Source organism: Pinus tabuliformis, chromosome 2_1 (genome assembly GCF_031772625.1).
Source record: "Pinus tabuliformis cultivar Carrire ecotype Pingquan chromosome 2_1, CPIR1, whole genome shotgun sequence".
Taxonomy (NCBI): domain Eukaryota; kingdom Viridiplantae; phylum Streptophyta; class Pinopsida; order Pinales; family Pinaceae; genus Pinus; species Pinus tabuliformis.
Genome location: NC_142299.1, coordinates 525329670 through 525473848, shown reverse-complemented (window position 1 = coordinate 525473848; position 144179 = coordinate 525329670). Strand labels below are relative to the sequence as shown.

The following is a 144179-nucleotide window of genomic DNA, read 5'->3' as shown; positions in this document are numbered from 1 at the left end:
CTGTGCATAGCCACTGTCCACCTCATCCAACTGTTTTCTTGTTGCTGTGAATAAAATTTTTAGACCAAAATTTTAAACTTGATTTAAAGCAAAGTTTTAATCATATTCGTCCACCACTCTTCAGTGGGCATTTGATGTCTCTACATCTTGATTAAGGTCTCATCTGCCTCTGTATACTTATAAAAATTAGGGGGCACTTCAAAAAGGTGCTTAATTTCATGTTCAATGAAGAATAAATTCTCTAATTTATCATAAATCTCTTGCCCTGATGGTGGCCCAACTCCTTCTGGACTGCTTGCTGTAGCTGTCAACTGATTGGCTGCATAATTGTTGACCCTTTTAGCATACTGCTCATGGGACAACAGTCTTCCTGCACTGGTCACTAGGCTGGGAAGCCCTCTGCCATGCAATGCTGTGATTTTGGTGGCAAAAGCATTGACCTCTACTTGAATATCCTGGCACTTTCTTTCTAATGTCTGCACATAGTTCCTGAGGGTAAGCACCCTTTTGATTAACAAAATTGTATCAGTCCTATCCCTGATACCCATTGTTGCCAATTGAAGGCCAGTTCTATTATTCAGGACATTGATCATCCTGGTAGCAATATCAGGCATACTTCCCAGAGAGGCTCTGGCCCTTTGATTTTCAGCATGAGCCCTGTTCAGCAGATCCATTTGCTCATGAATTGTCTCTATGTATTGCCACTGATCTGTGATTGACTGGCCAATCTTAGCCCATAGGATCTTCTTGACCTCAGTTATGACCCTGCTCATGGTCAGCTCCTTTTCAAGCTCTTTGATCCTTCTTTCTAGTGCCCTAACTTCCCTGGTCCTTTCTGCCACTTGCTGCTTAGATTTGTCATATTTCTCCTCCAGCTGGGTCAGTTTTTCTTTAGCATCCTTCAGCTCAATCATCTGTGTTTCAAGAGCCTACAGCTCCTTCATCATATCTTGCATGCTAAGGCCAGGCACTTGTTCTGCTGCAGTTTCTTTTTCTGCGGCCTGAGGTTCAACAATTGAGGCACTTGCTTCTGCTGTTTGTACCAGGGGAGGACTTATAATTTGAGGAGGCTCCTCAAGATTTATTACTGGCTGAGAGGGCTGAGGGATCTGCTCTCCTTCTTTTTGTTTCAGGGCTGCCTCTAATGCACCCTCTGTTTCTACCAATCGTTTGTGTAAGGTCAACAACATGGCCACTACATCTTGATCCTTTCTCTGCTGAGCAACACCTTCTGTTTGGGGATGAAGGGTTGCTGGAAGTTTGACCATCTTCCTCAAAGCTGATATATCTTCATCTTTTTTCTTCATTAGCGCCTGCACAGCTTTGGGATCACTTGGGTCATGCCCAAGCTCTATGATGATATCTTCCAAAGACTTAATCCTGTTGTCTTTGGCTTGAGAAGAAGCTTTCTCCAATTCTAGTTGGGCAGTAGTATTATGGAGAGAATTCTGCAGTTTGTGTGCTAGAAGTGTTTTATCTGCAAGAGTAGAGTAGACCATCTCACCCGTTTGCTTATGTAGCTCTATTTGATCCATTGGGTGGATGTCTTTTGCAAACACTTCTAGGTTGGTTCTGATGTAATCTGCAGCTGACTGTGGCTGCAACATGGTAGGCATGAAATGGCTCATAGTCATCTTCCCCTCTGTAATGTCATATGCTGACATGAGCCTCTGTTGATTGGTGGGAGCCATTTTGAGCAAATGATTGTAAAGCTGGAATCTGACTGGCACATTCCTAGCTTTTATATCCATAAATTGCTTTTTGATTCCAGACTCTGCCTTCTTTTGCTGGCTTGAGGAGCTGATCTCTCCTCCAAGTGGTCTCTCTTGTTCCTGCTAGAAAGAACTGGCTGATGCTTCAGTACTAGGGGGGCCCATACCCATGGATGGTCCAATAGGCATCTCTTCTTCAGAGAAAGGGTTTAGCCTTTGCCTTTTCTCCCCTTGTTGACTTGTTGATGTAGTAAGGGGAGTTTCTTGCTGTCTGTCCCTCTTCCTGGCTCTCTCTTCATTTATCGGGGTTTGGAGCACTGAGGTCTCCACTGCTGTTTCCTGCCTTGAAGGCACACTTTCTTGAACCTGTTGCTCTGTGGGTGCAGGGACCTCAGCCATTTCTTCTTGTTGTTCTATTTGTTCTTTCTGCTGTTCTGCTGTTGGGAGTGTCTGCTCCTGCTCTATTTCTTTCCCCTTATCTGTGCTAGCTGCTAGAGTAGTGGTTTGAGCTGCTTGCTGGGGAGCTGTAGAAGATGAGGCAGCTGCTCCAACTTGAGTATGAGGAAGAGAAAAAACCTGTCCACAATATTCCAAGTCAGCTTCCTTCTCAAGTTTCTTTGCTGCTTTTTGTGCTATTTCCTCTTTAGAATTTGCCTCTTCTAGGGTGCCCTCTTTCCATTCTAATTGATTGGCATATTTTTCAATATGTGGTAACCTGAGATGATCATAGCTAGCCAATCTATATTTGACCCTTCTAAGACTAATGAAGTGATTGGGGTCATAGGGTAACCAGAGGAAACTGGTTTGCAACTCGAGGCACTTCAGGATCTTATCTGCTTCTTGCCATGCCTCTTCCCTTTTATTATAAATAAATGGGCCTAGCTGGTTTTTGACTTTGAGCTGTGCCTTTTTATTTTTGCTGTGGAAATGGATCATGTCTGCATTTCCAAACTGTCTGAAATATTCTAAGGCAAAAAGTCTCATAGGGACATATCTTGGTAGCCTGTATGGGGCTAACTCACAACCATATATCCTGATCACTGTATGGTGTTGGTAGAAGTACCAATCCCCAATGCTGTAGGCCTTTGAGAGCTGGAGGATTCTTTGCATCTCATCTGTCAATCTCGGAGGAGGAGAACTCAACAGCAAGGACATGGCTGGATGGATGAAAAGGTCTATGAATTCACAGTAGCTATATGGTGAAAAAGATGTGTTATGAAAGATTGAAGACCAAAATACCACAGACCTTTGGTTCCCCTGGGCATCAAACTTCTTGAGAGTAACAGGGAAGCTGTCGGGCTGATTAAATAGGAACAAGTGATAGATGTAAGAAGTGTATCTAAACACCCTTTCCCTCTCTAAATTCATCAATTGCTCGTGAATTTTGTTGGCAATGAATGTAGCATAATCATAGTGAACCGAAAGAGGCTTTCCAGGGGAGAAAACAGACATCATAACCAGAATGGTTTCATCAACATACTCAGTTGAATTGTAACCCAGGATATAACTGATCATATCCACAAGAATCCTGCCCAACTCATTGAGATATACATGTGAGATAGGAGGAGACCTCTCAGTTTGAGAGCCTGATTGAATGAATAGTTGATTAATCTTTGTGATTTGAGCATTGGACAGTTTGCCTCCTTGGTCTATCAAGTGCATCATGGATAGAGGAGTCAATGGCTTTGCAGTATGGAAGTGCAACATTTGATTTATAGCCTCAGGGGTGACATAGAACAAGACTGAGCCTGAGGGACTGAGGACAGCTCTCTGATTTGGATTGTAGTTGGCACTGCATTGATGGATTAAATCTGGGAGGACATTGACTTGAGGAAGTTTGAAAATGGGCAAATAGGAGTCCCAAATCCCTAGAATATCAGTTCCATTGAGATGTCTGGCCTTTAGCTCATTGATTAGATGAATATGGTATCTACTGTGAGCTGGGACTACCTCTGTCATCTGGTAGTCTCTATCGGCCAGGGGCAGCCATTCTAGCTCTCTGTGTGGGGCATTTAAAGGTGCAACGCTTAGAGCTACTGGTGCCTCCATTTTTTTGGTGCTCTTCAAGCAAAATTTCACTTAGGAGTGTAGGCAAATGCGACCTTGCGCGACGAATTGAGGTAAACAGGATTTACAGCAAAAACAGGGAAGTTCTGGCATAAAAGAGGCACAATTGGTCACTCTTGGAAGAAATTGAGTCACTTGTAGGACAGGGAAGCTTGATTTTCAGGAGAAAATGGCAGTTTCGGGCATTTTTTACAGTGAAGAACAAACTGAACCAGGCGCAGGAAGAATTGGTAAATACCTGGTCACGGCGCGATGGGTGGAGGCTTTTCCAAGCTGAATTCTGGGCGGCCACGGCTCGGAAATCAATCTCTGCAAGTTGGCGGCGAGAACGTCGTAAATTTTCATGCAGGAGGCACAGTAGTTTTTTGGTGAAAAATGCGAAAAAACGTGATTTTGGGCAAAAATATGGAAAATTTGGCCTTTGGCGCCTTTTGTCGGATGACGTCAGCATGACGTCATAGGTGGGGTCAGGTACGGAATGATGACGTGGCGGCCTGTGAGTGGTCCACGTGGACTGGTGACGTGGCAGACAGCTCGGAGCAATGGCGGGTCGGGCGCTGATGTGGTGTTGACTCGGCAATGACGTGGAGGTGACGTAGGGGCGACTTGGCGGGCGGTAAACAGAAGGTGGTAAGTGGTAATATCGGACCGCTTAAGGTACGGGCGTGGTTTTGGCAGGAGGCCGCCCGATACAATCAAATTGAGACGCGTGTCCAGCGCCCTACGTCATCATTCTGACATTTTCGGGCGCTAAAGTACCGGCATCGGAGGCAGCCCGATATCGCAGGGAGCCGTCGGATGGGGGGGCCCAGATCCGACGGTCGACGGGGAGCAGACGTGATCGGGCAATACGGCGGGGTGTGGGCATAAACAATTAATTTTTATGGAAAGGCGCGCCCGAGCGGGACTTTGGATATGAACAAAATTTGGGTTTTTCAATGATTTATAAGCCAAATGGGTTAATTGATATTTATTCGCAAAATAGGGTTAGGGCTGTTAAACCAAGCAGATCTTGATTTAATCCCGAGACTTTGCTTTTGGCGCTATTTTGCCTATTGCGCTTAAATCTCTTAGCGCTCCGACCTTTTGGAACTATAAGGCTATATTGCCTAGGGAAGGGGGAGTATACATATTTTTGGGTTTTTTCCTTTTTAAAAGCAATATATTAATAGGGAAAAGGGGAGCATAGGGAATTAAGTAATAATAGAGTTAGTAGTTAGTATTGGATGGGAGATATGGAAGAGAGGAAGCAAACACTAAGTTTTTTAGGGAACAAACTTAGTTATGAGAGTAGATCAAAATGAAAAGATTTTTGCACAAGAAGTGTAGCTCTTCTATATAACAAGAATCAACAAATGAGTTTGATTTCTGTTATGAACAAAGGTGATAGTGGGATGTTAGAAAGAAGTTTGATAGGGAATGATTGGGAAATTAGACATGCTTCACTTTGCTGCCACAAAAATGCTGAATAGGAAGATCTGCACTGGCCACCATGTGTTTCCTTTGCTTAGGCCAGTGATATGAGAGAAATCATGCTTCTGCAACCCCACTACCTACCCATCTTATTTCCTAGCATTTTTTATTACTTCAGGGAGGGTGCACTTAAACTAGCAAACCCTCAATTTCTTTTTTCTTTTCTTCCCTTTTGCATTTTCTTTTGATTTCCTATCTAGAACTATCCTTATTACTTCCAAGGCCCCAGATTAAGCAGTTGGGAACCTTTATTCTCTACCTAACTACTAATCTGCCAAGATTGAACAGTTTGGACAGATTTCTTTCTCTAATCTATAACAAAAATTGAAATATGGCATGACCCAGCTTAGACTGTTGGATCACCCATTCAGAAGTAGGACAACATCCAACTATAGATCGGTGTTTTCCACAAAAATATGAGATCTTTGCATCACCAAAGTAGAGCATATTTGGAACTTTCCTGCCAATCATGAAAGATGAAACCTATTGGCATAGGTAGCTAACAGTGGCTCCACTTGGGGATGGTTTTTCCACTTGAAAGACCAAGAACAGCAGGTCAGAATGCCTTGGCTTTTGACTTATTATCCAACTTGAAGGTTTGCTTCTTGAATTTCAAAACTGGGATCTTCCACCATTTGGGAATTTCTGAATTAAAAGCCTTTTCCTGCTTATTTACAAACTTGTGAAGCTGAACTATCTATATGCTAAAAAAAAAAACTATGAACAGCTGATAATGTACAGGGCAAAGTCATGTTATATACATGGGAAGTAGTCAAAATAATGCTTTAGCATCCGGCCATTCACAGGGCCCTCTTCTACTTCAGTATCATCCAAATTCTTCAAGAAATAAGTGTTATTTCCTTGTACTGCTTGAATTACAAAGGGTCCCCTCCAAAGGGAGTCAAATTTGCCATGCTTTCCCTTGTCTTCCCTTCTTGAATCCCATTTAAGCACTTTATCACCAATGAAAAAATCTTCAGCCTTTGTTCTTCTATCAAAGGCTTTCTTCAGCTTCTCTTGTAGGATTTGAACTCTGTTGTACACTTGATCTCTGGTTTGCTGTAAACAAATTATTTGGTTGATTCTTCTTTGCATGTCATTTGGTTCAGCTTGACTTTCTTGAAGCAGCTTCATGACAGGAACCCCCAATGATGAAGGGAACTTGGCTTCCATTCCATAAACCAACTCATAGGGGCTGACCCCAATAGATCTTTTGGTTGTTAGCCTATCTGCCCATAAGGCATTCATAAGCTTCTTATGCCAATTTTTCTTATTCTCTTCCAATATCTTCTTAATGATGTTGATAAGACTTTTATTAGATGATTCAGCTAAACCATTGCCTTGAGGGTAGTATGCAGTGGAATGACCCAAAGTGATATGGAATTTGTGACAAAAGTTCACCATCTTCTTGGATCTGAAAGCAGCAGCATTGTCTGTGATAATCTTGTCAGGACAACCAAATCTGGAAAGAATATTAGTTTCAAGGAACTGAATGATAGTAGAATCATTTGCTTGTCTACATGGAACAGCCTCAATCCATTTAGTGAAATAATCTGTGGCTGTTAGGATCCATTTATGTTGGCCTGAAGATGAAGGATGAATCTCCCCAATGAAATCCAAGCCCCATTGCTGAAAGGGCCTTTCTGTTGCAATAGGCTTTAAGGGAAGTGGCAGTAACTTTCTTTTTCCCTCAAACATTTGACACTTGTGACATGAAGTGGTAAAATTTTTAACATCAGAGAACATAGTGGGCCAATAGTAACCTGCCCTTAATATCTTATCCACCATGGACTTCTAATACAAATGTCCACCACAATCACCTGCATGAAATTCTTTCATAACATTGTTAGTCTCATTCATATTCAAACAATTCAGCAATATACCTTCATGATTTCTCCATAGTAAATTACCATCTATAACACAAAATCTCGAAGCTTTCATTTTTAAAAATCTACATTTGGTTCTGGACAATCCTGGGGGAGCACACAGGTTTTGCAATACATAACAGATATCAGAATACCAAAGGGATTGTTCAAAGGCTACATTGATCTTTGGAGTCGCCAGCTCCGGTTCATTGTCCAGTTGGTTGATGTCCAAGGCTTGGAAGTTTGCTTCAGACATCAGTTTAGCCAAACCTTGCCCTTTTATCAGTTTTTTAGGTCTTATTTCAATGTCAAATTCTAAAATGTTAGCAATCCATTTTCCTCTTCTGCCCTCTAAGCTTTCTTGAGTCAATATGTCTTTCACAATGGCATTTGGTACATAAGCAATAACATGAGAGTATAGGATGTAAATCCTAAAGTCTTTGATGGCCTTAACCAAAGCATAAGCTTGCTTTTCCATGATCTGATATTTCAGAGGTGCATCTCTAAGGGCTCTACTAAAGAACGCAATAGGTTTTTCATTCCCTTGATCATCTTTCTGCAATAAGACAGCAGCAATGGTATGCTGGGAAGCAAAAGAGAAAATGATAAATTCTCTGTCAAATTGAGGATTTGTTAAGACTGGGGTTTGGGTAAGGGCCAATTTAATACCTTCAAAAGCCTGATTTGCTTCTACTGTCCACTTCACCTTAGAATCCTTTTTTAGCATGTTGTTTAGTAATCTGATCAATTCTGCTAAGTTTGGGATAAATCTCCTTAAAAAGTTGATCTTTCCCAAGAAGGCTTGTAATTCTTTAATATTTCTTGGATGGGGCATTTGCAAGATGGCCTGTATTCTGTCTGGATCAATTCTAATGCCATCCTTTGAAATGATATGACCCAATAGCTTACCCTCTTCCAAACCAAATAGAGACTTCTTGGGATTTAAGGAAATTCCATATTTCCTACATGTTATGAATATTTGTCTCAAGTGTTTCAGATGTTCTTGGTCAGACTTTGAAAAAGGTGTGAGGTCATCTAAGTAAATAACAAGGAAATCATGAATTTCTTTAGCAAAAGCAATATCCATTGCTCTCTGAAATGTAGCTCCTGCATTTTTCAACCCAAAAGGCATTTTGACATATTTGAAAGTTCCCCATGGGGTTGTGAATGTTGTCTTATCCTGATCATCAGGGTGGACTAGGATCTGATTAAAGCTTGAAAATCCATCAAGTAATGAGATTCTTGAAGCCCCCACCACTCTTTGGAGAATGTGATCCATTTTGGGTAAGGGATAATTGTCTTTGAGGGACACTTGATTCAAATTCCTTAGATCAACACAAAGCCTAATCTCACCAGTTTTCTTTCTTGTGGGGACCAAATTTGAAATCCAGTCTGAAAACCTGATTGGTGCTATGATACCGGCTTTAAACATTTTTTGTACCTCTTTCTCAATTGAAGGGAGAAGCATAGGATTGATTCTCCTTAATTTTTGCTTGAATGGCTTTTGATTAGGCTTAAGAGGGATGGTGTGTTGAATGACAGAGGTGTCATAGGATTTCAAATCCTCATAACTCCATGCAAACACATCTTGGAACTCTTTAAAGAGATCAACGTATTTGGGCTTCTGGTCGGGAGGTAAAGATGTAGACAATTTTATTATCTTGGGTTTTTCAGTAGTTCCAATGTTGCATTCTTCAATGGCAGCATTAAGGGGTTGCATTTTTGGTTTCCTAGGAACATCATTTGAGTCAAAAATGTCCTCCAAAGGAGTCAGGCCTGTTGGTAGAAAATTGTCTTTTAGTTGTATGACTTCAGCCTCTGCGCCAACTATTTCATCAAAATGTAATTGTTTGAGTTCTTGTATATTTTCCTTGTCAAAGGTTGTCGGACGAAGTATTTGATTTGTTGTTTTGGCGGATATAGTTGTTTGGTCCTGTTCACTTAGTGGTTGTGTGTCTTTCATAGAATCAACATCAATGTTTAAACCTGAGAATTCATGCTGCAAAGTCAAGAAACTATTTATCTGTGTGTCATCCTCAAATATTTGCTAATCCTTTGTTTGTGATAGAAGGTCTGTGTTTTATCTCAGCTGTAAAACAATGGTTGGGTTCAAAAGGCAATTTGCACGTACTGGCAAATGTAGCTAAACTATGTGCATGAAGGTTGTGGGTTCTAGATATTTTGGTCATTTGAAATTCAGTGAAGGCATTGAGTATTTCAATAGTAGCAGACCTGTATGATCTTAGTCTTTTGTCATTGGTGACAAAATTGCCTTTCACTTGTTGAATAATGAGGTCTGAATCTCCCATGATTGAAACTTTTGTGGCCTGTAAGGATTTTACCAGTTTGAGGCCTAGCAAAAGAGCTTCATACTCTGCCACATTATTAGTACATCTGAAATTAAGCCTATAAGCTCGACCTTCTGCATGATTGCTTTGTTTGTTATGAATCCATACTCCAGCTCCTGCCCCTAATTTGTTGACTGATCCATCAAACTCAAGAAACCAAAGGATTTCTTGATTTAGGGGAGGTTTAACAGCCTCTCTATGACTTGGAATTAAAAGCTGGAGGTCTTGTTTTTCATCTGGTTTGTCTTCTAGAACGGTCTCATCAATTGATTGCTTAACCTCGATTTCTTGGGAATTTGATTGCTCATTCATATGCAGATCTTGTTCAACTATGATAGATTTGTCATCACATATTGGACTTATATCATCATTGAACAGAATGAAGGAATCCATGTCAGAATGGACTGCATAAATAGGGAAATTTTGAGGTTTTTCTTCACTGCTCACCATGTATTTCATGAGTGTTTCTCTGTATAGCCTCTTTGGTTGCCCAAAGACAGAGATGGTGGCATATGACATGTCCAATTGTAGGGAACCTTGGAGTTTAGCTCCCCATGATCTTGATAACAACATTCCATATTTAGGTGGGATATCAGCAACCACAACATCCATTAAAATTGTTTTATTTGGGTACTGGACAAGGGAAACACATAGATCTTTTATCAAGCCTAAACACTTAACTTGGCTGGAGTCAAATGAAAATAGGTCCTTATATGGTCTTGTGATGTCTAGATTCAATCTCTCCATCACTGACTTAGGCATAAGGTTATGAGAGGCGCCTGAATCAAACATTGCATTGTGTAATATCTTATCATGAATATGTAAGCTGACATAAAAGGGTAAGATTCCAGTACTTCCTGTCTTTCCATCAACTTCTGGACCGAAAAGCAATTCTGGGGTATCATCCAACACATTGACATCATCCTTATTGTGGGTCAGTTGAAGGGACTTCTTGATTTGTTGTTTGTAAATGTTATGTTTAGCTAGCTCTGAAAGAGGAATGGCTATCTTTAGTTTACCAATTTCAGCTTCTAAGTCAAAAGGTTTTTCAGATTGGATCTTGGTGTTCTGGTTAACAACTTTTTCTTTGTCAATTGACTTTTTAGAGGTTTCCTCTTGGCTTTCTATCTGATCTTGAGGTTTATCTTTTTTGCTCAACTTTTGAGAAGTGTTACTTGGATTGTGTTGTAAAGGAGGTGTGGCCAATGGCTGTTGATTTGAGGGATATGCTTGGGTTACATCTTCAACTGTTACTTCATTTGTGATTGAATCAATTTTGTCAATTGGCTCTGTGATAATAACCTTCTTGGGCTGCTGGCTATCTTTTGTTTTCTCAGGCTGTGTCACGTTTATAGTTCTGCTTCTCAATTTGTATTGTTTATGAACTTCAAAAACAGCTGTGTCATAGCCTTGTTTGAAGTCAAATGATTCACCTGATTTAGTTTGGAACTGATTAATGTCATCATCCTTGTGATCTTCTTGACTCAGAAAAACTTGTTGTTCATCGTTCAGACCCATCAAATTAATGTGGGTATCATCTATTTGCTCAGTAGAAGTGGATGCTTCAACATAGTTTTCTTGGAAAGGAGGTCTAATATCTGGTTCAGGGCTGGGCTTGCCAGCATTGGAATTTTGATTTCTTCTATAATTGGGATTCCTGATAGGATTATTCTGTGGTGCCTCCCATGATGATTTCCTCTCAACTGATTCTACTCTGTCACCTAATCTGTGCATACCAGTGATTATTGCATCTAATTTCTGATCCAAGCCTGAAGGCTCTTCTTTGAAGGTAGTCTTTCTTTCAGTTCTGGTCCTATTTCTCTTAGCTATCAGGTTGGCCTCTACACTAACTGCTATATCTTGCATCTCAGCTAAAGTTCGGGGAGCTCTTTCTCTCAATTGGTATGCCATATCTGAATCAAACCCATTAGGAAAGGTGTATAGGGCCAGATCAGGTGGGGGTCTCAGATTTTGGGGAATAGCATTGTACACATTGTTGAATCGAGCACAATAGTCCAAGATAGTTTCTTGGGGACCTCTTTTGATAGCATTGTATTCAGATAAAATATGGAGTGGATCCTTTTTCTTCTCCCATCTATTGATAAAGGTTTGATACAAGGCTTCGGGATCACCTATGGAGTTTGCTGGGAGTGACTTGAACCATGATCTTACATCTCCGGTTAGACTTTGCACACAAATTTTCATTCTAACGCCATCATCATTTATCTCATAATTTTCAAAATAATCTTGCATTTTCTTAGTATGTTGAAGGGCTGAATAAGAGCCAGTACCATCAAAGTATGATATCTTGGTTTGATAATCTTGAGGCATAGGTCCTAGATTGGCAGGTAACTGCAGTGGAGCATATCTATTAGCCATGTTTGGTGGGACAATAGGGATAACAGGAACGAAGGGGACAAGTGGAGGAAAGGGGATGAGAGGGGTATGTGCAGTTAATGGAGGGGTTGAAAAAACACTTTGTGAAGTGGATGAAGAACTAGGAGAGTGTGGAATGGTAGTATGAGGATGTAAAGAAACCTTAGCAGGGGTTGGAATATTAGTTTGAAATCCTGCCTCAGAACTTGAATCTGATAAAGTCTCTTCTGCTTCTTGTTTCTTAAGGATTCTTGGAATCAGGTTTGGATTTTGGAACTCAGGTGATGGATTTGGATCTGGATTAGATCTTGTATAACGGGTTTTCTTCTTAGGAGCCAGCTTCTATGATTTTCTTTGGGAGAATTTTCTAAGAAATATTAATCTTTGAAAAGGACTGATCAAGTATAGAACAACTGTATGGAACTTAAGACTGAATAAAGATTGACTGAGGCAGCTTTTATATACTCCTGCAAATGCAAAGCAGAGGCAGTTTCTAAGGCTGTCTGGCTGTCACTCAGGCTTTATCTACAGTATTAAGAATCAGACAGGGGTTTATGAATTGGGTGTTCCCCAGTGGAGTCGCCATTTATGTTAACACCCAGGTTGTTCCCTTTGACTCCAGAGGGAATACGGCCGGGGTAACCACTAACCAAGCTTTGGATTACAGGTTCTAGCCTACCTGTAATCAGAGAGGGCTCTCTCTTTTTAGATTTAACTTTGTTTTTTGAAGATTTTAGGCTAGTTATGAGGTGAGAGTTTTGTTTGAATTTTTGGTCGTCAGCTATTGTTCAAAGAAGGGCATGCAAGTATTAAAGAGAGTTCAGTCCATTGGGCATGTGGAGTCCAGAAATGAATAGCACTTGAAATCTGTGATAAAGAGAGGTTCACTGCAAGGCTAGATGGGTATTCGTGATACAAACTTTGATTTTTAGAAAAGAAACAGTATAGATTACACCAGTAAAGGCAGTCAAGAGTTCTTTCACAGTGCAACAGAGAATAAGGGACAAATCCTAATCAGCAGCAAGAGAGAATTACTGAATAAAGACTTATCATGTAATTAGAGCAAATAGGAGCATTTAAGAATTCCATAGTTTGCAGCTAATCCTGGAGAAAACATATTTAGTAGTAAAGATTGAGTTTAGGGTGTTTTTTAATTAACAAATCCTGAACTATTCTTTTTCTTTTCTACCAAGATTAATCACCATACATCACAGATAGATTATGCAAGAAATGAAACACAAATACAGTTAGAAAACACTTATTGTATCACGCCATAACACGAGAATCCTGCAGCAGTCAATAGTTTCATCACAGCACGTCCAAGCCAAACCGATTTTTTGGAAACCAACAGCTCTTTTGCATTATATCTCTCAGAGGATATACAGCCGAGTTCTCTTGAACAAGTAAGCAACAACAACCCCCAATAAGCTATGCGGGGGTGCATATATACAAAATATCACAAAAATATCTCAAAAATGAGTTATTGCACAATAACTGCTCTTACCAACTTTCTAAGATATTTGTTACAATATTAAAGCTACTTAAATAAATATACAACAGTTGTTTGTTGTTTGTCAGAAAATCTTGACTTTTGGGCTTATGGGCCAGCTGAGCTCCTTTGCGGTGATTCCGATTGTCTTTGCCTTTATGCTGCCACGTCAGGGCACTGCTGTATTCGGACAACTCATCTGTGATGCTCAAGCTGTGCATAGCCACTGTCCACCTCATCCAACTGTTTTCTTGTTGCTGTGAATAAACTTTTTAGACCAAAATTTTAAACTTGATTTAAAGCAAAGTTTTAATCATATTCGTCCACCACTCTTCAGTGGGCATTTGATGTCTCTACATCTTGATTAAGGTCTCATCTGCCTCTGTATACTTATAAAAATTAGGGGGAACTTCAAAAAGGTGCTTAATTTCATGTTCAATGAAGAATAAATTCTCTAATTTATCATAAATCTCTTGCCCTGATGGTGGCCCAGCTCCTTCTGGACTGCTTGCTGTAGCTGTCAACTGATTGGTTGCATAATTGTTGACCCTTTTAGCATACTGCTCATGGGACAACAGTCTTCCTGCACTGGTCACTAGGCTGGGAAGCCCTCTGCCATGCAATGCTGTGATTTTGGTGGCAAAAGCATTGACCTCTACTTGAATATCCTGGCACTTTATTTCTAATGTCTGCACATAGTTCCTGAGGGTAAGCATCCTTTTGATTAACAAAATTGTATCAGTCCTATCCCTGATACCCATTGTTGCCAATTGAAGGCCAGTTCTATTATTCAAGACATTGATCATCCTGGTAGAAATATCAGGCATACTTCCCAGAGAGGCTCTGGCCCTTTGATTTTCAGCATGAGCCCTGTTTAGCAGATCCATTTGCTCATGAATTGTCTCTATGTATTGCCACTAATCTGTGATTGACTGGCCAATCTTAGCCCATAGGATCTTCTTGACCTCAGTTATGACCCTGCTCATGGTCAGCTCCTTTTCCAGCTCTTTGATCCTTCTTTCTAGTGCCCTAACTTCCCTGGTCCTTTTTGCCACTTGCTGCTTAGATTTGTCATATTTCTCCTCCAGCTGGGTCAGTTTTCCTTTAGCATCCTTCAGCTCAATCATCTGTGTTTCAAGAGCCTGCAGCTCCTTCATCATATCTTGCATGCTAAGGCCAGGCACTTGTTCTACTGCAGTTTCTTTTTCTGCGGCCTGAGGTTCAGCAATTGAGGCACTTGCTTCTGCTGTTTGTACCAGGGGAGGACTTATAATTTGAGGAGGCTCCTCAAGATTTATTACTGGCTGAGAGGGCTGAGGGATCTGCTCTCCTTCTTTTTGTTTCAGGGCTGCCTCTAATGCACCCCCTGTTTCTACCAATCGTTTGTGTAAGGTCAACAACATGGCCACTACATCTTGATCCTTTCTCTGCTGAGCAACACCTTCTGTTTGGGGATGAAGGGTTGCTGGAAGTTTGATCATCTTCATCAAAGTTGATATATCTTCATCTTTTTTCTTCATTAGCGCCTGCAAAGCTTTGGGATCACTTGGGTCATGCCCAAGCTCTATGATGATACCTTCCAAAGACTTAATCCTGTTGTCTTTGGCTTGAGAAGAAGCTTTCTCCAATTCTAGTTGGGCAGTAGTATTATGGAGAGAATTCTGCAGTTTGTGTGCTAGAAGTGTTTTATCTGCAAGAGTAGAGTAGACCATATCACCCATTTGCTTATGTAGCTCTATTTGATCCATTGGGTGGATGTCTTTTGCAAACACTTCTAGGTTGGTTCTGATGTAATCTGCAGCTGACTGTGGCTGCAGCATGGTAGGCATGAAATGGCTCATAGTCATCTTCCCCTCTGTAATGTCATATGCTGACATGAGCCTCTGTTGATTGGTGGGAGCCATTTTGAGCAAATGATTGTAAAGCTGGAATCTGACTGGCACATTCCTAGCTTTTATATCCATAAATTGCTTTTTGATTCCAGACTCTGCCTTCTTTTGCTGGCTTGAGGAGCTGACCTCTCCTCCAAGTGGTCTCTCTTGTTCCTGCTGGAAAGAACTGGCTGATGCTTCAGTACTAGGGGGGCCCATACCCATGGATGGTCCAATAGGCATCTCTTCTTCAGAGAAAGGGTTTAGCCTTTGCCTTTTCTCCCCTTGTTGACTTGTTGATGTAGTAAGGGGAGTTTCTTGCTGTCTGTCCCTCTTCCTGGCTCTCTCTTCATTTATCGGGGTTTGGAGCACTGAGGTCTCCACTGCTGTTTCCTGCCTTGAAGGCACACTTTCTTAAACCTGTTGCTCTGTAGGTGCAGGGACCTCAGCCATTTCTTCTTGCTATTCTATTTGTTCTTTCTGCTGTTGGGAGTGTCTGCTCCTGCTCTATTTCTCTCCCCTTATCTGTGCTAGCTGCTAGAGTAGTGGTTTGAGCTGGTTGCTGGGGAGCTGTAGAAGATGAGGCAGTTGCTCCAACTTGAGTATGGGGAAGAGAAAAAACCTGTCCACAATATTCCAAGTCAGCTTCCTTCTCAAGTTTCTTTGCTGCTTTTGTGCTATTTCCTCTTTAGAATTTGCCTCTTCTAGGGTGCCCTCTTTCCATTCTAATTGATTGGCATATTTTTCAATATGTGGTAACCTGAGATGATCATAGCTAGCCAATCTATATTTGACCCTTCTAAGACAAATGAAGTGATTGGGGTCATAGGGTAACCAGAGGAAGCTGGTTTGCAACTCGAGGCACTTCAGGATCTTATCTGCTTCTTGCCATGCCTCTTCCCTTTTATTATAAATAAATGGGCCTAGCTGGTTTTTGACTTTGAGCTGTGCCTTTTTATTTTTGCTGTGGAAATGGATCATGTCTGCATTTCCAAACTGTCTGAAATATTCTAAGGCAAAAAGTCTCATAGGGACATATCTTGGTAGCCTGTATGGGGCTAACTCACAACCATATATTCTGATCACTGTATGGTGTTGGTAGAAGTACCAATCCCCAATGTTGTAGGCCTTTGAGAGCTGGAGGATTCTTTGCATCTCATCTGTCAATCTCGGAGGAGGAGAACTCAACAACAAGGACATGGTTGGATGGATGAAAAGGTCTATGAATTCACAGTAGCTATATGGTGAAAAAGATGTGTTATGAAAGATTGAAGACCAAAATACCACAGACCTTTGGTTCCCCTGGGCATCAAACTTCTTGAGAGTAACAGGGAAGCTGTCGGGCTGATTAAATAGGAACAAGTGATAAATGTAAGAAGTGTATTTAAACACCCTTTCCCTCTATAAATTCATCAATTTCTCGTGAATTTTGTTGGCAATGAATGTAGCATAATCATAGTGAACCGAAAGAGGCTTTCCAAGGGAGAAAACATACATCATAACCAGAATGGTTTCATCAACATACTCAGTTGAATTGTAACCCAGGATATAACTGATCATATCCACAAGAATCCTGCCCAACTCATTGAGATATACATGTGAGATAGGAGGAGACCTCTCAGTTTGAGAGCCTGATTGAATGAATAGTTGATTAATCTTTGTGATTTGGGCACTGGACAGTTTGCCTCCTTGGTCTATCAAGTGCATCATGGATAGAGGAGTCAATGGCTTTGCAGTATGGAAGTGCAGCATTTGATTTATAGCCTCAGGGGTGACATAGAACAAGACTGAGCCTGAGGGACTGAGGACAACTCTCTGATTTGGATCGTAGTTGGCACTGCATTGATGGATTAAATCTGGGAGGACATTGACTTGAGGAAGTTTGAAAATGGGCAAATAGGAGTCCCAAATCCCTAGAATATCAGTTCCATTGAGATGTCTGGCTTTTAGCTCATTGATTAGATGAATATGGTATCTGCTGTGAGCTGGGATTACCTCTGTCATCTGGTAGTCTCTATCAGCCAGGGGCAGCCATTCTAGCTCTCTGTGTGGGGCATTTAAAGGTGCAACGCTTAGAGCTACTGGTGTCTCCATGTCTTTGGTGCTCTTCAAGCAGAATTTCACTTAGGAGTGTAAGCAGATGCGACCTTGCGCGGCGAATTGAGGTAAAAAGGATTTATAGTAAAAACAGGGCAGTTCTGGTGTAAAAGGGGCACAATTGGTCACTCTTGGAAGAAATTGAGTCACTTGCAGGACGAGGAAGCTTGATTTTCAGGAGAAAATGGCAGTTCCGGGCGTTTTTTACAGTGAAGAACAAACTGAACCAGGCGCAGGAAGAATTGGTAAATACCTGGTCACGGCGCGATGGGTGGAGGCTTTTCCAAGCTGAATTCTGGGCGGCCACGGCTCGGAAATCAATCTCTGCAAGTTGGCGGCGAGAACGTCGTAAATTTTCATGCAGGAGGCACAGTAGTTTTTTGGTGAAAAATGCGAAAAAACGTGATTTTGGGCAAAAATATGGAAAATTTGGCCTTTGGCGGATGACGTCAGCATGACGTCATAGGTGGGGTCAGGTACGGAATGATGACGTGGCGGCCTGTGAGTGGTCCACGTGGACTGGTGACATGGCAGACAGCTCGGAGCAATGGCAGGTCGGGCGCTGATGTGGTGTTGACTCGGCAATGACGTGGAGGTGACGTAGGGGCGACTTGGCGGGCGGTAAACAGAAGGTGGTAAGCGGTAATATCAGACCGCTTAAGGTACGGGCGTGGTTTTGGCAGGAGGCCGCCCGATACAATCAAATTGAGACGCGTGTCCAGCGCCCTACGTCATCATTCTGACATTTTCGGGCGCTAAAGTACGGCATCGGAGGCAGCCCGATATCGCAGGGAGCCGTCGGATGGGGGGGCCCAGATCCGACGGTCGACGGGGAGCAGATGTGATCGGGCAATACGGCGGGGCGTGGGCATAAACAATTAATTTTTATGGAAAGGCGCGCCCGGGCGGGACTTTGGATATCAACGAAATTTGGGTTTTGCGATGATTTATAAGCCAAATGGGTTAATTGATATTTATTCGCAAAATAGGGTTAGGGCTGTTAAACCAAGCAGATCTTGATTTAATCCCGAGACTTTGGTTTTGGCGCTATTTTTCCTATTGCGCTTAAATCTCTTAGCGCTCCGACCTTTTGGAACTATAAGGCTATATTGCCTAGGGAAGGGGGAGTATACATATTTTTGGGTTTTTTCCTTTTTAAAAGCAATATATTAATAGGGAAAAGGGGAGCATAGGGAATTAAGTAATAATAGAGTTAGTAGTTAGTATTGGATGGGAGATATGGAAGAGAGGAAGCAAACACTAAGTTTTTTAGGGAACAAACTTAGTTATGAGAATAGATCAAAATGAAAAGATTTTTTGCACAAGAAGTGTAGCTCTTCTATATAGCAAGAATGAACAAATGAGTTTGATTTCTGTTATGAACAAAGGTGATAGTGGGATGTTAGAAATAAGTTTGATAGGGAATGATTGGGAAATTAGACATGCTTCACTTTGCTGCCACAAAAATGCTGAATAGGAAGATCTGTACTGGCCACCATGTGTTTCCTTTGCTTAGGCCAGTGATATGAGAGAAATCATGCTTCTGCAACCCCACTACCTACCCATCTTATTGCCTAGCATTTTTTATTACTTCAGGGAGGGTGCACTTAAACTAGCAAACCCTCAATTTCTTTTTTCTTTTCTTCCCTTTTGCATTTTCTTTTGATTTCCTATCTAGAACTATCCTTATTACTTCCAAGGCCCCAGATTAAGCAGTTGGGAACCTTTATTATCTACCTAACTACTAATCTGCCAAGATTGAATAGTTTGGACATATTTCTTTCTCTAATCTATAACAAAAATTGAAATATGGCATGACCCAGCTTAGACTGTTGGATCACCCATTCAGAAGTAGGACAGCATCCAACTATGGATCGGTGTTTTCCACAAAAATATGAGATCTTTGCATCACCAAAGTAGAGCATATTTGGAACTTTCCTACCAATCATGAAAGATGAAACCTATTGGCATAGGTAGCTAACAAAACCAGCTCAAGAAAAGATAGAAAAGATAGATCAACTCCTTAGAATTCAGCCTCTTCGAGGGGGCAACCTCCTTTACATTACATAAATGAACAATTATTCGATGATACAAATGAAAAGACCTCCTTTCTATATATAGGAGTCTAAGGGGTCATAACATAATCAGAGCCGACATAACAATAATAATGTAAGGGCACAATAATAACAATAGTGGGCTTCTATGGGGCACAATAGTAACAATATGGGCACTACATGGGTACATCAATATAATAAGTGGGTTATACTAATAACAATAAGGGGTTACACTAGTAGTATAGGGGCCTAACATGCCCCTCTCCTTCAAAAAGCGTTGTCCTCAACGCTTGAGTAGTTCTTGATGCTTCTGTATAAAATTCTTGTCCTCCCATGTGGAATATTCAGCGGGTAAGTTCTTCCACTTGATGAGATACTCTGAAATTGATCGATTTCGTAGCTGTCGAGTTCTTGTTTCTGTGACTGCTCCAGGTTCCAATATGATTTTTCCTTCCTCTTTAATTTCTGGCAATATTGTTTGAATTGGGATCTTTTGCAACTTTTGAATAAGTGGCCATACTTCTTCATCCTTCTTCCATTCATCCCTTGCTTTGTTTATCCAATCTGGTTGGATAATATAAATAGCACAAAACAATGCTTCCACATCCTCATCCTTGAAGAGTCTTCCCATTCGGTAAGGTCACCATTTTTTAAGTGCTGTTTCGTTTGATTTTGCACCGAAGTGGCGTTATCCTTTAAAAGTTGGAGAACTTGTTGTTGATGCTCGATGTGATCTTTCACTGCTTGAACCTTTTTCTTCTTGATATTTCCTTCTATCTCTAGAGTTTGAGGAGTGGTAATTTCTTCCAATCTTTTACAAGATATGATCGGATTTATTTCTTGATGCTCGGTGTGATCTTTCACTTCTTGAACATTTTTCTTCTTTATATGTCCTTCTATCTTGATAGTTTGAGGAGTGGTAATTTCGAACAATGAATTACAATATATGGTTGGATTCATTTCTTCTTTCTCGATGTGATCTTTCACTTCTTGCACCTTTTTCTTCTTGATATGTCCTTCTATCTTGAGAGTTTGAGGAGTGGTAATTCTTGCCAATGCATTACAAGATATGGTCGGATTTATTTGTTCTTCATATAGACTTTGTTCCTGGAGTATATCCTCTTCTTTTGACCTTTCTTGCTCCTTTTCTTCTTCCTCTTCACAATCTATATAGAATAATTTCTTCTCAGCACACTTATGACCTTTAGTGTACTTGCTATCACAATTGTAACAAAGCCCTTTTGCTCTTTTTTCTTCCAATTGTTGTGGTGTCAACCTTATAGGTTGTGGAAGACTAGGGGCAACAACACTTCCATCTTTATAGTTGTGAGTGGTATGCTTCCTGGTTTCCATAATTTTGCTTTCCATTTTTCTTGCTAACCTGAATGCCTTCTCTAATGAATCCAGTTCCCAAAGGTGAACATCATGTTGGATATTATCCTTTAAAGACCCTATGAACACATCAATCCTATGCTCCTCTAGAATATCTTTTACCCTTATGTTCAATTTTTGGAACTCCTCAATGTGCTCCATTATTGAACCCTTTTGTTTGAGACTTATCAGTTGGCTAAAAAAAGCGTTGCTTTTTGTATCCTCATAATGTGCTATCAATTCTTCCATAAAAATTGCCCAAGTGATAAATTGTTTACGAGAGCAAAGCCATTGATACCATACGAACTGATTTGGTTCCAAATATAAAGTTTCCATACGTACCTTTTGTGTGTTTTGCACATTATTGAGATCGAAGAATTGCTCCATCTGTAATATCCATGTGGCGGGGTCCTTGCCATCAAACTTCCTCATATCGATTTTTGGAACATGGTGAATCTTCGATCCAACATTAGAGTCTATGGAATCATGATTAACATTTCTTTTGTTCTCATCATGAGTTTCCTTTAGTACCCTTTCACCCTTAGTGACCATTTCTTGTAGCAACTTATTCATATTTATCTTCAATTCTTCCATCTTATCATCCATGCCATTCACCTTAGCTTCCATGCCATCCATCTTAGCTTCTACGCCTTTCTTTAAACAGTCCATCTTAGCTTCTACACCTTTCTTTAAACCATCCATCTTAGCTTCTACATCTTTCTTTAAACCATCCATCTTAGATTCTGTTCCTTTTTGTGCAAGGGACAGTTGCTGCACTTGGTCTTGTAATTTTGATATATCATGTTGCATTTCTTCCTCTTCTTCATGAGTCATGCTAGAGCTTTCAGGTTCCTTACGAGGTGTTTGCATTTTCTTCCCTTGGGGCATCAGTTACCGATAATAATGCTCCACTATTCCCTTTGAAATCCTTCAAAATAAATTTTCAAACCAAGCTTAAGCAAAAATTTAAGAAAATCTACACACCTCTTTTCACTTTGTAGGAGCTTGATATTGCCTCTGATGTATCTCTGTACTTTCCAATCATCTAGTGCTGAATTTTTGAGCTGTAGTAGCCCTCTGTGTCCTCTTTCCAGTGCCACAAGTCTAACCCAAATTGGATTCTCCAAGGAAGAGTTATGTGAAATCTCCCACAGTGACTTGCTTATAGACTAGTTCAGTAGTGTGAACTTGTACGACGTGCCAGGAGTCACTGTTTCGACCTTTGGATTTGAAACATGCATACAAGAAACTATAGTCCGTCCTCTTTCTGTACCTTCTTACGAAATTTCAATCCGATCCCCAGAGAGAAAGTTATGACGATTTTCCCTAGGTCACCTGTTTTGAATGTAATTCAGGAGTCTGCAAAAAGACCAACTTCCTCAGAGCATATCTCCGCAAATATCGCGCTAAAAGATCTGAAATTCGGACCCAAGGTTCAGCGCGATTTTTTCTCAAATGGGTTTTTTTTTGCGACTTCTAAAACGTCACAGAAAAAAATTATAGCGAAAATGCCACGATGACCTGTTTGGAGCAGCGAAACCCTAGAATCCAAAGCTCTGATACCAAATGTTATGGAACCAGCTCAAGAAAAGATAGAAAAGATAGATCAACGCCTTAGAATTCAGCCTCTTCGAGGGGGCAACCTCCTTTACATTACATAAATGAAAAATTATTCGATGATACAAATGAAAAGACCTCCTTTCTATATATAGAAGTCTAAGGGGTCATAACATAATCAGAGCCGACATAACAATAATAATGTAAGGGCACAATAATAACAATAGTGGGCTTCTATGGGGCACAATAGTAACAATATGGGCACTAAATGGGTACATCAATATAATAAGTGGGTTATACTAATAACAATAAGGGGTTACACTAGTAGTATAGGGGCCTAACACTGAGGGTGGTAAGGTTTGGCTTTAGATCTCCCACTTCGCCAGTGGAGATATGCTGTTCCTGCCATAATAACTACCATTACAGTTTCCCATCTCCTGCTCATGATGCCAATTCAGAGCCTTAACTCTGCTAAGCTTGAGGCTATTGGTTGAGAGCCATGTGTCCTCCCTTGCGTCTTACTGATGGCGCCAATCATATTTTTTGTTGATTGTCCTCCCCGTTCGGTGAACTATGTCCTTTTTGATGATTTCCCACCCTTCCCCAGGTACTCCATGGGCCTCTCGCCCGTTGTACCTTCGTTTGGTGTGAAGTGAGTTGTTAATTCTCATAAGTAACTAATAAGTCGTAACCCACAACCCTTCTTCCACTCTTGATGTTCCGATAAGATCTTGCCTCAAGATGAGAGTGCACTGATCTTGAAGCTCGTTTCCTGTGACGCCTTGCCAATAAGTGTCAGTGATCTCCATCGGATGATCGACCATGTGGTTGGCAAGGCAATCTGCTAAGCCATTTGCTTTCTGCCTGACTGCTTGTGGAACAGTGCTGCTGAGGGAGGATAGATGTTTCACGATGAGCGCTGTTACCATGGCCAATCTTCAGTGCTTTGTGACTTTCTCCGGCCGAGTTCCATTTTGCAACCTCTTCACTGTAGTGATGGCCAAGAGGAAGTTGCTTTCCACTATAACAAAACCTTTACCTATCCAGATGAGGATTTGCAGCCCCTGTTCCAGGGCTATGAATTCTGCTTCATTGTTGGTAGCTTCCCCAAGCGTTCTGCAGTAAATGTGGAGGATTTCACCTTTGTCATTTCGGAGGACGCCTCCAAGCCCTATAGGGCCAGGTTTGCCCCTGGAGGACTCGTCGAAATTTAATTTGCAGAATCCCGAGGTGGGGGGTAGCCAGGCCAAAGGAGCGGGAGCAGGTCGAAGGTGGTTATCTTGAGCCTTGTGACTTGTCAGACCATTCATGCCAAACAACAACAGGATGCAAGAGTCATTGGGAGTAAGCGTCTTGTCCTGTTCCACTTTGCAGGTGGTAAGGGCAGTTTCTTTTAAACTGTTCATAATGATTGTTTTGATGGTTTCAAGCTGCTTGAATTCTTTTTGTAAGATTCTTCTGTTCCACTCTTTCCAAGTATTCCAGACTATAAAATCGAGGCAGAGCCTCCAAAGGGTGTTAACCGTATTGCAGCTAGAGTAATTGTGCGCCAATTTGCAATGGAGTCTTGAATGGAGTCTCTGTGTCTGTCTGTTTGTTTGAAAATTCCTTTCATCCATTCCCACAGATTATTGGTCCAGTTACAGTCATTAAGGAGATGGTTCATCATTTCCTCATCCTTTTCACAGAGGGGGCATCAGGAAGGCCCAAGAAAACCTCTTTTTACTAAATTCTCCCAGGTAAGGATTTTGTGATGCGTGATAAGCCAAAGAAAAGATTTTATCTTTGGCCAGAGAGCACTGTTCCAGACATTTGGGTACCAAGCTACTTTGTCTTCGAGGTGCTGGTTCTCAAGATAAATTCTGGCTTCCTTGAGGTTGAAAGTTCCTTCGTCAAGTTTTCCCCACCTGAGTTGGTCCTCCTCCTGATTGGAATGGATCATTCTCTTATTCAGATCAGAGTTTAGGTTGCTGAGGAGGACTATCATGTCTTCCTCCGGGGGAGAGGCTCTAGGTTCCATTTCCTCCAATGCTGGTTCTCGTTGATATCAGACCAATATTGATGGACTTGTATCTTTCCCATTGCTTGAAACCATCTCTGAAGGGCATGATAGTTGGGGTTTTCTAGTTTAGGTATTTGTTGCCATGCATCCTCCTAGAATAAAGCCTTGTTTCCATTTCGAATTTCCCAGAAGCAATGATTCTGAATGAGGTGGCTGTTGGCTCTGGCCAGATTCCAAATATGGGAACCTTCAGGGGCATCTGTCATTCTGATTAGGTCCTCTGATCTCCACGTTTCGGCATATTTGGCTTTCCATAATTTTGTCCAAGGTGTATGGGGTTCCTTGAGCCATCGCCACCAAAGCTTGGCTCCATAAGCTTTTTTAATAGTATTCGGGTCTTGTAGACCTACGTCCCCCAGAACTTTGGGCTTTCATAATTTAGTCCAGGCTACAAGTGCCCACTTATGCTTATCTGCTTTGCCCGACCAAATAAAGGCTCTTTGAATATTCCTAATTTTATGTATAACCAATTTTGGAGCTGGGAGGATAGAGAGCATGTAGAGAGGAATGGCTTGTAGAACCGCCTTAGGCATTACAAGTCTTCCTGTAAAATTTAAAACTCTATTGGTCCAGTAATTCCCCTTGTCCTCTAGCTTGGAGAGCAAATGCTCCCAGTGGAGTTTTTGCCAAGGCTTGCCAGTGAGAGGAATGCCAAGATATTTAGAAGGAAGGTTGCGCCTCTTGAAACCAAGGATATTAGTGAGGTGCTTTTGGACTACCAAGTGTGTATGGAAGAAAAAACAGAAGATTTATCCAAGTTAAGATCCATACCAGAAGCTTGGCTGAACAGGTTCAAAATGGCTTTGAAACCTTGGGCCTCCTTAACTGTAGGGGCGCCATGCAGCATAGTATCATCCACGAATTGCTGATGGGTAGTTGTAGGAGCGTGAATCAGGGGCTGAAGACCTTTGATGATATTCCTGTCCTTAGCCGATTTGATGATGCGACTAAGTCCTTCCATTAAGATAACAAAAAGGAAGGGGGAGATGGGATCTCCTTGACAAATGCCTCTGGAAGGGAAGAAAGGGTCTGAAGGGGCTCCATTGACTAAAATAGAGAAGCTGGGAGATTTTACCATGGCTAAAATCCAACTGATCCAATGCTGGGCAAACCTAAAAGCTTTCAAAATTGCCTCAAGATAAGTCCAACTAACCTTATCATATGCTTTTGAGAGGTCCAGTTGAATGATCATTCCAGCCTTTTTCTGAGACTGAAGGGTGTGGATCATTTCCTGTGCTAATAAAACATTGTCCATGATTTGCCTCCCTTCCACATATCCCGACTGCTCTTCTGAGATGATCAAAGGGAGAATAGGCTTTAACCTGTTGGCCATGACTTTGGAGATGATCTTGTACAACACATTACAGAGGGCTATAGGTCAAAATTTAGAAGGTGTGTAGGCAACCTCTTCTTTGGGGATGAGGGCAATAAAGGTGGAGTTTATGGATTTGAGAATGGAGGAGGATCTTCTAGAGTCTTCGACCACCGCCCAAATGTCCTGCTTCACTATGTCCCAACAATATTTGAAGAAATCAATGGTGAATCCATCTGGTCCCAGGGCTTTTCCATTGGCCATATCTTTGACTGCCTCTTCTACCTCCAGGAGGGTGACCGGGCGGTCTAGAGATCTGTTCTGTTCCTCTGTGATTAGCTTGGGAATAGAGGTAATGACTGTATTGATTGCCTCTTGTCTGTTGATGTCCGATTCTGTGGCAATAAGACTAATTTGGTTCCTGTGGATAGAGGAAATCTCCTAATGAGATTGAAAGGAGGTTCCCTGTTCATCCTTAAGCTTGGTTATTTTATTAGTGCCTCTGTAATCCATGGTTGAATGATGGAAAAATTTGGTATTTTTCTCCCCTTCATTCAACCATTGAATACAGGATTTTTGTCTCCATAAAGTCTCTTCCTGATTGCGTCTATCATTCCATTTTTGCATGAGTTCACGCATCGTGTTAATGGAGATTTGAGATATGTCCCCCTTGATCCAGTTGTTGTGTATTAGAGTCATCTGATCCTCCATGTCTTGCTTATCCTCAAATAAGTTGCCAAAAACCTCTTGGTTCCAAATACGCAACTTAGCTCTAATGTGCCTCAATCTAGCTTGGAGCCGAAACATTTTGGTTCCTCTAATGTCCAGATGCTCGTTCCACCAAAGTTGGATGTTGGTGGTGAAAGTTGGATGACTGAGCTAGAATTTTTCAAAACAAAAGGATCTATTTTTTGGTGTGCCCAGAATGGTTGCCTGTAAAGGGATGGGCCAATGATCCGATCCTCCAGATGGAATAATCTCAGATTCCATTGTGATTCCTTCAAGGAGAATGGTATCCGAGATTAGAAACTGATCAAGCCTAGATGCGATCAGCCTGTCTCCTCCTCTCTTATTATTCCAAGTGAAAATGCCATTTTTTGGTTGGATGTCCACCAGGTTAGCCATTCTTATGAAAGATATGAAAGCCTCTGCATCTTTGTTTAGGGTCAGAAGTCCTCGCTTCTTTTCCCCCAGAGAGGTAATCATGTTGAAATCTCCTCCATAGATGGCCTTAACATGATAGTGCCTTTATTGCATCTTGGATAGGTTGTCCAGTAGCTGTAGTTTATCCTCCAGCCTTTGAAGGCTGTAGACATTTGTGAATAAGTAGGTGCCAGCTTCTCCAAGGATTTGCATTTCAATGGAAATGTATGATCTGGAGGCTTCGACGTTAAGGAGGAGTAGGGAGTGGGGGTTCCAGAAGATGGATAAGCCCCCTTCTAGACCATTACCCTCTACGTCCAAATGCTCCATTCTCTTTCTCGGTCTTCTGCCTATTCCTTCCAGCTTTAGACTAGAGCATTTGGTTTCCTGCAAGAAAACAATGTCCAGATTTTCCTGAGTGACTTTCTTTTTCAATAATCGTTGTTTGGTTTGGCTGTTGAGCCCTCTTGCATTCCATGAGAGTATCTTCATAGTTAAACTATAATTATGAGGAGAGAGGGAAAGCCTCCAGGACTTTCATCTTGCCCGAGTTGATGAGCATTTGGCCGAGCTCATGTAGTGCCTCATTGTTTGTTCTTCTGCCCCGTTTCTTTTTGTGTTTTTCATTAGAATAGGTTTGGTGTAGGTTTTGTGCCTTGATGCCCAGTCCTTTTGTTGCGCCTAGACCCCTTTTCTGCCCTCTCAGGGCAGCATCCTACCTTGATAGAAAGAGGAAGTTGACTCTGTCAATCTATTCCTTTGGAATGTGCTCCACCCCTTTTTGTTTCCACTGCTCAACTATGGTATTAAGGTCCATTCCTTCTTGTTCTAGAGTATCATTGAGGTCTTGATCCTCTATGGCCACTTCACTTAGTGTCATTTCCTCATCCCCTTCTGCATATTTTTTTAATCCTGGTTCTCAGAGAAAATCATCAGTCGAGATTGAAGTTGGCATTTGGTTGTTCTGATCATTCTTTTCCAGGATGTTCTGCCCTACTGTTGGTGTTTGGGTATCCTCCTCTGCTCCAGTTTCTTCTCCAAGCACCTCAAAGGCATTTATGGACCTTTTGTTGATGTTTCCTATCTTCGGTTGGTTTCTTTTGTTATTGTGGTGTCTGCTTGTTGGTCGGACGAAACCATCTTGATTTTTGCTTGGGGGATCCTTGGCCTTCTCTACAGGTTTGTGCATGGGACATTCCTGGATCAGGTGGCCATGTTAATGGCATTTTCTGCATCTGAAAGGTATTTTTTCATAATCTATGGCTTGAAAGAAGACTTCATCTCTGTATTCCAATCATAGAACCTCATGGAGAGCCCCTGAAACATCCATTTCAATACAGATTCTAGCACAAGATGTGTACCTTTTTTGGAGGGTCGCTTCCGACGCTTGAATGAAGGTGCCCAGTTTATTGCCGATTTGCTCCAAAGCCACCGGTCTCCAGTAGTCGATAGGGAGGGAAAACAAGCAGATCCACATAGGAACATGCTTGAACGTTTCCTGCTTTGGTGTGAAATTTGGTTTCCAGGGCCTCATGTAGAGGCCTGCCAAGGCATAGAAGGGGCCTACATCAAAAATGAGTCTCTGTCTTCAAGGTTTTCAAATACCACCGTAAAGAAACCTTTGGCCCCCAGGTGGAGTGTGACATCTCCTCTCGGCTTCCAGGTTTGCTTGATCCATTGGCATAAGGTTTTTTGTGTGGGCCAAAAGCCCATGAACTTGCATATCATTGCATGAATAGCCATGTGATCCCTATAGGCTTGCAGTTCGGGGTCTGTGATGATAACCTTCAGGCTTTCTATAGTATTTAGTTTACATCTCCCCTGGTCTTTTTGTTGCCTATTTTCCACGGCCAGTTCTTCAGGGTCTGGGCCTTTCAAGGGGGAGGTTTCCGCATCCTCCACTTCTTTGTTGTTCTTTCCCGCTCCTTGAGTGGGATCTGGTTTGTCCTTTCCTTCAAGAATTTTTGTGCCTTTTGTCCCATGTGGAAACTGGGTTTCCTTCGTATTGCCATCCATTTTTGTCTTCTTTCTGGGCTCATTTTTCCCTGTGGTGTTTGAGCCCGTGATCTGCACTCCTTCTAAAGTACTTTTACCTTTATCCATCATTATTTGTTTGTAAGAAGGGGTCCCATTGGCCCCCGCTTGCGTCATTCATGGGGCTAGGGCAAGCCCCCGCTGTCTTAGATCCGTGAATAGGGCACTGCCCCCTGCCAGAGTGTGTAACAGAGCGCAGACTACAAGCGAAACCCTAGGTCAGATAGTTGCAGAGCTTACGATAAAGATTCATCCGAGAGTGATTCTCATTAATTCTTTATTTATTATCAACGTTGAAAAAATTGACAAAACATATTTTTAGTAACATGGACAAAAAAATTGTGGCAAAAATTAAAAAATGAAATATATATATATATATATATATATATATATATATATATATATATATATATATATATATATATATTGTTGAAAATAGCAACAAGAAATGCTAAAAATAGCATTTCAGGATATACTCCACCTCTGTTGGAAATAGCAAAAAATAGAAATGCTAAAAATTACATTGCTATAAATAGCATTTCGGGATAGATTCCAATTTTAATTAGTCACTGAATTAAAATTGACAATTAAAATTCGAATTGAGTCTCACCAACTGTTTGAAAAATAATTAATTAATTCATCTTGAGTTAATTAGTTGGAGAAAATCAAACATGAATTATATGTGAAGGCATGCAATGTTGAGTGTGGAGCATGATTGTTCAGAGGTCTTTGTTTCATCAAGATGTATACCCCAGGAAGTTTGTACACCCCTCCACGCGGGGGGTGTGGGGGGGACTTGCCCCCCCTGCAGGGGTTCGGGGAGGCCGATCACCCCCAGTTGGGGGGGTCCCGGGGCCAGCGCCCCTGAAGTTAAGAACAGATGTAAAATTGCCTTGTAAAAGTATAGTAATTTCTAGTCAATCTGGGACATTCATTAGGCATATGATCTGATGGTAGAACTTATGTTTAGTTTAGGGTTTTTTTCCCTAGAAGGCAACCCCTCTCTTTGTATGAGGGCATTGTATTTGAGGCTGTGTAATAGATGTGTATTCTCCGAGCGAGAAGCAGAGAGGTGAGACTATGAGAGAAAACAGAGGATATTACAACGGATCTACTGTAGGTTGTGTCTCTTCATTTTGCTGGATAATAGAAAGGAAGGACTGGCTGTTCGGGGTGGACATAGCCCAAACTGGGTGAACCACGTATATCTGTGTCTCTCTTGTTTTATGCGTTTTCTGTGTTTATATTTCTGCAATATTTTATGTGTTCCATTGCTCCGTAATATATAATTTTCTCACAACTGGTATCAGAGCCGAAGGTCTATTTGGTTGATAAATTGGCAGGAAAGAAGGGTTCCTCGTTCGAGTGGGAGCAATGGTGGAAGATGGTAAGTTTAGGGTCGAGAAATTTAACGGCCAAAACTTCTTGTTGTGGAAGATGCAGATGGAAGATTATCTGTATCAGAAAGATCTATACCTACCATTGGGTGGAAAAACAAAGATGTCGACGGGTATGACAGATGAAGAATGGAACCTTCTTGATAGAAAGGCACTCGGAACAGTATGGTTGTGCCTTGTAGCGTCAGTTTCCTTCAACATTTCAAAGGAAACAATGACAGAGGGTTTGATTAAGGCATTGGAGAAACTATATGAAAAACCCTCGGCCTCAAACAAGGTATTTCTTATGAAACGGTTATTTAATATGAAGATGTCGGAAGGTGGATCTGTTGCAGACCATTTAAATGATTTTAATACTGTTACAAGTCAGTTATGTTCTGTAGGGGTAAACTTTGATGATGAAGTTAGAGCTCTGTTATTCTTGTGCTCATTACCAGAAAGTTGGAATGGTTTAGTAATGGCCATTAGTAACTCTGTTTCTGGATCTAGTACTTTAAAGTTTGATGATGTTGTCGGTGCTATCCTTAGTGAGGAAATGCGACGGAAAAGCTCCGGTGAGACATCGAGTAATGCTTTGAGTGCAGAGTCTAGGGGAAGAAAAATGGAAAGAGGAAAGAGCTCAGGATATCGTAGTAAATAAAGGAAAGACAGATCCAAGTCCAGATCGGGGATAGTGTGCTGGAAATGCGGAAAGAAAGGACACATAAAGAAATACTGTAGATCTTGGAAGGGAAAAGAAGGAGATGCACAACAAGAAAATGATCATGAAGCAAATTTGAAAAGTGAGGTGTTACAAGATGCTTTGATTCTTTCTTTCGAAAATATTATTGATTCCTGGGTGGTAGATTCAGGGGCCTCATTCCATGCCACACCTGATAAGAAATACTTTCATGACTATGTTCAAGGAGATTTTGGACAAGTTCGTTTGGGTGATGATAAACCCTGTAAAATTGTTGGAATGGGTAAGGCTCTTGTAAAACAGCAGAATGGAAACCAATGGCTACTAAAGGAGGTAAGGCATGTTCCAGATCTAAAGAAAAATCTGATTTCAACAAAGCAGTTAGGTGGTGAAGGTTGTGTGACAAATTTCACAGATAAAGCTTGGAAGGTCACCAAAGGAGCCTTGGTAATATCAAAAGGCGAAAAGGTTGGTACATTGTATTTATGCAATGGTATTTCTAACTCTGTTAATGCTTTAACTTCCAAAGGAGCAGATGCAGCATTATGGCATCATAGGCTCGGACACATGAATGAAAAGGGGATGAAGATTCTTCACTCAAGGAATTTGTTGCCGGGTTTGAAGAATGTTGATTTGGACTTCCCTGAGAATTGCATTTATGAAAAACAGAAGAGAGTCAGATTTCTCAGATTTGGGAAAGAAAAGAAGAGCGAAAAATTAGAGCTTGTGCATATAGATGTATGGGGACCTGCTCAGGTATCATCTCTCGGTGGCTCTCGTTATTATGTTACTTTTATTGACGATGCAACTAGAAAAATTTGGATTTATTGTATTAAGAATAAATCTGATGTATTTGATACTTTCAAGAAATGGAAAGCTTTGGTTGAGATTGAGACAGGAAAGAAATTGAAGTGTCTCAGATCAGACAATGGAGGTGAATATTGCAGCAAAGAGTTTGATAGGTACTATTCAGAGCATGGAATTCACAGAGAGAAGACAGTTCCAAGCACACCACAAGAAAATGGTGTGTCAGAAAGGATGAACAGAACAATCATGGAGCGTGCAAGGTGCATGAGATTGCATGCAGGATTGCCTTTACAGTTTTGGGCAGATGTTGTAGATACTACTGTTTATCTAATAAACAGAGGGCCTTCAAGTTCCTTGGATGGTGGTGTTCCAGAGGAAGCATGGACAGGTAAAAAGGTAAACTACTCTTTTTCAAATCCTTTTGGTTGTGAGGCCTTTGTCCATATTGATAAAGAAAATAGAACAAAGCTTGAGGCAAAGTCAAAGAAATGTACCTTTATTGGATATGGTGTTAATGATTTTGGTTATCGCTTATATGATTACGAAAATCACAAAATCATTAGGAGCAGAGATGTAATATTCAATGAAAATGTCTTGTATAAGAATCAGTTGCAAGAAAAGAAACAAGAAAAAGAAAACAGGGAATACACAGTTCTTGATGAAATCACTGAAAAAGTAAAGATGCCTGAAAATAATAATAATCAACAACCACAACAACAACAACCACCACAATAGCAACAGGCATCCCAAACACCTGAAAGTGGTGTTAGAAGATCTACTAGGATAAGTAGACCCCCTGAACGATACTCTCCTTCATTATATTATTTATTGTTGACTGATCATGGTGAACCCGAATGTTATGAAGAAGCAATGCAAGTTGAAAGCAGGAAGAAGTGGGATGTAGCCATGGAAGAAGAGATGGACTCCTTAATGCATAACCAGATTTGGGACTTAGTCAGGTTTCCTACGGGAAAAACTACATTGAAGAGTAAATGGGTTTACAGGTTGAAGGAAGAAGATGGAGGAAAACAGAGGTACAGTGCTAGACTTGTGGCGAAGGGGTTTGCACAAAAGAAAGGTATTGATTTTGATGAAATATTTTCTCCTGTTGTTAAAATGACTTCAATCATAACTATTTTAAGTCTAGTAGCAGTTGAAGATTTACATCTTGAGCAGTTAGATGTAAAGACAACCTTTCTCCATGGGGATATGGAGGAAGAGATATATATGTAGCAGCCACAAGGATATGAAGTGAAAGGGAAGGAGAAACTAGTGTGCAGGTTGAATAAGAGATTGTATGGCTTAAAACAGGCTCCAAGGCAGTGGTATCTAAAATTTGACAAGTTTATGTCTGAACAAGGTTATACTAGATGTCACTCTGATCATTGTGTTTATCTGAAAAAGCAAAATGATGGCAGCTATATTATATTTTTATTGTATGTAGATGACATGCTTGTTGCAGGGTCTAACATGCAGGAAATAAATGTTCTCAAAAGAAAATTGGCAAATTCATTTGCAATGAAGGATTTGGGCGCTGCAAAACAAATCCTTGGTGTGAGAATAACTAGAGACAAGAAAAATCGTAAATTAACATTGTCTCAGAATGAGTACATACAAAAGGTGTTGAAAAGATTTAATATGCACAATGCAAAACTAGTTAGTACACCTTTTGCTAGCCATTTCAAACTTAGTAAGCAAATGTGCCCAAAGACGCAAGAAGACATGGATTATATGTCTAAAGTTCCATATGCATCAGCAATTGGAAGCTTAATGTATGCAATGGTCTGCACAAGGCCTGATATTTCACATTCAGTGGGAGTTGTAAGAAGGTACATGAACAATCCAGGAAAGGAAAATTGGATGGCAGTGAAATGGATTCTTAGATATTTGAAAGGTACCACAAATAAAGCATTATGCTTTGGTGGTTCAAACATTTCTCTACAGGGACATGTTGATGCAGATATGGCAGGTGACAGAGATAATAGGAGGAGCACTACAGGATATGTATTTACTTTTGGTGGAACAACTGTCAGTTGGGTTTCAAAAATCCAAACTGTTGTTCACTTTCAACAACAGAATCAAAGTATGTTGCTGCTACAAAGGCTAGTAGAGAAATGATTTGGTTACAAAGGTTTATGGGTGAATTGGGTAAGGAGCATGATATGGGCACGTTATACAGTGATAGCCAAAGTGCCATTCATATTGCAAAGAACTCATGATTTCATTCTAGGACTAAACAAATACAGGTCAAGTACCATTTCATATGATGAGTGTTGGAAGATGGAGAGTTGAAGCTGGAAAAGATACACACTAGCCAGAATCCTGCAGATATGCTAACAAAAGTTGTAACCAGGGAGAAACTGAGAATATGCTCAGTTTCAATTGGTCTTCAAGGATGACGATGAAGATGAGAAACAACCAGGTCCAAAGAGGAGTCATTGTCCAGCAAATGAAGCAGCGATGGAGTTGCTACAATCATTCTCCAAGTGGGAGATTGTTGAGTGTGGGGCATGATTGTTCAGAGGTCTTTATTTCAGCCGGATGTATACCCCAAGAAGTTTGTATACCCCTCCACGTGGGGGGGTTCGGGGGGGCCGATCACCCCCAGCTGAGGGGGTCCGGGGGCCAACGGTCCTCTGGTGGGGGTTTCAGGGGTAGCGCCCCCGAAGCTAAAAACAGATGTAAAATTGCCTTGTAAAAGTATAGTAATTTCTAGTCAATCTGGACCGTTCATTAGGCGGATGATCTGATGGTAGAACTTATGTTTAGTTTAGGGTTTTTTTGCCTTAGAAGGCAACCCCTCTCTTTATATGAGGGCATTGTAGTTGAGGCTGTGTAATAGATGTGTATTCTCCGAGCGAGAAGCAGAGAGGTGAGACTGTGAGAGAAAACAGAGGATATTACAGTGGATCTACTGTAGGTTGTGTCTCTTCATTTTGCTGGATAAGAGAAAGGAAGAACTGGCTGTTCAGGGTGGACGTAGCCCAAACTGGGTGAACCACGTATATCTGTGCCTCTCTTGTTGTGTTTATATTTCTGCAATATTTTATGTGTTCCACTGCTTCGCAATATATAATTTTCTAACATGCAACAATTATCCCTTTGATTGAGGAAGTTATCCCTTAATTAAGGAGATAAGGATGAGTTGTATTTGAGTTGTAATTAGTTAGTTCAGTTAACTGAGTTAAGTCTAGTTAAATTAGTTCCAAATAGTTGGAGGAGCCAATTGTGAGTACAGTCAGTTAATGCATGCATGCATGCAACTAGTGTACTTCAGATAATTGAATATTCTCTCATAAATAACTCATATATGTCAGTTTAGACAGAGACCCAGTTGAGATTAAAGGAAGGGACAATGTACTATCAGTTGGAGGAATTTTCCTATATAGGAAACTCATCCATGCAGAAGGAATTATCTCCTTCAGGATTGCACAGTTATTTTAGAGGTCAGAGCAGTGTGTGAGGTGAGAATCACACAAGATACAACTAGAGGACCCAGGAGAAACTGCGCAAGGAAATAGGAGGCTTGGAGGACTGAAGGAAGGCATATGTGTTGTCTATCTCATCTGTGAGCAGTAGTGAGGGATTGTACTGAGAGCTGGATAGCTTGTGAGCTAAAGCTTTGTGTAATCCTGAGATATTTCCACTTGTATGATAATACAGATAGCGAGGTTTTTTAGCTGAGGCTTTCCCCAGAGTATTCTTCTGTGTTTCATGTGTATGATTTCTTCTTCTCTGTTATATGTGTTCCGATTGATCTTGCTCAAATTGATTAAGCTTCCACAAAGTTTGATAGTAGAAGTAGATAAAGTATTTTTCTTTAATATATTGCATTATCAGGTGATCTACGGTGATTATATATATATATATATATTATTTTTAATGTTTTTATTTTTTTTTCAGATTTTTAAACATGTAAAGCAACAACGACATGAAATAAACACATTGGAACATAAATATGGAGAAAGCATTGATATATATGATGTAGTGGATGTCAAATAAAATTGATACATCAAAAGCGATAGTAAATATTAGCGATCCATAATAATTGTCCAATCAAGGACTCGAATGTGGAGAACCAATACAAAATAGCATCACATATATAAATGTATCTCATCATCATGATTTATATGTACAATGGAAAAACAAACAAAACTAACAACTAGCTATCTTAGATTAGTGCCCTCTCCCCCTTTTACGGGAAAAGTTGTTGGGTTGTTTTCTAAGCCCACCCCTAGTAGTAGTAGGCCTTAGCCCTGCACTTAATGTCAAGTAATGACTACAGAGTATGGAACTATGCTCTCCTATATCTGTAGAATATAGTGTTGGTGCTACCACATTCTCCTCCTCCTCCCCCTGCTCCTGCTTCTGCTCCTCCTCCTCCTCCTCCTCCTCCTCCTCTTGTTTCCGTTGTACTACTAATGGTTTCTCCTCTAACCATTTAGGTTACTCCTCCATAATGGGAACCTCAAACTCCACCCTCCACTTAGACAATACATCAATATTGTCTAAGGAAATGGCATCTGCATCCAGTGGTTTCTCTATTTGGAGTCACTCATAGTCGATGATTGTATTGGACATACACCAAGTCATTAGGGCATGAGAACTTCAACCTGCAAGAGTGTCATTAAAAAAATAATGAATCTTGACACTTGAGGGTCATAAATTACAATAAGTGTAATTTCTCAGTTGAAGTTCAAAGCATAACGCGTTACACTTCTTTGAGTTTATTTTCTCAAATACACTCCAATTGTGTTCACACCTCGAAGCACTACAAGTTTGACTAACGATTATGATGGCCAATTTCTGCAAATTTGGTGCCCTTGCACCATAGCTTCACCACTAAACATCTACAACAAAATAAAGAAAAGTTAAAACATAATTAAACTTTCAAATAAAAAATAATTGAATTTAAAAAATCTAGAATTCTAAATTAGTAAATTCTAATGAGTCATGACTTGTCAGTTATGTGGCATCAAGATGGTCCTTTCATGAATAACATCCTCAAAACCAAATAATCCAATACCATCTTGATACATCTCTATCTTGCGAGTAATTTTTTTGTGAAGCTCGAGATCATGTACCATCCTGTGAATACAAGTATGGAGCCCTTCCATCACCTCACAATAAAAATGAAAGTTGCATTTGTAGAAAAATTCAGGATTGAGGAAAAGTATGTTGCATTAATGGGTTGATGAACCATTCTTGTCCATAGACTATCAATCACATCCCATAACATTATGTCTATTAAACCGAGTAGAACCCTTGTTCACATAGTAAGCATGGATATTCTCTTTGGCCCTATCCATGGCCTCATAAAAATAAGTCAGTGTAGGCTAAATATCGCTACATACCAATCTTAGAACCTTTACTATAGGTTCACTAACTGAGAACACTTCTCATTGCCAAAAGGAGTCAGCGTGCACCAATTTTGCAATGGCTCTCCCATCCTGTCTCTTGTTGTGTCTACAATCACGCGACTCATCAGAAACATTTGTTGCAACTTAAATCGAGATTGAAGTAAATACTAAATAGTAATGAAGTTGGTGGCAAAAAATGTGATTGCAGGATGCTACAACTCCCTATTTCTTGTGGATCTCCACACGAGGATGAGAATAAAAGCATGGTTATATATGAACTTGGGGATGCTCCTAGCCCTATCAATTTACTCCTTGATGAAGAAGAGTTTCCCCATATCTCAAGCGTCAAATTGATACAATGTGTTGCACATGGAGTCCAGAATAATGAATGTTGCATATCCATAATCATCTTACCAACAACCACATAATTAGTTGCATTATTTTTTATGACTTGCACCACATTCTGTACACCAATCTCCTAGACAAACTCGTCTAACAACTCACATATCAATGCTACATTTTATATGTGTTGATGCATCCATTGATTTAATAAACATGGTACCTTTAGGATAATGTACAACGAAATTTAGAAGGGTCCTACCCTTCCCATCTATCGAGCCATCAAACATCACTGTGAATTCAAAGACATCCCATGATTGCTTCAACTCTACCAATCTAGAGTTGATGTCCTTCTTTTCTTCTTAAAGGATTCACCCCTGCAACTCCTCATATGTAGCACTTTTGTACCTTGGGCCCATAATAGAAATAGAAAAATTGATTGTTTTCGGTGACGTTGAGAGGTAAGTCACTCTAGTAAAGACAACTCCATATAACTTTGTTTTTTTCTTGCTTCTCCTTTTTTTTAATCACTGACTTTATTGAAGGTTGTGCTCCACGTTCGGTTCATCGAAAAAAAAATGATGGCATCCTAGTAACATCAGTAGGTGAAGTTGTGGAGCCCTTCCTACTACCCTCACACTAAATCTCGAAAGTAAATATCCCTAAATATTTTCTTGCACACTCGACCTTGTTTGTAGTTGCCTCTTCTTTTTTTTTGTCTTTTGCCTAACTTGCTTCATATGTATCTCTGATAAGCTTTGGGCTAGATTTATTACAAAGCCAACCACCATGTCTGGGGATTCTGACCATATGGTATTTCAATCAGGAAACCCCTCATATCATATTAGCCCCACACAATTTTCAACTTAGTATTTGCCAATTTGTCCCACCATTAGTTTCCCCATAATGTCGAATTTGGTCCAAGGGTTGTGGCATATTTATAGTGAAGTTTTTAATGGAAAACTTCAAAATTAAGTCCTACAACACCAAAAAGAAAAAAAATTGGCATTACACCCCCACTACATAAAAGATAACAACCTCCTCATTTTAAAAAATCATTTTTTTACAAATTTAAATTGCATTATTTGCAATGAAAAATGGAAATAAGAGGGTGCATAGGAAAGTTAAAAACAAAAATAAAGATTGTTGTCCAAATATGGAGAAAACCCTTCCATTGGTTCATGGGTATGAAAATCATAGCAAATAACAAAAAAAAGAAGGAAAATTTTGCTAGGCAAAGAGGCAAGCAAGCATATGCCTAAATCTATGGAAAAAATCATTAACATGGGGGTATTTAAGAACATCCCCATGAATGTAAGAAACGAAGTTTGTCTGAATGATTTGGAAAATGATATTGAAACTTTGATCCACAATTTTTTTTTAATGGGTGATGATAATGGTTATTTGACCCTCAATCACTCCTTAAAAATCACCACAAAGCTCTTCCCCTTCCTTCTCCAATAGCAACAAAGAAAAATGACCCAAAAAAAGAAAAAACCAAAATCTCTTTTGAAATCTCGTGGACTCGCGCACCCGATGATTTTTTGGGTTGTGGCATAAATTTTCAATGTTTTTTTCAAAAAGTCCCGATTTTTTAAAAATGCAAAAAATCGCAATTTTTCTAAGCGATTTTTTGGTAGCTAGAAAAAATCACAATATTGACAATTTTTCGTTGATGTTTTCAACACTTTATATATATACACACACACACACACATATATACATACACACACACACACACACACACACACACATATATACATACACACACACACACACACACACACACACACACACACACACACACATATATATATATATCTACACACACACACACACACATGTGTGTGTGTGTGTGTGTGTGTGTGTGGATATATGACATTAAATTATTTATTTAAAGTAAAAATTAAGATCTCAAATGGGTGGTTTCACATGTGAGAGGGTAGGGGGTTGGTTGGCATCGTCCCATCTCATCAATCGATTGGAGGAATTGGTAGCATGCCCTCTTGGTTTTTCATTCAAGCACATCCTCTTCGGCACGTGAAACAACATGCTACTACAATTAGGCACCATGAAACTAAAACACCACCTCGACACTCTAAACCTCTATTAAATCAACTTCACCTAGAAAACTATATTATTATTTTAAATTTTGATCTCCTCACCTCGTGCAACTGAACAAACTTTGTAGCCACCAAGTATGGCATTCAATGCCACAATACTTGTGATTCATTGCACCACTACTGCTGGCAAACCTGGCAAGAAGGATGTCATGCGAGATAGGGAAAATCATAAAACAAATTCAAATGCTCTTAAAGTTCAACTTTCTCCAAATCAAGGAAGCTTAGATTTTGACAAATAAATTATATTGGCTCACTCTTCTGATTCATGCTTGCAACGTTCTGACACTCCTAACTTTCTAAGAGAAATTTAGGGAAGGGAGTGCTAGCTCATTAACGATCTTTACTCCACGAAGTTGGCACTTCCCTCCTTAATTTTGACTGGCAACCCAAATCTCTGCAATAGATTTTATTGTATAGTGGCCTCTCTAGTGTCTTATATTTGACTTGAGAGTCCTATAGCAATGGACATGTATTCCAACAACTAGGAAAATTTTCCTCTGGATAGGTTAGTACTTTTCTCCTCTTGCTTTTTTCTTGTGTCCTCTTTCATTGGTGTTCTTGCCTTGACCTTCACTCCTAGTAGGACCTTGACCTCCTACTTTTATCTATTAGTTGTTAATTTCTTACACTTATATGGATACTTTGAAATAAAAAGAGCTTCTACAGTGCAACAAGATATTATTCCAAAAGTGGCCATACACCTATTTTAGCTTTAATATGTAAGAGATTAAAAAAGTGTAGCATGTTAGGTCTATAACATATTTTACCTACATGGAAGGAAATTAAATATAGAGGACATGCCACAAACTCAACTAGTAGAAGGTTGTGTAGAACATAATATTGAAGATTACAAAATAAGGTTGATAGAAACAAACACAAAGTTTCAATTGTGAATCAAGATATAAAAACAAAAACAAAAAAACAAAAATCTTAGGACATCAACAAAAAACAATAAAAAATAAAAAATAAAAAATAAATAAATGAGATATTAGAACCCATCTAGAGAAACAATTTAAAACTTTTAGCAAACTTGGTAACTAGGGGAAAACCCTAATTTGGGAAGGATTACTTAGAGGAATGGAAAGGCTCCCTATGCTGCTAAAATTACAAAATATCAAAATACGAGTATGATGCAAATTTCCACATTGACAGTTTCTTCTAGCTCTATAGATATACTACTTAGAAGTGCAAAATGTCATAAACAACTCTAAATAACATTGTATAATGAAAAGAAACACCTATAGAGCATAGTAAAGGAATGTAAGCATAAGAAGGAAACTAATTTACTAGTGTTAGAAACAAATTAGATACTTTATCTAGAATTGTAACTCATGAGAAAATCATTGAGTTGAAAATGAAGTTCAACTCCATCAAACAGGTTCATGTGAAGTCCCCACATAGTTGGAATATTCTGCCAAGAAGCACTCCCTCAAGTTGTCTTGAACAAGGTCAATGGAAACCAACAATCATAACAATCAATAGTATGTTAGCAAGTTTCACCTTTGATATTTCAGTCTCTAAATAGATAGAAATTACTACATTCAGTTTCCTACATAATGAAGAACGTTAAGCAATGACAAGTTGTCTCTTAATGAGATTTTTATTTTTCAAAGGATCAAGCAGCAATTCACATGCATTGTGTTTGATATTGGTCCCATTTAAAATCATGACAAAAATATGTCATTTTCAAAGTACTTATATTTGGGTTAGAGGAATTCTTTATAAATTTTTGGAAGGATTCTTAATATAAATAGGTATATTTGAAGATGTGAATATTCAAAATAGAGGAAAACAATTGGTGTTGTTCTTTCATCAATAGTGTAGATTGGAAAAATGTTTGCGCTAACATAACTAGTCATGTAAAAACTATTGGTATGACCCTGATCCCATAATTTGAAGGTGGAAATATTGATGTATGTGAAAATGGCAATTATGCAATCTCAAATCTCAACTAATAAGATCTCAAAAGTAGATTTATATTATATTTGAACATCCACAACACTAGATTGTTGTCATTTTAATGTTATTGAAGAGAAATCATAATTCATAAACTGGATGAGCTTAGCACAATAGGAATGGGAAAATATTGCGTACCTTGCATGTTTCCGCACAATTTATAATAATGTGAAGGATCAAAAGGGTTTTTGTAAAAGACAACAAGAAAGCAAGTTTTCCATTATGATTAACTAATTTGTCTTCCAACCATGATAGGATTTTTATCTCTATCGGGTTATACAATTTGAGACAAAAATGCTATAGTTTCCCTAAGATCCTCTACAAATAATTAATAGAGATGAGGCTTCAAATACCCCCGCTTGCTTACTTAGTTTATTCATCTCAAACTCAATAATGTCTTTTGAATCCATCAAATACAAGTTTATTTTTTTCTATATAAGAAGAATTGAATACTTCTATTGTTTATTTAAAATTTGCAACATTGTAGTCAAAGGACAATATCTTGAGTGGTAACTAATGGGTTTAATTCCTCTTCCACCCAGGTTATGTTATCCAAAGACATGTTAGCCTGTGAGGCAAAACTTTGAACAAGATTGTTATGGTTATTTGTATAGATTATTCAAGTTATTGTTCATTTTTTCAATGCTTAATAGGTGATTTGCTAATCATGAAAAGGACCATCTTATACATTTAATATATGAACAACTCCATTTGTAAAGGATTAGAAACTAATGGAATGGTAAAAAAGTGACAATATTCAATCTATGATTGAGATTCTTAACACAATAGAATTGATGAGCCTCGATATTGCAACAAGAATGCTGCAACTCCCAATACTACCGACTTTAATTATCAACCTGGTGTTCTTACAAACTTAAGAGGTGTCGGCACTATATGTGCGACATACCATGTGTCATTCCTTTGTTGTCATGATGTAATGGAGTGCAAGTACTAAAGCCAATTCCTAAACTAATTGCAGAAAATGAAATGTTTGAAATGGAACCTTAACCTATTGGAAGAAAGAATGTACAAAGAAAGAGACGGAAATTCAATGCTAAATCACACAATTTCCTAATTAACTGCCAAGAAACTATGCTTTGCAATTGTGCTAAATTATCATGAACCAAATGTTACTATCTAAGCATGGAAGTAAGAAGCATCAAACATCACTAATGTGCAAGTAAAGGGACCAAAATTAATCTGTTTTTGTCTTTTTGTCTTTTCATGCAAAATCAAGTATGTAAACTAATCTCCTTTGGTGATGTGGCAGGTGAATTAAGGATGTTGGAGGTTGGATGGAAAGGTTAGGAGATGGTTGGATGGTTTGGGAGACCTTGGGGGGATTTTGGTGACTTCCTAGAGGTTTTCTATCAATTTCGGCCTCAAAACAAGCCATTTCAGGAAAACCTACAGGATGTACTAGAAACCTACAAGATGATCCTATAGGAATTACAGTGAACCTACATGATACAAACGAGAGAAAAATGTGAGGTGTTGGAAGTGATGGAAGGCTTAGGTAAGGTGGTATATGGGTGGAATGGAGTTATAAAATGCCTAGGATCACTCAGAACTTAAAACCAAAGCTGGGAGATGGATGGATTTACTCAAAAAGCTTGGAGAAGTTTCCTTGTGAAATGATGAAATTGACGAGGGTTTAATGACCAAGAAAATCAAATCTAAATTGGATGGGAAAAATTTTGTTATTAACTAGGGTGTCTTAGGTCCCTATTCCAAATGGAATCACTCAAAAAGACTTCTGCTAACCCATGCAAAAAAAAAAACATTACTAGTCGAAAATCTAGAAATTCGAGAACTAGTGAGCTAATAAATCTAAAAAATGCCTAACCAAATCAAGTGAAAACGAAATGGGGTGATTTTTTTTATGAACTAGAATTTTTGTTGTGATCTAATGCAAGTGGAATCAATTCGATTGAAGCTCGTTAGCATGCTCTAAAAAATAACAGAAATTTTATGTTCTTTGCTAAAAAGGAGGTCCAACAATCTAGATTTGAGAATAAGAAGACAAATCCAAGCAACTCAATGATTCCTATGAACTTCCAAAGCTTTTCCAAGGATGAAATAATGCTTGTGATCCTGAAAAAGAACTTACATCAACCATTTAACTCAATCCTACAACAAGAAATCAATAATTCTAACTGCAGAAATAGAAAGAAATAAAAACAAGAGATGCATGAGAATAAGCAATGAAAAGAGGGAAAGAAAATGATACAAAAGGGCTATGAGGTTCCTGGGATGGCCAAGCCCAAGGAAACTCAAAGACCTATGGAGGATAACAAGATTTAGAAGCTGAACATGACACCAATCTTCACTATTTTCATCAATAGACTTACATCCCTGTAAGAAAATACAATGGAGCTACAAGAATACAAGCCCTCTCCACAATAACACTAATGAAAAATGTCCTTATAGAGGAAAATTCGACTTGGTAATTATACGAAATGATTAGGAATCATTCCCCATGAATGGAGGAAGCTTTCCCCATGAAAATCCCTCGATTAGTGGATCTAGTCCCCAATATTAGGAATTTGCATTTTATGGCAGGGAACACATTCCTAGATTTTCTCAATCATTCCCTAGAGGCAAATTTGACTTGGTACTTATACAAAATTATTAAGAATCATTCCACATGGATGGAGGAAGCTTTCCCCACTGAAATCCCTTGATTAGTGGATCTGCTCCCTTGATTGGTGGATCTTCTCCCTTGATTAGTGGAACACATTCCTAGATTTTCTCAATCATTGGAGTTCCACAATTTGTGCCATTATTCCATAATATCCTGTTGACTTATTATTTATTATTGATCCTCTAGTAGTAGGGAACAAGTCCCTAAATTATCTCCTCCTCCAACTCTTCATAATATTCCCATTATTCTCATAACATTCCACAAATAAATAATATTAGGCACAAATATTCAATTATTCATAAACCTTCATATTAAAGTTAAAAATAAATTATCTAATGCAAAAAGAGAGGTTTAATGTGCTGAAGGATGGCCATAGGCCTTAATTTATGTTTTCAATCAGAGGCATGGGCCTTAATTTATGTCTAATTTAGAGGCCCATCATACCCCCTTGCTGAAAGTGTTGCTCATCCTCTGAGAAACTTAGTGACCTCAATGTGCCTCATCCATGGCCCTGGTGGCCTCTCTCTTGTGCATTATGAATCTTGGCTGTAAGCTTTGCAAGGACCAGCCCAAAAACATATTTGTTCAAAGAAAAATCATTGTTTCTTGAGACCATTAGCTTGCTTTCTTGCCCTTATTCCAGATGAGTTCTTGAATACTTTTTTTTTGTTTGGCAAGGTCTTCCACACCCTTATCAACCATCTGATACCTTGTTCCGCCATTTAGACACCTCCTATATGATTTTTGGGTCACTGTAATTCCTATAGGATCATCTTGTAGAAAACACAATCCCTTTGTAAACTAAAGTAAAGGAGTGGAAAAAATGATAGAAATGGTGGAGGAATGAATGGTAATGAGTGGTAAAAAAAAATGTGAGTGACAGGGGTCTCTTTGTGATCCTCCTTTCCTCTTTGACCACCCTTTTTGTTGACCTGCAAATGGAAATTTCATGAAAATGGAGAGGATGCTCTCTTTTTTTTTTTCTTTTCAAGAATGAAATGGGATGGATGAATGATGAATAGATATTGAATATGAAGTGGATGGAGGGCTTGGAGTGCTGTGGTGACCTTGGCCTTTGCAAAAATGTATCCTTTTAACTGCTATCCTCATTCATTGAGATCATCAGCCTTCATAATTTGAATTTTCAACATTACATGAGTGAAGTAGTGAGCTGCAATCAATTAGTTGAAGATGGCTGAGACTATTGATTCATCCTTAGTTTATAAAACCTCATCTCTCATGCATTGACAACAAATTTCTAACTATAATATGCTCAAGAGAAGAGGTCAAGAATATTGCATACTTGTACCTACCTGATGGTTGTTGGAGAGACATGCATGCTGTTGCTGAGTTGATGTTGATGTGCAAGTGTTGGATGGTGATGATGGTGATCCTAATGCTGTTGCTAAGCTCTGGAAGAGCTTCTTTTACCTCTGAATCTCCTTTAAAACCGATCACTGTCAATCCTGTAGGTGTTGTTCTGTATCATGTAGGTTTACAGGACATCGACTTGTTTTGTCCATATCTCCCAAACGATAGACTGGATTGAGCTGAAACATTTTGAGCATGTTTCCATGATCATTATGCACCTCCCCATAGAAAAATTTTGTTCAATGGATGCACAAATATCGAGAAAAACTAAAAATGGCTGAAGGTGATGGAGGCCTCTTTCTTGGAAACCGTGCACTAGAATTTGTTGAAATTGCTTGAGAATGTTCCCATCATCCATATGAATCTCCCCATGAAACATTTTTTTAAATGGATGCACAGATATTGAGAAAGGCTGAAGGTGATGGAGGCCAATTTCTTGGAAAATGTGCACTAGAATTTGCTGAAATTTCTTGAGCATATTACCATCATCCATATGCATCCCCCCCAATACAACTTGGCAAATGGATGCATGGTTTTCAAGCTATGGCAAAAACAAATTTCTGCTCTATGTATTTTTGTATCTTGTAGTAAAATAGAGCATCTTGTAGTTTTTTAGGACAACAAGGAAAATGAGTGGTAGAAGCTTGAGAATGATGGGTGGATGGTGAAAATAGATGAGGTTGATGGATTGGCATGACCTTGGCCTTGTTGGAGCATTTGAGCGAAGTAGGAGAAAGCCAAAATTTGACTTCTTGTGACTAGGCTTGACCAATTTTCCTTTTGGTGCCAACTTTGTTATTGTTGCTTGCAGATGTTGGAGAGTACATGCATGCATGGAGCAAGGATTATTCTATTTTTTTTTCTCTTTTTTCTCTTCTAGGCCTATTGGCTGCCTCAATGAGGTTTTCAACTAGTAGGTCTGCCTAGGCGCCTTAAATGAGGTTTTCACTTAGGATCTTCTTTTTTCCTCTTTTCTCTTTTTTCCCCAACCCATTGACTGCCTCATGGAGGTTTTTAATCAATGAGCCAATCTAAGGCGCCTCCAAGGAGGTTTTCACCTTAGAATTATTATTATTATTATTATTATTATTTGCTTCTACCTTACCCTACTTGAAAAACAAAATCACTTTCAAGTATAAGAATACTTCCAATGGAGCCATGTGCACATCAAGATGACAGATAAAATGATGTGGAGGCTTGAAATGCATGCTTTGACATGTACCTGGATTTCAGAGACCAAATGATTTGACTTTGAAAGGATCAAGCATAGTTGAGGAAGAGAGTGATGTTGCAACTTAGTGACTGTCTAGAACCATATTTCAATATAGTTGTGATGTCCTTGGTCCTTTTGCTGATCTGGATCATTCTTTGTGTCCTCTTCTACCATGACCTTCAAATCTTCATATTTTTGCTGATTGTTCTCTTGAATACATGGAGGATTTGATGGTAACCATGAGGGAGTTCTCTTGATCTCTGATTTTGATGTCTGCTCTTCATCAATCGCAACCCATGGTTCTATGGTCTTCTTATTTGAATCTTCTTCTTCTGGATGTGGTCCTTCAATGATATCAAGATAATATCTTTTTTGCAGTACTCTTCCTGAGCTACGATGAATACCATTGATCTCAAGAGGAGATGTTTGGAAGTGTTGTACCTTAGCATTGTAAGTGGGCTGAGCTACTTCAATGTGTGGGTTTAGAAATGGTGGTATAGGTAGTTGAGTGGGAGTGGATATTTGAGATGGATGTGGTTGGGGTTGTGGTTGTGGTGGAGGTGAATGGTAGGGATAACATGGAGTTGGGTATGGAAGATATTGAGGAAAATATTGAGGATATTGTGGATGGCTCCCATAAGTTCCTTGCCAACCTTGTTTCCAAGATTGGTTTTGGGATTGAGATGGCCAATGTTGCCAAGGAAAATGTGTGTTCTAATTACTTTGAGGTGGATATGCATAACCTTGAAATTGTGAATTATGCTCTTGCATCATATCCGGTTGAATAGGCTGCCATGGTTCTCTTGGAGCTACATAACATAACTGCATTGACAATTGAATTGCTCCATTGTCCTCTTGGTAAACTTCCTTCAACCTTGGTAATGATTGACAATGTTTAACCTCGTGTGATTTTGCAAAACAAATATTAGTATTTTCTTTTCCTTCATCTTGCATGCTTAACATTTCTACTTGTTTTGTTAGATTGCTAAGAATTTTTGTTTTTAATTCATCAAACAAATGTCCAAGTTTAGCTTGACTTACCGATCTTGATGTTGATTTACCTACTCTTGCTTTTCCTCTTGATATGTGTTTCCATGTTTCACAAATTTCCTCAAATGATAATTGATATACATCACCTCTACTCATGAGATTAAGGAGATCAATCAACTCATCCCTTATTGTTCTAAGAGGATTTTTAGTGTGTCAGATCCTAAATGATGTAGTTTTCCCCTCTTAAGATTATACATGAACCTCTATATTAGATCCTCTATACTCTCATCTTCTCTTTGATTCATTCTAAAGATTTCTTCTTTAAGATCATGATCTTTATATTTTTCTATAAACATATTTTTCATATCATTCCATGATCTTATTGAATTAGTCCTTAAACTCATGAACCATTTAAGAGCTCTATCCTTCAAAGTTGCCAGAAACAATCTCAGTTTTTGAGTTTCTAATAAGTAACCATAAGATCTACAAACAATCTCAAATTCAAAGAGAAAGGCTTCCAGATTCTCTAACCTTAGACCATGAAATTTTGGAAGAAAAGAGGGAGGGATGTTCTTCATGTGCACATTACCATTAGTATCTTGAATGGGAAATCCGAGAGGATCTTCCTCATTGTCATCATCTCCATCCATTTCTTTTACGTTCTTTGTCATCTTCTTTTTCTACCTTCAAAAGTGAATGGTGATGTGGTTGTTACTGCACTACGTGATCAATTGGGGGGGTGGGTTTGTTTTGGAGATTTTTTTGTTTTTGTTACGATTGAATGAAAACACTAATGCAATGCACTTTTCTATTTTTGAAATGAAATATGCCTAATGCAATTATTTTGTTTTTGCAAAAAGTCAAAAGACATGAATCAAATAGGGAAGAAAACAATGCATACTTTGACACCTCCCCGACAACGACACCAAAAGGTGATGAGCCTCGGTATTGCAACAAGAATGATGCAACTCCCAAGGCTACTGACTTTAATTATCAACCCAGGGTTCGTACAAACTTAAGAGGTGTCGACACTATATGTGTGGCATACCATGTGTCCTTCCTTTTCTATCATGATGTAATGGAGTGCATGTACTGAAGTCAAATCCTAAATTAATTGCAGAAAATGAAATGTTCGAAATGAAACCTTAACCTATTGCAAGAAAGAAAGTACAAGGAAAGAAACGGAAATTCAATGCTAAATCACACCATTTCCCAATTAATGGCCAAGAAAATATGATTTGCAATAATGCTAAATTATCATGAACCAAATGCTACTATCTAAGCATGGAAGTAAGAAGCATCAAACATCACTAATGCAAGTAAAGGGACCGAAATGAATCTGTTTTTGTCTTTTTGTCTTTTCATGCAAAATCAATTATGTAAACTAATTTCCTTTGGTGATGTGGCAGGTGAATTAACAATGTTGGAGGTTGGATGGAAGGATTAGGAGATGGCTGGATGGTTTGGGAGACCCTTGGGAGGCTTTTGGTGACTTCCTAGAGGTTTTCTCTCAATTCGTCCTCAAAACAAGCCATTTTAGGAAAACCTACAGGATGTACTAGAAACCTACAGGATGATCCTGTACGAATTACAGTGAACCTACAGGATACAATCGAGAGAAAAATGTGAGGTATTGGAGGTGATGGAAGGCAATAGACAATGCAAAATGAACAAAAAATATGTCTAATGTAAAGCTCCTAGCAACCACTGGAGTTCTTGAATAATTCAGGTTAATTTCATGGATTGAACCATATGAATAAGGAAGTCCAAATGGCAAGGAAAGAGACATACATAGTTTTGCTTTGTTTCAAATAGAGATCAATTACGGAGGTTGTTCAGAATAACTTTGACTAAACCCCATTAAGCTCCCTGAAAATTTCTAAAATGTATGTAAACTTGTTATAGAATAATTTATCTTGACAAGTTTAAATATCAACCTGTGTAAAATGAAGCTACTGAACACAACAAGATTCAATAAACTCAATAAGCCTATGAAGCCTATGCTCAGGATTGCTTACTCAGAAATGAGATCTGTAAAACACATCCTTGATAAAATATCTGGCTGAAATTCTGATTAAACTCATTTTTCAATACGGACCAAGTAGATCTCAAAGGGCATTATAAATTAAACATAAAACGTTAACACGATCCAAAGAATCCTACAAAAGCATTGAGAAATATGCAAACTCTTGAAGCAATGAATCTGTAATAAACAAAATAAGCAGAAATACCTAGAGATCTTGGATGTAATATTTATGAGTACTTGACTGTTTGATTGATAAATAATAAACAAAACACTTCCAAAATCATGATCTCGAGCCAAAGATTTTGAAATATAAAACATTAAATTTCATTGCATGAAACAAGGACCTGTATATAAGTGGCCATAACAAATAGCATTCTGGAGTCTAGACTACAAAATTGTGATTACAGCAAGGCTGTAGAGCCCTTCTAAAGTTGGATGCCATGTAAAAATCCAGTGAGAGTTGAAGGCATTCACTCAGCTTTCTGCATCTTTGAGTCATCAGTCCCCTCTTGTTCTCCAGATTGATCATTTTTCTTTCCTTGATTTTCTGCATCTTTATCCTTCCCAATTGCATTCTCTTTCTGTTGATTCCTTTGACATTGGCATCTATCAGCAGACGTCAAATAATCCTCATGGAGTTGAGTCTTCTTAGGAGTCTCTAGAGCTCTCTTTTCTTGCTCCTCATCCTCAACCGGGTTTGGGTTTGGGTTTTCTTCCCTTGCCCAAGATACACGAGGCTTGTCCTTTGCAGCCTTGAATGTTTCAAGCAACTCTTCCAATGCCCAGGTGGCATTCAAACAATATTTCAGGAGGATTTCGCTAACATCTGTAGGCGTCATCCAGCCATCTTTAGTAACCTGCTCCAGTTATGGAAACAGTTGTTGTTTCTCGATACCTAGATAGTTTTTCACCAAAATTTTCAAGGTAGGGAATGTGAAGAATGACATGAAAATGTGCATGTCCATCCTTCCTGATCTCAACAGTGCAGGATCAAGTTTCTCTACATGATTGGTAGTGAAAACAAAGATTCTCTCACTACCACAGCATGACCAAAGCCCAACTGTGAAGTTAAGCAAGCCAGATAGGATAACTGAATTGTTGTTCTCATTAGGCCGTTGCATTGGAGATCCTGCCATAACAGAGTCCACTCTGGCTGCTGATTTTTTTGCATGGCTTGAGAGATTCAATGAGCAATCAATATCCTCAATAACAATAATAGACTTGTTGGTGGTCTTTATTAGCAGTTTCCTCATCTCTCCATTTGTATGGACATCAGTGAGCTCCAGATCATAGACATCATAGCCCAAATGATTGGCCATAGCTGCAATCATGCTAGATTTACCTATTCCTGGAGGCCCATAAAGAAAATAGCGTCTCTTCCAGGCTCTTCCTATATTCTGATAGAACTCTTTCCCTTTGGCAAAGGCCTCAAGATCTTCTATGATTTCTGCTTTCCTAGCAGGGTCTAGAGACAAAGTATCAAATGTGCTCTGATGTTTGAAGGGCACTGATTCCCATGGCTGAGTCCTTGAATCCATACCTCCTCCTTTAGAATTTGTGTACAGCAAGCGCTCTTGATTCTTTCTTCTGATCTCCAAGGCATGCTCCATTATATGCTCCAGATATGAATTCAGGATCCGCTCCTTGTCGTTCTTGTGTATACACAGAACGAATCCTCTCTTCTCTTCTGGGAGAGGCCTCCATGAAAATGACTGATTCTGCCTCTGGGTTACATGATGCTCCCACCATATGCTCACTCCTTTGTATTTGTCAACAAGCTTATCATTGTTGGCAAGAATGAATGTGAAAGAGCTCGAGTTTTTAGCTCTACTGAGATTAACTCTTCATCCGAAATGGATGGAGAGTTGCTAAGATGAAGTTGCGCAACATTGTAAAGATCGTTGGTATTCTGGTGAGCTTCAGGCACCGAGTCAAGCCTGGGAGTGAGTGAGTTGCAGGGGTGAAGTAGAGTTGGTTAGGGGAGCAGCTCGCGGTTTGCAAAATTTCTAATTGGAACGTGCATTAACTCTTCGCAGCGCTGATTCTGTCAGACCAACTTCGATCCGATCAAATCAGGAATTTAATGTGGAATGGTGGCGGAGCTCACGGAGGGCGGCGGAGGCCAGAGGAATCGCTGACGACTGGCGCCAGACGTTTTTCCGGGCGGCGACGGAAACCAAGCAATTCCTCCGCCTAGTTAGACTACTCCTGAGCAGGAGAGTACGATGATCACATCAGTTTAGTTGAAAAACATGGCATTGTTATATGTTTTAAGTTGGAATTCTGTGGATGTCTGGGATACTAAGATTGTGCAGAGTTTACAACTCAAATTTATAATTTCAATAGACCTCTATCAGATTCTAGACAAATTAAACAGAGAAATACACAGATTTTTTTTAAAAATAAACAAATAGATTACAATTCCTAGATAGGAGTAAAAATTACATTAATTACATCTAATTAAAATGTATACGAGCAAAAATTATGTACAGTAAGGTTGTAAAGTGGAGCATCAATCATAATAAATGATTTGAGGAGATGAGCAAGAAAAAGTGTAGTCAAGAAAAGAATATGATTCCTTGTAGATGAGCATAATAGGGGATCCATCACATAGATTTCGTGGAATTAGCAAGAAAACATTAATTAGTAATAATAATTTTTTACTCAATTTTTTTAAGTTCATTTTATGGAAATTAACTAAAGATAAAAATAATTTTTGTTTCTTCATTTCCACAAGATGATGTGATTTATCAGCGTTTTTTATCGGTTTTTTTTTTCATTTTCCTTATAATCAATTAGTATTATTAATATTTTAAGGTAAATGAATAAGCGTGTGATGTTTAATATTTGCTTTAAAATATTAATAGTATGAAATGATTCTAAAAAGATGAGAAAACACATGGTCAAAACAAAAAAATATGATTTCCTGCTATGAACAGAGAAGACCATAATCAATGATAACACTTTCGTGGAAATGGAAAACAGACCATGATCAATGATAACACTTTCGTGGAAATGGAAAACAAAAATGCATATAATTTCTGGCTCTCGCTCATTTCCAAGAAATGAACCAAAATAAACAACAACAAAAAATTAATGTACTCCTCATCATATTTTCTTGCCCATTCAGGAATTATAATCCATGCTTGACTAAGCTCTTTCTTGCTGGAATCATCATTCTCCACTATAACGACACTATTGACTGTATAAAGAGAGGTGATCATGGTACTTTGATGCTCATTTCCACGAAACCCAGGTGATTCTTGCCCATTTCCACCCAGGTGATTCTTGCACATTTTCCTCATCATATTTTCTTGCACATTTCCACCCAACCGAGGGATGTGATTGATGATAGCAGCCCTCTTCTGCTCATTTGCCAGGAATCATAATCATAATCCATGCTTGACTAAGCTCTTTCTTGCTGGAATCATTTAATACGCCACTCATTCTCCACTATAACGACACTCTTGACTGTACTTTGATGCTCATTTCCACCAGCATTGCTCTCCAGCTCATGTCCAATGACTCATGGTCCTTTTTAAACCATATCCCTGGAATCATTTAATACGACTCTATTACTTTAAAGGTGTTGTTTCTATTCATACAGTCCGATTGACTCGCAATTCAAGCCTTATATTCAATGTCTATAAAAAAGACCCCCTCAAAGAGTGAAGTAGTGACAAGAAGAAACTAAAGGTGTTTAAAGATTTTATCATGTGAATTAGTTGCATTATTATGAGAGGATTTTTTTTTTAATTTTTATACTTATCTTATATTTAATTAAATTATTCAAAAATTAAAATAAATTGAAAGTTTTTCACATATAAAATTTTGTATGGTGAAGGAATTTGATTCATTTTCTTCCATTATAAATGTAATGTAAAGTAGAATTAAATATATGTATCCGAGAATGATATTAAAAAATAATTTAAATTTTTTGAAATAAAATATTTAGGTATGTATATATAGAATAACAGTTCTAAATAATGAGTCTTGACATTCAAGGGTCATAAATTACAAAAAGTGTAATTTCTTAGTAGAAGTTTAAAAAATAACTTGGTGCACTACTTTGAGTGTAGTTTCTCAAATACACTCCAATTGCACTCACATCTCGAAGCACCACAAGTACTGAGGATTTTGATGTTCAATTTCCGTAAATTTTGTGCCTTTGCACCATAGCTTCACCCCTAAACAACTACAACAAAATAAATAAAAGTTAAAACATAATTAAAATTCATATAAAAATAATTGAATTTAAAAAATCTAGAATTCTAAACTAGTAAATTCTAATGAGTCATGACTTGTCACTTATGTGGCATCAAGATGGTCCTTTCACGAATAACATCATCAAAACCAAATATTCCAATACTATCTTGATACAACTCTATCTCGCGATTAATTTTGTTGTGAAGCTTGAGATCATGTACCATCCTATGAACACAGGTATGGATCCCTTCCATCGCCTCGCAATCAAAATCAAAGTTGCATTTGTAGGAAAGTGTGGTATTGAGGAAAACCATGATGCACTAATGGGTTGATGAATCACCCTGGTCCAATGACTATCAATCACATCCCATAACATTATCTGTCTATCAGACCCAGTGGAACCCTTGTCCGCATAATAAGCATGAATAGTCTCTTTGGCCCTATCCATGGCCTCATACAAATAAGTCACTGTAGGCTAATTATCGCCAACTACCAATCTCATAACCTTTACTACATGTTCACTAAATGAGAACACTTCTTTTACTCATTGTCAAAAGGAGTCAACATGCACCAGTTTTGCAATGGCTCTATCTACAATCATGTGACTCATCAAAAACAAACATTTGCTTCAACTTAAATTAACATTGAAGCAAAGAATGAATAATAATGAAGTTGGTGGCAAAACATGTGATTGCAGGATGTCGCAACTCCCTATTTCCAGTGAATCTCCTCATGAGGCTGAGAACAAAAGCATGGTTATATATGAACTTGGGGATGTTACTAACCCTATCAATCACCTCCTTAATGAAGGAGAGTTTCCCCATATCTCAAGCATAAAATCGATACAATATGTTGCACATGGAGTGTAGCACATTGAGTGGTACCTATCCATCAACATCCTATCAACCACCACACAATTAGTTGCATTATTTGTTATGACTTGCACCACATTCTGTACACCAATATCCTAGATGAACTCATCTAACAACTCACATATCAATGTTACATATGTGTTGATGCATCCATGAATTTAATAAATATGGTACCTTTATGACAATGTACCAAGAAATTTAGTAGGGTCCTACACTTTGTATCTATCCAGCCATCAAACATCATTGTGCATTCAAAGACCTTCCATCACTGCTTCAACTTCGCCAATCTAGAGTTGATCTCCTTCTTTTCTTCTTAAATTATTGGCCCCTGCAACTCCTCATATGTAGCACTTTTGTACCCTGGGCCCACAATAGAAATAGAAAATTTGATTACTTTTGGTGATGTTGAGAGGTAAGTCACTCCAGTAAAGGCACCTCCACATAACTTTGTATGTTTCTTGCTTCTCCTTTTTTTTAATTACTGATTTTATTGAAGGTTGTGCTCCACGTCTAGTTTGTGGAACAAAAACTGATGGCATCCTAGTAACATTAGTAGGTGAAGTTGTGGAGCCCTTCACACTACCTTCACGCTCAATCTTGAAAGTAGATAGCCCTAAATATTTTATTGCACGCTCAACCTTGTTTGTAGTTGCCTCTTCTTTATTTCTGTATTTTGCCTCACTTGCTTCATATGTAGCTCTAATAATCTCTTAACTAGATTTATTACAAAGCCTAACATAATGTACATGGATTCTGGCCATATGGTACTTCAATCGGGAAACCCCTCATATCATATTAGCCCCACACAATTTGCAATTGAGCATTTTCCAATTTGTCCCACCATCAAGTTCCCCATACTTCCTGATCCGAACTTATGCAGCAAAACAACAAAATATAGATATAAACATAAACACAATGATGCAGCAGAATTAAATCTTCATTTCATTAATAACAAAGAACTGAAATATGCTTAGAGAATGGAAACAAACTAGCCCGAGTGACACAGCTTATCTCTGAGAAGAGAAGTGGTGGCTACATGCCTCTGAACTATGTTACAATGAGGCTCAAAGGCCTTTTTATTATTGAACAACAAAGGGAAACCCTAAACAACCAAAAACTAACCCTAGGAGATGGAGCACTAAGATTTTGTGGGCCCTGTTGGGGTTAGTTGGGCAGTTAAGTTCGCAGGGTCGTAACTTGGTCATATGATATTTGTTTGGTGCGTATGATACCTCGTTAGAAATATCTCTCTGAGTAATACAAGATTTGTAGTAGGCTCCTGCCTATGGCTATGGTTTTACTACAGACATCAAAAAAATTCCATTTAGGGGGTCAACACAGCGCCAGAAATTCAGGACCTGAAAAACTACTAAAAATAGTAAATCATGCTATAATCAAGGAAATTGATGAATTTGACTAGAGTTCCAGGTGGAATAGGTGGGTGGCCACCGATGTGCACCTGGATCAGTCCTCCACCCTTAGGAAGCAATTTTCCCCATTGTGTGCAGAGCCTCCATGAGGTGAGGAAATTTCTATTGAACCTGGTCCCTAGTGAGCCACTTGCCTTGGTGAAGGAATTGGTTGGCATTGACAACTCAATATATCTAGATCCTTTGTTGGAGAGTGTTCTTGATATGCATGTCCATGATCCTATCAATTGTGGCCTATTCAATGCAGCTTGCGTTGAGCTCTATTGGTGTCAATTTCTTAGCAATGTGTGATGTGTCTAGCAATGGGGGAAAGTATGGTCGTAGTCGTCCACATTGAATACTGGGTGTAGGCTAAGGAATGGGGGAATGTTGAGGTTGAAATAATTGTCCCCTATATCCTTACTGATGGTGTAATGCCCATATCGGAGCAGGTGAAGCTTGCGGTAGGCCCCAATGAGGTGCTTCTTCTTCAAGTGTAACCAAACTTTGTCACCCACATGGAACTTGTATGGCACCCAATGTTGGTCATGGCACTATTTGTACTTAGAATTTGCTCTATCCAATATTTCATGGACCTGCTGGAGGATGTGTTGAATGCACTCAATGAAGTTGTTATCTTTGACGACTTCAGACTGGACATGAGCTGAATCTTCCTAAGTAGCTGCAAGTGGTATGGAAACATCAATGGGACATAGTGGTTGGAACCCTAGTCCCACCTAAAAGGGCTTGTGGCTAGTTGAGTTGTGGAGATCTTTGTTGTAGCTGTATTGGACATAGAAGAGGATTTCATCTCATGTGCGTGGATACTTTGATTTTTACATGCGCAGGATATGCACAATCATCATGTTGACGACCTCTGTTTGGCCATCAATTTGGGGGTGGAAAGTCGTGCACTTAGTGAGCTTGGTGTCTAACAACGACCAAAGGCTTGACAAGAATGCACTTAGGAGCTTGTTGTCCCAATCTAAGATAATAGATTTTGGGATCCAAAGTGTACCCATACTCATTCAAAGAAGAGTTTGGAAGTGGATTCTGTTGCGATAGTCTTCTTGCAGGTCGCGATAATAGCCATCTTAGAGAATTTGTCGACAACCACGAAAACACAATCGTTGTCATGCTTGGTGGAAGGAATGCCTGACATGTAATCCATGGAGATGTATTCCCGGGGAAGGTTAGGAGTAGGAAGAAGAGTATACAAGCCTTGTTTTTTTATTGTAGGTTTAACGATGGCACAGACAGTGTAGGATTTGATGTACTTCCCAACATTTTATCAAAGGTTTGGACAATAAAAATACTTATGTATCACTGCCACTGTCTTTTCTACCCCAAAATGTCCAACAAATCGACTATAGTGCTCCTCCAAAATAATCTTAGCACTCTCACTTGAAGGAACAAAGAGGTGTCACAGGTGGCATAATAGCACATCCCATAGGTGAAAGTCAGGAACTTGCTTACCGAATTCTGGATCACTCTTGTAAAGATGTGGCCATTTCGAAGCCTCGTGTCCACAAAAGTCGAGCATAGTGGTCAATTCCATGACGATCAGATAGTTGAGGTAGTCTGTAACATTATTGGTGTTTCCTTTCTTGTACTTAATGTTCAAATGGAACTCTTGCAAGTATGTGGACCATTTATGATGGCGATCATTATGCAACTTTTCTTGTGTCTGTATGAACTGCGGGGGTTGGTGATTAGCGTGGATTATCATTTTATTCCCTAGAATGTAATGCTTCCATTGTCGGCAAGCCTACACAATGGAATACATATCTTTGTCATAGGTGGGATACTTTATAACTATTTCTGAAAGTGTCTCACTGTGATATTCCTATGAATGCCCTTGTTGAGTAATAACTACACCAATAGCATAGTCGGAGGCATTTGTCTCAATCTCAAATGGTTGTTGCAGTTCTGGTAATGTGAGCACTGGTGCAGAGAAAAGGTGATGCTTCAACTCGGAAAACGCCTTCTATTGGGATTCAAACCAAAAGAAATTTTCTTTCACTTTTCCATTGGTGACTTGACTCAAAGGCCAAGTGATATGAGAGAAACCCAACACAAACCTGCGGTAGAAATTAGCGAGACCCAAAAAGCTACGGTGCTTTGATAGAGTGATTACGGTTAGCCAATCATAAATATCTTGTATCTTGGATGGGTCCACATGCACAACCTGATCATCAACGATGTACCCCAGATATTGAGCTTGGATCATACCAAAAGTACATTTCTCCAAATTGACACACAATTTTTGTTGTCAAAGGGTTTGAGGACCGGTCAAATATGGTGTAGGTGCTCTTCCCAACTCTAACTGAAGATCAAGATTCGTCCAAATACACTACCACAATTGAGTTGGTGAAGGGTTGCAAGATGTCGTTTATCAGTGTCATGAAGGTTTCGAGGGCATCCATCAACCCAAAAGGCATGACCATCCATTTGAAAAGGCCCTCCTTGGATTTGAAGGAATTCTTCCACACATCGGAGGGTTGGATTGGTACCTGGTGATAACGAGACTTCAAGTCAATCTTGTTGAAATGCTTGACCCCCTTGAGCTGGTCCAGAAGGTCATCAATCAGTGGGATTGGATACCTATTCCAGAAAATGATCTTATTTAGCGCTCGATAGTCAATATAGATCCTCTAGGTTCAATCCTTCATCTGTACCAACATAACTAGACTCCCATAGGGTGATGAACTTGGCCTGATGTGCCCTTTCTATAACATATCTAGAATCTACCTCTTATTTCATCCTTCTCTAGAACAGAGTGTATGTAGATCAATCCATTGGGTAGTAGCACATATGGGGTCAGATCGATGGAGTGCTTGGCATGACAGTGTAGAGGTACCCATGTGAGTGAGGTGAAGATGTCCATGCACTCCTCCATGACTGTATCCATCTTTTGTTGTCATGCGAAGGAGCCCTGTCTAGAGGTCGTGGATGTGACCACAATATTCTTCTTGCTCTGAGGGTGAATCATAAGGAAAAAAAATTTCCTGGTCTGGGAAATGATCTTACTGCATTGCTTTGCAATGATCAAAGAGATGGTGGTAGGTGGTGCTACCCCTAGTATCATGTATAACTTATTTCCCAAAGTAATAATCACATTTCGAGGCCTAGACTCATACATAGCATGATGCTTCCACAAGTATGGTTGGCCTAATAATACATTACAAACTTCAAGAGGAGAAACATCACACAATATCTCGTTTGTGAAGGGATTAATGCTATAGGGAAAGCAACACTGATGGTTGACATAAAGATCTCGTCCTTGGTGAAGCCACCCAATGGTGTACGGCTGCAGGCGTGGTGTGATCGGTAGGCCCAACCCCTTCACTACCTCTATTGAAATGAGGTTCTTTTGGCTCCCACTTTCGACAATGAACTACAGTGGAGAACCCTTCACCCACATCTGTGACTAGAAGAGATGCTCCCCCTCCTTTGGATTTTCATGCTCAATATTCTGGATCTTGGTGGTGGCAATGGTGACACTAGGGGCCACATCAATAATTTACTTCCCTTTGTCATTCCCCTTATCGGGTTCTGACTCAAAGTCAAAAAATGCATCTGACTCTGAAGCCTTCAACTTGGCCACCAGTGTCTGCTTGGTTCGACACTCACTTATGTTGTGAGTGGGGCTCTTATGGAACTTGCACCATTTTCTTATGTCTTTCTTTATCTTCTTGGAGTTTTTCTTTCCTTGTGGCTTCGATGGGTTTTCCTGGGTCAATCCACCTTGGATTTGTCCTTTGTTTTGCGATTCATGGGAACCTTTCCCTTACTTCAGATTCACAGGTCCAAAGTCTCACTTCTTCTATTTAAATTTCTTCTTGATCTTGACAGTGTATCGATAAGCAGTGCCAAGAACGATGTCCAGGAACTCCTTCTCATCTTGGATGTACTTGTGCATACAAACATTATACTTTAATACCAAATGCCACTCATAATCCTTGACACCCAACTTTGTGTAAAAGGCATGAAAAATATTTGTGAGCTTCGGCACGTCTTGGTCCCTTCCCTTCCGAAACGTGGTCCATTTTATGTATTTATCTTCATAGCTCCCAATAGAGTAATACTTCTCATGATGGCATCTTAGAAAGAATTCCAAGTGGGTGCAACTGAAAATAGTGAGGGTTCCCTCTCTTCATTCTTCTCACAGTAGGTTTCCCACCAATCCTTAACATGGGGGATAACTTTGAGGAGTGAAAAAGTAATATTTTCCCTATTTGAAAAATCATGAACTGAAAAATATCCTTCCAATAGTTTTAACTATCTATCTACTGCATTTGCATCTATCTAGCCTTCAAATATGGGGATGTCAAAATTGAATTATACCTTAAAGGGAGTGGCACCTCTAGAGTGGTTGCTAGATGAAGATGTGTTGCATGTGGGCAGCCATCAAAGGATCTAGGAAAAGTTGTCAATCATCGTGTTCCTTTGTCGCTTGATTGCTTCTTAGAGTAATATTTTGAAAGGATCGCCTGCCCCCTCATATTTCTTTTCTTCCGCAATGGGAGGCCATCAGGGATTGTGAGGCTAGTCATGCAAAGGTCCAACCAGTTTGATCCCTAACTCCTTATATCCCGACCTCGTTGGGGACATGCAAAGAGAGATAGAGAAAGAGAAGGCCGCTCTGATACCACTGATCCAAACTTATGTAGGAATGCAATAGAGTACAAATATAAACATAAACACAATAATGCAACAAAATCAAATCTTTATTTCATTAATATCAAAGAATTGAAAGATGTTTATATACATAATGGAAACAAACTAGCTCAGGCGATGGTAGCTTATCTCTGAGAAGATATGTGGTGGCTACATGCCTTTGAACTGTGTTACAACGAGGCTCAAGGGCGTTTTTATTATTGAAGAACAAAGGGAAACCCTAAACAACCAAAAACCTAACCCTAGGAGATGGAACACCAAGATTTTGTGGGCTCCGTTGGGGTTAGTTGGGAAGCCAACTTCCCAGGGTCGTAACTTGGTGATATCATCTTTGTTTGGCACATACGATACCGGTTATAAATATCTCTTCGATTACTACAAGATTTGTGGTAAGCCCCTTCCTATGGTTATGGGCTTGTTGTAGACCTCAAAAAAATGTCATTTAGGGGGTCAAAACAACTTCGGAAGTTCAGGACTTGAAAAATTGCTAAAAATAGTAAATCATGCTATAATCAAGGAAAATGATGAAACCAACTAGAGTTTCAGGAGGAATAGGAGGGTGGCCACCGATATCCAACTGGATCAATGCCAAAATGGGTCCAAGGGTTGTGGCATATTTGTAGTCAAAGTTTTTAATGGAAAAATTCAAAATTCAGTCCTACAACCCCAAAAAGAAAAAAATATGGCATTAAACCCCTACTACATAAAAAATAACAACCTCCTCAGTCAAAAAATTCAATTTTTTACAAACTTAAACTACATTATTTGCAACAAAAAAATGGAAATAAGAGGGTACATAAGAAAGTTAAAAACAAAAAACAAGCTTGTTGTCCAAATATGGAGAAAACCCTTACATTGGTTCATTGGTAAGAAAATCATAAAAAATGACAAAAATAAACAAAAGGGAAATGTTGGTAGGCAAAGAGGCAAGCAAGCATATGCCTAAATCTATGGAAAAAATCATTAACATGGGGTTATTTAAGAACATACCTGTGAATGAAAGAAACGAAGTCTGCCTGACTAATTTGGAAAATGATCTTGAAACTTTGATCCACAATTTTTTTTTTGTGGTTTATGATAATGGTTGTTTGATTTGCAATCCATCCTTGAAAATCACCACAAATCTCTTCCCCTTCCTTCTCCAATAGCAACAAATCAAAATGACCAAAAAAAACCCAAAATCTCTTTTGAAACCCCGCGGATCCATGTGTCTGACGATTTTTAGGGTCATAACGCTAATTTTCGGTGATTTTTAAAACAGTCATGATTTTTTGGCAGCTAGAAAAAATCACAATGTTGACAATTTGTTGTCGATGTTTTCAACACGTTATATGTGTGTGAGCGTGTGGGACATACAATTATTTATTTAATGTAGAGATTAAGATCCCAAATGGGGGTTTCACATGTGAGAGTGTAGGGGGTTGATTGACGTCATCCCACCTGGCCAATCGATTGGAGGAATTGGTAGCATGCCCTCTTAGTTGTTCATTCAAGCACATCATATTCAGCACAAGGAACAACATATTGTTGCAATTAGCCACCATGCAACTAAAGCACCACCCCAACCCTATGTACCTCTATCACATTAGCTTCACCTAGAAAATTATATTATTATCTAAACGCCTGATCTCCTCACTTTGTGAAATTGAACGAAATTTGTCGCCACCAAGTATTGCATTCAATTTTCTTAAAGTTCAATTATCTCCAAATCAAGGAAGCTTAGCTTTTGACAAATAAATTATATTGGCTTATTCCTCTGATTCATGCTTGCAACGTTCCGACACTCCTAACTTTCTAAGAGAAAATTAGGGAAGGGAGTGCTAACTCATTAACAAGCTTTACTCTATGAATTTGGCACTTCCCTCCTTAATTTTGATTGGAAACCCAACTCACTCTATAATAGATTTTACTGTATAGTGTCCTATCTAGTGTCTCAATACCGACTTGAGAGTCCTATAGCGGTGAGCAAGTATTCCAACAAGTAGGTGAATTTTCTCCTGGGTAGGTTAGTACTTTTCTCCTCGTGGTTTTTCTTGCATCCTCTTTCAATGGTGTTCTTGCCTTGACCTTCACTCCTAGCAGGAGCTTGACCTCCTACTATTATCTATTATTTGTTATTCTCTCACACTTCTATGGATACTTCAAATAAATAGATTCTATAGTGCAACAAGATTGTTATTCCAAGGTGGCCATACACCTATTTTAGCTTTAGGATATAAGAGATTAAAAAAGTGTAGAATAAAATCGTTAGATCTATAACATATTTTACCTACATGGAAGAAAAATATAGAGGACATGCAACAAACTCAACTAGTAGAGGGTTATGTAGAACATAATATTGAAGAGTACAAAATAAGGTTGATAGAAAAAGATGAAATTTGATGTACCACAAACAAAATTTTTAAATTGTGAATCAAGTTATAAAAAAAAAAACAAAAACAAAAACAAAAAACTTAGGACATCAGATAACAAAAAGAAAATTTTAAAAAATTGAGATATTAGAACCCATCTAGAGAAATACTGTAAAACTTTGAGAAAACTTGGTTACTAGGGACAAACTCTAATTTGGGAAGGATTACCCAGAGGAATGGAAAGGCTCCCTATGTTGTTAAAATTAGAAAATATCAAAATATGATAATGATGCAAATTTCCACATTGTTAGTTTCTTCTAGCTCTGTAGATATACTACTTAGAAGTGCAAATGTAAAAAACAACTCTACATAAGAATGTCTAATGAAAAGAAACACCTAGAGAGCATAGTTAAGGAATGGAAGCATAAGAAAGAAACTAATTTACTAGTGTTAGAAACAAATCAAATATTTTATCTAGAATTGGAGTTCATGAGAAAATCACTAAGTTGAAAATGAAGTTCAACTCCATCAAGCGGGTTCATGTGAAGTTACTCCATAGTTCGAATATTTTGCGGAGAATCACTCCCTCAAGTTGTCTCGAACAAGGTCACTAGAAACCTTACTTGTGTAAAATCCAACAATCATAACCATCAATATTAAGTTAGCAAGTTTCACATTTATATTTCAGTCTCTAAATAGATAGAAATTACTACATTCAATTTCCTACATAATGAATAAATTTAGGCAATGACAAGTCATAACAATCAATATTAAGTTAGCAAGTTTCACATTTATATTTCAGTCTCTAAATAGATAGAAATTACTACATTCAATTTCCTACATAATGAATAAATTCAGGCAATGACAAGTTGTCATCTAATGAGGTTTGTTTGTTTGTTTGTTCGTTTGTTATTTTTTTATTTTTATTTTTTTATTGAGAGGGCCAGGTAAGAATTCACATGCATTGTGTTTGATATTGGTGTTGGGTACGGTTTCCCTAGGTCAATTTTTTGTAAATACCCCACATTTTGAGGAGCAGAGCATGTTTCGCGAGTGTTTTAGGAGTCATAGGGCTTTAGGGCAGGTCAAAGCCCTTTATTTTGTAAAAGGATGGGTTTAATTTGTATGTTTTGAGTTCCACCCATGGTTTGCGGACCATGGTATTGTAAGAGAAAAAGATATATAAAGGGTTGTCTTAGTAAGTGAAAGGTAATATTCCTTCATGGATATGTTTTGATGTTTTTTCTGTAATTGTCATATCTTTCTATGTTAGAGCGAAGCGGAAGGCTCCTGCAGCTATGTGCGTAGAGATCTTGGTAAGTCTGAAGCTATGTGCATAGAACCCTGAAGCTGTGTGCGCAGGCCCCTGCAACTATGTGCGCAGGGTAAGAAGGATTGTAATTGTGAAAATCTGAAGATAATAAAGAATATTTTGAAGGCAGATCTGTGTACTTACATTTGTAATTTACTTTACACAATTACTGTTTACTTTTAGTGTTGCGCAATAAAAGATAAGATCAAAATTCATATCTGAATGCAATTATTGTTAAATTACAATTAAGATCCATTTATTTATGCACAATAGATAGAGTTTTAGATTTGCGAGTAGCATTTTTGTATGAATAAATCAGGTTTAGTCTAATATTAAGTAAAATTGCGTAGCGCGGTAATAGATCTGTAAGTAACTTAGACTAAGTCAAGAGCCACACTCCATACCCTTCTAGATGCAAAAAACTGGTTCCACCATCCCCCAATATCGCCTTGGGTGAGAATGTGGTTTCCCCGAGCAGATCGTTGCTAAAAGGGTCGGTGGTATAGGTTTTTGTTGGTTAGCGCAGCTAACTCCAAACCTAGCTCTGAGCCCCTCAAGCCAATAAATGGTTCCGTTGTCGGGACTAGGATCTATCTAAGGGATATGTGATGTGCCATCTGACGAAAAAAGAGATTCAAGATTAGGTCGGTCTGAAGTTGCGCGAATTTGCAGCACAAGAGAATAGAAATTCGCGCCTGTCAACAGAAAGGTAGTTGGAGAAGTATATATTTACAAAGCAACATGAGATATTTTTTGCATCGTTCGCTAACAAGATGCACGAGTGGATTTCAAAACTAGCTGAAAGTAAGACCTATTGGAAGCACAACGAGCCTACTACGTGGACTCCACAGTTGATTAAGTGGCTCAAGGGGATTGAAAATAAGATCACAAGATTTATTGATTACTGGATCAATAGTGTTCCTAAAGGCTTTATTACTAAATTCGCAATTGACACATCGATATCGTATAGTGAAGATGAGTTTCGTTTTTCAAGGGTCTGCGAGGTAAGTATTTGAATTGTTTAAAGCTCTAGATTAAGATGTTCTTATGAGAAGGTTGTACTGAGAATGCAAGTGGATTGATGTTCAAAGGAAGTAAGATTGGATCTACGTAGAGCATAAAGAGATTCAAAATAGACTACGATAATTTCACTGAAGCTATTTACAGTCTGTTATTGGGTGAATCAGAAAGTAAAGAAGAAAGAAGCAACCCTAGCACGCCTAGAGGTGTGTCACAGTCAAATAATCAAGGAAATTCTAGGATTCCCCTTCTGGCCTCTCCATCTCTGCCTCCACCTCCACCTCATACACCTACACCTCCACCTCCCCCATTTAATATGGCTACCATAATAAATATCCTTGTTTTTAAGGGTAAGGGATTAGAGGATCCTGAGCAATTTTGGTTTGTTGCAAAAGATATATGGAAAGCACAACAAATCAATGATGAAGATATGAAGAAAGCTCAACTTGTCACATCGTTGCAGGATAGAGAGTTGTTATGGTATATTAAGTATAGTACAACAAACCCAACTGCTTCACTAGCTAAGACAAAGAAAGCCCTGAACGCAGCGTTCAAGAAACCAAAGTCACAGTTGTAGTGCATTACAAAGATAAAAGAGATGAGAAAGCAGTCAAAGAGACCATCTGGGAATTAGATCAGAGATTAAAATGTTTGTTGGGATAATTCAACTTTCATATCTTTGATGAACAACACAAAGAGTGTATATTGTTGAAAATGGCAACAAGAAATGCTAAAAATAGCATTCCTATAAATAGAATTTTAGGATATACTCCAACTCAATTGGAAATAGCAAAAAATAGAAATTCTAAAAATACAATTGCTATAAATAGCATTTCAAGATAGACTCCAATTTTAATTTTTCCTTGAATTAAAATTGAGAATTAAAATTCAAATTTAGTCTCATTAGCTGTTTGAAAAATAATTAATTAATTCTTCTTGAGTTAATTAGTTAGAGAAAATCAAATATGAAGTCTATGTTAAGACATGCAACAGTTATCCCTTTGATTAAGGAAGTTATCCCTTAATTAAGGAGATACGGATGAGTTGTATTTGAGTTGTAATTAGTCAGCTCAGTTAACTGAGTTAAGTCCAGTTAAATTAGTTCCAAACAGTTGGAGGAACTAATTGTGAGTTCAGTCAGTTAATGCATGCATTCATGCAACTAGTGTTCTCTAGATAAATGAATATTCTCTCATAAATAACTCATGCATATCAGTTCAGAGAAAGACACAATTGAGATTAAAGGAAGGGACAATGTACTATCAGTTGGAGGAATTTTCCTATAAAGGAAACTCATCCATGCAGAAGGAATTATCTCCTTCAGGATTGTGTAGTTATTTCTGAGTTTGGTGAGTTGTGTGAGAGGTGAATTCACACAGGTGGCAGCCAGAGGACCCAGGAGAAACTGTGCAAGGAAATAGGAGGCTTGGAGGACTGAAGGAATGCATATGTTGTGTCTATTCTGTCTATGAGCAGCATTGAGGGATTGTACTGAGAGCTGGATAGCTTGTGAGCTAAAGCTTTGTGTAATCCAGAGATATTTCCACTTGTATGATAATACAAATAGTGGGGTTTTTAGCTGAGGCATTCCCCAGAGTATTCTTCTGTGTTTCATGTGCATTGATTCTTCTTGTTATATGTGTTCAACTTGATCTTGCTCAATCTTTAAGATTCCACAAGTTTGATTGTAGAAGTTGATTAAGTATTTTGCTTTAGTACATTACATAATCAATTTAATCTACATTGAGAATTTCTACATGGTATCAGAGCTAGCTAATCGATAGAGAAATTTCTACATGGTATCAAAGCCAAGTTGATAAAAGTTGTGAATAGTGTACTGAGAAGAGAATTCGAAGTTTGAAGTTCAGGGTTGCAGGTGCAAATCAAATTCAAGGACAAGCTTCGAAGAATCAAGATGGAGAAGGCCTTAGCAAGTAAGGCAAGGAAAGGGAAGGGGAAGGCATCCCATTCCGAATCGAACTCTTCTCATGGAGGGAAGAAGGTTGACAAGTATAAAGTGAGATGCTTTAATTGTCATGAGGTTGGCCATTATGCAACTAATTGTCCATTGGATAAATCCAAGAAGGGATCCTTAGAAGGATCTGAAGGTGAGGCATTGGCCTCTCAGTTCGAATTGGATTTTACCCTCATCGCATGCATGGTTTCATTGATGATGGGTTGTGGTTGGTTTCTTGACAGTGGAGCCTCATTCCACATGACCGACTATAAGAGTTTGTTCAGTACCTTGGAAGAGAAAGACCTCAAGTTACTCATAGAGATGGGTAATGATGAAAAGTATAGTGTTTCAGGAGTGGGCATGGTTTCTTTTCAGAGGGAGCATGGAGCTCACATTACCTTGACAGATGTGAAGTATGTGCCAGGACTAAAGAATAATTTGGTATCGATCGCGATGCTAGAGGAAAAAGGCTATGATGTAGTCTTTAGTAAGGGAAAGGTTTTCCTTAGACACATCACCACGAGACAGGTGAAGCAGATCGGTTCACAAGTCAAGAACTTGTATGCTATTGAGGTTCAAGATGCATGCAAAGCCTTGAGGACTCAAGGAAACTATTGGAGACTTGGTGGTTGAGAGGGAGAGTACACTACCTCTCAACATGCAGTGCTAGAAGAAGTCTCAGACAATTGTGGAGGAGCCACAATTGGTGAAGCAACTTCAAGAGGTTGTGGAGCAGCCACAACTGGAGAAGTCGAGAGGAGATCGAGTGGAGCCATCCACTCATGGAGAGACCTCCAGTAGGGGGAAATTTCGAGCCAAGTCAGCAGAAGGATCACATGCAGCCATACCTCCAGGTGTGAGGTGGGGCGATGTGAAGTGATAGTCCCAAGAAGGTTGAAATAGGGGCAGGATCCTTGAGGTACACAACCTCTTAGATTATACCTTGCTACAGAAGCCCTGAGGAGGAGTAGCAGGACTGGCTGAGTGGGTAGAGATAGATGAAGATGGAGCAGCAGAGAGAGCTATAGTTGAGGAGTCCCAAGACAGCGCAGAGCTAGCAGGCTGCAACAATGCGAGAGGCACAGGAGTGTTGCACCAGTGCAGGATGGCATAGAGAGGTGTGCTACAGTGTGAGATGCAGGGAGTTGTTGCAACAACACAAAGGTCAGAGAGGGAGCACTTGTCAGTGGCAGAGGGAGCTTCAGCATGAGAGGGTGTTTCTAACCCAACAGGGAGGTCAATTGGGAGATCAGTTACTTACTTCTGAGTAACTGAGTTGCAGTGCAGCAGTGGGCAGTACGATGCAACATGATGAGAGGAGGTGAAGTGCAGATGCGTGCTGGGAGATAGGACCAACAACATCATGGATGCAGCAGGAGGAATCAGTGTGATCAATGCATATTTTTCAGTCGATAGAGGCAATAGCAATCAGAGACTTTGATGACAGAGGCATCATTCTGATTCAGGTTGGATATTTTTTGTTTCTGGAGTTGCTGGAGCAACAACACTTGGGAGAAGTGTTGCATGCAGAACATCCCAAAGGTTAATGATCGGGTTCAAGTTGAATTCCTTTCTTGTTGAGAGGGAGTGTTGAAAATGGCAACAAGAAATGCTAAAAATAGCATTTCAGGATATACTCCAACTTAGTTGGAAATAGCAAAAAATAGAAATGCTAAAAATAGAATTGCTATAAATAGCATTTCAAGATAGATTCCAATTTTAATTTGTCCTTGAATTAAAATTGAGAATTAAAATTCGAATTTAGTCTCACTAGCTATTTGAAAAATAAATAATTAATTCATCTTGAGTTAATTAGTTAGAGAAAATCAAACATGAAGTCTATGTGAAGACATGCAACAATTATCCCTTTGATTGAGGAAGTTATCCCTTAATTAAGGAGATAAGGATGAGTTGTAATTAGTTAGCTCAGTTAACTAAGTTAAGTCCAGTTAAATTAGTTCCAAACAGTTGGAGGAACTAATTGTGAGTTCAGTCAGTTAATGCATGCATGCATGCAACTAGAGTTCTCCAGATAACTGAATATTCTCTCATAAATAACTCACGCATGTCAGTTCAGAGAAACACCCAGTTGAGATTAAAGGAAGGGACAATGTACTATCAGTTGGAGGAATTTTCCTATAAAGGAAACTCATCCATGCAGAAGGAATTATCTCCTTCAGGATTGCACAGTTATTTCTAAGTTTGGTGAGTTGTGTGAGAGGTGAATTCACACAGGTGGCAGCCAGAGGACCCAGGAGAAACTGCTCAAGGAAATAGGAGGCTTGGAGGACTGAATGAAGGCATATGTTGTGTCTATTTCGGTCTATGAGCAGCATTGAGGGATTGTACTAAGAGCTAGATAGCTTGTGAGCTAAAGCTTTGTGTAATCCAGAGATATTTCCACTTGTATGATAATACAAATAGCGGGGTTTTTAGCTGAGACTTTCCCCAGAGTATTCTTCTGTGTTTCATGTGCATTGATTCTTCTTCTGGTTATATGTGTTCAACTTGATCTTGCTCAATCTTTAAGCTTCCACAAGTTTGATTGTAGAAGTAGATTAAGTATTTTGCTTTAGTACATTGCATAATCAGTTTAATCTGCAATGAGAAAGTGCAACAGATCAATGATGAAGATATGAAGAAAGCTCAACTTGTCATGTCACTGTAGGATAGAGCGTTGTTATGGTATATTAAGTATAGTACAACAAACCCAACTGCTTCACTAGCTGAGACAAAGAAAGCACTGAACGCAGAGTTTAAGAAACCAAAGTCACAGTTGCAGTGCATTACGAAGATAAAAGAGATTAAGAAAACAGTCAACAAGACTGTCTGGGAATTAGATCAGAGATTAAAATGTTTGTTGGGATAATTCAACTTTCATATCTTCGATGAACAACACAAAGAGTGTATATCGTTGTGATATTACCGCATCTTAGGTTACTGTTATCGCAACAAAAGATCACATCACAAGCTAAGACCTTAGAAATTGCGATGAAGCTAGAAGATTTATTGTTACAAGATACTCACATAGGATTTCAGCAGATATAGACCCATTTAGCAAGCTTACATATGGAGCTACAAGAATTGAGGAAGGGAAAATAATTTCAGCCTGATATGCGATTAGACATTTGGTGCATAAAGTGTAAAGCGGAAGGTCAGTATAAGGACCAATGTCCTGTATATTGTGATTATTTGGCTGTTGGAGGTCCTAATCCTTTGAAGTTGAAACCTAGTGTTGGAACAAGTACTGGATCGAGTGTCTGGTGTAGTATTTAACGAATTGCAAGCCAACACTTGATTGACCACTGTTATTTGTTACAAAAGTATGTGCAGTTTCCAAAGTAGTTATTTTGTAACTTATGCTGGTCAGTAGGACATGACGAAAGAAATTGTCACAGATATGATTTGACGATAGAGAAAAATGAGGCGTACAAAATGCAAGTTGAAGGTCTCGCGCAAGAATATCACGGTTCACTTGTAGCCTGCGGAGGATTTTAGGGCCGAGGATGCAGTCGAGGAGGGGGTGTTGGATGAGGTCGGGATCAAATTATATGTTATAACTGCGGCAAAGCTAGACATTTTGCGTGGGATCATCAAAACCATACTACCCCTTCCTGTAAGTATTGTAGACAGTTCGACCATGTAATAGAGGATTGTCCTGTTTTGATGGCTAAAATGCAGGAAAATAAGAATCAACAGCCTGTGCAGAACTTGCAAATGATGAGGGCTGAACCACGTGAATATGATCCAAGTGTTAACATAGTGACACGAAGTGGCGTAGCTACAGGAGAAGATAAAACAGAGGGAAAAACTCCAATGCTGGATACATTGGTCAGGAAGGTTGGAGAAAAGATTATTGGGTTCAATATGCAGAGGGAGAAACAAACCTTCATGGAAGTGAAGAAGAGTTTCATGGACCCAGGAGCTTCGACATCAAAGACGTAGATGTAACTAGTACCCCAGAAGAATAATCCTGAAGTGGTTACTACGACAGAGAACCCTGATCTGACCATTCTGAAGTCCTTTCTGCAAACATGTATGAAGTTTCTAAGGGATCAAAAAGCAGTGGAAGGATTACAAGAACTAATCGACAACTGTGCTAGTAAAGAGAAGCCACAGCCTGAACAACCTGTAGTAAACAAAGTATATAGAAATAAGAAAATAATTGGTCGAGAGATGCGATTAACTGCTCAGATTGGCGAATTCGAAATGGATCATGTAATTCTTGAGTTGGGATTGGATGCAAATGTATTACTGAAGCAAACATGGGAGCCAATGGGGAAACAAAAGCTACAATGGTCATCAATTCAGCTACGCATGGACAATCAGTAGAAAATCATCCTGATGGGTCAATTGCAGGGTGTTGTTGTGGACATTGAAGGAGCAAGCATGGTGGCGGACTTTGAAGTCATTGAGATTGTGGATGACAGCAATCTATATCTGGCTTTACTTGGAATCAATTGGGCTTTTGATATGGACGCTATAATCAATCTGAAAAGAAGAAGTATGGTATTTGAGAAGAATGGTACCAGGGTCGTTGTTCCTTTGGACCCCTCTAAAGGAGCATGGTATACAAAACATGTATGTGATGAATATGACGATGAAGATATTGAAAATATCTATAAGTTAACTTCGTAGGACGAGGATTGGATCAACCCCACCGCATATGGGAGGATACAATGGGAAAATGATAGTTCATGTCTCTCAGACTTTAATGAGTAATTTGAGAATTAGAAGAACGAGTTGCACAAAGTTTCTACTCTATGCTGTAACAGACTTACAAAATCTCTTCGTTGCATCTCCAAAGAGGTACATAATTTACCTTACTATGATGGGATAAGTGATGTTAGTTTATTTCTTGATGAGTTTTAAAGGGATGTACCAGAAGAAAAGAAATTCTAGGCCTTAGATATAGCTTTGAGGTCTACACCTGCACGATGGTGGGGCACACATAAAGACAATATAGGAGATTGGAAGGAGTATCGTTGATTGATGAGGCTCAAGTTCGGTCATGCAAACACAAGGCTCACAGAGAAGTATAATGGTAAGGATGATCCCCGAGAAAATTTGTCTCATTAGACTATGGCATGGGGCAAAGAACCTCAACCAGAATGGGTACACACATTGTCCACACTTTGGATGTAATACCAATGAATTGGTATCTCGAAATGGAGCTGCACCATGGCACCATCGACTGGTACGGTTTGAAGGAACTCTTCATATTGGCCTTTAACTTCGAAGATGGTTTTCAGTGAATCGATGATTCCCTTCAGGAAATTAGAGCAACAACTTTTTGGACATCAGATGAGCCAACGACTTGGGTACAACCCATTGGAATGCACAGTTGCAGCACGCAATAGAATGCTATAATATGACTGCGGAAGAGGGCGAGGAAGATCTGCGCAACATTAACATCCTTGAATCAGAAGGACAATGCGAGCTTTCAAGACAAAAAGTTGAGATACCTTACATAACACAACCTGTTAAGATGAAGCAATTCAATATAGGGTTAGAGGCGGAGCCCAAATTCGTGCGCATCAGAGATTATTGGGATGAGGAAATGGGAGATAAGGTCACTGAATTACTGCATGAGTACCAGGAGTTGTTTTCGACAAAATTCACTGAGTTAAAAAGCATTGTAAGCGATCTGGGTGTAATGAAGGTCACTTTGAAGCTGGATGAAAAACTCATAAAACAACAACCATATAGGCTAAACCCAAAATACAAAGAGAAGGTTAAGGAGGAGCTTGAAAGGATGGTCACAACTAGAATAGTTGAACCTGTGGAAGAATCCGAATGGGTGAGCCCAATGGTAGTGTAGGAGAAAAAGACTACGGGAGAAATAAGGATTTGTGTCGATTTAAGAAAGTTGAACGACGCATGTGTACATGACCTATTCCCAACACCATTCACTGATGAAGCTTTGGATAATGTGGGAGGATAGGAAGCCTACTCCTTTACAGATGTTTTTTCAGGCTACCATTAGATTAAGATCGTGCTGGAAGATAGGAGTAAGACCACTTTTGATGTTGAATGGGAATCATTTTAATATACAGTCATGTTGTTTGGGTTGAAGAATGCACCTGCGATATTCTCTAGAGTTGTCGTCGCAGTGTTTAAATAATACATCCACAAATTTTTGGAGGTTTACTTTAATGACTGGACAGTCTTTAGACTGTTAAAGAAGCATGTTTCAAGCCTGCGTTTGATGTTGGATACCTACAGGAACTATCAAATATCGTTGAACCTGAAAAAGTGTACTTTTGTGTACCATATGGAATATTAATGGGAAATTTTGTTTGCAAGTATGGGCTGATGGTGGACCCTGCCAAAATTGTTGTTATTATCAATTTGGATCCGCCGAAGAACATGAAGCAACTACGTGTGACTCTAGGGCATACTAGTTATTATTGGAAATTCATAAAGGCCTATGCGGAGATCACTGCGCCAATGGAAAAATTACTGAAGAAAGATGTCACCTTTTGTTGGACAATGAATGTCAAAAGAATATCAACACTTTAAAGGAAAAAATGGTCACTGCACTGATCCTGGTGTTTCTAGATTGGAAGGAGTTCCATGTTCATGTAGATGTGTCATGCATAGCTTTGGATGGTATCTTAGCGCAACCATGAGAAGGGGATCTCGATCCCCCCATCACATTTGTGAGTCGAAAATTATCTAAGGTAGAAAGGAATTGTTCCACAATGGAACAAGAGGGCTTGGATATGGTGTACGTGCTGCAAAAATTCGAGAATTACTTATTCGGCGCACACTTCAATATTTTTACGAACCATTTTGTGTTGAAGTACTTGGTGAAAAAACCTGTGTTGGGGGGGGGATCTGCAGATGGTTATTGTTGTTCCAAGAGTACGATTTTGAAGTAATAGTCAAGCCAGGAAGATTGAACGCTTGCCAAATCATTTGTCCAGAATTGAGACTGGTGGGGAACTAACTAACATTGAAGAAGGATTGCCCAATGCGCAGCTCTTTGCAGTAAGGGTTGCTAATGATCATTTCACTGATATCATCTACTTTTTGTCTACCAGAGTAGCCCCTGTGGAGTATACGACTTAACAAAAGAAAGAACTCGTAGTCAGAGTTGCAGATTTTTCTCTGGTTGCTAGACATTTGTATAGAATGGGCCCCGATAAGATATTGCATAGATATTTCCTTGAGCATGAAAGACATAGTATTTTGGCAGAAGCACATGGTGGTGTTGCGGGAGGAAACCGTGCAGGACTATGGTGGCCCACAGTGCACAAGGATTCCAAAGAATATTGTAGTGCTTGCGATGTCTACCAGAGGACCGAAAGACCATCGAGAAGGGACAAATTGTTGTTGAATCCACAAGTCACCTTGAAGGCTTTTGATAAGTGGGCGATTGACTTTGTTGGGCCAATGAATCCACCATGAAAGAAGACTAGTGTGTGATACATTATTACTACGACAGATTATCTGACCAGGTGGACTGAAGCACAACTAGTAAAGGATTGCAACATAGACACTGTTGCGCAATTCATATTTGAATATATTTTTTCGAGAATTGGGTGTCCAAAGATTTTGATGAGTGACCGAGGATTGCACTTCCTACACAACATTATTGAAGCACTGACGGAATAATTTTAGGTACATCATTAGAAGAGCACGCCTTATCATCCTCAAGTGAATGACACATTTGAGGCCTTCAACAAAATTTTGGAAAACACTCTAACTAAAATATGCAACGTAAAAAAAAAATGATTTGGATGTGCACATACCAACAGTTTTATGGGCATACAGGACTACCTGCAAGAAGTTGACAGGACAAACTACATTTAGATTGGTTTATGGACAGGAAGCCATAATGATTATGGAATACATAGTACCGAGTCTTATAATTGTTGCAGTCACAGACATGGCGGACAACAACATTATGGAGGAGAGATTGGAACAACTGCTCGCACTCGAGGAAGATCACTTTATTACAGGATTTCACCAACAAGTGCAAAAAGCTAGGGAAAAGGCCTAGCACGACTGACATAATAAGTAGAAATATTAGGACCATACATTGTCCAAAAATTCAAAATGAATTGGTTAGGACCATACATTGTCAAGGATATCTTAGATGGTAGCGCAATTTAGCTCGCGAAGCTGAATGGAGAATTCTTTCATGGGTGAGTAAATGGTATTAGGTTGAAAATCTACAGGGACATTCTGTCCCTGGGACTGCGTAATGACTATATGAATGAAGACAAGTCTTAGTGCTATAGGAAGTTGGAAGGAAGCATGAGACTTTAAACTACTCTTCCAAAGAAGGAATTTATTGTGGAGGAAGTGTTGTGCAATATTCAGGAGGATAGCATAGAGGGAGGAAGTTGCGATGAAGAAGGAGTAATTGCATTGTAGGGAAGGGTCTGACGCAGTTCATCCAGAATATGACCGTTGGGATTGCTACAAATGATTTGACAGGGAAATTGTCATTATAAGGAGCAGGAGGTATGCATTTAATGGGCAAATCTACCACCAAATTCGCTATTATGAGGTGGATCTGAAGGAGATCGTGGAGTTTGAAATTCCAAAAGGTTATAAATATGGCAACCCACTCCACTTTCGAACACTTTGCTCACTAAGATTTCAAATGGTGATTTTCCATTGAAGTGTGAGCCAAGCATTCTGTTGCATGAATTGGGAGGAGATTGAAGAATAATTTCTTAGATGCAGACTGGGATTCCTCATGGCTATTACACCGCCAATGCATGTCATCGGGCTGAGGTCCCCAAGGAAGAAAACTACCGGCACAAGTGCACAGAAGAAGAAACAACCTCCAATTAGGCAATCACCAAGAAAAATCACTTAGGAATAGAGAACTAAGGAGAGATTAGACAACCGAAAAAAAACCAATGGAGCCCTGAGATTCATATGTGGAAGAAGTGGTTGGCGAAGTAGAAGATATCGATGCAGAAGATGTGGAACCGATATCCATTTTTCCACCCTATGTTCCACCATGGAAGCTGACCTCAAAGGTTACTAGGGACCTAGATGCTATCAAATTCAAAGTCTTTACACCCTTGTTACTGGATGAGGTGCTGATTGAGAGAGAGTTGTTGGCAAGGGCGTCACAACTGCACATGGAAGAATGGGATCTTAAAGATTGAAGCAAGTATCCCTAGTTCGAGCCCACCAAGTACCTGAAATTAGTTTACTATGAAGAAGCTAGAGTAACAAGGGTCGAACTGCTGCCATGGGTAGCAAGAATTCTTCGAACTGGGTTGCTGAATATGATATATATTCCACACTTCGGGCACAAAATATCAACACAATCTGTGTGTGCCCGCTGTTGCCATTGGTGCATGATGTATGTTTGTGGTTGGGGATGAGAATTCCCATTGATGATATGTTTATTAGAAGAATAATTGCGCTTCCCTACCGAGGAGCAAACCCTGCCGACGCTTTTATAAGAAAATATCAACAGAAAATGTTGGCTGAGATGTTGAAGAAGGAGTATGATCTGATCAAGAAGTCTCAGGGATTTCTCATCAGCTCCATTAATGATCAGGCTGTTCACTTTTTCGCACACATTTTCGCCGGGAAAATATTGAGGAAGTGTCAGGCGGACGAGGTACCCTCACCGGTCATATCATTGGTTGCGCAGTGTAGAAATGGTGTCTAGTTTAACTGGGCAAGATATTTGTGCCAAGAATTTTTGTATGAGTTCGGAAGGCACAAGAAGAGGGAAAGAAATTCCACTAGACGTGGTTATTACTCTTGATAGCATTGGCAACATGGAGAACACCAGAGGAGTCACAGTTCCCTACTGTGGACCCTGACATCTGTGAGGCTGTGAGGTATGCCTCGCTCTGGGCTTCTAAGGAGTCGACCCGTGTTATAGAGAGAAAATTTTCTGGGTATTCTTTGAAATGGATTTGTGCACCATGATCAGCCAGAAGTCGAGGCTATCACTAGTTTTATTTTAACAATACAAAGAAATTGCAGACTTTTAGGCCGACTTTCACCATGTACACATTCACGCCAAGAAGGACCTAAAGGAGGTATGGTACGAGCTACCATTCTTGGTCACTAATGACGACAACGCGCAAGTGGTGAGAAACTGGCCAAGTGATTACCTAGCTCCACCAATGGAAGGAGCAGATAAAGAACAAGGAGGCAACAGTCAAGCAATGACAGATATTTTAGGTGCGTGGACCGAGAAGCAGCCACCCAAGAAGGGCAACAAGAAGGAGGCTAAGAAAGTCACAATTGAGCTAGAGAAGGGCACTCGTTGGAGACAGAGCGTGAAGTCGAGTTGGATGAATAGGCCACTAGAGGCAGCGATTAGGGTGTGAAGACCCTTTTATTGACACTGAGAAGGTAGATTCTCCATTTATAGTTAAAAGGTGAAAATCAAGTACTAGAGGTGCGCGAAAGAAGAAAAAATCGGGCAGATCCGTTGGCGCAAAACTGATGGTCCTCACTTAGGGGGACATCGATGAGATTGGAGACATAGTTCGAGCTGTGACAGAGGACTTAGGGGGGGGACATTGAAGACCAATATAAAGCAGTTTTGACAGAGGTCCAACGGGGCCTTAAGAAGTTGGAGGTTCAGGCAAGTGCAGTTCAAGCGAGCGTGGTTCAAGTGAGCGCAGTACCATCAAGAACAACTACAAGTAGCCCACAGACAATAGTAATCACATCTATGCTCCGAGCAGTGCAACTAGCACGCGACGCTCTACATTTTGAGACTGTCGAAGATTAGGAGTGCGCGCAGCACTGGAAAAATCTGAATCTCAATCTTGTTGTGCTCCCCATTCAGACCTTGCACGATTTACATTAGGGAGTCACCGATGAGCCAAAGATACGGGAGAAATGAGCTCTATTGGTCATTAAAGAAGTCAAAAACGACAACCGACAGATGTTCGAGGATGATAATTGTTGGAAATAATACTGAGAGGGGGGGGGTGAATCAGTATTATCACATCAATAAAACTTTTTCATTTTCATATTCAGATTCATATATGCTACTTCCACAACTTCTTATGATTCAGTTAGTTGATCCTTAATGAGTGCATTAGAACATTATCAACCATATTAACAGTAAACAGGTGCAGTAAAATAGAACAGATCATCACACATAAGCCACACACATGAACACCATGATATAAGGTGGAAACCCAATGTGAGAGAAAACCACCTGCTGCAAGTCATCTCAATATTCTTCTTAATAAGAAAATCCTTTTACAATATTTATGTACTGGTGCAGTCTTATACCAGTACGCAGGCTTCTACCTGCAGAGAGCTACAACCCTCTCTCATTCTCCAGTCTCTCCTAGAAGGGAGCTACAACCCCCATAGTTCTTGTACTAGCCGATCCATTTACTAGTACGCAGGCTGCTACCTGCTACAATGCTCCAAAGTTTTCAACTGCTACTGGAAGGGAGCTACCACCCCCTTAGTTCTTGTACTAGATAAGATACTAGTACGTAGGCGCCGGCCTACAATCTTCTCTCCTCCAGGTACCACGTTTCATACATTTTCAGACTGGATACTCATGAAGCACAACACATAATCTGAAAGGCCACGTTTCATCCAATTTTCATACTGGACCCATTAATATCATTGAAGCACATAATCAATCAATCTTTTGAATCACCCAAACACCAGATCAATACATATACAAGGATAATATATGTGTTAGCACCCATATCTAGTCCATCAGATCACATAAATATGAGTCATTATGATCCTGATCCAATATTAGTTCTCATCCATCAATACTGAAGCTAAACACAATCAACCAAACAGGATATGAATAATACTAACACCTTTAAACTGTCATCAGAACCCATCAAAAACCAGAACCACCTGTGACTTCAAATATCATAGCTCAAATTGTATACGCTACTATAATGAACCAAACCTACATATATACTCGCTTACACCAAAGCCAACCCACGTATAGATCTATAAATATTCAAACATGACTTGCAGCGATTTCAAACTTAAGTTATACCCAGTTCAGATTATTTTTCAATATACAGATCTAGAATAAGCATAATCAAATATATAGAGATAGTTCATTTCAAACCATTTGATCCCGATCTATCCTTAGATCTTGTTCTCCATCAACCGGTGAGATCCCTCTTTAGCTCAGATCCAGATCTGCACCATAACCCAATCACAGTATTCCAGATCTAGCACTTTATCAGATATTCAATAATTCAGATAATACTTTTCCAAATGATCTCCTTCCTCTTTTATAGCCTTAGTCCTTTCTCAATACCACGGTCCAAAACCATAGGATCAAAAAAACTGTTGGACTAATACCATGAACCAACCATGAAAGTGCGTGAGATCAACCCTTTTGGATGCAATACCACGGGCCAAAACCATAGGATCAAAAACTGTCTAACTAATACCATGAACCAACCATGAAAGTGCGTGAGATCAACACTTTTGACGAGGTACCATGGTCCAAAGGTAAGTTCTCCAACATATACGCGCTTTTCCTTGCATGAAAGTGCGTGAACTTTTTCTCTACATGAAATAAACGTTTCTCTGTATAAAAGTGCGTGAACTTTTCTCTACATGAAATAAACTTTTCTCTGCATAAAAGTGCGTGAAATTTTCTCTACATGGAATAAACTTTTCTCTGCATAAAAGTGCGTGAACTTTTCTCTACATGGAATAAACGTTTCTCTACATAAAAGTGCGTGAACTTTTCTCTACATGAAGGAAACTTTGTTGCACTATAATTTATCAAATAGATTTGTTGCACTATAATTTATCATTTGTGTGATTTGCCATCAAGGACAACACTTGTCTCATAATGCCAATAATCTCCCCCTTTGGACTTGTCATACTGAGAATTGTCATCTGATATATCTTCCGTAGATTCATCTAGATATATATAAGTGAGTTGATCTTCTATGAGTTGTTTGCCATCAAGTACAACACATGCATCATAATGCCAACAATCTCCCCCTTTGGATTTGATGGCAACAATACCAAATCACTCTCCCCCTTTGACATCAAGGGCAAAGGGCGAACCAAGATATTCTCTTTCCTAGAAAGGCATTCCACTGTTCATACTCCCCCTGAGTACCTGTTGAAATCTCTGAATGAGCTCCCCCTTTGTATATGCCAAGGTGTACCAATCTGTTCATGCTACATGTTGAAAGCTCTGCTCTTGCTGAATTTTGTTGTTCATGCTCCCCCTGTATGTAAGCAAGGTCTGCAAAAAGGTGCTCTACAAGAACATGAATCTATACATCATACGTGACCTTCTTAGCACCAAATACTCATACATACATCCATCTCCCAACCAAGTGGGGATATACCAGTAAATGACAACCAAGTACATTACATCATTCATCCCAGGCATAGTGGGGAAACCAACATAGGCCGTTACATGACCTTGATATGACTGAAATATTTCATCAAATGACTACAATAGATAGAGACACACTATTACATCATGAGTCTTGATATGACCTTTACATCGAATGATATACATGACATTTATAACAGAGACCAAACACCTAAATAAGATCATGATAAACATCAGCAACGACACTGAATGATCTGCTCCATAGCATCTGTCACCAGCAACTTGTATTAGTGCATGAATCATCAAGGTATGTCCGTATCTACTCATCCTTTTGAACAGAATTCTGTATATACAGAATCATTCTATCATATGTGAGAAACACCATAGCCATCCAGATCTGCATGGACCAAGTATCATCAATTGGGAATATCAATCAACATATGTATGAAACAACCTATCATCATATAGGTAAGAACTCATCATCATCATGTCTCCAACAATGCAAATTTGAATAATCATCCATGTATCCAGCCAACAATCCTCATCCATATATGTGCCAAGAACAATAGGAATCCTGTAATATATGATCTTTATGCATATGACGACAACAGCATATGAGTGACTCATCATCAAGTAAAGAAGATGTGAATTCAAGCTATGTACTTCTCCTTAACCTTATGAAGATCATCATGTAAGCACGATTAGAGGATCAACCACAAATCTAATCTAAATATCAACTATGTAACCCCAAGAATCATCTGAACAAATCATAACCATATCATAGCAAGATGAATCATTTATCCATATAAGCATCATCACCAAGGACTATTAACCATAATGCCAACAATGCATTAAAAGCATATGCTCCCCCTAAACCTGTGCCATGTTGTTTACTGTCAGATCTGATCATTCAAGTCATTTCCACACATCATTAGCAAATTGTAACCATTATAAAATAGCGCAAATAATAAACCGAATCATGACTGATCCTTTTCCTGAACCTGTCCCTACTGCCTTTCCTCAAACAATCATATACGCTACTATGCCATAACCAACTCACGTATATATGTAACTTCTCTTTAAGAAACTTGCGTATGAGATTTAGGACACTGAAGTTTTACACTTCCAGCTCCCTCTAATTCTGTTATGTCTGTATGTTGTGATGTGCCGCCTCTTTCTGACTGTACTTCTTTCTTCTTCCACATCTTCAAGTGTGATGATGATGTTTTCTCCTTTTGGTATGGTGCCCATACTTTGTTCCTGCATTCCTTAGCTATATGTCCAAGCTTGTTACATGTGTAACATCTTACATGTCTCATATTTCTTTTATAGCAATCAACAGCTCTATGACCAAACATATTGCAAGCAAAGCAATATCCATTAAAGTACCTTGAATGTGATGATCTTTCTACATGATGGTCTTGAACCCTTCTTCTTCTACATCTGGCTGCAACATGTCCAAGATTATGACATACATAACATTCAACATTATTCATAGGAGGAGTAAAAGGTTTTCTTTGAATAATTTCTTTCCTTGGTTGATGATGAGATTGACCTTTCATATCCTTATTGAGCATTTCAGATTTTGCAGTAGAGTCCCTTGTCTTACTTTGTGAACTAGATTCACCTTCAATAGATTCATGAAAACCAAGACCAGTTTTGATAGCAGGAGACCTTTGACTATTAAGAATATCATCCAAGACTTTAGTACTATCTTGAAATCGTAACATTTTATCCTTTTCTTCTAATTTATCTTTTAGAATATTTACCTCAACTTGATGTTGCTCTTCCTTTTCAAGATACTGCTTCTTCATGTCTTCTTCAGCTTTCCTTTCTTCTTCCAACTAATGCTTTAGCTTGAGAATCTCCTTTTCTTGTTCTTCATTCAGATCCTGTTGCATTTGATGACTTCTGAAGGCACATTCCAGTTGAGATTTTAAGCTGATATCTTCGTTTACCTGTTTTTCAATAGCTTGGAGTAGATCTTTATTCTGCTTCTTTGATTCTTCAAGATCTTCCTTTAGCGAGCGGATTGTGGCTTCAAGAATTTCATAGTAACTGGATCTATCTCTGAGTTTCTTGATGGTTGTGCTTCTTTCATTGACTTCATCTCTTAATGATGTCACTTCACCCTGCAACTTTTGAGATTGATTTTCCTTGTCCTTGAGTAACTTTCTTACCTTGCTTCCTTCCTCTGATTGAGCTTTTAGTTTGGTAACTTCTTCTTTGAAAGCACATTCCCTTTTGTTCAATAGATCTTGTTGATCTTTAATTTTGTCTGTAAGCCTTCTAAATACTTCCTCTATTTGATACTTTTCTTGCTCACCCATAAAAGCAAATTCAGTTGCTTCACTATCACTTTCATCTTTTCCAAATGGATAGATAGCTGGAACATCAGAGGATAGAAAATTCATACCTGATAGTTCATCTTCATTCTGAAATGATTCTGAATCTGATTCTGAATCTGAAGAGCTTCTTATACCTAATCCCCAATCGATTCTCCCACTGTCATAGTTCTTCTGAGATGTCTTCTTCTTCTTAGGTGCTTTCTTCTTAAGCTTCTTTCCCATAGTTCCACAGATCTCCTTCAAGCGATCAAGCTTCTACCAAAGGACCTGCTCTGATACCAATTGTTGGAAATAATACTGAGAGGGGGGGGGGTGAATCAGTATTATCACATCAATAAAACTTTTTCATTTCCATATTCAGATTCATATATGCTACTTCCACAACTTCTTATGATTCAGTTAGTTGATCCTTAATGAGTGCATTAGAACATTATCAACCATATTAACAGTAAACAGGTGCAGTAAAATAGAACAGATCATCACACATAAGCCACACACATGAACACCATGATATAAGGTGGAAACCCAATGTGGGAGAAAACCACCTGCTGCAAGTCATCTCAATATTCTTCTTAATAAGAAAATCCTTTTACAATATTTATGTACTGGTGCAGTCTTATACCAGTACGCAGGCTTCTACCTGCAGAGAGCTACAACCCTCTCTCATTCTCCAGTCTCTCCTGGAAGGGAGCTACAACCCCCATAGTTCTTGTACTAGCCGATCCATTTACTAGTACGCAGGCTGCTACCTGCTACAATGCTCCAAAGTTTTCAACTGCTACTGGAAGGGAGCTACCACCCCCTTAGCTCTTGTACTAGCTAAGATACTAGTACGTAGGCACCGGCCTACAATCTTCTCTCCTCCAGGTACCACGTTTCATACATTTTCAGACTGGATACTCCTGAAGCACAACACATAATCTGAAAGGCCACGTTTCATCCAATTTTCATACTGGACCCATTAATATCATTGAAGCACATAATGATTCAATCTTCTGAATCACCCAAACACCAAATCAATACATATACAAGGATAATATATGTGTTAGCACCCAGATCTAGTCCATCAGATCACATAAATATGAGTCATTATGATCCTGATCCAATATTAGTTCTCATCCATCAATACTGAAGCTAAACACAATCAACCAAACAGGATATGCAGAATACTAACACCTTTAAACTGTCATCAGAACCCATCAACAACCAGAACCACCCGTGACTTCAAATATCATAGCTCAAATTGTATACGCTACTACAATGAACCAAACCTGCATATATACGCGCTTACACCAAAGCCAACCCACGTACAGATCTATAAATATTCAAACATGACTTGCAGCGATTTCAAACTTAAGTTATACCCAGTTCAGATCATTTTTCAATATACAGATCTAGAATAAGCATAATCAAATATATAGAGATAGTTCATTTCAAACCATTTGATCCCGATCTATCCTTAGATCTTGTTCTCCATAAACTGGTGAGATCCCTCTTTAGCTCAGATCCAGATCTGCACCATAACCCAATCACAGTATTCCAGATCTAGCACTTTATCAGATATTCAATAATTCTGATAATTCAGATAATACTTTTCCAAATGATCTCCTTCCTCTTTTATAGCCTTAGTCCTTTCTCAATACCACAGTCCAAAACCATAGGATCAAAAAAACTATTGGACTAATACCATGAACCAACCATGAAAGTGCGTGAGATCAACCCTTTTGGATGCAATACCACGGGCCAAAACCATAGGATCAAAAATTGTCGAACTAATACCATGAACCAACCATGAAAGTGCGTGAGATCAACACTTTTGACGAGGTATCATGGTCCAAAGGTAAGTTCTCCAACATATATGTGCTTTTCCTTGCATGAAAGTGCGTGAACTTTTTCTCTACATGAAATAAACTTTTCTCTGCATAAAAGTGCGTGAACTTTTCTCTACATGAAATAAACTTTTCTCTGCATAAAAGTGCGTGAACTTTTCTCTACATGGAATAAACTTTTCTCTGCATAAAAGTGCGTGAAATTTTCTCTACATGGAATAAACTTTTCTCTACATTAAAGTGCGTGAACTTTTCTCTACATGAAGGAAACTTTGTTGCACTATAATTTATCAAATAGATTTGCTGCACTATAATTTATCATTTGTGTGATTTTCCATCAAGGACAACACTTGTCTCATAATGCCAACAATCTCCCCCTTTGGACTTGTCATACTGAGAATTGTCATCTGATATCTCTTCCGTAGATTCATCTAGATATATATATATATAAGTGAGTTGATCTTCTATGAGTTGTTTGCCATCAAGTACAACACATGCATCATAATGCCAACAATAATTAGGCCATCAAGGAGCGAGATGAGGCACTTTCACATAGACAATAGATAGAAGAGGCCACCAACAAAGCTTGTAGCAAGCTACCAGAGCTCCAGATCCAGACAGACGCAACACTCGAAGAGAAGTTGCAGAATCTTGCGGCAGCTATGAAAGAATCAAAGGCGGAAGTCCACAAAGTCAAATTTGAGTTGGAAATATAGATAGCAGAATTACAGATGAGGCTGCAGCCAACAACTCCACTAGAGGTTCACGAGCAACGTGAAGAAAATATCAAGGCTGCTATGGAGAATATAGCCACTACAGTCAAGGACTGTAGCCAGATCTTCAAAGACACTATGGAGATATGGGTCTTGCTGCAGGAGGACCCACATGTACAAAAGATACAGGCAAAGATCTATGACAAGCAGTAGCAGTTTGATGAAATATAAGTGACGGTGTGGACCCTAGCACCTGCACAACAGATTGCCCATCTCTAGGAGGGAAAGATTTTGCAGGGATAGATTGATGAGTTGCGTAGAAAAGAGAAAATCATTTTAGCATGGACGTAACCATGGGTCGATGAAGCCATTCAACTCTCATATATAGTGGAGAGCAAGCTGAAGATCATAAGGAAAACACAATGAACCATTAGTCTGGCGATAATAGGGTCGATGACAAAAAATATGGTAGAGGAAGTACGATAGGCTGCCACATAATGCGCAGAGACACTTCAGCCTTTGAAAGAGGCATACAACAGTCTCAAAGAAAATATTCAGGGCATACCAACTGAGTGACTCGGGACAATTCACACCTTTGTGTTGGGGGCATGTTGGGTAGGATCCCCCTAGGTCAAAATTTTGTCAAAGTTTTGTAAAGAGCATGCATTTTGAGGAGTGAAGCATGTTTTTCACAGTGTTTTAGGAGTCATAGGGGCTTTAAGGTGGGTTAAAGCCCCTTACTTCGTAAAAGGATGGGATTAATTTGTATGTTTTGAGTTCCGCCCATGGTTCGTGGACCCTGGTATTGTCAGAGAAAAATATATATAAAGGGTTGTCTTAGTAAGTGAAAGGTAATATTCCTTCATGGATATGTTTTTGATGTTTTGTCTATAATTTTCATATATTTCTATGTTAGAGTGAAGGAGATGGCTCCTGCAGGTATATGCACGGAGACATTGGTAAGTTTACAATTGTGTGCGCGGAGACCTTGGTAATTTTGCAGCGGTGTGCGCGGAGACCTTGGTAAGTTTGTATCTATGTGTGTGGACACCTTGGTAAGTCTACAACTGTGTGAACAGCCCCCTGCAGTTATGTATGCAGGGTAAGAAGGATTGTAATTGTGAAGATCTGAAGATAATAAATAATATTTTGAAGGTAGATCTGTGTACTTAAATTTGTACTTTACTTTATGCAATCATTGTTTACTTTTGGTGTCGCACGATAAAAGATAAGATCAAAATTAATATCCAAATTCAATTACTATTAATTATAGTTAAGATCCATTGATTTATGCACAATAGATAGAGTTTTAGATCTGCGAGTAGTCTTTTTATGAATATACCGGGTTTGGTCTAATATTAAATAAAATTGTGTAGCGCAGTAATAGATCTATAAGTAAGTCAGACCAAGTCAAGAGCCACACTCCATACCCTTCTGGATGCGGAAACCTGGCTCCAACATCCCCCAATATTGCCTCGGGTGAGACTGCGGTCTGTGCGAGAAAATTGTTGCATAAAGGGTCGGTGGTATAGGTTTTGTTGGTTGGCGCAACTAACTATGAACCTGGGTCTGAGTCTATCAAGCCAACAATTGGTACCATTTAAAATCATGACAAAAGTATGTCATTTTCAAAGTACTTCTAGTTGGGTTAGAGGAATTCTTAATAAAATTTTGGAAGGATCCTTAATATAAATAGGTATACCTGAAGATATAAATATTCAAATTAGAGGAAAGAAATTGGTGTTTCTCTTTTATCAATAGTGTAGATTAGCCAAATGATTTCACTAACATAACTAGTCATGTAAATATTATGGGTATGACCCTGAACATGGAATTTGAAGGTGAACATATTGATGTATGTGAAAATGCCAATTATGAAATCTCAAATCCCAACTAATAAGATCTCAAAAGAAGCTTTATACTATATTTGAACATCTGCAACACTAGATTGTTGCCATTTTATTGTTATTAAAGAGAAAGAGAAATCATAATTCACAAACTGGATTAGCTTAGCACAATAGGAATGGGAAAATATTGTGTACCTTGAATGTTTCCGTACAGTTTTTAATAATGTGAAGGACCAAAAGGGTTTCTGTAAAAGACAACAAGAATATGATTGACTAATTTGTCTCCCAACCATGATAGGATTGCTATCTCTATGGGGTTGTAAAATTTGAGGCAAAAATTCTATAGTTACCCTAAGATCCTCTACACATAATTAATAGAGATGAAGCTTCAAATACCCCCACTCACTTATCTAGTTTATTCATCTCAAACTCAATAATGTCTTTTGACTCCATCAAATAAAACTTTAATTTTGTTCTATATAAGAAGAATTTAACACATATATTTTTTATTTAAAATTTGCAACATTATAGTCAAAGGACAATAGCTTGAGTGGTAACTAATGGTTTAATTCCTCTTCCATCCAGGTTTTGTTCTCCAGAGACATGTTAGCCTGTGTGGAAAAACTTTGAACAACACTCTTATGGTTATTCATATAAATTATTCAAGTTATAGTTCATTTTGTTCAATGCTTAATAGGTGATTTTATAATCATGAAAAAGACCATCTTGTACATTTAATATAGGAACAACTCCATTTGTAAAGGGTTAGAAACTAATGGAATGGTACAAAAGTGACCATATTCAATATTTGATTGAGATTATTAACACAATAGAATCAACATTTCCCCACAATGAAATGAAACGAGAATATCCAATCTTTGACTGAGAACAAAATAGAATCAACATTTCCCCACATATAAATGATATGAGAATGTTCATCGTGACATGTCCATGGACGATGTAAGGTGCAGAATCAACTTTCATTGTGTAAAATTGTAATGGTTAATATTTATTGATATTAGCCAGTATTTTCCATTATAACAAATTGTTGCTTGCATCTCCCTTCATTAGCTTTGATGCCTCTCCAATTTCCTGTGATAGTAAACTAATTACTTTGCACAAACTAATCTGCTAGATTCTTGCCACTAAAAATATCTCATGCAATGTACCCATAAAATTGGTTGAAACCAAAATTGACTATTGGAGCAAAGGGTAAATCCCAAATACGAGATGGAACCTTGCTTATCATATTGTTATTATTTAGTCAGAAGTAGGTCAAACTCCAACAATTCCCATATCACTGGGTAATTCCCCCGTTGAAAAAGTTTCAAAGAGAAATAAAATACATCATGCCACCCACCTTACATGTATGAGGGGGAAGGGGACGACTGGGCTAGTTTCTAGACACATCAATGAACTAACCTAGACAATTAGCCCAAATTATAAGGCAAGGAACCAATGTGATTATTATTGTATAGAGATATTTTTATTCGAGACCTCATGGATCCTAATTCATTGGGTATTTGCGTAGACAACTTCATCTCAAATAACTAAATAGAAACAAGATTTTTCAAGGTACACAAATTGCATATTTTTCCAGATATCATATTAGTGAAGGAATCAAAGAACTGCGAGGACTAAAGATTCTTAAACACTTGGGGATTTAGCAAAACAAATTATTGTGGTAGAGTTATAATTGTCATAATTTATTAGTATTGGTTATTCCTGGAAGAATACCACCTCAAAAATACTTGAAAGATATCCAGATCAAGGATGTTACCTATGAATTCAAAAATGATTCCTTCCAAACTAGGGCTTGATGATTGTAGCAATGAAAGGCTGGAAAAGGTATCACGCCTTTGGGAATTTTGAGCCTCATCGAAGGAATTATCATTGAGGCTTAAATTCACGGTGCCACAACTACTCCTAATACACGTTGGTAGATTCAAAAGAACATCATTCCCTTGGATTTGATATTGTTGAATGTAGTACACCCACGTTTTTGCACAAGTGAGTGAGTGGAGAATTTGTATGAGGAGAGACAGGTATCTGATGCATTTGTTACATCTACTAAAATATTATTAAATTTAATAATGGAATTCATTATATCAATATCTAAAAAAATATCTCATGAACATTGTAACTATATCTAGGAATGTAGAAAATCAACTAGATAGTTTATCTATAAGACATGACATTGTATTATGTAAAACTTATAATAAAACATTCAAATTATGATGAAATCAAGGTTTTTGAAAAATAGTTTTTAAATAATATTAAAATAAATGTTTATTTTTCAAAGTCATAAATTTTTAAATTATATATATATATATATATATATATATTAAATTTAATATTGTAATTTATATTAGTTAATATTAAATTAATAATTAATATTAATTATGCTGATAGGTGTTTTCTCTGCAAGCTTGGGGTAAGAAAACACTGTTCGCCCTAACCAATCGCAGAGTGTTATTTTTCACCCACCTTCAGTAAAATAAAATTTGACATGTGGACTTTGATCACTTGGACTTTCCTCTATAATTTTCTTGCTCGGTTCTAGTGTTGGGGTTGGACATCGTTCCTCTCCATGCCTCTTATCTCCTCCCAATGCCTTGGAAGAGTTTTCTGCAATGATACTTGCAGCTCCCAGCTCCCACAATGCTTGAGAAGGGATTATTTTTCAAACCAGATATGCCACCCTTGGTCTCTGGATTATTGGATTGAAGGTATCTGAAGAATATGCGAGAAAACAAGCATCGTTCATGAATAGAGGTTCTCAATGAGGCTAATACATCTTGTTCGACCCCGAGAAGCACACCTTCAAAGATGAAGGGGAAGGAAAAGTGCAGATAAGATGGGGATGATGTTGTCAAATCAGACATAGTTCAAAGTTTGAAATCTGGAGTTATAATTCATATGGGTCTAGCTGAGACTATTTTTCTCTGGGCCCTTTTGCCTTGGCCTCTTGGGCACCTTCCTCAATTCTACTTTGGGCCCTTTCACCTCGGCCTCTTGGGAAAATTCCTTGTCAGACTCCAGCTGGGGTGATTATGCTTTGGGTCCTGTCGCCTCCTATTTCACCTTGTGATTTTCATAGTCTCATCAATTCAATCCAACCATAAGTGTTCATTCGTTAATTGAATGAATTAAATGTTGGGTACGCAGTTGAATATCCCCATCCTTGCACACCAATAGACTCAAGTTTATCGTCTTCCTTTGCCCCCGCATAATGCAGCTGGTTCCAGAGACATGTCAGATCTCAGAGGCTTGGAGAAAATTTAGATTCTCGACCATGGAAGTCGGGAAAAATGTGTACAAGGTATGACAAAAAAAAGAGAGAATTTTTCCCTTTAAGCCCTGAAGGTCATTCATGAAAATCACAACAAGCCATGAGTCGACATATAGTTTTAGAGATGGAAATTCTGAAGAATACAGAATCCCCATATAGAGTGAAATGCTACCAGATTTTAGAGTACATGGATGAAGGTTCATTAGAGAAAAGGAAATCCAAGATGATGTCTGAGAGGTTCTTGTTTGATCTGTAAATTGTCGTGGATATTCCACTGAACAATTCGTAACAACAGATCTGATAATATTATATTAAAAAATCTAAGATTCTACACTATTACAGTTTTATTAAACTTTAAGATTTGTAGGTTTAACTGTAATTAGTGCATGTATGCGAATATAAATTATGCATAAAAGTCGATAACGACAAAATAATCTCACACACACATATGACACAAGATATGCTCTCTGGGAAACCCTTTCGGGAGAAAACCCAGCTGGAAAGTGAGGTCGCTTCACTCTCTTTCTCTATCTGGAAATATGGTTGTAGGTACAAAGAAGTAATGTATGTGGCATGTGGGCTACTATAGCGCACACATCCTCTATGTGTGCTCTACCTCCTATCTCTCATGGCTATCTTTTCTATGCTATGGAAAAAAATTCTCTCGAAAGAATGGAATGCCTCTTCCTCCTAGTGGCCCAGTTATAACACAACCTGATAGCCTACTAGTGGTTAATTTTGACTACATCAACTCTTTACTAGAGTTAAAAAATAGACTCTTCTAGAGTCTTTTAAATCAAAAACATGTAGCTATCCCTTTTCCATGAATAATGGGGGCTGACATGACATTCCTCAACTATAGCTATGAAAACAAGAAGGTAAACTTCTGAGTGGCAATAATTTTTCATATGGACTCTAATTGACACAATTCTTGCACCATTGGAAATCTCTCTATGTGTAGAATAACATGAAAAGGTGCTCCAGTAAGGAGAAAACTTTTACCCCCAAAGAACATTGTTTGAATACTCAAAACACTCCCGGAAGGTTTTTCCAAACTGGGTCCCGCCAGTAAAAACAGCCCCATGAGCTAATTCCTCCACTTTTTCCACTCCTAATGCATCAATATGGATGAAAAATAATATAATGATCCAATCTGGATCACACCTCCCCATTTTGAGAGGCTTTTGGTCCCGAAAAGCTTTTATTGAATGAGGTGAGAAAATGTTTCCTCCACCTTCTCTCTAGTGTACCATTTAGCTTTGCCTGGAAGTTGTCCCTTCAACCTAATCTACCAAAGGTCTTGCTTCCCTTGTCTTTTAATTCTGGACCTCTTTTACAAAACTGTATCTTCTGTCAACTTTGCCTAAGCGTCTAGTGCCAAATCCTCCACAGAAGGTAGGACGTGTTCCTCTTCCTGGTCTAGCATGGAAGGCTCATAGAATTTAAAATTATCCACACTCACAACTAAGTAAATGCGCATATATGGTCGTAGATTGAGTCGATAGGCGTTATCACCCATATTTTCTAGTATCTCAAAGGGATTATATCTGAGAGCCTTGATTTTCTTACCAGGCCCCTACAGCCTCTCCTTATTCAACTGTAGCTATACTTTGTCTCCCACCTTGAATGTTTTCTCTGTTATGTGCTAATCATGCATGGTCTTATACTTCTCCCACGACTTATGTAGTGTTTCTTATACCTGTAGATGGATTTTCCTAATCTTCTCTATAAATTTTTTAGCCCTCAAATCATCTCCTATAAGATCTTCCTTCACTCCTCCTTGTTGCCCATATGCAATATCCAAAGGTGAAGGTGGAAAATATCCAAAACAAATCTTAAATGGCGACTTTTCTATAGAAGTGTGGATTGCTCTATTATAAGAATGTTGTGTATATACCATATTTCCATCCCGGGTCTTTGGTTGCTTCTAGTTGTAACCCCTTAGTAGCTCCACCAAATTCTTGTTGACTACTTTTATCTGCCCATCTATCTATGGATGGAATGTTGTAGATATCTTCAACTTTGTGTCCGTCTTCTCCCACAATGTAGTCTAAAATGCACTGATAAGTCTTGTATCTCTATCTGAAATGATACTCCTTGGTATCACAAAGTGCAACCAAACTTGTCCAAAGAACAAGTTTGTTGCATCTTGTCTGTTGATGGTCTTTTTACAGCGCATCAAAACACACATATTATTGAACCTGTCAACTACCATGAACAGGTAGTCATGTCCCTTCCTAGTTGTCAGTAACCCTCCCACAAAGTCCATGGAAATTCTTTCCCAAGGACGTGTTATCACCCCAAGAAACTCTCCTAGGTTGTATCTCGGAGATTCTCGGGAACATTACAAACTCAACTTAATGTTGGAAATGGATGAATGGAAGGAATGATGCTTGTTCAAGCCAGATAACCACTTCTACTATGCTTAACTCCAGACATGGGTGAACACCCCCAGACTACAAGGCTTTAGACCACCAATTACTCACAGTTTGAGGATTAGGTGAGTATGGAGAATACTGACCACACCAGCAGATGCACAGGACCCTGTGATGGCCGGCTGCAACCAGTAAAGAGGTCTGCAAATCTATTTCCTAATGCACAGACAGGATGACAGCTCTCTGGCACTAAGTAAATAGAAACCTGCATAACACATTCAATGATACATACTAGACTTCAACACAGAGGTGGGATGACAACCCCTCTAATGCTAAATATCAAGAGCACATGAACAAATGCATAACAGGCACAACCTAGAATAGAATAGAAGTGGAAAGTGAGCAATTAACAGCAAAATAAGCTTGTATTAGCTGAAAATAAAGACCAGACGCTGCAAGTATCAAAGTAGTTACAGTGTGCAGAAGTTGAACTTTACATCAAAACAACAATCATCAACAATTACATCTGTGTTCTGGGTATATATAGAGTTTCATTACAAAGATATTTTGCTATTCTAGGCGTGGAGGGGTCATAATTGACCACCAACCGCTTTAACTGTCTGATGGAGTCTTTGGTACAATTAGTTTGCTTCAGTGAACAAATTTGATCTTTTCGGATGCTCTGCTATCCTTCTCGAACAGGTGGAGTATCGTATGGATGAAATTCCATAACTGCTGAATGCATTTAACTGCTTGAGGCTTGTCCTTTTCCTTATCAACCATACTATTTGTTGAATGCGGTGGTTGAAGAGTAATTGCGCAGAATGGTGAAACATTGGCCACCTTCTTCCTTCGGATGCACGGGACAGGCTATGGACACAAATGGTATGGCAGAGGCATGAGTATGACGGGAACAAATATCAACCGTTGGATCGCGCAAATGAACAACGGATAAGGGACAGCGGGAGAAATTGGGAGAAACTGGAGCAGACAATCGTCAGTCGTTGGATCCCGTGTGGGCAGATCCAATGGCTATCGGGGGGAAAGGTGCATGGGGAGATAACGCGTGTGGACGGGAAAATGGCGGTAAGCAGTATGTATCGCATTACTTTTGGTGAGTGAGCGGTAAAGGCACGCGGGCTCACAATTCCATTAGAACTGTGACGCGTGGCAGACAAGAACGAGCAAAAACCACTTTATCATGAGCTAACGCACGGGTGACTTGCGGGAGAGGGAGGAGCGAATGATGTTGGATCAAATGAATGGTCGGCAGAGATCTGTTGGCAGGAGGTATCGGGAGATATGGGATCAGGATGGACGAGGGCCATTGGATCACATGCGGGCGAATCAGATGGTGGAGGAGCGATCGCAATATCGCATCGGTAGAAGACAAGGGGGTGTAGCCGAATACACATGGATGTGATTGCGATCATCGACTGAAGCCTAGACTCGATAAAGGAATTAGCTACAGTTTATAATCATATCGGATCCAATAGGGGCAATCGGTAATCGGCCATCGGCGATGTTATAGACATGGCTTAAAACGGACCTCCTGAAAGCTGCGATTGCAATTGTGGCGGAAGGTCGTATGGGCGCGGGTTCATGGGTTAAGAGACCGGGGCTTAAGGTTTAAAAGGGCGATTTTGCAGAGTTTATATGAAAAACAGAGGAAACAGAGCTGAAGAAGGATAAGCGGGATAGGGGTAGAAAGGAGATAGTGACTGATGCAGAATCCTTCTGCGCACAACCAAACAGAGCAAGCCTATCTCTGACCTTAGAGAATCATCGTTGTATAGCAGAGCTAATACAGGTTGCTTCTGGGGATGAGATCCTCCCTGTGAGGTCTCAAGAACTGCAGATCAATGCCTTCATGAAAAATAAGCTTAAAAACATTGCCTAGTATTCCATTGGGCATGGAGTCTAATTAGGTCTATGCTAAAACCTGTAAAAAAAAAAAAACATGCTTTCAATCATTCAGGCTTGGAAACCTTAAACAACATAAATCTTCAAAAATTGGCCATCTACTGGACCATCAAAATTGTTTCCCATCCTCACGGCCGGCCTATCTGCTGGTTCATCAAAGATCTGCAAAATTGGGTTGATTTGATCCTCTACCTCAAAGAGTTTGGGGCATTCGACCTTATCAAGCAGAGATGGCTTATATTTCACCCCCTCTTTGTATGCTCTCATCCTTGGATGTTGCTCATGGGAGCCTTTGTACACCTACTGAACAACAATGATTGCTGTGTACTTGCCTGTGTCATTTGTGGCCTGCACAATTAATATGAATGGTGAACAATTGTATTCTTGTTCAGGTGACACAAAGACTTCATCTGCTCCTACATCTTCCTTAGAACAGTCCACATCCAAGGAGTTGTCCCAAAACTGTGCATCTTCTTCCTTTGTGATCTGGCAAACTGCCATTTCAAGCTGTGTGGAGGCCAACTGGGTAGGCTTCGGAATATCAAGACTGAGATTATCCATATCAGCCTTGGGCATTGAATTGCGACTTGCTCTAGTGCCTAATGGGAAATTATGAGGGGTTGTCACTTGGACAGACAGAGAAGCAAAAGATGATGGGGAGCTTTCTTCTCCCTTTTTGATCACTGGACTGGGATAACAACAGGTTGGCTAGTTTGCAGATTTGCATAGTCATTAGAAGATGCGCTGGCTTTAGGCTCAGATTCTTTGAGGATGGTAGGAACTGCTGTTGGTTTCTTCTGCTGATAAGCTTGTTGTTCTGCAGGTACAACAAACTCACGAGCAGTACTGTTGGAAGTAATACTGAGAGGGGGGGGGGTGAATCAGTATTATCAAATCAACAATAAATTTTTCATTTCCATATTGAGATTCATATACGCTACTTCAGTTAAGGAAAACCGCGTGTAAACGCAATTGCGTGTAATGCAACAAGCATATATCCAGTAAACTTATGATTCAGTTACTTGATCCTTAATGAGTGCATCAGAACATTATTAACCATATGAACAGTAAATAGGAGTAGTAAAATAGAATAGATCATCAAACACATGAACACCATGATGTAAGGTGGAAACCCAATGTGGGTGAAAACCACCTGCTGCAAGTCGTCTCAATCTTTTTTCTAATAAGAAACTTCTTTTTACAATGGTTCTGTACTGGTGCAGTCTTATACCTGTACTCAAGCTTCTACCTACAGAAGGCTTCAACCTTCTCTCGTTCTCAGACTCTCCTGGAAGGGAGCTACAACCCCCTTAGCTCTTGTACTAGCTGATCCATTTACTAGTATGTAGGTGCCGACCTACTGAAATGCTCCAACCTCTACTCGTTTTCCAGCTGCTACTGGAAGGGAGCTACCACCCCCTTAGATCTTGTACCAGCTGATGTACTAGTACGTAGATGCCGACCTACAGAAGGCTACAACCTTCGCTTTCTTCCTCCAGGTACCACGTTTCATACATTTTCAGATTGGATACCCCTGAAGCACAACACCATAATCTGAAGGCCACGTTTCATCCAATTTTCATACTGGACCCATCAATATCATTGAAGCACACAATCAATAAACACTAGCATCATCAATCTCTGAATCACCCAATACTGAATCAATGAAACCCTGTTAACAAAATGCAGTCACCAGAACACAAAGCAGAACACTAAAATCTTCAACAATATTCAAAACCAACTGTATCATAAAAATTCATGCATCAGAGTGCATACGCTACTTGGAAGTGCCGAACCAGCGTGTATACACAACTTCGCCAAAGAGAACCAGCGTATATGTCATCAATTTACTTACTTATAACTCGCTGCACTTCCTGACTTTAGACATTCCTAGATCATTACATATATAAGGATAATACATATGTTAGCAACCAGATCTAGTTCATTAGATCACATAAAGATAAGTCATTATGATCCTGATCCATTATAGATCTCATCCATCAATACTGAAGCTAAACAATATCAACCAATCTGAATATGCAGAATACTGACACCAATAAACAGTAATCAGAACTCATGAACAACCAGAACACGTGTAACTTCAAACATCATAGCTCATATGGTATACGCTACTTAGATGTATCTAACCTACATATGTACGCTCTTTTATCATAGTCAACTAGCGTATACATCTGTAAATATTCATTCATGAGTTGCAGCTATTTCAACCTTAAGTTATACCCAGATCAGATAATTACATGCATTAGTATACAGATATAGAATAAACATGATCAAACCATATAGAGATGATTCATTCCAAGCCATTAGATCTCGATCTATCCTTAGATCTTGTTCTCCATCAACCGCTGAGATTCCTCCTTAGCTCAAATCAAGCAAAGCATCATGAACCCATAACCTGCATACTGGATCTCATACTTCATCAGATATTCAAGACTTTCTCCATCACCTTTGCCTAATGATATTCTTCTCCTTTTATAGTCTTAGGCCTTACTCAATACCATGGTCCAAAACCATTTAGAAGCAATACTAGGGACCCAATACCTGGGTTCAACACTTCGGACGCAATACCAAGGTCCAAAACCATAGGTCTAAATACCACGGACCCAAAAAAAGCTTTCCCACATGTACGCGCTTTTCCGTGCATGAATGTGTGTGCATATGCATACGCGACTTTTGATCAGCAATCCCGCGTGTATACACGTCTTTGTATATAGTGAACCTGTGTGTATAACCTACGTGTATACACTACTTGGTATATAGGGAACCTGCGTATATACGCGACTTGGTATATAGTGAACCTGCGTGTATACTTTTCTTTCTTCATTCTTTGTAGTTTGATCATCAATTCTTTGCTACTGACCTGCTACACTATGATATGTCATCTGTGTGAGTTGCCATCAAGGACAACACTTGTATCATAATACCAACAATCTCCTCCTTTTTACTTACTGGCAAAGCTAACTTTCCATACTGAGAATTGTCATCTTAATGAGGTGTCATTGTTCATTACATCTGAACTGATTCCTTTGAGCTGTCCTGCATCCCATGTATTATGTCACATCTGATATCTCTTCTGTGGTGAGTTGTTCTTCTACAAGTGGGTTGCCATCAAGTACAACACATGCATCATAATGCCAACAATCTCCCCCTTTGTACTTGATGGCAACAACCATACCAAGTCACTCTCCCCCTTTGACATCAAGGGCAAAGGGCGAACCAAGATATTCTCTTTCCTTGATAAACATTCCGCTGTCCATACTCCCCCTGAGTACCTACTGAAATCTTTGATTGAGCTCCCCCTTTGTATATGCCAAGGTGTAGCAATATGTCTATGCTCCCTCTGAGTACATGCTGAAATCTCTGCTCTGTTGAAGTGTGTTGTTCAAGCTCCCCCTGACTGTAAGCAAGGTCTGCAAGAAGATGTTCTATAAGAATAACATGACTCTATACAACATAAATGACCTTCCTATCACTAAAGACTCATACATATATCCATATCCCAACCAAGTGGGGATATACCAATATTGACTCATTCACCCAACCAAGTGAGGATATACCAATATCGACTCATTCACCCAACCAAGTGGGGATACATCAAAAGTTTACATATGATAAACAAGAACATTACATCATCCATCCCAGGCATAGTGGGGAAACCAACATAGGTCATTACATGACCTTAATAGTAAAAGAAGTACATGACATAGAGACAAAAATATCTAAGACAAGACTAGCAGCATCATCAATCATCAGCAACTAACATCAGCAGCATCTGTCAATCATCATTCAGACCAGCAACCATCTTATCAAGATCTGCATGATCCAAGTATCATCACTTGGGAACATCTGCATCAATCAACATATGTAAGTATCAGCCTATCATTATATAGGTAAGAACTCGTCATCATCTCTCCAACAATGCAACTTTGAGTAATCATCCATGTATCCATCACTATGTGTCTTGAGCTCAAGATCATTTGTCAAGACTCCTTGATAATATCAACAGCAACAATCCTCATTCACATGAAAGCCCAGAACTATAGGAATCCTACATCATAACTGTATTATAAGATCTTTATGCATCTGTCGACAACATCATATAAGTGACTCATCATCAAGTAATGAAATTGTGTATTCAATCTTTGTACTTCTCCTTATCCTTACGTAAGCACCATATATGCATCATCAAAGAATCAACCACAAATCTGATCTGAACACCAACTATGTAACCCCAAGAATAATATGAGATTTTGTTATGGACAACTCATAACCATATCATAGCAAGATGTATCATTTAGCCATATAAGCATCATAACCAAGGACTACTAACCATAATTCCAACAATGCATTATTAAAAACATATGCTCCCCCTGAACCTATGCCATCTTGTTTACTGTAAGATCTGATTATGCATATATCAGCAAGAAATATCAAGGCATCATCATCATCAAGTTAGGATCAAAACACTTCTAAACATCTTACAAGTATCAAGACATTTCCACACATCATCAGCAGATTGTAACCATAATCAAACAGAGCAAATAATGAACTGAATCATATTAGACCCTTTTTCTTGAGCCTGTCCCTACTGCTTTTTCCTCAAACTGACATATACGCGACTGTGCAGTAACTAACTTGCGTATATACGCAACTTCCCTTTATGATACTTGCATATGAGATTTAGGACACTGAAGTTTTACACTTTCAGCTCCCTCTGAGTCTGCTATGTCTGTATATTGTGTTGTGCCACATCTTTCTGACTGTACTTCCTTCTTCTTCCATATCTTCAAGTGTGATGATGTTTTCTCCTTTCGGTATGGTGCTCATACTTTGTTCCTGCATTCCTTAGCTATATGTCCAAGCTTGTTACATGCATAACATCTCATATGTTTCATATTCCTTCTGTAGCAATCAACAGCTTTGTGACCAAACATATTGCAGGCAAAGAAATATCCCTTAAAGTACCTAGAACGTGATGATATTTCTGTGTGATGGTCTTGAACCATTCTTCTTCTGCATCTGGCTGCAACATGTCCAAAATTATGACATACATAACATTCAACATTATTCATCAGAGGAATAAAAGATTTTCTTTGAAGAATTATTTTCCTTGGCTGTTGATGGGGTTGACCTCTCATCTCCTTGTTGAGCATTTCAAATTTTGCATTAGAGTCCCTTGTCTTACTTTGTGAACTAGATTCTCCTTCAACAGATTCATGAAAACCAAGACCAAATTTGATAGCAGGAGACCTTTGACTACTAAGAATATCATCCAAGATCTTAGTACAATCTTGAAATCATAAGAGCTTATCCTTTTCTTCTAATTTATCTTTTAGAATATTTACCTCAACCTGATGTTGTTCCTCCTTTTCATGATATTGCTTCTTCATGTTTTCTTCAACTTTTCTTTCTTCTTCCAACTGATGTCTTAGTTCAAGAACTTCGTTTTCTTGTTTTTCAAGAGCTTGGAGTAGTTCTTTGTTCTACTTATTTGATTCTTCAAGATCTTCTTTTAGTGAGAGGATCATAGTTTCAAGACTTTCATAGTAACTAGATCTATCTCTGAGTTTCTTGATTGTTGTGCTTCTTTCATTGACTTCATTTCTTAATGATGTCACTTCATCCTGCAACTTTTGACATTGATCTTCCTTGTCCTTGAATAACTTCCTTACCTTGTTTCCTTCCTCTAGTTGAGCTTTTAGTTTGGTAGCTTCTTCTATGAAGGCACATTCCCTTTTGTTCAGTAGATCTTGTTGATCTCTAATTTTTTCTGTAAGCCTTTTAAATTTTGCCTCTATTTGATATCTTTCTTGCTCACCCATAAGAGAAAATTCAGTGGTTTCACTATCACTTTCATCATCTTCAAATGGATGGATAAATGTATCACCAGAGGATAACAAATTCATACCTGATAGTTCTTCATTCTGAAGTGATTATGAATCTGAAGTGCTTCTTCCACATATTCCCCAATCGATTCTCCCACTGTCATAGCTCTTCTGAGATGCCTTCTTCTTCTTAGGCGCTTTCTTCTTAAGCTTCTTTCCCATTGTTCTATGGATCTCCTTCAAGCGATCAAGCTTCTATCAAAGGACCTGCTCTAATACCAATTGTTGGAAGTAATACTGAGAGGGGCTGGGGGGTGGGTGAATCAATATTATCAAATCAACAATAACTTTTTCATTTCCATATTAGGATTCATATACGCTACTTCAGTTAAGGCAAACCGCGTGTATACGCAACTATGTGTAATGAAACAAGCGTATATCCAGTAAACTTATGATTCAGTTAGTTGATCCTTAATGAGTGCATCAGAACATTATTAACCATATGAACAGTAAATAGGAACAGTAAAATAGAACAGATTATCACACACAAGAAACACACATCAACACCATGATGTAAGGTGGAAACCCAATGTGGGTGAAAACCACCTGCTGCAAGTCGTCTCAATCTTCTTTTTAATAAGAAACTTCTTTTTACAATGGTTTTGTACTGGTGCAGTCTTATACCAGTACGCAGGCTTCTACCTGCAGAAGGCTTCAACCTTCTCTTGTTCTCCAAACTCTCCTGGAAGGGAGCTACAACCCCCTTAGCTCTTGTACTAGCCGATCCATTTACTAGTATGTAGGTGCCGGCCTACTGAAATGCTCCAACCTCTACTCGTTTTCCAGCTGCTACTGGAAGGGAGCTACCACCCCCTTAGATCTTGTACTAGCTGATGTACTAGTACATAGGTGCCAACCTACAGAAGGCTACAACCTTCTCTTTCTTCCTCCAGGTACCACGTTTCATACATTTTCAGACTGGATACTCTTGAAGCACAACACCATAATCTGAAGGCCACGTTTCATCCAATTTTCATACTGGACCCATCAATATCATTCAAGCACACAATCAATCAACACTAGCATCATCAATATCTGAATTACCCAATACTGAATCACTGAAACCCTGTCAACAAAATGTAGTCACCAGAACGCTGAGCAGAACACTAAACTCTGCAACAATATTCAGACTCAATTGTATCATCAAAAATCATGCATCAGAGTGCATATGCTACTTGGAAGTGTCGAACCAGTGTGTATACACAACTTCGCCAAAGCGAACCAGCGTATATGTCATCAATTACTTACTTATAACTTCGTTGCACTTCCTGACTTCAGACATTCCCAGATCATTACATATACAAGGATAATACATATGTTAGCAACCAGATCTAGTTCATCAGATCACATAAAGATAAGTCATTCTAATCCTGATCCATTATAGATCTCGTCCATCAATACTGAAGCTAAACATAATCAACCAATCTGAATATGCAAAATATTGACACCAATAAATAGTCATCAGAACTCATCAACAACCAGAACACCTGTAACTTCAAACATCATAGCTCATATGGTATACGCTACTTAGATGTATCTAACCTGCGTATATATGCGCTTTTACCATATTCAACTAGAGTATACATCTGTAAATAGTCATTCATGAGTTGGAGCTATTTCAACCTTAAGTTATACCCAGATCAGAACATTACATGCGTCAGTATACAAATCTAGAATAAACATGATCAAACCGTATAGAGATGATTCATTCCAAGCCATTAGATCCCGATCTATCCTTAGATCTTGTTCTCCATCAACCGCTGAGATTCCTCCTTAGCTCAGATCAAGCAAAGCATCATGAACCCATAACCTACATACTGGATCTCATACTTCATCAGATATTCAAGACTTTCTCCATCACCTTTGCCTAATGATCTTCTTCTCCTTTTATAGTCTTAGGCCTTACTCAATACCATGGTCCAAAACCATTTAGAACCAATACTAGGGACCCAATACCTGGGTTCAACACTTCGGACGCAATACCAAGGTCCAAAACCATAGGTCTAAATACCACGGACCCAAAAATAAGCTTTCCCACATGTACGCACTTTTCCATGCATGAAAGTGCGTGCATACGCATACACGACTTTTGATCAGCAATCCCGCGTGTATACGCGTCTTTGTATATAGTGAACCTGCGTGTATACAGTACTTGGTATATAGTGAACCTGCATATATACGCGACTTGGTATATAGTGAACCTGCATGTATACTTTTCTTTCTTCATTCTTTGTAGTCTGATCATCAATTCTTTGCTACTGACCTGCTGCACTATGATCTGTTATCTGTGTGAGTTGCCATCAAGGACAACCCTTGTATCATAATGTCAACAATCTCCCCCTTTGTACTTACTGGCAAAGCTAACTTGCCATACTGAGAACTATCATCTTAATGATTTGTCATTGTTCATTACATCTGAACTGATGCCTTTGAGTTGTCCTGCATCCCATGTATTCTGTCACATCTGATATCTCTTCTGTGGTGAGTTGTTCTTCTACGAGTGGGTTGCCATCAAGTACAACACATGCATCATAATGCCAACAAGTACCTCTGGATAATGACCTTTCATAAGCAGCTCTGGTTAAGAAAGGGGCACTGCCCTTATCTTCCAAACCATGGACCTCCTCCTCTTCTTCAAACTACTCTTCTTCCATGACTATATTCTTAAAAAGGGTCTTCACCCTTTTGTCTTCATTTGCATGTTTGGTTCTCTGCAAAATCTGCAACTGCTCTTGTGCTTCTCTATATGGATCTGGACTTGGAAGAGAAAAGGCACAAGGAGCTCCTAATTCCTCTAAATGCTACTCCGTTCTTAATCTAGAAACTTTAGAGGCTAATGACTCTATCATCCTGGTCAATTTGTCGATCTTAGGATCCGAGGATGATGAGAGCTCACCCCTCTGTCTTCTCCTATCAGCATCACCTCTGAGCCTCTTTGCAGCTATGATGTTTGATTCTACTTCAAAGGCTGCATCTTGCATATCAGCCAAAGAAGTACATCTTCTTTCTCTTAATAGGAGGCAGAACTAAGAATCGAAGGCATTGGCATAAGTGATCATAGCAGAAGTAGGGGTGGGTTTCACTTCATATGGTATTCTATTGTACATATGGTTGAATCTCTTGTTGAAATCGGACAACAACTCACCATTCTCCCTTAGCAAGTTCCCAAATTCAGTATGATAGTAGAGCAGATCTTTGTTATCCCCCCAATGCCTTAAGAACACATCATCTAAGGCCTCAATATCTGCTATAGACCTAGGGGTTAATTCTCTAAACCATTTTCTAGCTTCTCCCTCTAGGCTTTGGACAAAATCCCATATCCACACATCATCTTCATTGATATCCAGGTTATCAGCATATCTATAAAAGGACTCAAGGTGCTCTTCAGCTGTTACTCCTTCACTACCAATAAACTTAGGCATATATTTTTTATAATCTCCTACAGGCATGGAATTCAAAGCGACAAGCAAGACCAAAGGTCCATACCTAGCAGCAACGATTCTTTCTATTTTTGTGGGTGCTTGCTGGCCTGCCATGTCTGGGAAAGGTGAAAGGATACTGGTAGACTGAGTAGTATGGATCAATGAACTAGATAACAGAGACATAGGAATACGATGGACTGTATGGGATGCTTTCTTTGGACTGAGATTCAGAGGGGAACAAAATGAACAAGGAGCTTTATGAATCTCTGAAGGTATTTCTTCACTAACAGAGATACATGGGATTTTTAGGCTTACCTTATCCTGATGCTCCTTTCTGTGATATTTTCTTTGACTTGACAATCTTCTCAGGGTCAAGCACTGGGTCAGCAGGTGATTTCTGAGGATTTCTTTGAGTATGCCTCACAAACTGAGCCAGAACTGCAATGTGGAGTCGCCAAAGGTTGTTCTTCCTCCAATGCAGTCGCTAGATAGATGATTACAACTAGAAATGTGCCCAGACTTTGTCTATCATCAAAATCTGGAACTGTGTCGTCTCCCAGGGAAGTTGAGCTTCAAGCTTCGATCCCCAACAATGGCGCCAATTAATGTTATCACCCCAAGAAACTCTCCTAGGTTGTATCTCAAAGATGATTGGGAACATTACAAACCTAACTTAATGTTGGAAATGGATGAATGGAAGGAATGATTCTTGTTCAAGCCAGATAACCACTTCTACTATGCTTAACTCCAGACATGGGTGAACACCCCTAGACTACAAGGCTTTAGACCACCAATTACTCACAATTTGAGGATTAGGTGAATATGGAGAATACTGACCACACCAGCAGATGCACAGGACCCTGTGATGGCCGGTTGCAACCAGTAAAGAGGTCTGCAAATCTATTTCCTAATGCACAGACAGGATGACAACTCTCTGGCACTAAGTAAACAGAAACCTGCATAACACATTCAATGATACATATTAGACTTCAACACAGAGGTGGGATGATAGCCCCTCTAATGCTAAATATCAAGAGCACATGAACAAATGCATAACAGGCACAACCTAGAATAGAATAGAAGTGGAAAGTGAGCAATTAACAACAAAAGAAGCTTGTATTAGCTGAAAATGAAGACCAAACGCTGCAAGTATCAAAGTAGTTACAATCTCCAGAAGTTGAACCTTACATCAAAACAACAACCATCAATAATTACATCTGTGTTCTGGGTATATATAGAGTTTCATTACAAAGATATTTTGCTATTCTAGGCGTGGAGGGGTCATAATTGACCACCAACCGCTTTAATTGTCTGATGGAGTCTTTGCTACAATTAGTCTGCTTCAGTGAACGAATTTGATCTTTTCAGATGCTCTGCTATCCTTCTCGAACAGGTGGAGTGTCCTATGGATGAAGTTCCATAACTGCTGAATGCATTTAACTACTCGAGGCTTGTCCTTTTCCTTCTCAACCATACCGTTTGTTGAATGCGGTGGTTGAAGAGTAATTGCGTAGAATGGTGAAACACTGGCCACCTGCTTCCTTCAGATGCACGGGACAGGCTATGGACGCAAACGGTATGGCAGAGGCATGAGTATGACGGGAACAAATATCAGATGTTGGATCGCACAGATGAACGACGGATAAGGCACAACGGGAGATATTGGGAGAAACTAGAGCAGACAATCGTCAGCCGTTGGATCCTAGGCGGGCAGATCCAATGGCTATCGGGGGGAAAAGGTGCATGGGGAGATAATGCACAGGGACGGGCAAATGGCGGTAAGTGGTATGTATCGCACTACTTTTGGTGAGTGAGCGGTAAAGGCACACGGGCTCGCGATTCCATTAGAACTGTGACGCGTGGCAGACAGGAACGAGCAAAAACCACTTTATCGCGAGCTAACGCATAGGTAACTTGTGGGAGAGGGAGGAGCGAATGCCGTTGGATTGAATGAATGGTCGGCGAAGATATGTTGGCAGGAGGTATCGGGATGGATGAGGGCTGTTGGATCACATACGGGCGGATCAGACGGTGGAGGAGCGATCGCAATATCGCATGAGCGGAAGACAAGGGGGCGTAGCCGAATACACATGAATGTGATTGTGATCAGCGACTAAAGCCCGAACCTGATAAAGGAATTAGCTGCAGTTTATAATCATATCGGATCCAATAGGGGCAATCGGTAATCGACCATCGACGATGTTATAGACATGGCTTAAAACAGACCTCCTGAAAGCTGCGATTGCAATTGCGATTGCGGCGGAAGGTCATATGGGCACAGGTTCATGGGTTAAGAGCCCGGGGTTAAGGTTTGAAAGGGCGATTTTGCAGAGTTTATAGGAAAAATAGAGGAAATATAGCTGAAGAAAGATAAGCGGGATAGGGGTAGAAAGGATACAGTGACCAATGCGGAATCCTTCTGCGCACAACCAAACAGAGAAAGCCTGTCTTTGACCTTAGAAAATCATCGTTGTATAGCAGAGCTAACAAGACGAATAGGTACATGTAAGGGATGATATAGACCCTGTTCCTGTTTCTAGGCTTGCTGGTACAACAAAGCATGCATCCTCTTATGAACATAGCTACGTGTTCTTGCATCATGGGCCAATACGCATTCCTCTGGAAGTTAGCCACAGTCTTCCCTACACCAAAGTGCCCTGCAACCTTGAAGGTGTGAGCCTCTCTAATCAACTACAATTGATCACCTTTAGGAACACATAGCTTATCCATCATGTAGAGTAACCCATCCTGGAGATGGTAGTCAACGATGTTGTCTCCACCGTACACATGACTCTGACTCTGTAACTACTAATAAACCTCCTTGAAGTCCTCATCCTCTGAATATGCCTCTCTGTATGTGTCATGGGTGAATGGATCCATGTGCATAAGAGTTCCCAAATATGTAATCTTTGATGTGGGTGGCCTTGACAACATGTCGGCCAACTTGTTTTTGCTTCCCTTCTTATATTTGATCACCAAATGAAACTACTATAAAAACCCCATCCACTTGTAGTGCTTGGTCTGTTGTAGCTTATTTTGGGCCTACAAGTACTATAATACCTGGTGATCTGTGTGGATTATTGTCTCCTTTCCCATCAGATAGTGCTTCCACTTCTTCACAACTTTCACCATGGCATAGATCTCCTTATCGTAGGCAGGCTAGTTAAGAGTTTCCCCATGAAATACTTCACAATGGTAGCAAACGAGCCTTCCTCCTTGCATCAAGACTATTAGCACTCAAAATGAACCTCAAGGCTGAGAAGAGGAAATTCCGAGGTAACCACAAACTAAGCTTTTAATCTGGCATCTAGCCCTGCTAGACCAGAGAGGTCTCTCTCTTTGCCAACAAAACGTGGCTGCGATAACTAAATCTTAGGCTAGCTATGAAGAATAAGGATTTGGTTGAAAATTGTGGTTTGAAAATAGCAAGAGAAGGGACTATTGGGCTATGGATTTAGGGCTAGTTTCTGCTGGCAAACTTGGGGCAAAGTAAGCACAATGTACAGCCAGATTAAATATATAATGAGAGAAGAAAAGAGGGAAAAGGTCGCTGCCCTACAAGCACCAATCAGGGGATGGATCTATAGTGGCAACTTTAGAAGAAAGAGAAGCACAGAGTTACTCAACAGAACATCTAACGAAGGATGGATTCTAAAAAGATAACCACTACATCAAACAACATAATCAATGTAAAAGGAGCATCGTGTATGGATGGATTCCTAACACTTACCTTAGAGAATGTTGTAACCAAATTAGCATAAAAAACAAAGCATTGAAATGAATTTACAAGAAAAACATGCTGCACATTAAACACTGTGATGAATCCCAAATTTAAAGAGCAGAAAAAGCTGCATTAAAATAATATTCAAGGAAAACTTTACACAGTACAATGGAAGCCTCACTCTGCTGCAAAAATCCAACTAGTACACTCTGAAATTCATCAAATATATATAATTAGCTCATCCCTATACTAAGGGAGTTGAGCTCAACCATCTCTCTCAAGATAGAATTAGTTACATTAAATTTGGACCGAATTTCTGAAAATAGGGCTCAAAGATGAACTCGTATCTCTTGAACCATAACACCTGTTACAAAAATGAAAGGCGTTTTTGTAGATAAGGTCATTTTTAAGAAAAAACTCTCTCAAATTTTGGAAATTCGTTTCCAGTTGCTCGGAATCCGTGCCACAAAATAATATCTAAACAGGAAATCACTAAATATTTAAATCTGTAAAAATAGGTTGTAAAGATCTAGTCAAATATTCCAATTCATGACACCTGTGAATAAACTAAAAGAGGTTTTTGTTATATGGCTCATGGTTGAAAAAAAAATCCTTGGGTTTCTCAAAATTACTTTCCATCTGTTGTAAAATGGTGTCACACTACAATGACTAAAACAATAAAACAAATGCAAAATTTGTTTTGTTTTAATGTAGGCTTCAAATATCACCATATATCTCCCACATAGTAACACCTGTGCATAAATTGAAGGAGGTTTTTTTTATTTGGTATGTGATTGACAAAAACCTCTTTCACTTTTATAAAATTCATGTCCATTACTTCATAAACTGATTTTGTAGTAAACTTGTCCCTGTGTGTAGCAAATGACCTCAAAACATGCATAACCAAGAATCAATCATTCATTTCGATCATATGTTTTGATCTGAGAGCCGGTTTTGGGAGTGTGATATATTGTTGGAAATATTTTTTCGAGCTACTTTTGATGAATATGCTTAGGATATGATTTGCACTGAAACTCATGTGCAAAACATCTCTGAAAACTAGACATAGTAAGAGCCCATTTTGATCCCTGGTGACAGGCTACGAAGGCTGGAACTAACATTGGCCTTATTGGGGATGGCAGCTCCTTGGAGGTGTCAAGAACACCATAGACCAAGTGCCTCATCCATTGGGCAATACGGTCACAAACAACTGCAAACCTGAACAACTTATTCCAACAAAAAAACACACATACTGCAACCTGTACATTAGGAAACTAAAACAAATGCCGAAAATTGAAATGCTACTTTGGGCAACTTATTTATGTACAACCCTACCCTACTTTGCTGCAAATTACTAGATCAAGTGATGTTGTAATGCCAAATTAACCAATCAAGCAATTGTAGCAATGATGATGTTTGGCAGTGCTTGAAACATAACATAAATGTAAACGCTGACAACCATACATGCACAAAATGAGTGTGGTTGTGTAAAAGGAAATCTGGCTTGTTATTCAAACTGAATTTCTTTTCCATATATGATGCAACAGGATCAAAGAAACCAGACTCTGTTTGCTGCCCCATCTCCTCAATACATGCTTCCAGCTGCAAATTAATGCAAACATCCAAGGGCAACCTTACCTTTCCTTCCTTTTACTGGAAAAGGTCCCCAAAGAATGGGACTTGACGGTCCAGATCCTAGGATTGTATTTGGGCCTCCAATTCAATTAGATATTCTTTAATTTTGGTGGCAAACTCTTGCAAAAAATTGAGCTTAACTTCATGGCTACATCGACAAGACTTCAAATAAGAAGAAAGAGATGAAGCAAAGTTCTCATCTACCTCATCATCCGTGCACATATCTTCCCATTCTCTAAAGCCTTGAATAGAGGCCACCTCTATTTCGAATTCTTCCTCTTTCTCCATTCATGTTTCAAGAAAGATATGCCAAAAATCTGCAAATGACTTAATAGATCTAATAGGAAAACTTTTGATCCATTGTCTACATTTCCCTTGAAACGAATCATAGAACAATCTAATAAAAATATCCTCTTTTTTTACTCTAAGAGATTCTATAAATGTTTTGAAATTTGCTACATGTTTAAGAGTCAAAGTTAGATCTTCCCCATTGAATTTAGGGCCATTGCTCAAAATATATGCATCCTTTGGTAATTGATTAGGAAAACCAGGAAGATTAGAAAAATAGATACATGAATACCTTGAACAAATAGAAACAACATCTGAGTCCTTCATTTAGCGGAGCCACCATCAATAATTTGAAAACTCGGGATTTCGAACAAAGACAACACCCATATCATACCCACTTGCATCTGTCTCCACTTCAAAAGGTCACTTCAAGTTTGGTAATGCCGGAATTGGTGCTTCACTGATCTTCTTCTTTAACTCATCGAAAGCCTTCTGCTGACCTTTTCACCACTGGAAACTCTTGCCACTTGCTGTTATGGGATGTAGTGTTGCCACCACTGAAAACAAGGCTATGAATTTCCTTAGGTACTGTGTTTCCCCAATGAAACTCCTAACCTAAATAACATTAGTAGGCATCAACCATTTCATGATGACCTCCATCTTACAAGGATATATCTTCAATTCTCCTCCACCAATCACATATCCAAAATACACCAAGGACTGTTGTGCAAAATAACACTTCTTGAGATTTCCTAGAAGTTGGTGCTTCTTCAATGTTTCCAGCACCTACGTCAAATGTGAAATATGCTCCTCCCAGGTAGCACTATATACTTGTATATCATTCAAATAGATAATAAAAAATGAATCTATAAAAGAGCACAATACATCATTCATTAATCTCCAAAATTTAGCTGGTGCATTACATAGGCCAAATGGCATAACTAACCATGCATACAAACCTTGCCTGGTTTTGAAGGTGATCTTCCATGTATCTTCTTCTTTGACTTGAACCTAGTGTTATCCAGACTTCAAGTCCATCTTGGTGAAATACTCTGCTTGTTGCAACTGATCTAGTAGATCATCTATCATGGGCAGGGGGCATCTGTTCTTGAGCATGATTTCATTCAATGCCCTATAATCTATAAACATCCGCCAAGTCCCATCCTTCTTTGGCACAATGATGGTGGGTGTCCCACATGGTGATGTACTCAGTTGAATGACACCTTGTTCCAGCATTTGTTGCAACTGTTTCTTCACCTCACTTACTTCTATAACAAACTACTTGTACAACCCAATATTTGGCAATGGGGAGTCTGGCAATAGCTGGATCTCATGCTCCACTTATCTCTTAGGGGGCAACCCTTTAGGCTCTCAAAACACGTCCTTTTATGCCTTTAACAACTCCTCTAATTGTTTTTTTCTTTCTTAGTACACCCCTCTAGGGATTCCTTTCCCCTTAATGACTCCTCTACAGACTGAATTTCTCTTAAAAATAATAAAACATACTTATTGTTGGAACTGATCAATTTCTTGGCTTGGTTGGCACTTACCAATGAAATTTTCAACTTGCCTTTATGCACGTTGATGATGAACGATTTTCCATCCTTGATGAGTCAGTACTGGTTAGCTCTCCTCATGAATATTGCATCATGCATGTACATGTATGGACTCCCAAACACGACTCCACATACATCAATGGGAACCACATCTAGATCTACTTCATCAATAAAATCAACACTAATAGCAAATCTAATTTTGGATTGTTTTGTTACCTTTAGCTTTGCATCCTTATGTACCCATCCCAGTGGATATGGGTTTGGATGATCATGAACTTCCAACCCCAACTTCTTGACCAGATTTGCTGCAATGAGATTCTCCTGTGATCCTGAGTCAAACAAATCATCAATCTTCTTCTTTTGACCTGTATCTTTACATGGAAGAATTTGGTCATTTATTTCTCTTCCTGTTGTTGAAGGCTACTCAGATTCACCTCATTCTGCATTGATGTACAAACAATCTTCTCATCTACGTTCGAGTTGCTTTCAACTTGGTTGCTTGAATCAGTGGCCATGAGATTCTTCTTTTTATTATATTTCTTCTTGTTCTTCGGGTTTAGCTCTGGATGTAACTTCCAACACTTATCCTTTGTATGGCAATCAATGTTGCAGTGGTTGCTAGGATCTTTGCACTGGTGTGTTGTGGATTCCATCTTCTTATCTTTTCCCCCTTTTTGCTCCTTATTCCCCTCCTCAGAAGTGCCTCGTTGCTCCTTTTGCTTCAATCCACTGGATTGCGCTCTTTTTAGGCCTATGTTCTCCAGGTACTGTGCCTGTACACAAGCCTTGTTCACCATTTTGGGCTTGAACAACATCACTTGCTCACGCAAATGGTGATGCAGACCCCCTAAATACTTGAGGAGTAGATCTACGGTTCTTTGGAGAGATACCCAACATTATAACCATCTTTCTTAATTTTGTGGCGTACTCCTGCATGCTTTGGCCTCACTTTTTCCTTAAGTAATGCCACCGGATCCACTAGTCTTCCACATACCCAATGGGATAAAACTATGACTTAATGAGGGCTTTGAAATCCTCCCACTTAGTCATTGGAGGTTCTCCCTCCAACCTCAAGGTTTTCGCGTGGTTCTCCCACCAAGTCAATGTATGGCCCTCCAATTCCAGTCACGCAAATGATATCTTTTGCCCTTCCTCAATCTGATGAACATTGAAATAAATTCCAGTTGTTGGAACTAGTGGTTCAACTTCAGAGTGTCGATCTCACCATGGTACAACTTGATATCAATTTTTGCTTCCACTTTAAATAGGGATTGTGATTGATTCATGACACTCGAACTGGGTTGATCTTTTTCGGGCTCTTTCTTTGGCTGGTTCTTTGTTTCTCCCCAATCTTTTATCCCATGTTTAGATTTTTCCTTTGCATTCGAACCCTCGTCTTCTCCAAATATGCCCAACTTATTAATTACGGCCACCATGAAGAGGATTACATTGCGGTTGATATATGTGACTTGTTGTTCGTGTCGCGAAAACCTCACCTCTGTAAGATCACGAGGTTCATTTACAGGTTTGTCGCCCATGATTAAGGTTTTACGATATTTGACCCTGCCGACCTAGATCCCTAAAATATCCACAAAATACCTAGAGAAACCTGCTTTAATACCAAATGATCCATAAATTGTTGTGGATATTCCACAGGACAGTTCGTCACAACAAATCTCATAATATTATACTAAAAAATTGATATTCTACACTATTACAGTTTTATTCAACTTTAAGATTTGTAGGTTTAACTGTAATTAGTGCATGCATGCAAATATAAACTATGTAGAAAAGTAGAGAATGATAAATCAATCTCACACACACATAAGACACAAGATATGCTCTCTGGGAAACCTTTTCAGGAGAAAACCCAGCTAGAAGGTGAGACCACTTCACTCTCTTTCTCTATCTGGAAATATGGCTGCAGGTACAAAGAAACAATGCCTGTGGTTTGTGGGTTGCTACAGTGCACAGATGCTCTCTGTGTGCTTTACCCCCTATATCTCCTGGCAATCTTTGCTATGCTATGGAACAAAATTCTCTTGAAAAAATGGAATTCCTCTTCCTCCTAGTGGCCAGGTTATAACACAACCCGATAGCCTACTAGTGGTTAATTTTGACTACATAAAATCTTAACTAGAGTTACAAAATAGATTCTTCTAGAGTCATTTACATAACAAACACGTGGATATCCCCTTTTCCACGAATAATGGGGGTTGACGTGGCATCCTCCCGAACTATAGGTGTGATAACAGGAAGGTCAACTTCTGAGTGGCATAAATTTTGCATACGAACTCTGATTAACGCGATTCTTGCGCCATTGGAAATCTCTTTGTGTGTAGAATAACATGAAAAGGTGCTCCAATAAGGGGCAAATGTTTACCCCCAAATAACGTCATTTGAAGCCTCAAACCGCTCCCAGAAGGTTTTAGACCCCGTTTTTCCAAACTGGGTCCCACTAGTAAAAACAGTCCCATAAGATGATTCCTCCACTTTTTCGACTCCAAATGCATTGAGATGGATGACAAAAAATATAATGATCCAATCTTGATCATTTTTGAATGTGGCAATGTAGGTCTTAGAGGGCTTGAGATATCTGCACCATCACAAAATTATGCATAGAGACATAAAGCCCTCCTATTTCCTAATAAAAAGGAACCAAGACATAAAAATTGCAGACTTCGGGGTGAGAAAAATTCTGTCTCGGACATTGGATCCCTGCAATATGTATGTGGGTACCTGCTCTTACATGAGCTCCGAGAGATTCGACCCTGAGACCCACGGAAGAAGGTGTGACAAATATCCAAGAGAATTGGACTCTAACTAGGTCGATTGTTGTTTCTCTTCGTCGCTTTGGAGTGTAGCCATGAGAGGGTGGTGAGGGTATCATCTTAGGTAGTAGGGAGGCAATTCTTGGGAGAAAGTGTGTAATTAATAAAAATAGAAATTTCTCAACATTGATCGTTCAAATGTAGCATGTGTGGAAATAGAACCAAACTAAAGATCCCATGATGAAGGCCATTGAAATAAAGGCAATGTTGTTGTTGTTTGTAGTATGTACAGCCACATTTGCAATTACTTGGAGCCTTTCATGGAAGTGGCAACCACGTGGAGTGCATGCCGAAGTTTATATAGTTGTCATTTATGCCAATGTTGTAACCCATTGAACCCCAACCCATCAGGAAATTTTCCATAGCTTCGTGTTACTTCAAAGCTAGGCCTATCATTCTTCCTACATTGCATGCAAGATTAGAAACTATCTCCACACATATTAGGTCACGAGGCTGTAGGGTGAGTGACTTTCAATGCAGTGTTATTTTCATCACAAACAAAGCCACTGTTAATTGAGAACTTGTAAAGAATTTCAGAATAGTTGAAAGTGTGGGAGCAGGTGTAACAGATCTAAAGAACTAAGGTCATATGCTTCCTTTGTTCATTGAGTAGTGTAGATATTGTGTTATTGTAACTCCAAGAAGACCAATTTATGTGGAATGTTCAAAGTGGATGCCTTTCGAACTGTTATGGAGAGTGATGTGAAATCTCATTTCTTTGTTGGTGGAAAACTAGTTTATCATTTCATGTGATCCACCTTTAACGAGTACACGATTGTTGACCATGCCCGTGTTGTTAAAATAAATCTGAACGCTCCTCTCAAAAAATCACATTGCCTTATGAGTTGCGGAATAGGCACTAGTATATGAGCACATTCATCACCAATTTTCCTTAATTTCAATTAGTTTTTTATATTCCACTTAGATGTTTGGAGAGGAAAGAAGCTTTAGCATTGTGATTGTTTAATGTTATTGGTATCAGTTGATGATTCACTTTAATTCTTGGTTGGTTCATATATTTTAATTTTAATTTATTATTATTCACATTCACAAATAAAAACCTATTTGTGAGGGTTGAAGACACAAATAGAAGTATGATCACCAAATAATTCATCTTAAGGATATCAGATCTGCAGGTGTGGGTGAGTTCACTTCTTCTTGGGTGAATTTAGTATATCTATTTTCTTATCTATAAAAAAATACATTGGAATTATGAGATTTAAAATCAGTCAAAATTGCAAAGTTATTGGCATATTTGTGTTGAAAGCATTCTTATTGTTTTATTATTTTGGGTTCGACTTTGATGTGAATATAGCTATTGTGTTCTCAACGATTCCATTCAAAAGTATGATTTTCAATGTAGTGAGATTTGTGACTATGTTGTAAAGTGATTTTATTAAATATATTTTGAGAGTGATTTGTTAAATTTCCATAAGGGAAATCTGTATTCCATTAATCAAATATGATATTACATATATATAGGAGTATTGTCTCAAGATAGGAAAACTATCTTGGACACACAATCTGTTGGTTGAGAGAATATCTCAACCACACACAAATCTAGGAACATAGTTAGGAACAGACTCCTCTAGATAGAAATAATCACAACTGAGACAAGTAGGAATTACATATTCCAACACACCCCCTTAATGAGTACTTGTCTTGATATCAATTTGCAAAGTCTAGTTGTGGTCAAACATAACAAAAGAATATGTTGATGTCCATATAAAGGAGCAACCATCCACCAGAATGCATGGGTGCCAACCGCTGCAACCGCAATGTACTAGGATGCCCTTCACATACATGGTTTTGTCAACCATTATAACTACATAAATGTACATGTACATGTAAATTCCCCTCCAATATCATTATCATGGGTTTTATCAAATTAACCGTAACCATGCTTTGGATTTTATCAGATCACCCTCAACCATGCCACCAAGGGCTCTCAACCACCACGGCTCAACACGTCCACCAAGACTTAACACAGCCATGAAGGCTCTCCAACCACTCTGGGCCACAAATCTACTATTAAGGCACTTTAGCCAATCTAGGCCACAAACCTGCCACTAGGGCACTCCAACCACTCTAGGCTATAAACCTGCCAGTAAGGCACTCCAGCCAATCTAGGCCACAAACCTCCCACTAGGTCACTCCAGCCACTCTAGGCTACAAACCTACCACTAGGGCACTCCAGCCACTAAGGCTCACCAAAGACCCGACTCAACCAAGCTGAGGGTTTTCTCGGCTAACCCTAAACCATGCCAACTGGAAGCGCTGTCCCACTTCACTCTTACATGTGGTTTATGGCTTACCACAAACCGACACTACAAATACAAAGTGTTTTTTAGAATACCACGAAGTATATGGGGATACACATGCCTTACAAGGCTTACACCACAACTCCAACTTTTGGAGTTACCAGGTACATACATTACAAAGACCACTACAAAACATCCTAGACTTGTTTACTAATAAAATGTGTGACTCATAATACAACATGCTAGTGAGTCTATCCTGCAAACTCACACTAACTTACACAAACATTCATTGTGTTGTCCTTGGATCCTTTGCCACTTATGTTGGATATACCACACCATTCATATGCTGGAACAAACTATTTCCATCATAGACTTTGTACTTTTGAGTCTTGGATATACTGGTCTTGGATCTCTATACTTTCCCTGTCATCAATTAGAGTCGCGAATTCTAACAAAATGACTTCATATTGAAGTCGTGAATCTCAATATCCATACAAATTTTCAAGACATATTTTCCTTAAAAACAATATGAAATAAAAGCATAAGACATGATCTAAAAATGACTAGACTATGATTTTATGCATTAATGCAAAAGCACCAACACATAATATGAGTAAACTGGCTTTTCCTAATTTTTCCAGGTTTACAGAAGTATCCCACCTTTGAAGCACAATGGATATCCTCTCTACTTTTGCACAATTTTTCAAGGGCATGCACTGCCTTTAGCACCTCCATGTTTGCGCGATCGATACCAAGAAGCCCATTGGTCCATTCATTAGAGAAGCGACCATCTGGGTCGAGCCTCTCCTTCACCTTCAAATGCATAAAAATCAACTAAGATTGCTATCAGATTATTGCAATTGGGCTCTGTACAACGTACTTGCCATCGCTCCAAGCCAATGACCCAAAGACACTATCGAAATCGGCTCCCGGGGAAAATTTCATGGGTTGGGCATTGACACTCAGTGTGAAGCTCAACTTCTCGTTTCTATTGCTAAACTTCAAGGTCTATGTTTCCACTGTTACCTGTACCCCTGTTGGAGTAACCATCACATCGTTGGATTCTTCATCATCCCTGACCCTCTTGTGGGGCAGGGGTAGAGGCAGAGGGTTGTCGCTGCTATGAGAAACAACATCTGAATTGGTCCACACGAGCACTAGATCGACTCTAATAATCAACCTGTCTCCATAGAATGTTGGCTCCATGCACTCCCACTCTTTACAGTCTTGACACAGCCCCAAAAACATATTGCCTTCTTGTCACACAACTTCTCGCCTCTTAGAAAGCTCTTACAACTATTGCCCGTAGGCCGACACTGCAATCACCTGCAACAGTGTGAGGATACGAACCTTAGCCCACAACCGCACAGAAGCATAGATAAGGAAAGTTGAAATGTTAGCGCCAATATTGGTGACTGTTCTGGTGAATCTTGCTAACAATTTTGAAGATAGACTCTGATCGAAAAAAAATAAAAAAATAAAATAAATAAAATAAAATAAAATTAAATTAAATTAAAAATAAATAAAAAAAATTGAGTGATAATTGAGATCACTAGGCTGCCCTTTCTGAATAAAGAAATTGGCCGAGGGTTTCGTCAGCAAGGCCCCATTGGTTTGACTTGCCTCGTATGCAATCACATACCTACTCGTGACAAAATATACAGATGCTTTAGAAATCTTCAATAAACCGAAAGACTTTGATCTACCCATTAATCTTTGAGAAAACCTGCTTTCGTTCACAGGTAATGAAGTGCGGGAGCAAGGTCAGTAAGCTCTCTTAATGGTCACAATGGGAAGATAACAATCTTTCGCTGGAGCCGACAAATCTACGCACTGACGCCCAAACACAATCTCCAGTAACACGATGCCCAAGTTGTAAACATCCCTCTTGCTACTCACACCCGCTTCCATGAGACATTCAGGCGCCATGTAGCCCGGAGTGCCTCTCATCCCAACTGAGAAGCCTAGTAGTGTATGTAGGGAAGAGCCAGCTTGTATCCACAGATTTGTAGACTCACAGATCCGCTGCTCCTCCACGATGGGTAGACTCACCACCACTTGATCACCCTCGATCATCCACAAAACTGTCGAAGAGCCACAGAACGACCAAGCTGAGTGCAGAGACGCTCCTCCGATTCTCCAATAGTTAGAACCTCTAGCACTTTATTGCATTGCACCGCAGCTCCACAAGTATGTGTTGATGGACAAACAAAAACTAAAAAATATACTCTTATTTCCCTCAGCCCAAGACGGGCCAAGCCTAGGAGGGGCTAGGCCCTGAGGTCTTTGATACCATGTTAAATTTCCATAAGGTAAATCTGTATTCCATTAATCAAATATGATATTGCATATATACAGGAGCATTGTCTCAAGATAGGAAAACTATCTTGGACACACAATCTATTGGTTGAGAGAATATCTCAACCACACACAAATCTAGGAACATAGTTAGGAACAGACTCCAAATTTAAATAATCACAACTGAGACAAGTAAGAATTACATATTCCAACATGATTTTGATGTAATTTCAGTTGTTGTGATTTTAATTTGGATGTATTTTTACTTTAACTATGTATTGTAATTATAAATGAAATAAAATTAATCAAAATACTTATTGATATTTTATTTTAATTTTGATTGTTTTATTATTTTGTTTAACGAAATTGTTTTTAGTAACCTATTATTTTTATTGTCATTTTTATTGTGAATCTTTAGAAAAACTAGTTTCATTTGTAAAAATAAAATTAGTTTTAAAACTGATTGGATAGTTAGTATTGGAAGAAAAATAAAAAACAATCAAAGAGATTGCAAAAACTGTAATGGTTCCTAACGTTCAACGATACAAAAAAAGTTGCTTTCAATTTCAACTTTCTTTCACATTTCCCTACCCCTCCTATTGACATTCTTTGCACCTCTTGATACAATTACTAATATTATAATTACTATAATTCTTCCTACACAAACCAATAACACTCCGAGAGAAAAAATAATTAAATCAAATATTCTCTCATTACATTGCGATAGTTGTTAATTTTCTTTTTTTCTCCCATTACTTATTCCCCTACCACTTTAAACCAATTTTTTTTTTAAAAGAGTACCCAAAACCATCTGTATTATGAGTATATAATAAAATATATAAATTTATGTATATATAATATTTTAAATTATTTAAATTTAATAAAATACTATTCAATAAATTAATAAAAATATTAAAATTTAATTTGTTTAAATACTCAAATTAATACAATAGCTCAAACATTTTTTATCAATTACAAAGATCATTTAAATCCATTAATAAAGATAAACTATAATGTGAAAAACATATATATAAAATATACCCCATCCAGAGCCATATATAATATATATTCGCAAAGTTTCATTATTTGCTTTACAACTTAGCAACATAAATTTACCAAATATTTATAACATAGTTACTCACATTTAAATACATCCACATGTGCATATTATCCCGGCCCCTCCTCGAATGCAGAACACTCCGTCCATCATTCTTCCCCATCCCAATGTCTATTATTATTTTTTAATTTATATAATAAAAATATATTATTTTAAAATTGAAAAATTAAATAAATAAATAAAAAAATTATAACTCAAAAATAATTTTTCCCAAAATATTAAGCTAAAATGGTTTTAAAATTACCTATAATGGTTTTAAAATTACCTATAATCACTAAATTAGGATACTTTTAAAATTACATACAATTACTACATTAAAATATTTTTAAAATTACATATAATTACTACAATTTAAAAAAAAAAATCTAAACAACATTTTTTAGATTTCAAATATTTATATAATAATGGGATATTACGACAAAGCTTGAGGTGGGACTCGGGCTTGTGTGGGGTCCATGCGTCTTGTCTTTTTGATCAATGCGTGTGGGGTCCGTGTGCGTCTTATCTTTTAGACCAATGCGTGTGGGGTCCATCAACGTCTTATCTTTGACCTCAAAAACGCGTTGGATATGGCCATATTCTATGGTCGATGTCGGTTACAACAGCTGAAGGCTTAATCTAGATATTACAGGGATACAGGTGCGCACCAATTTTCCCACAATTCCTCATGCCCTTTTAGTACCCAATCTTCTACAATTTCTCTGCGCTTTTAAAACAGTGAATCGTCTCTGTGCAGACTCTGCGTCCATAGCATCCAACCATTACTACCTTAATTTCTGTTTTGATCTCGGCAATGGCATCATCTTCATCCTCCACCTTCTCCTCCGCTGCTGCTAATTCCAGCAACAAATCCCACCCAGTTTTCATAAACCATCGCGGGGTTGATGCGAAGAAAACCTTCGCCAGGTCTCTCTACCTTCGCCTTCGCGAGAAAGGATTGACGGCTTTCTTCGATGAGGAGGAGATGCAAGGGGGATTTGAAATTTCTCCTCAACTCGAAGACGCTATTAGCACCGCCTCAGTTCACGTGGCGATCTTTTCTCCTCATTACGCTGAATCAGATTGGTGCCTCAATGAGCTCCGTCTGATGTTAAAGTCAAATGCTCCCATAGTTCCTGTCTTTTACCGCGTCAAACCAGGGGACGTTCGGTGGATGTTGGGCCTCTATGGTGAAGCTCTAGCAACTCATGAAAAGAAGGGGCGACATGATCCCAGCACTATTGAAGAATGGAGAAATGCACTCCATCAAGTTGCAAACAAGAGCGGGTTCGAGCTGCAGAAGGACAATGATGGGTAAAAACTCAAACCTTCCCTATCCTTATGGTTGTATTTTATAGGCATAGACGTTTGTTTCTCACTAGGTCTACTTAATTTCTCCAGCGAGGATTTGGTGCTGGAACTGCTGGATGAGGTGGTTGAATGTGTGTTGGAAAGGGTGCCAAAGCCAGATTTGTACGTGGCGGAGTATCCAACAGGCCTCGATGAGAAACTGAAAGATTTTGAAAATACAGTCCAATTGACGCAACAACAGGGCCGAAAACCCCAGATCTTAGGGATTGTAGGGTTAGGTGGTGTGGGAAAGACAACACTCGCCAAAGCATTCTTCAATAAGAAGAAATCAGATTATGATAGAAGTTGTTTTTTATGTGATGTCAGAGATCATACAACCAATAGGTCTTTACATTTGTTGCAGAGTCAACTTCTTAATAGCTTGATTGGCTTGAATAAGCAGGTAAACAGTGTGCATGAAGGTAAGGGGATGCTTATAGAGCCTCTCAAATCTTGTAAAGCCATAGTGATCTTAGATGATGTTGACGATGTGGATCAGGTGAAGGCATTTTTGCCCCAATCTGATGTTCTCAATCCAGGGAGCTTAATATTGATTACATCTAGAGATAAGAATGTTTTGAGAAGCTCAAAAGTTGAAAATTCATCAATTTATAGCCTATCAGGACTTAAGAAAGAGCACTCCTTAGAGCTCTTTTGTTCCCATGCCTTCAGTCAAGCATTTCCTCTCCCAGAATTTAAATTTCTGGTAGATAAGTTCATAGATTATTGTAATGGATTGCCCCTATCTTTAAAAATATTTGGGGCACTTCTTTATGGTAAAGATATATCTCAGTGGAAAGAAGAATGGGAGAGTCTTAGACAAATAGCTCCCAGAGCGATACAGGACACATTTAAAATAAGCTATAACTCCCTCAATCAAGAGGAAAAAGATATATTCTTAGACATTGCATGCTTTTTGCGATCTCACAACAGAGATGCCGCAATAAGCATATGGAACTCATCGGGCTGGAGAGGAAATCGGGGGTTTCTAAATCTACAGGACAAATCTCTTGTGGAAGTTAACGGCTTGAATGTTATACAGATGCACGACCACCTGACAGACCTGGGAAGACAGGTTGCGAGGTCCTCGTTGCCTCGTCGTCTTTTGATAGCAAAGAACCTCATCCATGATTTGTCACACCAATCATCTGTAAGTGTTCAGTCATTCAATCCTTTAAAGATTATTCACTAAAAGTCTGTGATTGTTTGTTGAATGAACAAATAATAACGATTGTTTTTCAACAATGGACAGGAAATAACCTTCCGCGGAATTGGGATGGTTCCCGGTGGTGGTGGTGATGATGATGATACTGATGGTGATGATGATGATACTGAAAATGCTGTCTTGAAACGCAGTTTCAGGGGTGTGCAAATTCTTCATATGGAAGGTTGTGACCTGGAACCCATTTTGATGAAGGCGAAGCCACCAAACCTATTATGCCTCAGGTGGGACCGATGTCCTCACTCTTTCCTGCCTTCCTGGGTTTCAGTGAAGAATTTAAGGATTCTATATCTGGAGCAATGCGAACTAAAGGCATTGTGGCCTTCCCGGCTTTCAATGACGAATTTAAGGGAATCAAAGGTAAATTGAAATTTGATGTGTTAGTGTTTATATATTTAGCAGCTATTACAGTTGCACAACATTTGTGTTTCGAAGGAATTCAAAAGGTTATGCAGATGAGAATGATGATATTTCTAATGGTTGTAAGTGTAACGTGTGAACATTTTGTTTTTGCAGGAACCTCTGCAGTTTCCGATATATTTGGAGGAGCTGCGGGTAAGCCAATGTGAGAAATTGAGAAGCATAACCGGGTTGGAGCGGACTACAAAGCTAAGATCACTGGATGTTTCTAACTGCTCTGACTTAGAAGAACTGTCTAGTTTGGAAACATTGGTATCCTTGGAGTATTTGGAGGCAGACGGATGTAAGAAACTGAAAGCCATACGAGGGTTGGTGCATGCGACAAGGCTTAGAATCCTAAATGTTCGTGAGTGCTCTGAGTTAGAAGAGCTGCCTAGTTTGGAAACATTGGTATCCTTGGAGCAGTTACGGGCTGATGGATGTAAGAAACTGAAAGCCATACGAGGGTTGGTGCATGCGACAAGGCTTAGAATCCTAAATGTTCCTGAATGCTCTGAGTTAGAAGAGCTGCCTAGTTTGGAAACATTGGTATCCTTGGAGGAATTGCGGGCTACTGGATGTGAGAAACTGAAAGGCATACGAGCGTCGGCGCAGGTGAGAAAGCTCAGATACCTATATGTTTCTAACTGCTCTGAGTTAGAAGAGCTGAGTAGTTTGGAAACATTGGTATCGTTGGAGGATTTGCGGGCTGATGGATGTAAGAAACTGAAAGGCATACGAGCGTCGGCGCAGGTGACAAAGCTTAGATACCTATATGTTGATGAATGCTCTGAGTTAGAAGAGCTGCCTAGTTTGGAAACATTGGTATCCTTGGAGGAGTTGCGGGCTACTGGATGTGAGAAACTGAAAGGCATACGAGCGTCGGCGCAGGTGACAAAGCTCAGACTCCTATATGTTCGTGAGTGCTCTGAGTTAAAAGAGCTGCCTAGTTTGGAAACATTGGTATCCTTGGAGGAGTTGCGGGCTACTGGATGTGAGAAATTGAAAGGCATACGAGCGTCGGCGCAGGTGACAAAGCTCAGATACCTATATGTTTCTAACTGCTCTGAGTTAGAAGAGCTGCCTAGTTTGGAAACATTGGCATCGTTGGAGGATTTGCGGGCTGATGGATGTAAGAAACTGAAAGGCATACGAGCGTCGGCGCAGGTGACAAAGCTTAGATACCTATATGTTGATGAATGCTCTGAGTTAGAAGAGCTGCCTAGTTTGGAAACATTGGTATCGTTGGAGGATTTGCGCGCTGATGGATGTAAGAAGCTGAAGCGCATACGAGCGTCGGCGCAGGTGACAAAGCTTAGAATCCTGTATGTTTCTGGATGCTATGCGCTAGAAAAGCTACCAAGTATAGAAACATTGGTATCTTTGGAGCAGTTACGGGCATCTAAGTGTGTAAAGCTGAGGAGCATATGGGGGTTAGCCCATGCCACAAATCTTAGGATGCTAAATGTTCGCAAGTGCTTTGACTTAGAAGAAGTGGAAGGTATTGAACATTGTACGTGGTTAGAGTCAGAGATGGTCGATGTCTCTGAATGTCACAAATTGGTGTGTCCCGTGTGGGAGTAGCAGCCGAGAAGCTGTGCCGTGATTATCTTGAGAAGGCCCATCACTTTTGAATATATAAATCATTATTTTTATTGTTTATTATTTTAACAAGAGTCATGGTTGAAATAACCATAATTTATTTGATGATAAAAATACACGATAAAAATACATGATGGAATCTTTGATAAAAACAATACGTCGTACAATTAAGCCTGACATGATATTACACATTATATAAAAAACAAATTGACGGCATTTGGAATTAAGGGAAAAAAAAAGAAATATAACATATAGTTAAGGATATAAACTTAAAACACCTTTTTTAAATTAATAAGTTAACTATAAATTTAAAACACAATTTTTCAATCAATAAGTTAATTTCACAATCAGTAAGTAATATGAACATATATTAAAAAAAAATGTTTGTATCGCACCATATATCTATATAGATTTTGGAAATCTCTCTTTCCTTTAATAAAGTTATTACATTGTATAAATAATTAGTTATAAGTAAAAATATGATGATTTAAAAAATATAACATATATATAAATTAATGATATCTATAAAGATATAAATTATATGATTGGTTGTAAATAAGTAACTAATCATTTAACACAAAAGTAACTTATTTGGATGCTTTTTTTTAAATTAATATATTGCTTTTAATTTTTTTTAATCTCCATACTCCTTTTTAAAAGGTCTTCTAAAGGTCGCTATTAAGTTTATAAAAAAGAACACCATATCTACATTTTTTTTGTAAATTGAATTTATATTTTATTGGAAAAAAGAGATTACAAAGATTGTCATTTAAATCTACCTAGTGTACTAAAAAACCTTAATAAATCAAACAACCAAGTACATTCAAAGCAAGAGAGCAGAATGCTTAATCTAGCGCATCTAGGCATAATTATATTGAACATTTCCACAGTATATACAAATAGGACAAAACGAGACCAGGTCTGTGTGGTCTAAAATGCATATGCAAATTAGAGCTTAATTTAATGTCAACCCGGGAAGGTAAACTTAGAAATGCTTATCTAAAATATATAGATCTAGAAAGATTCATATTAACTAATCAAGCCTAGATCTAACAATTGTTTGAGATCTATGATTCTCTTACAAGAATACTTTCTACAAGATCTCTTCCAACATTAGAACATCCAATAAGAAATTAACAACTGAAATGAAATAAACCTAGATCTAATAATTGTCTGAGATCTTACGTTTCTCTTACAAGAACACCTTCAAATAAGATCCTTCCAATATTAGAACATTTAAGAAAACTTGAAAGCTGAAATCAAACAAAAACATAAAGTAAATTATAGACAAATAAACATGCAAGTGAGGCCATGGGGGCCCTCCATAACTCCACCAGCACACCACTTCAATGGAGACTCAGATGTAGAAGCAAAATTGAAGTATAATCCTTTATTTCAAAATCTCAATTACAAACTCCAAAATTCTAAGATTACAAAAACTTCAAGATTACAAATGGAGGAGATTGTACTCCTATTTATACAATGGGATGAGTAACAAACTCATAATGATCATCCACTACTTTCCCAGAATATGATCCCACAAATCTCTCAAGCATTTTTAACTGCTTTCCCATTATTACAAAATATGATCCCACAAATCTCTCAATAAATCTCTCACATATCTTGGATAAGATATGCCAACCATGATTTTCTCCTTAGGATAAGATATGCCTCCATGATTTTCTCCTTTGCATAATTATCTCCTTAATATGGTGGAGGAGATATTAATTCTTCACATATTTCCTACACATCACAAAACTCACATATTCTTGAGATATATATAAAAATATGTATATTTTCTAATGTTTAATCATAAATTCACTTGTAATACAAAAATGAATAAAATGGAAAATAAGAAGGTGAAACCCAAATGTATGTATGAAGATGATATGATAAAAGGTTAATGGGATGATGAAATGTAAGGAATAGTGAAGAAAAAGGTGGATGAAAATATGACATTTCTGAGTCCCAACAAGGTCCGCAAGTACTTCTCCACAGTGATGGAAAAGTTAAAATCCATTAAGGGGAGAGACCATCAAGTTCGTCAATAGGAAATATAGTATACCAACACCAAGTCACGCTTACAGTAGAAAACCAAAAACAATTGACACCATACCAAAGCAAAGCATGGCTCCATGCATCCCTAGAAGTCAACAGAAATTGGTTTCCACAAAAGAAAATAGTTGTCTAGGCAAAGATAGATGTAGTCACCACATCTCTTTTCAAAGATAAGTTACCATCGCCCGAGCCAATCTATTTCCATTCTGTATGTAAGCATATTTTAGTTCTTTGAGATTAATGAAGTGAAGTGTTATTTCTGCTACACCTTTGTATTTATGGTTATAGCTATATTTGTTTGTGTTCTTTTTTAATTTCGGATCAATGGTATCAAAGCGGTCTGCTCTTTTTTTATTTTTCTTTGCATGTCCCCATTGAGGTTGGAGTATAAGGAGTTAGGGCTCGAACTGGTTGAACCTTTGCAAGGCCAGTCTCGCAAGCCCCCGACAAATTCCCATGACAGAAGAAAAAAAAGACAAGGGGCTAGGATATCCTTTCAAAATATTTCTCGAAGAAGCCCTCGAGCGACAGAGGAACGCGATGATGGATAACTTCACCCAGATCCTTCAGCGGCTACCCACATGCAACACATCTTCTTCCAGTAACCACTCTAGAAGTGCCACTCCCTTTAAGGTACAAGTTAAATTTTACATCCCCATATTTGACTGTCAAATAGATGTGAATTCCATAGATAAATGGTTAAATCTTCTTGAAGGATATTTCTCGGTTTATGATTTTTCCAACCAGGAAGATATTACTTTTGGACTCCTCAAAGTCTCCCCCCATGTTAAGAACTGGTCGCAAACCTACTATGAGAAGAGGGACGAGAGTGAACCCTCACTATTTTTAGTCACACCCACTTGGAATTATTTTTGAGACACCTTCAAGGAGGAGTACTACCTAGTTGAGAGATATGAGGATAAATACATAAAGTGGACCACGCTGTGACATGGAAGGGACTAAGACATACTAGAGTTCACAAATATTTTTCATACCATTCGCACGAAGTTGGGTATCAAGGATTCTGAGCGACATTTGGTACTTAAGTACCATGGTTGTTTACACAAATACATATAGGATGAGATGGAGTTCCTGGACATCTCCTCGCTCGGCATTTCCTATTGATATGCTATCAAGGTCGAGCATAAATTTAAACAAAAGAAGCGATACTTTGGATTTGTGAATCCGAAGCAAGGGAAAGATGCCCCTAAACCGCAAAATAAAGGACAAATCCAAGGCGGGGTGACCTAAGGCAACCCGTCGAAGCCACAAGTGAAGAACAACACCACAAAGACAAACAAGGACACAGGAAAATGTTGTGAGTTCCATAAGAGCCTCACTCACAACGCAAGAAAGTGTTAGGCCAAGTAGTCACTGGTGGTCAAGCTGAAGGCTTCCGAATCAGATGCATGTTTCAACTCTAAGTTAGAACTCGACAAGGGGAATGACATAGGGAAGCAAATTATTGATGCAAAGCCCAGTGCCCTTGTTAGGTCCCTATAATACTAGTGATTCCCCCATTACTATTATAATTGTAGCCCTTATTGTTATTGTTGTGGCCCTATTGTACCTATATTGTTATTATTATGCCCCATAGAAGCCCACTATTGTTATTTTTGTTCCCTTATATTATTATTGTTATGTCGGATTTGATTATATTGTGACCCCTTAGACTCCTATATATAGAAAGGAGGTTTTTTCACTTGTAGCATCCAAGAATTGTTCATTTGCTAATTTAAAGGAGGTTTACCCGTCGAAGAAGTTGATTTCTAAGTCGTTGACCTATCTTTTCTATCTTTTTGTGACCTGGATTCATAACATTTAGTATCAAATTTTTGGATTCTAGGGTTTTGCTGCTCCAAAACAGGTCATCGTGGAATTTTCGCTATAACTATTTTTATGCGATGTTTAAGAAGCTAAAAAAAACCCATTCGATCTGAAATCCCGATGATCCTCAGGTCTGAATTTCAGATCTTGTGTCGCTATAGTTTCAAAGATATGTTCCAAGTAAGTTAGGGTTTTTGTAGGCTCCCGAATTACATCCCAAATAGGTGACCTTGGGAAAATAGTCATAACTTTCCTTCTGAGTATCAGATTGAAATTTCGTAAGAAGGTACAGAAAGAGGGTGGACTATAGTTTTTTGTGCATTGTTTTCAGGTCTAGAGGTTGAAACTATGACATGTGGCACTTCATACAAGTTTTCTCTACTGAAAAAGTGTATAATCAGGTCATCGTGGGAGATTAGGCATAACGATTTCTTGGAGAATCCAATTTCGATCAGACTAGTGGAATTGGAAAGAGGACTCAGAGGGCTACTACAGTTTGTAATTTTAGACCTTAGAGATCCGAAATTTTAGAGATACATCAGATACAATATCAAGCGCCTACAAAGTGAGAAAAGGTGTGTAGTTTTTTTAAAACTTTTGCATAGGTTTGGTTTGAAAAATTAGTTTGAAGGAATTCAAAGGGCATAGTGAAGCATAATTATAATTGATGCCCTGAAGAAAGAAAATGGAAACACCTAGTGGGCAAACCTGGAAGATCTAGCATGACTCATGAAGAAGAGGAAGAAATGCAATATGATATATCAAAATTATGAGACCAAGTGCAACAAAATTCACTCTCACAAAAAGTAACAGAAGCTAAGATGGATGGTTTAAAAAAATATGTTGAAGCTAAGATGGATGGCATGGAAGCTAAGATGGATGGTTTACATAAAGGTGTGGAAGTTGAGATGGACGGTTTAAAGAAAGACGTAGAAGATAATATGAATGACATGGAAGCTAAGATGGATGGTGTGGAAGCTAAGATGGATGGTTTAAAGAAAGGCGTGGAAGCTAAGATGGATGGTTTAGAAGAAAAACTTAAAGGCAACATGGAAGATTTGAAGACATATTTGACAAAGTTTCTACAATAAATGCTTACTAATAGCGAAAGAGTAGTAAAGGAAACTCATGATGAGAAAAAATAAATGTTAATCATGATTTTAGAGACTCTAATGTTGGATCGAAGATCCACTAAGTTCCAAAGATCGATATGAGGAATTTTGATGGAAAGGATCCTGTAACATGGATACTACAGATGAAGCAATATTTTGATCTCCATAATGTGTAAAACACACAAAAGGTACACATTGCAACTTTATATTTGGAACCAAATCAGTGTGTATGGTATCGTTGGATTTGCTCTTGTAAACAGATTATCACTTGGGAAATTTTTAAGGATGAAATGATAGCACATTATGAGGATACAAAAGAAACATTTTTCTTAGCCAATTGATAAATCTCAAACAAAAGGGTTCAATGATGGAGCACATTAAGGACTTCCAAAAATTGAGTAAAGGGTAAAAGATATTCCAGAGGAGCATAGGATTGGTGTATTCATAGGGACTTTAAATGGTAACATCCAACATGAGGTTTACCTTTGGGAACCTGATTCGTTGGAGAAGGCATTTAGGTTGGCAAGAAAAATGGAAAGAAAAGCTATGGCAACAAGGAAGCCTACCACTCACAATTATAAAGATGGAAGTGTTGTTGCCCCTAGCCTTCCACAACCTACAAGGTTGACACCACAACAATTGGAAGAAAAAAGAGCAAAAGGGCTTTGTTACAGTTGTGATAGCAAATACACTAAAGGTCATAAGTGTGCTGAGAAAAAATTATTTTATATAGATGGTGAAGAGGAGGAGGAAAAGGAACAAGAAAAATCAAAAGAAGAAACAAACCCTAGAAAAAGAAGAAATGAATCCGACCATATCTTGTAATGCATTGGCTGTAATTACCACTCCTCAAACTATCAAGATAGAAGGACATATCAAGAAGAAAAATGTAATAGTGTTGATTGATTCGAGTAGTACCCATAATTTTATTCATTATAAGATAGCCAAGGATATGAATTGCTTCCTATATCTAGCACCAGAGTGTCAAGTGATGGTTGCAAGTGGAGGAACCATAAATTTCTCTGGAAAGTGCCATAATATCAAGTTATCCATGGGAGAATATGTATTTAATAGCCCAATGCTTTCCATTCCAATGGGTGGTGTTGATGTACTAGGAGTCCAATGGCTACAATCCTTGGGTACAATAACTTTTAATTTTCACGAATGTTTCATGAAATTTTCTTCAAAAGGAAAGGATGTTGAATTAAGGGGTATCGTAGGGAAAATGGGAAAGATAATTAGCTCTAACACAATGCCAAATCTTCTAAATAAATAACAATGAGGCATAATTTCACAATTATGTTCACTAGAGGTTCCCACATCGAAATCATCTATTTCTCCAAATCTCCAAAAATTCTTGGACAATCATTCCAAGGTATTTGACACTCCCAAAGGCCTCCCACCTATTCGTGATCATGATCAAGTTGTTCATTTAATTCCAAGAAGTGTTCTTCCAAACATCAGGGCTTATAGATATCCCTATGCCCAAAAGAGTTAAATTGAATGTATGGTTGTAAAAATGATAGAGGCTAGTATAATTCAACCTAGTCAAAGTTGTTTCTCTGCTCCAGTAGTATTGATTCACAAGAAGGATGGATCATGGCGCACGTGTCCGGATTATAAGGAGCTCAACAAGCTCACTATTAAAGATAAATTTCCCATTCCTTTCATTGATGAATTAATGGATGAATTGCATGGATCAAATTACTTCACCAAGTTGGATCTTCATTTAGGATATCATCAAATCAGAATGAAGACTGAAGACATTCTAAAAGCAACATTTAGAACTCATGAGGGTCATTATGGAATTTTTGGTTGTGCCTTTTGGCCTTACCAATGCACCTTCTACATTTAAAGGTTTGATGAATTCCATTTTCAAACCCTTCCTTAGAAAATTTGTGTTAGTATTTTTTGATGATATACTAATCTACAACAAGTCTTGGAAGGATCATGTTCAACATGTTGAAAGGGTGCTCAAACTATTGGAGGAGAAACAATTATATGCAAAAAACTTCAAATGTTTCTTTGGAGTACAAGAGGTGGAATATCTGGGTCATATTGTATCTCATGAAGGTGTTAAGGGAGATCCTAGCAAAATTAAAGCCATTAAGGATTGGAAAATTCCCACATCCATAAATCATCTGCGAGGATTTCTCTTGTTGACAGGGTATTATCGCAAGTTTTTTAAGAATTATGGGAGAATAGCAACACCTCTAACAACATTAATGAAGAAAGATGCATTTTCATGGACTCTAGAAGCAACAAAGGCCTTTGAACATCTTAAAGAGGCAATGTGTCAAGCACCGGTCTTAGCTGCGCCGAACTTCACAAAATTTTTTATTGTGGAATGTGATGCTTGAGGAAATGGAATTGGTGTTGTTTTAATGCAAGAAGAAAGATTCATTGCTTTCGAAAGTCGTCCAATCAAAGGAAATTATATACACAAAGCTATTTATGAGAAGGAATGTTGGCAACCACATGCACTTAAGAAATGGCGGCCCTACCTAATGGGAAGACACTTGAAGGTAAAAACGGATCATGATAGTCTTAAATAATTTTTAGAACAAATATTATCTTAAGGAGAGAAACAGAAATGGTTCACAAAGGTGTTGGATTATGACTTTGAAATCATCTACAAAAAAGGGAAGAAAAATGTTGTGGCAGATGCACTCTCAAGAAAGGATAAGGATGTGGGAGCATTTCTTTGCGCCATTTCTATTATCCAACTAGATTAGATAAATGAAGCAAAGGATGAATGGAAGAATGACGAAGAAGTGTGGGCACTGATTCAAAAGTTACAACAAGATCCTAATACATCTGATACATTTAGCTGGAAAAATGATTCGTTATGGTACAAATATCTCTTATACCTATGTAAGAATTCCCAACTCAAACAAAAGATTCTTATGTAATTTCACATCTCTCCCTTAGGAGGGCACTCAATATTTCTAAAAACTTACCACATGGTTAAGAAGGAATTTTTTTGGGATGGCCTTAAATCAGATATTTAAAAGTTTGTGGTGGAATTTATGGTTTTCCAACAAAATAACGTTGAAACAATTAAGACCCCAGGTCTATTACAACATTTATCCATTCCAAGCCAACATTAGGAGGAGGTTTCAATGGATTTTATCACAGGTTTACCCAAGTCCGAATGAAAGGGTGTTATCATGGTGGTAATTGAAAGACTTACCAAGTATGAACACTTTTGTGCATTATCTCATCCATTTAAAGTGAGTATAGTTTCTACTACATTTATGGAAACAATTCAAAAGCTACATGGAAACCCAAAGATTATTGTAAGCGACATAGATCCCATTTTCACTGGAAATTTTTGGACATAATTATTTTCTTGTCTTAGTACTCAGTTAGCTCATAGCTCATCTTATCATCCTCAATCTGATGGGAAAACTAAGATAGTAAACAAATGTTTGGAAGGATATCTTCGTTGCTTTGTATCTAATAAACAGACACAATGGGTCAAATGGTTGCCTCTGGCTGAATGGTGGTATAACACTTCCTTCCATACTGCAGAAAAAATGACCCCATTTATGGCACTTTATGGATATCATCCACCGTCCATCACATCATATTTAAGAGAAAATTCTAAGGTTCAAGTAGTGGAAGATCACATCGAGCATCAACAAAAAGTTCTCCAAATCTTAAAGGATAACCTCACTTTGGTGCAGAATAGAATGAAACAACAGGCAGATCAACATCGCAGCGAAAGAAGTTTTGATGTAGGTGATTGGGTATTCCTACGAATACAACCATATAAACAAATATCCCTCAAGCAAGCTAAGAAGGATAATAAATTATCACCAAAGTATTATGGCCCATACAAGGTGTTGCAAAATATAGGTACTATGGCATACAAATTGGAGCTTCCTGCATCTTCCTAAGTGCACCTAGTTTTCCATGTTTCATGCTTAAAGAAGGTTATAGGTGACAAGCTCCCAATTCAAACAATATTGCCAAAACTTGATAAGGAAGGAAAAATAATATTGGAACCTGAAGCAGTCACAGAAACAAGAACTTGACAACTACAAAATCAATTAATTTCAGAGTATCTCACCAAGTAGAAGAACTTACTCACTGAAGATTCCACATGGGAGTATAAGAATTTTATACAGAAGCATCCAGAACTACTCAAGCGTTGAGGACAACACCTTTTTGAAGGAGAGGGGCATGTTAGGTCCCTAAATACTAGTGAGTCCCCCATTACTTTGGTCACTGTAGCACTTATTGTTATTATTGTGCCCCTATTGTACCCATATTGTTATTATTGTGCCCCATAGAAGCCAACTATTGTTATTTTTGTGCCCTTATATTATTATTGTTATGTCGGCTTTGATTATATTGTGACCCTTTAGACTCTTATATATAGAAAGGAGGTTTTGCCATTTGTAGCATCCAAGAATTGTTCATTTGTGTAATGTAAATGAGGTTACCCCCCAGAAGAGGCTGATTTCTAAGTCATTGATCTATCTTTTCTATCTTTTTCTGAGTTGGTTTCATAACAACCACCATTTCCACCTCTAAGATCCAGAAGGATTAGCTCGAAGATCCAAATGAGGGGCACCACCTCTTCCACTCATAAATGTGGGTGAAGGGTTCTCTATTGTAGTTCATTGTTGGCATAAGGAGCCAAAAGAACCTTATTTTAGCAAAGGTATTGAAGCGACTAGACCTACCGACCACAATACACCCATAGACATACACTATCGAATGGCTTCACCAAGGACGAGATCTTCGCATCAACTAGTAGTGTCACCTTCCCTACAACATCAAACCCTTCATGGATGAGGTACTGTGTTATGTTTCTCCTATTTAAGTTTGTGATGTGTTATTAGGCCAACCATACTTGTGGAAATGACATGTTATGTATGAGTTTAGGCCTCGCACTACTATTATTACTTTGGGAAATAATTTGTACCGGATACTGGAGGTAGCATCGCTTACCACCATCTCTTCATTTCCTAGACCGGGAAATTTGTTTTACTTTTGATTCGCCCTTAGGGAAATAACAAGGTTGTGGCCAGGACCTCTAGAAAGGGCTCCTCTACCTAGAAACAACAGATGGACAAGGTTGTGGAGGAGTACAGGACATCTTCACCTCACCCACAGGGGTACCTCTACACTATCAAATCAAGCACTCCATCGATCTGACCCTAGGCGCACCGCTACCCAATGGACAAATCTATAGACACTCTGTTATGGAGAATGATGAAATCAAGAGGAAGATTCAAGAGTTGCTGCAAAAAGGGCACATCAAGTTCATCACCTTGTGGGAGTCCGATCGTGTTGGTACAAAAGAAGGATGGGACCTGGAGATTTTGTATTGACTATCGAGTGCTGAACAAGATCACTATTCAGAATAGGTATCCAATCCCATAGATTGATAACCTACTGGACCAACTCAAGGGGGGAAAATATTTCATCAAGATTAACTTGAAGTCTAGTTATCACCAGGTACCAAACAAACCATCTAACGTGTGGAATACTTCCTTCAAATCCAAGAAGGGCATTTTCGAATGGTTGGCCATGCCTTTTGGGTTGACAAATTCCCCTGAAACCTTCATGAGGTTGATGGATGACATCTTGCGACCATTCACCAACTCATTCGTGGTGGTGTATTTGGATGACATCATGATCTTCAACCAAAGTTGGGAAGAGCACCTCCACCATATTCAACAGGTCCTCCAAACCTTGTGACAACACAACTTGTGTTCCAATTTGGAGAAATGAATTTTTGGGTTGACCTAGGTTCAATATCTAGGGTACATCGTTGATGAGATGGGTGTGCATATGGATCTAGCCAAGATACAATCATTTAGGATTGTTTAGCCCCAACCACTCTAACATAGCTCCGCAACTTTCTGGGTCTTGCCAATTTCAACCGCGGGTTTGTGTTGGGGTTCTCTCATATTACTTGGCCTTTAAGTCAAGTCACCAACGGAAGAGAAAAATCAAAGTTATTTTGGTTTGAATCCCAACATAAGGAATTTTCCGAGTTGAAGCATCGCCTCTGCTCTGCACCAGTTCTCACATTACTAGACCAACAAAAACAATTTGAGATTGAGACAGATGCCTCTGACTATGCTATTGGTGTAGCTCTTACTCAGTAAAGGCATCGAGTGGCATATCACAGTGAGACACTTTTAGATACGTCTGAAAGTATACCACCTATGACAAAGAGTTGTATTCCATTGTACTAACCTACCGAAAATGGAAGCATTATATTTCGTTGAAGGAAACAATCATCCACACAGATCACTGACCCTTACAGTTCATACAGACACAAGGGAAGTTACAGAATGATCACCATTACAAAAGGTCCACATACCTACAACTGTTCAATTTGAAAATTAAGTACAAGAAGGGCAACACCAATAATGTTGCAGACTACCTCAGTCGATTGTCGGTCATGGTGTTGACCACTGTGCTCGAATCTTATGGGCACAAGACTTTGGGGTGGTCGCATCTTTACGAAAGTGATCCAAAATTCAACAACACATACCAGACGCTCTTGGAAGGCAAGCAAGTTCCAAATTTTCAACTCTAGGATGCATTGTTATGCTACTTGGGACACCTCTATGTTCCTTCAAGTGAGCGTACCAAGATGATTTGGGAGGTGCACTATAGTCGGGTCACTGGACATTTCAGAGTAGAGAAAGCAGTAGTAGTGCTGTAGAAGTATTCTTGTTGGTGAAACCTTCAACAAGATGTTGGGAAGTACATCAGATCTTGCACTACCCACATTATTTCCAAACTGACCATCAAGAAACAAAGCCTATATACTCCTCTACCTACTCCTAGTCAACCTTGGGAATCGATCTCGATGGATTACATGTTAGGATTTCCTTCTACTAAGCATGGGAACGACTATGTTTTCATGGTCGTTAACAGATTCTCTAAGATGGCCATTCTGGCGGCCTGCAAAAATAGTATCACAGTAGAAGCCACTGCTAAGCTCTTCTTTGAAAAAGTGTGGGTACATTTTGGGATCCCACAATCCATTATCTCATTTTAGGATAGCAGGTTCCTAATTACATTTTGGTCAATTTTCTAGTTGAAGATGGATACCAAACTCAGTGAGTCCACAAATTTCCACCCCCAAACTGATGGCTAAATAGAGGTCGTCAACAAGATTATCATACACGTTATTCACATGTACAACTTGAAGCATCCATACACATAGGATGAAGCCTCCTCTATGTCCAACACAGCTATAACAAAGCTCTCCATAGCTCAACATACCAAATCCCTTTTTAGATGGGGTCGGGATTCCATCCATTATGTCCCATTGATGTGGTCATTCCATTTGTAGCTACTTAGGAAGACTCGGCTCATGTTTAGTCTGAAGCTTACAGGGCTAACAAATTCATTGAGCACATTAATCACATCCTCCAACAGGTCCATGACATATTGGACAGAGCCAATGCTAAGTACAAGAAATGACATGATCAACATTGGGTGCCACACAAGTTCTAGGTGGGTGACAAAGTTTGGCTACATTTGAAAAAGGAGCACCTCGTTGGGACCCACCGTAAGCTTCGCCTGCTGTGATACTGTCCATACACCATTAACAAGGTTGTAGGGGACAATACCTTCGATCTTAACATTCCACCATTCCTTAGCCTGCACCTACTGTTCAATGTGCATTGCCTTCGACCTTACTTTCCAACATTACTTAACACATCCAACATTGCAAAACAACTCACACCAATATAGTTTAACCCAAACTGCATGGAACATGACACAACTGATCAAATCATGGATATGTAGATCAAGAATACTCACCAACAAAGGATTCAATTATATCAACATGTCAAATCATACCAACTCCTTCACCACGGCAAGTGGTTCACCATGGACCAAGTTCAACAAAAATTTCCTCACCTCATGGAGGCTTTGCACGCAATGGGGACCATTGATTCCTAAGGAGGGAAGGTAGATCCAAGTGGATATTGGTGGTGACCCACCTAATCCACCTAGACCTTCGATAAGTTTCATTAGTTTCCTTGTTTATAGCAACATTTACTATTTTTAGTAGTTTTTTCGGGTCTTGAAATTCTGGAGTAGTTTTGACCCACTAAATGGAATTTTTTTAGGTCCATAGTAGTTTCCATAGGCAAGGGCCTATTACAAATTTTTTAATGTTTGGAGAGATATTTCCAACGAGGTATCGTATGTGCCAAAAGGAGATAATATGACCAAGTTACGACCCAAGGAAGTTGGTTGCCCAACTAACCCCAATGGGGCCCAAAAACTCTTGGCATTCCATCTCTTGGGGTTAGGGTTTTGGTTGTTTAGGGTTTCCCCTTGTTATTCAATAATAAAAAGGCCCTTGAACCTCATTGTAACACAGTTCAGAGGCATGTAGCCGCCACATATTTTCTCAAAGATAAACAACCATCGCCCAAGCTAGTTTATTTCCATTATGTATGTAAGCACATTTCAGTTCTTTGAGATTAATGGAATGAAGTGTTATTTCTATTGCACCTCCGTATTTTTGGTTATATTTGAATTTTTTTGCATTCATGTTTAAGTTTGGATCAATTCGAGTGCTCAAGAGACCACTAGAACAACTCCCAAGTCCTATTTTGAGCATCCTCCACTTGGATCAAATCCCTCACAAGTGGAAGTCATGGCATTTACTCCACCTTGGTGGCTCCTGCTATCTCCATATCAGGCTCCTCTTCTCCCGCACCCGTGCAATAAATTGACTAATGTCATGGGAATTCCCTTCTCAAGGCTTCATTCTACCTCTGTTATTCCATCTAGTGCTTCCTCTGGCTTCGACACTATGACCCCGCTCTGATGCCATCAAACAATGAATCGTCATAGGGGGAGAGGTTAACGCCCTTGCAGAGGCAGATGTCATGGGCATATCCCCACCACCTTCGACAATGCCACCATTGTTTAGATGTTCGATTATGGCATACCAAAGTCCATTAGAAGATATGCCATGTCTATGGAGGAGGTGGAGACTCACAGAGGTCATTCGACGCTCTAGGCTCTATAGAACGTCCTCACATGCCAGCTTAAATAGAGAGCCCAAGAGAGGCTAAATGCCTCTGGCTAGATAGCTGAGCTCTCAACCCACTAGAGCCACTCCTCCTCACTCAAACATCTGGCCAGAGACCTCAACATCGAATTCCAACAAAACATCCCTTCCTCCTCTTCTCCTACTCACTCTCCTTCGCATTACCCTCATGTCGGATCCTCATCTCCACCTGTCCCTTGCGCTCCCGTGGCCCATTTACCTCCTTCCCATGCTCTCGTCCCCTAGGTGGATGATGCTCCTCCTTCCTCCCATCCTCATCCCAGTCCCAATAGCTACTACATCTCGGAAGAGATTTCAGTAGACACTAGCAGCATGCAAGTTCAATGCAGTGCCCAGGTATAATGTGGCACTAGCGTGGCGATCATGCAGTTCCAATGCGGAAAAATATAGCACTCCAACCTTATGGTAATTTTCAGGTTGGTTCTCTCAGACCAGTCTGGCTTCATGGTAGGATCCCTTCAATTTTTATTTTTGTGTGGATGGTGGACATGTGCCGTAGAGCCTTGAGGCTTGTTGATGGTTATGGCTCCACACCAGTTTTGGATTCTCAGTTTTGGATTCTCATGCAAAGAAATGTAATTTTAGATCTAAGGTGCATGTTTCTTGTTAACTGTTAGTTTTTTTTTGAAATTTGTAAGACCTCCAAGATTTGGTTTCTCCTTCTTGGGGGTATATCCTTTCAATTCTCATCTCTGGTTTCCTCACACTGAGGCAGATAATGAACACTTGGATGTAAACTATGTAATTTTTTTGTCTGTTAATACAATGTAAATATGTTTGCTTACAACCAAAAAAATTAAAAAGATCATATTAATAAACCAAAAATATTTGAGTGTCAATTATAAATATACTACTTCAATGCACATATTAAATAACATAATTTCATACCAATTATATATATAGAGATATAAAGTAGTTTAAATTAGTTATTTTTATATGAAATTTATTTAATTTTTAATATGAAATTGATATGTGGTATTTAACTAATTTTATTTTAAAAAATCAATGGGAATTTTATATATATATGGAGAGAGAGAGAGAGAGAGAGAGAATTTTATATATATACGGAGAGAGAGAGAGAGAGTTTTTATTCCATTAATAGGTTATTTATAATTCACTATATATGAGAGAGAGAGAGAGAGAGAGAGAGAGAGAGAGAGAGAGAGTTTTTATTCCATTAATAGGTTATTTATAATTCACTATATGGGGGAGAGAGAGAGAGAGAGAGAGAGAGAGAGAGAGAGAGAGAGAGAGAGAGAGAGAGAGAGAGAGTTTTTATTCCATTAATAGGTTATTTATAATTCACTATATGAGGGGGATTTGATAATTCCTTCAATGCTTAATATGGAGTTTACATGTAGGATTTAAAGAAAAACATTAATAACAAAAAAATCCAATGCAAAAGGGATTCAATGTAAATACAGAGGTAGTATGTAAAGCAAATAAAAATAAAAAACGTTGATGGTTAAAAAACATTATTAATGTATTGCTCAAGATGAATAAGGTGTGTAATTCCTTCCATTGATAAGTGTTTTTTTAATGAGTGGCATGTAACATTTAAAAAAAAGATATTATTAAAAGAAAAATTGAATGTTAGATGGAAGAATGATTTGCCCACCAATGGGATGTTATCACTAGGATTAGGATGTTATCAATAGGATTTATGAAGCCTAGGTCAAGGCCAACCCCAATGTTGGATGGAAGGACGATCTACCAATTAGTGGGATGTTATCACGAGCTTTAGGATATTATCACCAGGATTGCGTGAAGCATGGGCTAGGGCCAACCCTAGCATTGGATGGAAGAATTATTTGTCCACTAGTAGGACTCTATCACCAATATTGTGTGAAGCTCAGTCGCGAAGGCCAACCCTAATGTTGGATGAAAGGATGATCTACCAACTAGTGGAATTTTATCACCAGGTTTAGGATACTATCATTGGGATTGTGTGAAGCCTAGGCTAGGGCCAACCCTAATGTTGGATTGAAGAAAAACTTTCCCACCAATAGGATGTTAAGCCTTTTTCGAAGCTGAGTCGAGCTTGGAAGCCCCTTGGGATATTTTAATTTCCCTAAAGGTGGCTCCCATCCTCAACCCCTCCCCATGAGTTTTGAACCTATGACTTGGTGGGGATAAAACATCACACAAATAAATTGATCTCTCTCTCTCTCTCTCTCTCTCTCTCTCTATATATATATATATATATATATATATATATATATATCTAGAGAGAGAGAGAGAGAGAGAGAGAGTATATCTATATTGTATAAATAAAATGAGAAAAAATTAAAGTTTAAACATTTTATTAGTGTGTTTCTCAAGATGAAGGAGATTTGTAATTCATTTCATGCTTAGAATGGAGTAGAAATATGGAACATATATAAATAAACAACGTAGATCCATGTTAACTTAGGATCTATCAAACTTTTATAGCGATAATTTATAGGTGCAAACATTTCTTCAAGTTTTATGTTTTAAAAGAGGTTTGCACATCAAGAAATTTGATCCCTCTCAGTGCTTGAGAGAGTTGGGGTTAAAATTGATCTATGGTGATATATATTGAGATATACACACTTGTGTGTGTGTGTGTGTGTGTGTGTGTGTGTGTATGTATATATATGTAACCCATCCATCACAGTTCACTGCAAATGGCTTCCACTTGAAAGTATTATCCAAGAACCTCGTAAAAGAACACAAAAGCAAATATGAAGAACCTTAGAATGAAAGAAGGCCAAAAAGAAGAAAAAATCCCTAATAGCCATTGAAATCAAGGAGATAGGGGAGAGAAGGGTAAAATTTCAAATCTTAAATGCCCACACCTATTTTTTTTACAACTCTAATATTTGTTTTGATGATTGCACTAAGAAGCAGTCTACAATCCAGTATGGCAGTGATGTTGTAAAATGTTATGTAAGAAATTATGTAATCTAATGTTATGTTGACTCGATCAACATTAAAATTGAAAATTAAAAATTAAAAATTAAAATTAGAGTTTCAGTTAGTTATTTGATGGGTTTATCGATGGTGGTTTACAAGCCCATTGTATTTGTTATGATTAAGCCTATTTAAAGGCTTGAGGAAATTTGTTATGTAATGCAAGAGTACCATCATAGATCCATCTTAACTACATACTTGATCCCTCTTGATGCTTAACAGATCTAGATTTAAGATGGAGGTAGGTTGGTTTTAACAAAACAGAAAATGTTTTGGTTGTATTTGACAGGAAAATCAACTTGTAACATGCAATTTTCCCATCAAGTTTCATCTATGGGAAGATAATAGACAAATTATTGTTGTTTGGAAGTGTCAATGAACAAGTAATGTCACAACCCTTGAAAAGAACATCAATATGTCTTTAGTGAAGCTAGAATATAAAGGAAAATTTGTGGATTGCATGGTGGATTTGTTAATTATAAGTTAGCCAAAATTTAATGGAAAAATTGTGGACTGCATAATGGATACATTAATTTGAAAACCATAATCATCATACCTTATTATACACAATTCAATCAATCACTTCCAATGAGTGGAGATCTATTAGCCACAACATCCAAAGAATTCCTTCACAAGATTGCACGATATTTCTGACCATCCTTCCATCATCACTTCTCTGGCTATCCTTAAAATTCCACCATGATAGAGACTCCCTCCATCACATTTCTGGTTTATAATTGGTATTGTATAAATGAAGAATCCTAATGAATACACTTTGCGCATTTAGGAATTTTATAAATAGACATCACTTTGGAAAATTTAGGATGGATATAATTAATTAAAGTGATAAGAATTGTTATTGTGAATTGTAATTTGAAATTAATAATATTTACTATTTTAATTAATTCAATATATGATTTATTAAAGATTGCAATGGTAAAAATAAACTTATGTGGAGAAGAGTAATTTAACAGGCATGTGAGTAAAAAGGAAGACTCAATGCTATCAATCTACGTACCAAATTATAGCACAAGAAATTAAAATTGCTTAAAGCAAGAGTTCTATGAGGCAAAGTCCATTTCTCCAGCCAAGTGTCTTTTATTCCTAGATGTCTATGGCATCAAGAAATTTTTAAAATGAATGAGAAGGAAAATATTTGTTCAACATACTTACAAATGAGGAAGCTCTTAAATGTGTAAGTAAAGAACTTTTAAATGGAAGATTATCCTCTCATCTCCTCTTCTATGGCTACAAATTTTCCATTGAACAACTTGGTAACTCCATAGTCATGGAAAACCTGTAAAAAATAAATATAATTCAACAATACCAATTTAAATCAAAATATATGAATCCTTAGAAAAACAAAATTGTATTAAATAAAATGTAGACCAACTGAAAAGATTAAAACTTATAGATTTAGCATCAAGTCGGTGTGTTGTGTTTGACTACAGTGATATAGAGAAATGAATTACACTTCAATTGAATAGTCATATGGGATTTATAGTTTTCGATAAAGTTTTAATGCATAATTAGCTATGGAAAAATCAATTTCTCTATGTTCAATACTGGAAAAAACTACTTGTTATTTTATAATAAAAAAATCAAAACTTCTTGTTATGTTATGGAAACATCAATAGTTTATGTTAAAAAAATAATTACCATCTTAAATATTTACTAGATTGTATTATAGGTTAACTTTCCAATTTTAAGAGTTAGAACTACTATATATCTTATACTTAAAGTGAATCATATATATATATATATATATATATATATATATATATTTTTTTTTATTTTTATTTTTTTTTTCTTTTTTTCTTTTTTTCTTTTTTTCTTTTTCTTTGGTGGGGTAAATTATATTCATTCAAAAGTGGGAGTTATAGAGTAGTAGTAAGAGTTTTCAATCAATCTATTACATGGTAGACCTGACCAAAGCCAAAAATAGTCTCTCTGAAGAGAGGTACAAGATAAATAAAAGGAGGAAAGATCAAAATACAACATAGTGTAGTAGGCCTAATTGGTCGAAAATGAGCAATAGAACCTAGAAACCCAGAAGACAAAACCATTGCATACAATCAAGCGAATGGATCTAAGTTTGTGCCAACCACCTGGATGGGGCCCTTGTCTCCAATAGTGCCCCCTAGTAAGGGGGGAATCCTGAAATGCTGATCAGTGTGTTTTATCTATCAATATAGTTCCTTCATGTGTCAGTGTAGGTGCTCAAGAGAGTGCATGATGTTAGTCTAATGCTCATGTCGATAGAGGAGAACTTGACTTAGGAATAATTTCATATGCCAATAGAGATTAATAGTATGCATATAATGATTAAACCTACCACATGTTTTTTTGGTGTTTGGAACCCAGTCAACCATCTCAAAAAGAACCTCCATGTTTGAGAGATAAAATTTGTGAGATGCT

The 144179-nt window shown here is 38.7% G+C and overlaps 2 protein-coding genes and 2 pseudogenes across 2 annotated transcripts; 3 read left to right on the top strand and 1 right to left on the bottom strand.

The window, feature by feature from the left end:
- Nucleotides 1–50182: 50182 nt before the first annotated feature.
- Nucleotides 50183–54390, bottom strand: LOC149201265 (AAA-ATPase At5g57480 pseudogene; annotated as a pseudogene).
- An 18524-nt stretch (nucleotides 54391–72914) lies between these two features.
- LOC149201264 (mitogen-activated protein kinase kinase 9-like) lies at nucleotides 72915–114528 on the top strand (annotated as a pseudogene).
- A 6264-nt stretch (nucleotides 114529–120792) lies between these two features.
- Nucleotides 120793–123128, top strand: LOC149201263 (TMV resistance protein N-like). The gene is made up of 3 exons (XM_089401244.1): nucleotides 120793–121501; nucleotides 121589–122687; nucleotides 122790–123128. The coding sequence occupies exons 1-3, from the start codon at nucleotides 121002–121004 to the stop codon at nucleotides 123126–123128; spliced, it is 1938 nt and encodes a 645-aa protein (XP_089257370.1). The 5' UTR covers nucleotides 120793–121001.
- Nucleotides 123129–123251: 123 nt separating this feature from the next.
- LOC149201262 (uncharacterized) lies at nucleotides 123252–124742 on the top strand (the record flags this gene model as incomplete). Its single annotated transcript, XM_089401243.1, has 1 exon — nucleotides 123252–124742. A coding segment is annotated over one exon (1491 nt), but the record flags the coding sequence as incomplete, so codon positions are not given.
- Nucleotides 124743–144179: the final 19437 nt, after the last annotated feature.

Excerpts from the sequence above, each read along its gene's own strand:
- LOC149201263 (XM_089401244.1), top strand. The coding sequence starts at position 121,002 with ATGGCATCATCTTCATCCTCCACCTTCTCCTCCGCTGCTGCTAATTCC. Across the intron at positions 121,502-121,588 it reads CTGCAGAAGGACAATGATGG|CGAGGATTTGGTGCTGGAAC; the intron begins GTAAAAACTCAA and ends TAATTTCTCCAG. Across the intron at positions 122,688-122,789 it reads ATTTGTCACACCAATCATCT|GAAATAACCTTCCGCGGAAT; the intron begins GTAAGTGTTCAG and ends AACAATGGACAG.